The sequence below is a fragment of the Helianthus annuus genome, chromosome 14, assembly GCF_002127325.2.
Source record: "Helianthus annuus cultivar XRQ/B chromosome 14, HanXRQr2.0-SUNRISE, whole genome shotgun sequence".
Lineage (NCBI taxonomy): Eukaryota > Viridiplantae > Streptophyta > Magnoliopsida > Asterales > Asteraceae > Helianthus > Helianthus annuus.
In genome coordinates, this window is record NC_035446.2 from 120,112,322 (window position 1) to 120,256,500 (window position 144,179).

Consider the following 144,179-nt stretch of genomic DNA (forward strand, 5'->3'; position numbering starts at 1 on the left):
TTGTGCATTTTCGATTGCAGCCACCTCTTCTGTACCGATGGAGGGGGAAGTCAGAACTTCCACTTTGACTTCTCTTGCTAGGTGGTCAAATGCTACTGAGGCTAGTTTACTGAGAGCGTCGGATTTTCTGTTTCTCCCGCGGGGGATGTATTCTAACTTGAAAGTTTTGAACACTTCGGCCATTTCTTTTACTTTTGCCACGTATTGAGCCATAATGCTATCTTTTGCCTCGTATTCTCCTTGATATTGCTTGACCACCAGCTGTGAATCGGTGCTAGCCTCCACATGTCTGGCTTTCATTTTCTTTGCCAACCTCATCCCTGCTAAAAGGGCTTCATACTCTGCGGTATTGTTGGTGTTTTCGAAATCTAATCTTATGGCATAGGTCAACTCAACCCCCTCAGGACTTATCAAGGTAATGCCTGCTCCACTTCCTTCCTCACTAGAGGCTCCATCTGTGAATATCTTCCATACAGCCCTGTCTTCCTCCTCTTTCTCTTTTCTTTCCAAGGCTTCCCATTTTTGGAGTTCTTTCTCTTCGTCCTCCGGAACCTCTGCTAAGAAGTCGGCCAGTATTTGTCCTTTTATGGCTGTTCTCGGCTTGAATTCCAGGGAGTGTTCTCCCAGCTCTACGGCCCACATAGCCAGTCGTCCGGACAGCTCTGGCCTCTTGAGCACCTTCTGGAGGGGCTGATCCGTCATTAAAGTGATCTTGTGTCCCTGGAAGTACCTTCTGAGCCTTCGGGATGCGAAAACAAGGGCTAACGCCAACTTTTCCAGAGGCATGTTGCGCTCCTCAGGACCTTTAAGCGTTCTACTGATGAAGTATATTGGTATTTGCTTTCCCTCCCGTTCCACCATCATGACTGCGCTTATGGTTGTCTTTGAGGCTGATAAATACAGGAGCAGGTGTTCCCCAGGTACTGGGGTGGCTAGGGTTGGGAGTTGGCAGATATAGTCCATCATTTCTTGGAAAGCAGTTTCTGCTTCAGTGGTCCATTTGAATTTGTTTGTTTGAAGGCAATCCTTCAGCACCTTCATGAAGGGGAGGGTTCTGTCGGCTACCTTTGATAAAAAACGGTTTAGTGCAATTAACCTCCCGTTCAGTTGTTGGATGTCTTTCAGGGATCTGGGGGATCGCATTTCAGCCACAGTTTGAGTTTTCTCCGGGTTAGCTTTGATTCCGCCTTTAGTGACTACCACTCCCAAGAATCTCCCTTCTTCCACCCCAAAACAGCACTTTCCGGGGTTTAACTTCATATTCACATCTTGCATATTGCGGAGGGTCTCAGCTATGTCATCTATCATGGCCATCTCTGTAAGGCTTTTGATAACGATGTCATCAACGTATACTTCCAAGTTCTTCCCCGCTGTTCCCTGAAGAGGGTGTTCATGAATCTCTGATACGTGGCCCCAGCATTTTTAAGACCGAAGGGCATTTTGGTATAGCAAAATGTCCCTTCGTCTGTGATGAAGGCGGTTTTTTCTTCGTCTTCGATTGACATCTGGATATGATGGTATCCTTTGTAGGCATCCAAGAAGCATTTTAGGGGATACCGAGATAAAGAGTCTACCTGGACGTCTATTTCTGGGAGGGGGTAACAGTCCTTGGGGCATGCTTTGTTCAAATCTTGGAAGTCGATGCACATCCTCCATCCCCCGTCTTTCTTTTGAACCATGACTGGGTTGGCGACCCAGGATGGATACTTTACCTCCCTGACTATTCCTGCTCTGAGCAGTTTTCTGGTTTCCTCACAAGCAGCTCTTCTTTTGTTGGGCCCCATGCTTCGTTTTTTCTGTTTTACTGGCTTTGCCCAGGTGTATGTGTTGAGCCGGTGTTTAGTCAGGCTCCTTGGGATCCCTGTCATGTTCCCGTGCTGGAATGCGAATACGTCTATGTTGAGGAGGAGCAACTCTTTAAGGGCGCTTTTGCACTTGTCACTCAAGTGACTTCCTACTTTAATCGTCTGCTCTGGGAACTTGTCACAAAGGACCCATTCTTCGACCCCCTCCTTTCGGGGTTTCCCGGGTGCCTCCCCCTCAGACACGGAGGAGATTACTTCATATGAGGACTTTACCCAGGCTAAGCCTTTTGGTGTCTGGAATACTAAGGCTCCGTGTAGGGTGGATGCCTGTGCTTACAAATCCCCAATTCCAGGTCTTCCCAAGATTGCATTGTACTTTGAGGGTGCTCGGACCACTGTGAAGGTCAGGTTTATTGTCCGAACCCGATCCCCTACCCCAACTGTGAATGGGAGTCTGATCTTTCCCAAGGGGTGCGATACACTGCTGTTGAATCCTACTAGAGGGATGGAATCCTCTTCAAGCCTGTCTCTTACGTCCCTGTCGAACATGAGGAAACAGTGCTCGTATATAACTTCTACCCCGGATCCCCCATCCACGTGTATTCTGGCCACCTTGTGGCCAGCTATTATGGCTTAGATGTTCAACGGGAGCCGCTGTACTTCGTTTTCTTCTAAGTGTGGCATTAGGATGGGAGCCTTCATGTAGTCCGGGGAGCCCAGGATTCTGGCCTTTACGCTTCGAGTGGTATCGAACTCATTCCTCCTTCTAATCATATCCACATCTGCCCTCCCAGGCTCCCTTGCATCTCTTCCCTTGCGATCCCCTCCTCCCTCTTTGATTTCCTTAACCAAATGGGCCAGTCTTCCCGTTTTCACGGCGGCTTCTATTTCTCTCTTCAGATACATGCAGTCATCAGTTTTATGGCCAAACCCTTTGTAGAAGTCACAATACTCGTTCGGTTATGCTTTTGGTCCAGGTTTTATGGGTGGTGGCCTTGGGAAGGAGTTCTTTACCCTCTCAGTGGCCAGTATCTCGCTTGGGGTCTTGGTGAGAGGGGTGAAATTATCAGAGTAAGGAGGGGGGCCTCTCCCCCGAGGCCTATATGGGGAATATGAGGGCCTTGCTCTGTCGTGCAACATTCTATCAAAAGCAGGTTTTCTGGGATAAGGTGTACCTTTGTCAGAAGGTTTTGCAGCCGGGGTGACCCTTCGGGGTGTGACGCCCGTCTCCTTAGCTTTTCTGACTGTGTCCTTTCCCCTGACAAAGGCTCTGACCCTGTCCATGAGGTTGTCAAACGAATGGGGGAATTCCTCCCCCAGTTTCTCACATAGTTGTGCATGCTTTAGCCCGTTTATGAAACTGCTGATCTTCATGACCTCCGGGACATCCTTGATGTTCATGCTCTCCTTGACAAACCTCTCCATGTACTGGTCTATCCGCTCGTTGTCCCTCTGCCTTATGTGCAGAATCTCGTTTGGATTCTTGACCACTTTTCTCTGTTGACCAAAGTTCCTGAGGAACTTCTCGCTTAGCTCTTCGTAACTGTCGATTCCTCCTGGAGGGAGACTGTCAAACCAGAGCCGAGCTCCCTCCGTCAAAGTTTGTACAAACATGTGGCACCACACCGGCATGGGCCATCGCCCAAGTTGTCCCGCTCCCCTGAAGGCATGGAGGTGATCTTCAGGGTCTCTTGTCCCATCATAGCGGTCAAAGTTTGGAGGTAGCTTTGTTTTAGGGGGCATCGGTGCCTCTGCAATCCTTCGGGTGAACTTCGAGACTTCAGCCAGGTCCCGCGGGAGATAGGGCTGGTCTAGACCGTTACCACTTTGGCTCTATTTCTCTTTTCCCTTTTCTTTCGGCTTCTTTCCTGTGATGAGATCTTCCCTCTCTTCTGAAGACATTTGTCTAAGGGCAGTCATGAATGTTTCTAGTGAGTCGCTGCCACTGCTCTTATTTTTAGGGTTTACTTCGTCTTGGTTAGAAGGTGTGTCGAAGGATAGTCTAGCCTTGAGGCTGTTGAGCTTTTCTTGTCTTTCTAGATCCTCAAGACATCTCTTTAACTTGCCTTTGTGCATGGCGATGAAATCTGGAGTGATAGTCTCTTCTTCTTCTTCTAAGATTTCCACCTGATTTTCGTTCTCTTCCTCATGGGCGACGTCCTCCACTGTGACTTTCTCATGATCATGCTGCACCGTCTGGGTGACATGTGAACCAGGTGTAACGTTCTTGTTGCTGTTTCCAAAACGGGTTACCTTTAACGTCGGAGTTTAATGTGAAGACACCAGTCAGGCTGAGGTCCCACGGATGGCGCCAATGTCGAATACCCAAATCCCGGCTGACGTTCAATGGATCTTCGCTGACGTCAAGGCGTTCCGTTCCTTGTAGCTACAAAAGAATAAACCGTTAGCCTCGTCACGGAGGGCCCCGTGTGGGGGATCCGTGACCAAGCTCCGGCGTGAGAGTAAGTAAGCTTGCCGGAGGAAAAGAGGAGCCTATTCCGATGAATGTGATCACCGGAATGTTTCCTCAAAGGTGTGAATCCAATAGATGTGATATATGTGATTAATGCATGGGAATATTGGTCGGAAGTAAATGAGATAGTCTGAAGATGATACCTCTGATGCCCCTTATGGTTATCTTCTCTAACTTTTATATAATAATCAGCCCTTATTCCACACGCGAGATATTTCATTCAGGCCATCCAACGGATTCTGCGGGCTTTCGAGGGGTACAGACACGTGTCTGGCCCCTAACGGTAAGATGACAATCTTATTTAATGTTCTGCCGGAGAAGTACAGTTGCCAGCCAAGATCCTCTTCTTATCAAGCATTAAATGAGACCTGCTTCTTCTGCTCGTGGTTTTCCCGCTCATTACAAACGAAGGGAACCTTAATGGGCATGGTAGCTTGTTATGTGGGCCTGTTCGTAGTTGGGCCTGCATAAGGGTAGCCCAAAGCGGGTAAAATGGGATTTCCCATTGGCCCGTCGTCAACTTTTTTTTTATTTTACTTATTATTTAAACTAAAGACAACTAAACAATTTTTGAAATGGTTTCTTCCTTTTATTTTATAAAAAGTAATGAAACGAACACATTTTGAACATATTACGACTACATTTTTTTAGATTTTTTTATTTTGTTTGTCATAACGAGTGCTTCAAAACAAACAAGTTATACTTAAGCGGCCTATTTTTTCACTTATTCTTATTCTTATGTTTTCTACTATATATATACTGGGTTATAACCCCGTGTATTACACGGGTTGAGTAAATAAATTTATATACTAAATAATAAAATATTATATCTTTAAAAATTTCCTTTATTGCACGGGTTGAATAAATATAATTTTATATATTAAATAATAAAAAGTTATATATATAAGAACCATATTGTACGTGTTGAATTAATGTAATTTTATATACCAAATAAAAAAAATATATCTTTAAAACCACATGTATTACACGGGTTGAATAAATGTAACATTGTTTACCAAATAATAAAATAATACATCTTTAAAAAACCTCATTTATTACACGAGTTAAATAAATGTAATTTTATATACCAAATAATAAAAAAGTTAGTAAATGTAATTTTGTATAGTGAAAATAAAAATATTTAATATATTAATACAAAGATTGGTTTTCATGATAAATAATTTGTTTTATTTAAAATGTTTTAAATTAACAATTTACAATTTCGGATAATATTTTATTAGAAAAATAGAAGAATGGTATTTGAAATTTAAAGTAGGATAAATTTAATATTAGCTCATTATTCATTTATTTATTTAATTAATATAAGATAAGTTTGGAAGTTAGGCGAGAAAATCGTAAAATAAATACCTACAATGAACGACATGTGTCACACATTAATGTTTTATTATATAGTACTAGCGGTAAGACCCGTGTGCAAACACGGGTCGTTTCTTAGAAAACCATGCATAACATATATTGACAGAGAGTAAAAGAATAATTACTGCAGACTTACAAAATTGATATAAATTAATGATCAATAGCTTTATTCAACAACAATTCCATTATGTTGAGAGCAAACTACTTTACAAAATTACTTTAATGATAGGGTGACTTAGGATTTTGTAAAAATGTTTGTTTTTGTACTACTTTACAAAATTACATAGAATTCAAGAAAACGAAACAACAAATTGAACAGATGTTGAGTTATTCAAAGTTCTGTTGAATACTAAATGAGATGTTGACCAAAATTCAAACAGATGTTGACCAAAAGTCAATTAGATGTTGACCAATAGTCAAACAGATGTTGACCTTAAACAGATGTTTGGTTTAACGACACAGATCTGTTTATGGACAAACATCTGTTTAAGTCCAAATATCAGATATAGAAGGCCAAACATCTGTTTAAGGTGAAACATCTGTTTATGACCAAACATCTGTTTAAGCACAAACATCTGTTTCTTATAAAACCATGCATAGCCCATATTGACAGAGAGTAAAAAAATAATTAGTGCAGACTTATAAAATTGATATACACTAATGGTCAATAGGTTTATTCAACAGCAATTCCATTATGTTGATAGCAAACTACTGTTGTCTATTAACTGTTAAAAACCTCTGTTGCTTTTCAACAGACTTTAACAAAAATTTTTATCCATTATCTCCAACAGAGCTTGCCAGATGGATAGATAGTAAACAGATATGCATGTTAGTCAACCTATGTTAAAAAGGTCAGTCAACAGAAATTACAAAGGTTAGTAAACAGATGTTAAGAGAATTATGTTATTAACAAAGAATTTAGTACTCTCATTAAAAATGAGAGCTGCAAACACGAGTCATTTCTTAGACAAGCATGCATAACACATATTAATAGAACATATAGATACGTGCATAGATATTGTACCAAAACATGTTATCTATTATAGCTAAAAGACAACTATAAACATAGATTATCGGTTAATATATCAGTTACATACAATTTAACTGTTTACCCAAAAAGACAATATAAACTGTTTATAGACATACGTACTTCATAGAATTTGAATACAACTTAAAGTTCAACAAACGTTAACTACAAAAACACAATCACCTGCCTCAACAACTTTCAGCAAAACTAAATCAAGGAATCAGCAGATTTTAGAAATCAGCTTTTCTTTATTCTCTCATCAACATTTCCCGGATTTGCCCTTTGAATTGGAGCTCAAAATCCAAAGAATTAGTATCATCTTCATCCCTATCAAGCTGAAGGTTAAAAAGATCTTAGAGGTCAACTGGATTCAGACCAAGTGCATTCTCCCTTGATATCTTTTCAACACTACCATCAGACTTCATCAAAGTCAATTCATGGGTCTGTTTGTCAGACTTCCACTTTAGTATTTTTGAGTCTGATGGGTTTCTTGGGAGAAGTTTTATTTGAAAGGAGTTTAGCGATTGAGGCCTGCTTGCCAACTTCTGAAGTGTTTGAGCAACTTGAGCTTGTAATTTCAATGAAGCATCATCCAATCCATATCGTAACTGATTTCTGATAGACTCTTTTCTGTGCTCAGCATACCTATTTTCATCTTCCTCGTCCATCAGTTGTTGTCTTTTTCTTTGGTTCAAGGCAGCAATGGATACATCTGCTGATGAGAACAGCTTTTTAGATGTAACGGTCTGCCGATGTATAACAGTCGTTTCATCTTTGTATACTGGCTTTTTAGGAAGGGATGGATCTGTCTTTCTTCGCTCTTCTAACCTACTGTAAGCTAGATCAATAGACTGCTTAGTCCATTTTCCAATATGTCTAGCAGTCCCAACCTTAGCTGCTACAAGTTCTGCCTTCATTCTCTTATACTTCAACACTTCATCCACTTCAACCTTTTTGTATTGTTTCCAGTTGGGAGCAGATTTTGGCATTTGAGGATCTTTATTCATCTTTTCAATTTTATTAACTTCCTCATTAAGAGCCTTAAGGGGCCAATCTTTGAAATCAGATCTGTAGGCTTCGTAGGGCTTGGTTTCCATGATAGTGTTCAAGAAATCATTTCTTAATGTCTTTTCTAGCTCAGCATTTGGTGACAGATTTAACATATTCTTACTCAGGTCTCTAGCAAAATCTTCCAGCTTCTTGACTTCACCAAGCCAATGTTGCATGCGAGCTGATAAATTAATGTCTCCTAGCCCTTTACACTCTTCATTTGCCTTATCTTCTGCTTGCTTGCCCTTCAGCTTCAGATATTCATAAATATTCTTTGGAGTTTCAAATCCCTGAAGAGATGGGAAGGTTCTTTTCGATGGATCATCCTCTGTGTAAAATTGAGTCATTTCATCTTGAACTGCAAGCAATTCCAGAAGGAAAGTTACTGCCAATGGGTTGATCTTTGTTGATGAAGGTGGGACGAATGGTTTAGGTGAACTTTGAATGAACGGAGTAGTTGATAACGGAATTGGTGCGGGTATATCTTCCTTCTCTTCTTCATGCACCATGAATTTTCTCTTTCTTGTGTAAACAGATTTTGGAGAAGGAGGAGTTAGGGAAGAAAAAGGTGCCATGACTGTAAGGGTTGATTGTGATGGAAATTGAAATTGGGTAGAATCAGTGGATTGACTAACAACTGTTGAAACAACTGGTGTCTCAACCGCTGTTGTCTTAACATATGCTGAAACATTTGTTGCATCAGCAATTGTTTCAGTCGAGGTTGGCAGTGGTGATGAGGATTTGGTATTCTGCTTTTTGACAGGTGGTTTTTGTGGTGAGATTTTTGTTTTAGGTGTATCAGAATCTGACTTCTTAGGTTCAGCAGTGGTTTTGAGTTTCGCAGCAGTGGTTGTTTTAGGTGTAACCCCGACCCGCAGCGGAATAGGTGATCGGGGCATGATCGGGTTAACTCGAGAGCTTATGACCTGCTATTGCGTGTTTTAAATAATAATTTATTCATAACAAATGTTTCACAAAACAATTTATTCAAATAAACAATTACAAACGCGAGACATAAATAAACTACACTAATCCGTTTCTTGTTAACTAAGGCACATCCTATGTCCAATCTTCTCTTCGTACCTGTTCACCTGTATCATGTGTAAAAATGGTTTTGGGGTCAACAAAAGTTGGCGAGTAGATCTTTATTTGTTTTTATTTAACCTTAAAAGATTAGTTGACTTTATTTAATAAAAATTATGTAACATGCAATATTAAATGTAATAGTGACATCAACAAATAATTCATCAATCAATCCACATCAACAAGTAATGTAACAAGATATAATGAAACATAATCAGTGAAACAAATGATGCGATTCAAGCCCCGAGAGGCGAAAAGCGAAACCATGAAACAATGATGGTGATACCTAGTTCGCCCCATGGCCGTGGGGGAACCGGTCAACCGGTGGTGGATCCACGCGAAACAGAGAAACCGCGACACAAAGCAGTAAACACATAATACATGTATGTGAAACAGATAGCGAAACAATGCGATACCAATCATGAACACATATGACATTTAAGTTTGCATGTTGTGAAAATAATATGAAACACTTATGAACACGTGACGCATGATACACCCCAAAAAGTTAAAGTGACAAAAAGGGAAAGAAATAAGATCTACTCACAGTGGTTGCACATGGAGATTTTCTTGAATTAACGCACGAGTAGATATTGGAAAAAAATCAAAGAGAACGAACATAGTGGTTATCCTAGATATGAAATATCACACGAGATCATGCGATTACTATAAGTTTAAATAATATCCTAATAGTTATGATTTGCATAATAGTTATTTATATATATTTGATTAGATTAGTTGTGAACCAATGAACTAATCGAATTAACTATACATTATATGATACATTATATATATTGCCATATTAGTGTTTTTAATATATTTATTCAAAATCATTAAGTGCTCCATACTATATGTATGCATTATTATGGCATGGTGTCATGAAACTAATTTATAAAAAAATCATCATTCGTTTACTATAAAATCTACCCTAGTTCACTTTTAGAAATAGATAGCTTAAAAAGATTTAAAAGTATTTTAAGAAAAGTAATCTTCCTATATAATAAAGGAAAAGTTGAGTAGGCCACGTGTCCTCATATCCAGCCCCCTCCTTTCTTCTTCCCACGTGTCATCTTCTCCTGATTTCTTTAATTTTTTTTAAACCCTAAAGTCAAATATATGCACAGAGGGAGAAGAAGCTGGGCGACAAAATTAGCAGTCAATTGGCTTCCAAAAGATTCAAATTTTGAATCCCATCGATTTCAAATTCATATCCCATTATTTCCCCAGACCAAAGAAACTCCAAAACCCAGAGAAAGAGAGGGAGAAGAGACGAGACGACTATGAACCGAAACATCTTCCTTTCAAAACCCTAATTTGCTTCCCCTCTGTTATTCGTCGACCCAAATCTGGAACGAGATTCCGTCGTATGTTTCATGTGATGATAAAACAGTATTTAATGGCTTTCTAGATAGAACGAGATCGTTTTCTATAGCAATAAAACGAGATCATCATATGTTAAATTCGCATATACCGGTATTCTCTTTCGCCATTAATGCTATTTTATGCATTTAATTTGAGGTTAGGAAACACTGCGACTTCAATTTTGGTTTCTAGGGTTCGTGGTTGATTCTGTTTTGCAAATGGATCACGGTTATGAAAATCATCAATTCAGTGATATTTAATTGCATACACAGTACATCTTTCTGTATTCATATATGCATGTTGGTTGTTTTCTATGTAATTGATTAATTTCAAACTAATCATGATTTGTGGTGTGATCAAATGTTGAACAAAGGATGAGGGCGAGGAAGCCGAAGGCCCACGGAATGTAAGAATTTAATCATCAATAAAAAATATATGTTGATCGATTTAGGGATATGTCTTATAAATAAAGTCGTTGATGAGTTTAATTTGTTTTGTTTTTGCAGCAGGGAGATAACATGTTTCGCAAGATCCGTCTTACACCATTATATGATAATAAGCCGTTTATAGGTCTTTATCCATCGTGTGCTTTGGGAATATACCAAGATACTATGAATATGTAAAGTGTGTTTGATTAAATAAAACAAAGGTCCAATGATTTGAGTGATTTTTATAAATGCTTCTTGATGTTTCTACAAAATTGTAGGTAGAGGTTCAATTTGCCTGTTTTAGTTAGTTTGTGATGCTTCTTATAATGTTCTGTAGGTAACAAATCTCAACCAAAAGTTAAAGAGGATGGGTCTGAAGGTACGAAAAAGATTATGCACGTATGTTTTAATTATACTATCTATTAATTTGCAAAGGAAGTAAAACAATGCCATGTTGATATGATTGGCTAAAATGGATAGTTATTTGGATTTCGTGGATATGGCTGTTACAGAGAGTTTAGACTGGAAGTTTTCTCAGGTTTTCGGTGAATGTACTGTTGGTGAAGAGGTTCAGGAAGGTAAAAGAACGTTTGATCGATGAGTTTTTATTAATTTTTTCAAGTTTTTATTTATTATCGTTTGGTGCTGTTGTTTACATATTTGGTGTGATTTGTTTCTCATTCATGTTATGTGGCGTAATATTAGAATTGTGTTGTAGTCTGCATACATTAATTGGTGAATTTGACATTCTCTAGGTTTTAGAATAGTGATACAGTTTGATTTTACATTGTGAGATGAAATGTGAGTTTTGGTTATTTGATTTTGCATCTTCGAAGCTCAATTAACTGTTGCAGTTATGATATTCCCACATTATGAGTTGGTTTGTTATGATTTGATTGGACTTTGATGCTATATATGTGTATTTGATGCTCTAGATAGTGATTCCATGTTTGATTGTGGTAATTTGTTGGTCGATTATTTTGGATTTTACCTGATTGTTCAACATCTGAGGTTCTTGAATATTTATCCTTATCACAATTATTTAGAGCTATCTGATTGGTTATGCTATTTCAGCCTTTTTTTAGCTTGTGAATAGGGATGAGCATATGTGACTTGGTACCGGTACCCATATTTGGCAAATTTCGGTACCGGTATTTTCAGTACCGGTACCATTACTGAGCTCATCTCTACTTGTGAATCTGAAACATGGGCAATTATGTAAATACTAAAATAGGTGTACCAAACACAAGCTGAAACAAAAGATATATTAGCTCTTGAATTAATTCTACGCGAGTGCAAAACTACAGTTTTTACCTTGATTATATAGGGCCTGATGATAGTTTTGTTTGCGGTAATACAAGGAAGAGTGTATTGTATTGAAAGGGTAAAGGAGGCGGTGTTGGATGTTGTAACGGATGCGTCGAGAAGTAGTGAGTATTTTGGTTGGGTGCAGATGCTGGTGGGTAGTAGGAATAAGTCGGTTTACGTGTTGGCGGAGTGTTGGAGGACTTTAAGCCCGAATTCTTGTTGCGAGTGTTTGGATAATAAAAAGAACTCATGCTGATTTTGTTAAGTTGCCTAGGGTGTTATTGTTTCCAATTCAGTGGAAAACATGGCGGGAAGTTGTTTATGCTGGGTTTCACTTTCTTTTATAAATTTGTACTCGGGCTGATTTTGTTTTGTTATTGATCCTCAATGTTATATATTGATCATTTAACTTGTATAAATAACTTGTCATCAATCTTTTCACATATGTTTTTACGGTGACAGCTAGATAACAGAAAGCTTGGAGCTTTACGAAACAAGAAGGATGCAGCTCCTGTAATGCAGGTATAATAAACAGGAAATCTCAATTGCTATGATTGAATAATAGTTTCTTTGATGGCCGAGTATATACTTATAATTTGTGATAAGAAACTGATGCCACTTCTGTTCTCGATATGTTAATTCACATTTGACCTACATCTATAAATAAGTTAGTATTTTTTTAATACCAAATGCCTATCCTCATGTAAAAGAAGGATATCATAATCGTAGTAAAATGTTAAATATCAATAAACCGAAAGAACAAAAATAAAATTAGAAAAAAAAACAGATTCTCATAATTACCATTAAGTTCTTCATTTATCACAAAGAAGTACTCCACTTTCTGCACTTCAGACTTCAAAAACAGTGCAGAAGAACTTCCCACTGCTCGCTCGGAAAAAAAAGCTGAAATATATCAACACCTTAAAATAAATATTATCAACATAATCAACAGTTTAAAAGAATACACAAACCTAAAATAACCCGCAAAGCCAAGGTCAAAGGCGAGTGTGTGAAACAGAGCTACCATGAAACAACGATGTTGGAACAATGATACTGGAACAATGACACTGGAACAAAGAACTGTATCTGAAGATTAACCGGCTCAATCATGAGAACTATGCATTTGAGTAGAGAGATATGATCGCAAATATAAAGTAGAGAGATAAATTGAAAATTTGAATGTGGAGCCAAATTCATATGTAGATATGAGCGAGAGAGATTTGAATGTGGAGCCAGATAATTTTATCTTATTTATAGGATTAGAATTAGAATATATATGGTTTGAATTTTGAATGTGGAGACAGAATTTTGAATTTTGAACGTGAGAAGAGGTTTTTTGAATTTTCAATTAACATCAGTACTTTAATATAAACGATCAGGGCAGACCTTTGAGTATAAGGCAGACCTTTGAAAAGGTGGATGTGGGCCAACTTTGAATTTTAAAGTGATTTATATATTAGGCTTTATGATGTAACAATGAGATAAGAAAAGCCTTGTTGGACACCCTCTCCTGCTGACACATCAGCTTTTCTTATGTCACTTGGATTTCTCCTTTTATAGAAAGTATAGATAGTATAGATAAAAATTTAGATTGATATAAATAGATTATTTTTGTCACACCCCCAAAATCCACACGCGGAGTATCACCGCTTGGGAGCGTGACATGACCAGGATCAAGCCACCAATCATATAGAACATTGTATAAAGTAGAAGTGATTGCAATATAAACCAAACCAATTCCATATGAAAGGTGTTTCCAAAACATAAGTAAGATGTTTAGCGGAAGCGTATAATCAAACCCAACATAATTAAGTACGAAATGTCATAAGTGTTTAATAAAATAATCACGATCCAAGCCCACAACGACCCGCTCCTCCATGTGCAAGCTCCTAACGACCTGCAAGGCATGTAACAGAGGATCAACAACTAGTTGAGCGAGTTCACAGTTAACAGTTCAGTAATAGTATAGTGTGAGTAGTAGTATGTTCGTTCGTTATGTCACGTATCGTATTAGTTTCCATCGCGGCCTCCCAGGCAGGTATGCGAAGATATTAGGGGATGTTCATCCCAAGTATTCTAGACTAGGTTTACCTGTATCGCGGCCTACCAGGCAGGTGTGCGAAGATTAGTAAATTACAGTTCGCGGCCTTCCAAAGGCAGGTGTGCGAAGTCAGTCATAATATCGCGGCCAACCCTTGGCAGGTGTGCGAAGATCAGTTCAATAAGTGTTACTAGTCTAGTAGTAGTTCTAACAGTGGAGTTTGTACAATAGTTCATCAAATCACATCACTACGTTCCAGTATAGATAAGTACCAGTAAATAATCAAATCCCATTCCCACCCTGGGAACCCCATGCCTTGGCTGTGTGAACTCACCTTGGTTTGCTCGGTATGCTACGCTCTAGGGTTTATCAGATGTCTAAGTCCGTTACACACGACCTAGGATATGATGCACATGATACGATATAAGTGTTTGCATCCAATTAGGGTTTGCAAATCATTGACATTCAAACAGTTGTGTCTTGTGTGTTTGTTGTGTACATGATGATATCACATAGAATGTTCACGCATGCAGGATCATACAGTTGCATTCAATATCATATGATTATACGCATATAGAATCATACATCACGTAAACGGTTAATCGTATTCACATAATTCCTGCGTCGTGTCTTTGATTGCACGGTTTAATGTAACGTGGATGCTAACCTAGTTGCCACTGATAACACACTTAACATATTATCATCGTTAATAAGCTTGACAGGTTTAGTAGAGTTTGCGACTAGAACAAGTGACATACACATCTTATCAGATTCAATCATTATTTATTACACTTTCATGGCCTCATATTAAACATACATCAGCATCAGACAGGGCCTTGCCCTTCATAAGAACTCAGACAAGCGTGGGGGGGGGGGTTTCCCCTGTTTAAAACTCAGATAGCATAAGGGGGTTTCAAAACTTGTACAACATAACTTACACATAAGAATTTCGGACCACAAGGGTGCTTAAAACTCGGGTAGGGGTGTGGGGTGTTAAAACTCGGACAAGAGTTTCATTGGAGAAACTCGGACCACATTAATTTCATGAAACTCAGACATACATCCTCCCCCCTAAACTCGGACCAAGTATAACATATAAACTCGGACATATTTCCTCCCTCCTAAACTCGGACCAAGCCACCCTTAACAAACTCGGACAAGGTAAGCTCCATTAAACTCGGACTACATGTGTATGATAAGCTCGGGCCATTCATTAAAAGCAAACTCGGACTAGGCATGTGCTAAACTCGGACCCCTTACAACATTTAAGGTCGGACCATTTTAATAACCATCAAAGTCGGACAAGAGTATAACATGTACAAAAAGGTCGGACTTCACAATCTAATTACAAACCTCGGATCCTTTTATTTAAATATAAGAAACTCGGATCACTTTATACATAAACATCGGACCCTTTACTTCTTTTAAAACTCAGACATGTGATAACAAGCTCGGACTAACACATTCACAAAGCTCAGACTAACATAAACCACGATTGTATCAGTTACGTTTTCATACGACTCAAAACCCTAATTCATACATTTTCACAGCGAACTGTTCAATTATCAATCGACCATTCTACGTATCTTGCATCTAAATCATCAAACAATGATTCCACATCAACCACACCCATTTCACAATAATCAAACGTCAATCAATCACAGAACTATCATATGAAAACTAGGGTTTGCACATATTACAAGAATCAAGGATTTATGAAATCAAATAATCAATTAGGTTTACAAGCATTACAATAATCCATAAACAATTACCTTGAATGATTCTAGAGAAAGAGAGGAATCAAACTTGATGCAAAGAACTTGTGAATCCAAGAATGATGAGAAGGTGATTGTAGAGAGGATTAGGGAATGTGGGTGTACGTGCTTTGATTCTTGTGATGATTAGGGAATGATTAGTGAAAGAGTTTAGGGTTAAGTATTACTAGAATTTCACTAATTGTCCTCTACCTCCTCAAGTATTATATTTTACAATAGTACACCATCTCATAACAATTTCATAATTTCACCACCAAGTTCATATATTTATCAATTTCACAATTAACAAACAACCATGCACAATCAAACAATCAAAACATATATAATTCCATGGCAATTGTGCAAATAAACGAATGGTCAATACATGAGCGTGCAATAAATGCGAAATAGAATCTTGGAAATTCGAGTTGTCACATTATCCCCAACTTAAAAGAAATTTCGTCCCGAAATTTGGTACGCACTCACTGAGGAAGCTAGGTAAGTTATATCGTTCACTGGTTTTCCTGGGGTGTCACAATTTTGTTGTAGCAAAATTTGTTAATGAAATCTCAATAAGTTTAACCCATTATTTAAAACTCTGTAAATGTATAAATGATAAATAATATTAGTTAGAGTAAATTATGATTTTGGCCCCTATGGTTATATCACTTTTACCCTTTTAGCCCAAAAAAGAATTTTTTAACATCTGAACCCTCAACATATTTTTTTCTAACCCCATAACACTAACCTCATCCATTAAATGTTAGGGGCCAAAAGGGTTAAAAAAGACGTTATGGGCCAAAAAAATTAGAAAAAAAAGACGGTTGCTCAGATGTTAAAAATTCTTTTTGGCCTAAAAGAGTAAAAGTGATATAACCACAGGGGCCAAAACTTGTAGCATTCAGCAAGCAAAGGCAAAATAGCTGGATATAAATTTGAAGCACTTTGAAATAGTTCTTTGTTTACATAACATATATATATATATATAGATGTTTCTTTTGCAACTTTGTAGATATGTTTTGATTATAAGTTTATGTCTTTAATTGGAATTTAGATTGAAACTTATGTATGGATTTTGGATTATTATTGTTAATATGATTTGGTTAGATTTTCTCATGCTTACTGCAGTTTTTTGTTTTACAAAAAATGAATATAAAATTGGTAATTTTATGAAAATAGCCACATAGAACCACACTAAATATGTGTGACCAAATATTATAAATGGTCACACTTATGGTAAATGCATGTGACTATATAATAGAAACCGACACATTTACAGTAAATTCATGTAACTATATAATAGGAACGGCTACTATTTAGCCACACTTAATAGACCATTTGCTTGATTACAACAATCTTTTTGCCACAAGTTTTTTAAATTCATGCGGCTAAAATAAACTTTTTAGTGACTATATAATATAAATGGTCACACTTATAGTAAATTCATGTGACTATATAATAGAAACAACAACAGTTGTAATATATTCTTGTGCCATTGATACCATTAAGTCACACATAATTAACAATTTGCTTGATTACAACAACCTTTTGCTACATTTTTTTAAAATTGATGTGGCTAAAACAAATATTTTAGTGACTATATAATATAACGACCACACTTACAGTGAGTTCATGTGGCTATATAATACAAATGGCCACACTTATAGTGAGTTCATGTGGCTATATAATACAAATGGCCACACATACTATAAATTCATGTGACAATTGATACCATTTAGCCACATTTATGGAACATTTGCTTGATTACAACTACCTTTTTGCCACAATTTGTTATAATTATTGTGGCTAAAACAAACTAATTAGTGACAATAAAATAGAAATGGTCACACTCATAGTAAATTCATGTGGCCATGGCTACCACTTTAGCCACACTTATTGGACAAAATGATTGATTTCAACAAGACCTTTTAGCCATAGTTTAAGTTGCTACGGTCATACATAAGTGAGTGTGGCCATATAATACATACGATGACTCGACCTTTGGTCACACTTGAGCTGGAAAAAAAGTGTGGCGAAAGACAAATGGTCACACTTTTTTTTATGTGGCCGTAAGCCTTTTTTGACGTAGTGTCTTCATACCAGGGGTCGGACAGTGGTTCCAACAGGGGTTCTGAATTTTCTCCCAATAGTATTTCATTAGCAACATCAGTAACCACTGCTTCAGCAATTTCATCCACTGCTTCTGCACTGGATGTTCCTTCTTCAGTTTCCAGCCCTTCAGGAATTGACTCTAATGCTACAAAACATAAGTCATCACTAGAAACAACATCATTAGCATATAGAGCAAAATTTTCATCTCCTAGTTCATCAGGTAAGCTGCTCCAGTCAACAAAGCCTTGGATGAAAAAACTTTGCTGATCTAGTTGAACCACTGTTGGTGCAGCTTGTTGAGGTGCAACTAGTTGCACCTGAACCTAAGGGACAGGGGCTTGGACATACTGAATTTGAGGAACAGTGGCTTGGACATACTTCACAGGAATAGGGGTTGCAGGATTTGCATAATGAGCAGTGTTTACATGGGTAGCAGGGGCATATTGGGAATACTGCATAGTGTTTTGGTTATTTTGTGGTCTAGGACTAGGGTGTATGATAATTGGACCACTGTTTTGACTCCTACACTATCTAGCAAAGTGACCTAACCTGTTGCACTTGTAGCATTTGATTTTTGACTTATCCAACCCTACTTTTAGATTCCCATGCAACCCTTGAAATTTTCTCCCTGTCCTTTTGTAAAACTTGCTGGTTCTAACACTCAGCAATGCAAGTTGGTGTAATATGTCCATTTCCTCTAAATCAGTTGGATCAAAATGCTGGAGATCATTGAGTTCAAAGCACAGATTATCAGAATTCTGGTTTTCTCCATTAGCTGTAAAAGCATAATTGGATGAGAAAGAATCAGAGTTATTAAAAGCTCCACCAAGTGTTATGTCAATGTAATGATCATAACCCTGATCCTTACTACTACCAGATTCTTCTGTCACACCCTGGCTTTTGCGGAAGCGTGGGTTTATTTGGTGTGACTTCTTAATACCATAGCACAATCACAACAATGCTATATGAAAATAAAACACATGATAGTCATCCATTCATCAAGTTTTAAAAGTTACTACAACAACATTGTTTTAAAAAGTCGACACATAAAAAGAAATACAACCATGACATAATGAAAACATGTTCATACGACATAACAAAAGACTTGACTAAAAATACGGTTTAAGACTTGTAACCCATCCAGGAAAGGGTCACACCTCCTAAACCTGGATGACATCATTAATTCCTACGCAACTTGCCACTATTGCACACATCGTCAGATCCATTAATTTCCTGAAATACATGTAGTTTGAAAAATCAACAAAAAGTTGAGCGATTTCAAGTAAAAGTGAGTATGTATAAACCTTTCATGTATAAATAAAAGTCCCTGGTATGTAGCAATAAGGAACAAGAGATCACCAATGGGTTGCAAAGCCACTGGTATGTGTGAGAAAGTGCAGGGAAACTCAAACCTAGTAAATTTGTTACCGGGCTTTGGCTGGAAGACATAGTCACCTCTATGGGCCGCCCCAGCCTCACGGGTGTGGGCTCGCTACACCCAAATAGATCTATCACTCTTGTGTCCCTCGGTCCTAACAACGAAGATTAATGGCCTCAAGTGTTGTAACCACCCCTCACATGATCTAGTAGTATAAACCCTCCCTACGCTAATAATACCATGTAAATAAATGTTTGTAATAATTGTCGCATGTATTTCACCCCCGAAGTATAAAACTGAAAACAGTAAAGAGGAAAGGGGGACATGAACTCACAGAAGCGCGTCTCCTGAAATAGTCGTCAATCCCAACTCGGTCTGTTATGCGACGACCTACACGTACTAATGCCTATTAGACGGATGGGCCGTGCCTTGGCTTAAGGTTTAACGTTTTTGGAAAAATAGTTAGGCAACTATTTCGTATTCACACTTCTTAATTATTTTATAAGTGTATTTCCTTCCCAAGGATGGGGGTTTTTATACATGTACACTTTATAATTCCGAAAAATATATTTTAAGTCCCATTTAGAAAATATATTTAATTTACTTGTCTAAAGCATCTTAATTCCAAAATATACATATTTTTCCCAAAAATATTATATTTTACTTCATAGATTTTCCAAAGTAATACTTTATCAAAAATATACGTATGAGAGTATTTTTCCGCAACACTACATAAGTTACGTTTTAGCGTGTCGTAATGCAACAATACTTGTGTAACTTAGATATTTATTTTGTGAGAGCGTTGGTATTATTTTGGAGTCGTAATATCATGGCGTTATAAGTTATATTATTTTTACCCTAAAAAAATAATATATCTAGTGCACAGAATAACAAACAATCACACAAGCGTTTTGTATAAAATATATATTCTACATATATATTTATCGAATTTTATTTACGAAAATCAACCTCCGGTTCTTAGTAATTTTGTAATAAAAATCATGGCGAGTTTATTTTGAAAACCAAGTTAAAAATATATTTGTAAAAACTTGTTAGAAAAATATTTCTAAGTGTTGAAAATCTAGAAAACTTTCTCCAGAGTTTCCTTTGTAAATGGAGGCGTCCATGCTTACTAGCATATCATTTTCTTTTGTAAAATCATTCAAACTATTATCAATCATCAACATACAATCTCTAACTACCAAACTTGACAAAAACAAGTATAAACCATAAACTTATGAACTTGAAAAATTTGTAAAAACATGTAGTAACTTACTAACATACTTAGTAAGTCTTGTTACCTTTAAAAATGTGATTGGTTCCTTAAAAACTTTATTTTTAAAGAATTTGTATTTTCACAACTTATAGTCACATTTTCTGAAAATATTTCTTTGTGAAATTTTCTTTTTACACTTGTTTATCCACTAAAAATGTGTAAATTTTATGTAAGATCCAAGTGTTATCAAAACTAATATTTTTCACTTGGTTCTTTCGAAAAACCACTCATAGATCTTTAGATCTACAAGTTTACAACCCATTTTGATCTTTATTTTTCAAGAAAACATGTATGTAATCAAGTTCATAGCTTATGTGTGGATGATTTCATCATCCACAACATTTTTAACCTTCACATCTTGCTAGTTCATGTCTTTAAACATGATCTAGCAAGCCTATGTGATGAACCATAACATTTTTACGAACAAACAACATACAACAAGCATAACAACATAAGAACAACATGATTTTATCTTCATTTTATCACTACTTCATCTCATAGTTAGTTTTATGTCAGACTTGTTTATGTTCTTAGAGTTTCTTAATATTTCACCATTCTTCTTACTGTTAACCAACAAAAATGTGAAGAGTATGAAGATCTAAGGAACTTACTACTAGCACAAGGCTAGGGGAGTTCAAGAGCGTAAATGTGATGGATAAAAGAAAACGAGAGCGGTCCTTGAACTTCCGAGTACACCAAGCTTACTTGTAGGATCACTTACACCTTTGAGAGTGTGGAGATTGCTTGGAATGGACTTGAAGGTGGTGGTGGTGATGGTGCTTGTGTTCGGCAGATCCAAAGAGAAGGAAAGAGAGAGTGTTTTGTGTGTTTGATGGTGATAAGAATGAAAAGCTCAAGACCTCTAGGTTACTTATATAGACCATGTTCATGTTTAATCATTGAATATAATGTTTCATTACCTAACAACAAGATCAATAAAATAATAAAAAAAAATCATGGGGTGTCCCCACTCTCACACAACCGGTTCGAAACGGGGGGGGGGGGGGTATGGGGTTGGTTTCCGAAGATTTAGTCACAAGCTAGTTAGGATTTAAGAGTTAAGTAAGTGTTTTATAAGTGTTATATGATATTTAGTGTGTTAGGGTGTTCGGGGACCCTAACTAGCTCAGAAAAGTAAAAACAATGTGTTTGGCAATATTTTTGTGTTCCAGGTAAAGTCCGGTTGTTCGGTTGGGTGTTGTTCCGTTAAAGTGCTAAATTAATCTTTAAAGTGTCTTTTATAATACTTTTAGTGACACATTTAATTCCCAATATTTTGGAAAGTATCTAGGACTATTTTGCCAAGGTATTCTATTCCTGACTCATACTGGCCTCAAAAACATTGTCTGTCTAGGTGCTGGCATTGTCAGCATGTCTCTGGGTTATCCGCTCATTGTGCTAACTGTGCTTTGTGCATCAAGTTTGTCACTAATGTTTGTGTGTAATAAATAGAGTGACAGTATAAAATGTGATGCATGTGTATGTATTTAACAGAAAACAGGAAGCAATTTAATCACAGTGGTAATCAAGCACAGTCATTAAGCACAAATTAAATATTAATTAATTGTACGGATACCTGTAAATGTGAGGGTTGTCACATTCTCCCCCCGTTAAGAAAATTTCATCCCGAAATTTTAGGTTCTGCTTCTAGTTGCAGGGGTCTTGGGAAATAAATAGGGGTATTTCTCTTTCATACGATCCTCACGTTCCCACGTGAACTCTGGGCCATGTCTTGCATTCCATCGAACTTTGAAGAGTTTGACACTACTCCTGCGTGTTTTGTTTATCTTCCAATCAGTGACCTCAACGGGTTGTTCAACAAAGTGGAGCATGACGTCGATATGAACTTCGTCAGTAGGAATGACAACTGTCTCTTGTGTTGGACTCTTCTTCAGGTTTGATACATGGAATGTGTCATGAACACCATTAAGTTCAGCAGGTAGGTCCAACTTGTATGCCACTAAACCAACCCTCTTCAGAATCTTGAATGGACCAATGTAACATGGATTTAACTTCCCACGCTTTCTAAAGCATGCCACACCCTTCCAGGGTGAAACCTTCAATAAAACCATATCTCCCACCTCAAATTCCAGAGGTTTCCTTCTTCGGTCCGCATAACACTTTTGACGATCGCGAGCCGCCTTGATGCCCTCTTGGATCTGTGCAATCTTGTATGTCGTTTCCTGGACCAATTCCGGACCAACTAGTTGTCTATCACCTGCGTCAGCCCAGCAAATCGGTGATCGACATTTGCGTCCATAAAGAGCTTCGAACGATGCGGCTTGAATACTTGCGTGGTAACTGTTATTGTATGAAAATTCGACCAATGGTAGGTGAGTGTCCCAACTTCCACCTAAATCCATTACGCAAGCTTGCAGCATATCTTCTAGTGTCTGAATCGTTCGTTCACTCTGTCCGTCTGTTTGCGGGTGAAAAGCTGTACTTAAATTCAGCTGAGAACCAAATGCTTCTTGAAAGAACTTCCAAATCCTTGACACGAATCTTCCGTCTCTATCAGAGATGATTGAGAGAGGCACTCCATGTCATGCAACAATCTCTCTCATGTATATCTCAGCAAGTTTACTCGTGTTGTCTTTTTCCCTGATTGGCAAGAAGTGCGCAGATTTCGTTAAACGGTCTACTATTACCCAAGTAGTATCGTGGCCTTTGGGCGTTCTTGGCAATTTTGTTATGAAATCCATTGAAATTTGTTCCCATTTCCATTTAGGTATCTCAGGTTGCTGCAGAAGACCTGAAGGCTTTTGGTATTCGACTTTTACCTTGGCGCATGTTAAACACTTGCTAACATATACTACAACATCGCCTTTCTTCCTAGGCCACCAGTAGAAATCCTTAAGATCTTGGTACATCTTATCCGCTCCTGGATGAATTGAGTACCGTGACTTGTGAGCTTCATCGAAAATAACCTTTCTCAATCCACCAAACAGAGGAAACCAAATTCGTTTCATGAAGCATAAAGTTCCTTCCTCGTTTGGTACCAACTGCTTCTCCATCCCACGGAGATACTCATCCTCAATATTCCTTTCTTTCAGAGCTTCTCTCTGCGCAGCACGAATGCGCAATGAGAGGTCTGTCTGGACAATCATTTCCAAAGCCCTAACCCTTATGGGCTTGATCCTTTCTTTTCGACTTAGGGCATCGACGACCACATTCGCCTTCCCTGGATGATACTTGATCTCACAGTCATAGTCGTTCAACAGTTCTATCCAGCGTCTTTGTCTCATGTTAAGCTCTTTCTGATCGAATATGTGTTGCAGGCTCTTATGATCAGTGTAGATTGTACATCGCGTACCATACAAATAATGTCGCCAGATCTTCAATGCGAATACCACTGCACCTAATTCCAAGTCGTGCGTGGTATAATTTTTCTCATGGACCTTTAACTGGCGAGAAGCATATGCAATAACTTTCTGTCGCTGCATCAATACGCAACCCAAACCTTGACGCGAAGCATCGCAATATACCACAAAATCGTCCGTTCCTTCGGGTAGCGATAAGATCGGTGCATTACAGAGCTTGTTCTTCAACAATTGAAACGCTTCTTCTTGTTTACCTCCCCAATCAAACTTCTTATCCTTCTGCGTAAGGGAAGTCAAAGGTTGAGCGATTTTTGAGAAATCCTCGATGAACCTTCGATAATAACCAGCCAAACCTAAGAATTGTCAGATCTCGGTTGGCGTCTTTGGAGTTTCCCAGTTCATTATCGCTTCGATCTTTGTTGGATCCACATGGATTCCATCTCCATTAACCACATGTCCAAGAAATTGGACTTCGCGTAACCAGAACTCGCACTTCGAGAACTTGGCATACAACTTCTCCTTTTTCAGTAGCTCCAAGATAGCTCTTAAATGTTGTTCGTGTTCATCCTTCGTCTTCGAGTAGATCAAAATATCATCGATGAACACAATCACGAACTTGTCGAGGTACGGCTTACAAACTCTGTTCATCAAATCCATAAAAACGGCTGGCGCGTTTGTCAACCCAAACGGCATCACCAGAAACTCGTAATGTCCATATCGAGTTCTAAAAGCAGTCTTGGGAATACTTTCCTCTTGTATTCTCAACTGATGATAATCTGATCGCAAATCGACCTTTGAGTAGAAACTTGAACCTTGCAACTGATCGAACAGGTCATCAATTCGCGGCAGAGGATATCTATTCTTGATCGTTAACTTGTTCAATTCTCGGTAGTCGATACACATGCGGAAACTACCATCTTTCTTTTTAACAAACAAAACTGGAGCTCCCCAAGGCGAGAAGCTTGGTCTGATTAATCCCTTGTCTAACAACTCTTGAAGTTGCGTTGACAACTCCTGCATCTCCGAAGGCGCAAGTCGGTAGGGTGCCTTAGCCACAGGCGCGGCGCCTGGAACTAAGTCAATGTGGAACTCGACTTGTCTTTGCGGTGGTAACCCTGGCAAGTCTTCTGGAAAGACTTCAGGATATTCTTTTACGACTGGAATGTCTCCGATCTTTGGCTCAGAAGCTTCTTTATCCACGATGTGTGCCAAGAAGGCAACACATCCCTTCTGTAAACACTTTCTAGCTTTCAGACAGCTAATGATTCTCAGAGGCGTATCACGCTTTTCTCCATGGACTACGATCGTCTCTCCATCTTCTATCGGGATGCGAATGGTCTTTTCGTGACACACAATCTCAGCCTTGTTGCTTGACAACCAATCCATTCCTACCACCATGTCGAAGCTTCCCAACTCGACTGGTAGTAGATCCAAAGTGAACTCGTGTTCTCCTAGTTCAATTACGCATCCTCGGACAACTTCATTCGCTTCAACTAGCTTTCCATTAGCCAGTTTAATTGAGTACGGAATATCTAACTTACTAGCAGTTAACCCAAGCATATTCTTAAATTCTAACGATACAAAGCTATAATCGGCACCAGTATCAAACAGAACAGATGCAAAGCGTTGGTTTACAGGGAACGTACCAGTGACAATGTTTGGATCCTGGCGCGCTTCCCTTGCTCCTATGTTGAACACTCTTCCACGGGCTTGATTCGGCTTTGGGCATTCCCTCTTAAAGTGCCCAACATCTCCACAATTAAAACATCCCGGTCCACGACGATTTCCATTTCCATTTCCACCTTGAGTGTTGTTTTGGTTGCGATTTCCATTCCCAGCTTGATTCGCAACATTTCCACGGTTTCCATTTCCGCCATTTCCTCCTTGCTGCGGTTTCCATTACCATTCCCATAACCTCGATTACCATTACGCCCAGCACTAATTCCGGCCCAACACGTATCTTTCGTGTGGCCGTTCTTTCCACATGATTCACACTTCCTCAGTCTGCATTGGCCAGAATGATGGCGCTGGCACGTATCATACTTGGGCAGAGTATCCATGTAACCCTTTCCTTTGTTTTCAACACCGGTTGCAGCTCTTGCCGGTGTGCTCGACTCACCCTTCTTGTTCACATTGCTTGTACCTTGCTTGAAGTTTGAAAATTTCCTTTTATTTTCACCAGACGACTCCACATGAGTCTCTTTCTTCTTCGTTTCAGAAACTGAAAACTTGTTTAATCTGATAGCTTCCTCAGTAAGTGCCACACTGAGATCAATGGCTTCTGTGATCGTCGCAGGCTTGGACGTGGTAACCATGCTCATGATCTGAGGTGCCAATCCCCATATGAAGCGCTCAACTCGTTTAAACTCAGGTGTGACCATGTACGGCACTACATGGGACAAATCGTGAAACCTTTGAACATACTCTGCAATCTTAGGACCTTCTATTCTCAGGTGCCAGAACTCAGTCTCTAGCTTCTGAATTTCAGCACGCGAACAATACTTCCTTCTCATGATCTCCTTCAGCTCATTCCATGATAATGCATAAGCAGCAACTTCACCTAAAGTTTGCACTTGCAGATTCCACCACGATAGGGCTCCATCCAGAAACAGCCCTGAGATGTAGGTCACTTGTTGCTCAGGAGCACATTTGTTCATCCTTAGGACAAAGTCTGTCTTTTCAGCCCACCTAACAAACGCAACAGCACCTCCAGTGCCGTCGAAATTTACGGGCTTGCAGTCGAGGAATTGCTTGTAGGTGCACCCTGCACATACGTTAGAATTTACAAATGGTATTAGCGGTCGTGCTAAAAGTATCCAAATGTATCGTAGTATATCTCAAACGACTTAACATTACCATTGGGTGGATTGTTATTGTTGTTTGAGACATTTCCACTCGTTTCTGCATGAGAAGCTGCATACTGGGCTATAGCCGCGGCGATTATTCCTTGGAGTTCCGCCTCAGTGGTAGGTATACGCGGATCACGTCGTGGAGGCATCTTCTAAAAGGGTGATCATATTGGTCAGGTCATAGTAAGTAAATAGTATGCGTATGTAATAACATTCATCAAGCACATAACATCTCATGTTATAAAGTTAAAACAAATAATCCAACAATGCATATAATGAGAATACTGCGATTGAGCTATCATAAAATCAAGACTACAATACAATGTTTACAAGTTTTATATCTGTATCGTACATCAAAAGTGACTAGGGGCCACAGCCCTTGTCCGAACTATCTAGTCATCTACAACAACCAAAAACTAAATATCAAAAGTCATGACATCAAAATGTGGTCTTCAAGATGCCGTATAGTCGGCAGAATCATGGTCTTCTCACCAAAAGCCTACCTGCATCAAACCAAAATGCCTATGCTGATGGCGGAGGAGGAGGAGGAAAACGAGAGAAAAGCAGGCGGCGCATGTGTAACCAATCCTCCTCTAAGGCACGACAGACGCGCAGCAAATATGCAATCTGCTGCTCAGATGTCAAGAAACGAACGTCTGAATCAGGGGAAAGCGGACGTGGAGTGTGTGGTGCTGCAAAGGGTGTCTGACAGTGACAAGGCGGACGTGGAGCTCTCTCCAACTTCTGAATACGACGGCTCAGCGCGTCCTGCTGTAGCTACAGCGACGCAAGTATATCCTCCGTGGTGTACCCCACGTGAAATGGGTGGTACGGATCTGACAATGGCATAACAGGGGGCGTAGTCCATAAAAATGGCTCGCTCGATGGTATGAAAGATGGTGCAGTAGGTGGTGCAACATGAGGAAACTGGGGCATGAATGGAAAAGATGATGATAGTACGGGTGGAACAGAAACAGGCGGCGGCCTCGATGACCCCTCTCCAGGACGAGGTGGCGGTATGTCCTGGAGGAACGTAATGGGAAGATCAGTACGATGGGCGTCTGTGGTATGTGGGTGAAACAGTGGGATATCAGTGGGTGCAGAAACAGGTGCTACGGGAGGAGTGACAGGTAGCACAAACGGTGGGTAATCGTCATCATCATCGATCCACCCCTTGCGGGTGTCGGCATACGAGGATCTATGTGGGCGGCGAAAGGTGCACGGTTAACCAATGCCGGCACGGGATCAGGTAATGGTACATCAACAACAGGATCATCCACCAATGGTGGAGCAACAACGGGAAGGTCGGCAATGGGTATATCATCAACAAGAGGTGCAATGGTCGGTGCACCCATATCAGGTGGTGCAACGGCTGGGGCATCATCAAGAACAGGGCCATGGTCAACAACAGGCTCTAGGGCAATGATGGGCTCGGGGTCAACAAGATCCATATCAAAATCAACAGGGATGTCAAACAAATGATCAATAGGAGCTACGGGCGCCTCTAAGGGCTGGTCCATATGAATAAACTCGATGTCCTGTTCAGGATCGAAACCAGGGGGAAAACTGGATCAAAATCATCATCGATCTCATGGTCAAACTCGAACTCGTGTGACGGACCAGGTGCAGCAGACATCGCCATGTCGGGGTCAGCGTCAGAAGGGTGATGCTGCACTCCCTGGTCGTGCAAAGATGCAGATGCCACAGACTCCAATGAATCTGGGACAGGTGAACCAACAGGAAGCTCCTCTACAGGGGCCTTAGCAATAGGAAGGATAACGTCAGCATCAATCGGGGCCCCGCCCTCATAGTCGTCCTCAGGCGGACCCTCCTCGAACAGATCAATGTCGTCATCAGATACGACATCGAGTGGCACATCCACCACGGGGAAAGCAGCAAGCGGAATGGGAGCAGGGATCACCGCAAGAGGTAAATCCCCATCAGGAATGCCATCAGCAGGCTGTATCTGAACTCCGATGTCTGGCAGAGCGAACGGCTGGAAATCATCGTCGTCCGTGCTCGTGGTGTCTGATGTGTATACATCTCCCTCTGATGGTATCTCGTCGTCTGACACAACCGCCATGGGGTCTACTGTGTCTGATACTCCTGTGTCTGTGTCTGAAGAAGAAACCATGGTGTCTGTAACACAATCACAGATATGCACAAATATCAACATGAAATCAAATAAACATGTAAGTCACAATAAACAAGTAATCCTCCTAGTTTCTCTAGACCACTCTCCCAGTCTCTCAGACTGAACTCCCTAGCCTCTCAGACTAATTCCCTGGTCTCTAAGACCATCCTCCCAGTCTCTAAGACTAAACCTCCCAAATCTCTAAGATTGAACCCTTCATTCTCTAAGACCGAACCTCCCTCAGCCTCTAAGGCTGAACCTCCCCAGCCTCTAAGGCTGAACCTCCCCAGCCTCTAAGGCTGAACTCCCTCAGTCTCTAAGAACGAAATATAATTTTTGAAAAAGTGTATTTGTGCCTTTTTGTTTGTAAAAATGTTTTGTACTCTGGATCTGGACGTTTTAGTGTATGCAATGTAAAAATGTTTTCGTGAGAGCCCTAGTGATCATAGTCTAGACTCGAGAAAGAATCCTAGTTCGCTATGATCGATGCTCTGATACAAAGCTGTCACACCCTGGCTTTTGCGGAAGCGTGGGTTTATTTGGTGTGACTTCTTAATACCATAGCACAACCACAACAATGCTATATGAAAATAAAACACATGATAGTCATCCAATTCATCAAGTTTTAAAAGTTACTACAACAACATTGTTTTAAAAAGTCGACACATAAAAAGAAATACAACCATGACATAATGAAAACATGTTCATACGACATAACAAAAGACTTGACTAAAAATATGGTTTAAGACTTGTAACCGTTCCAGGCAAGGGTCACACCTCCTAAACCTGGATGACATCATTAATTCCTACGCAGCTTGCCACTATTGCACACATCGCCAGATCCATTAATTTCCTGAAATACATGTAGTTTGAAAAATCAACAAAAAGTTGAGCGAGTTCATGTAAAAGTGAGTATGCATAAACCTTTCATGTATAAATAAAAGTCCCTGGTATGTAGCAATAAGGAACAAGAGACCACCAATGGGTTGCAAAGCCACTGGTATGTGTGAGAAAGTGCAGGGAAACTCAAACCTAGCAAATTTGTTACCGGGCTTCGGCTGGAAGACACAGTCACCTCTATGGGCCGCCCCGGCCTCACGGGTGTGGGCTCGGTACACCCAAATAGATCTATCACTCTTGTGTCCCTCGGTCCTAACAACGAGGATTAATGGCCTCAAGTGTTGTACCCACCCCTCACATGATCTAGTAGTATAAACCCTCCCTACGCTAATAATACCATGTAAATAAATGTTTGTAATAATTGTCGCATGTATTTCACCCCCGAAGTATAAAACTGAAAACAGTAAAGAGGAAAGGGGGACATGAACTCACAGAAGCGCGTCTCCTGAAATAGTCGTCAATCCCAACTCGGTCTGCTATGCGACGACCTACACGTACTAATGCCTATTAGACGGATGGGTCGTGCCTTGGCTTAAGGTTTAACGTTTTTGGAAAAATAGTTAGGCAACTATTTCGTATTCACACTTCTTAATTATTTTATAAGTGTATTTCCTTCCCAAGGATGGGGTTTTTTATACATGTACACTTTATAATTCCGAAAAATATATTTTAAGTCCCACTTAGAAAATATATTTAATTTACTTGTCTAAAGCATCTTAATTCCAAAATATACATATTTTTCCCAAAAATATTATATTTTACTTCATAGATTTTCCAAAGTAATACTTTATCAAAAATATACGTATGAGAGTATTTTTCCGCAACACTACATAAGTTACGTTTTAGCGTGTCGTAATGCAACAATACTTGTGTAACTTAGATATTTATTTTGTGAGAGCGTTGGAATTATTTTGGAGTCGTAATATCATGGCGTTATAAGTTATATTATTTTTACCCTTAAAAATAATAATATATCTAGTGCACAGAATAACAAACAATCACACAATCGTTTTAGTATAAAATATATATTCTACATATATATGAAGATCTAAGGAACTTACTACTAGCACAAGGCTAGGGGAGTTCAAGAGCGTAAATGTGATGGATAAAAGAAAACGAGAGCGGTCCTTGAACTTCCGAGTACACCAAGCTTACTTGTAGGATCACTTACACCTTTGAGAGTGTGGAGATTGCTTGGAATGGACTTGAAGGTGGTGGTAGTGATGGTGCTTGTGTTCGGCCGATCCAAAGAGAAGGAAAGAGAGTGTTTTGTGTGTTTGATGGTGATAAGAATGAAAAGCTCAAGACCTCTAGGTTGTTCATGTTTAACCATTGAATATAATGTTTCATTACCCAACAACAAGATCAATAAAATAATAAAAAAATCATGGGGTGTCCCCACTCTCACACAACCGGTTCGAAGGGGGGGGGGTATGGGGTTGGTTTCCAAAGATTTAGTCACAAGCTAGTTAGGATTTAAGAGTTAAGTTAGTGTTTTATAAGTGTTATATAATATTTAGTGTGTTAGGGTGTTCGGGGACCCTAACTAGTTCAGAAAAGTATAAACAATGTGTTTGGCAATATTTTTGTGTTCCGGGTAAAGTCTGGTTGTTCGGTTGGGTGTTGTTCCGTTAAAGTGCTAAATTAATCTTTAAAGTGTCTTTTATAATAATTTTAGTGACACATTTAATTCCCAATATTTTGGAAAGTATCTAGGACTATTTTGCCAAGTTTTTGCACTTTATTAGTATTATTAAATGTTGAATTTTGGTTATTTTGTGCAGAATTCTGCATTTAAAGTGTGTTTTAGGCACTTCCGGGCACTATAACTATCACCTAGTGACGTAGTTTTATGGTCCTCACTTCCCTACACTCCCTACTAGTGTAGTATTCTATTCCTGACTCATACTGGCCTCAAAAACATTGTCTGTCTAGGTGCTGGCATTGTCAGCATGTCTCTGGGTTATCCGCTCATTGTGCTAACTGTGCTTTGTGCATCAAGTTTGTCACTAATGTTTGTGTGTAATAAATAGAGTGACAGTATAAAATGTGATGCATGTGTATGTATTTAATAGAAAACAGGAAACAGTTTAATCACAGTGGTAATCAAGCACAGTCATTAAGCACAAATTAAATATTAATTAATTGTACGGATACCTGTAAATGTGAGGGTTGTCACATCTTCCTGACCCAAAAGAGCTGTGCTGCCAAATGAATAGTCATCTGCAACTTTTCCAGACTCTTGTAACTTATTTTTCTGGTTCAACTCCCTTTCATAGGTCAGGAGTCTACCATGAAGCTGGGTTAGGGTCAGATCTTTGAACCCAACAGAATTCCTGGTTACAAAAGCAATTGTGTCCCATTTATCAGGAAGTGACCTAAGAAACCTACTATTTTGTGTTGCATTAGCAAATTTAACCTTAACAAGTTTTAGTTCACTTATGAGACAGCTAAATCGCTCAAACTATTGTGTTAATGATTCACCCTTAATGTGACAAAAGGTTTCATACTGTTACTGTTGATTCAGAATTTCCCTGTTATTTTCAATTACTTCTTCAGTCCCCCCAAACTGTTCCTTAAGTGCATCCCACAATTCCTTGGCACTGTTACAGTGTAACAGCCCAGCATAGATCTCATTTGGTAGTGCAGATGCAACGATGCTAAATGCCTTGGCATCCAGTTCAATTTTCTTAAAATCCTGTTCATTATAGTTCTCAATTTTCTTAGGAACCATGACCTTTAGATCCTCAGCACTCGGCACCATTGGAACATGTGGTCCAAAGATAACCGACTTCCAACATCTGGTATTCTGTTGAGCTAGGATGTGGCCCATCCTTCGCTCCAAGATGTTGTATTCAGATCTCTTCAACATAGGTGGTTTGAAGAGTGAACCAATGTTATTATTGACATCCTACGATTGTGATGTCATTCTGGTTGTTTTTCAGGTACTGAATAATCAACTTTGTACGCGATTATACCTTACTCTGTTTTACAACAAAACGAACAATTTAAAAGTATCAACGATTTTGAGCTGAACTTTTACGCCAAAATGATTGTTAGATCAAGTTTGACTGTCCAAGCTCTGATACCAATTGTTAGGATCTGAGTTTGATATGATTGTGTTTGTTTAACTAAAATGAAGATGAATCAGAAACAATTACAGCGGAAATAGATGAATAAACTTTCAACACAATCAAAGAGAGAACAATTTTAAGCAAACATGTTTAACATAGAGTCGAATGATTGTATTTGATTACAATACTCAAAACTAATGCATGCATGCACAAAGTCTCCCCCTCAGCCTGAGCTCACAGTGATTGTTTGTACAGAATGACTTGGTGATGAAGAGAGATAATAGAACAGTACAGGGTACTGTTCTATTTATAGTACAGAACAAACCACTATGGCATCTTTGCTGACGTCACCATGAAAGTGACATCTAACCTCCTAATAACCTCTAACAACTGTTCTTTACAAACACTGCTTTCTAACTACTGATTACAAATATAATACAATAAAAAAGGTAAACTATTGCTTCTTCATTCCACTGCTTTATCCTCAGCAGTGCTTTATGTCTTCAGTAGTACTTGAACCATAGCAGCAGATTGAGCAACAGTCCTTTGTCTTCATCAGTCTTTAGTGTTCATCAGTTGTTGTAGATCAGCAGTTGTTGTAGAAGGGCGGTACTTTAGAGGACATCAGATGTTAGGCCACATTCAAGGGGAAAGACTGATGCTAACAACTGTTTATTGAGAATCCACTAATCTGATCCAGTTTTGGCTTTAATCAACTGTTTCTTTGTAGGGTTCAATCCCAACAGAAATAGAGAGGTTACTAATCCTAAAGTTTAGCCCTTAAATTCAGCCCTAAATCTTTGCTCTTCATTGATTGGGTCAAGGTAATTGAACCGGGACCCGTTGGACCCAGATGGGTCAACCCGCTGACCAGGTAGAGTCCTATCAGATGCTAATAAAGGTGAAATTTCGCATATATCCAAAATGGTACTTTTATTAGTATGTCGTCTCCTTCACTTTAATCTGTTTATTTTCCAGGTACATTAACCCTAATCTATCTGGGCTTTGTTCAATTTTTTGTGGGTTGAACTTACAGTGTTGTTGTAATGATACTAATGATGATGGTACGAGTATGAATCTCTTTAATATCTGTTGCAGTTTCATAGTCCTCCATGTTCTCCTATTCTTATTTTTCGTTTTCTAGAAGTTTATTCCCTGCCCTATTTTTAAAGAAGTTTTGGTTTATTTTAGATATGCACAGCTGCAGCTTAATCTGCCATTGGAGGACACATTAATGGTTCTGATCAAAGATAGAAAAGGTAACATTTTAGTTCTGAAATGACTTTTAAGTTTTTGAGATTTGCTTGCTTGCTACAGACTATAGTAGATTTCATTGGTATAGTTGTTTCTTAACTTTGTATTATGTGTGAATTGTGATTGAGTTGTGTGTTCTTCAAGTTTTGAGTGTTCTGATGGAGAAATGTGAACAAATGGGTAAAGAACATGTCAATTTGGTTAGGAAATTCACAGCCTGTTGTTGGTCATGCCACCGCTGGAGATCAGTGACGTTCACGACACATCTAGAACTCCTGCCAGACGGTAATGCTAGCCTCATGTTAAACAATACTTGCAGTAACTCCTCTAACTGTGTGATCTGCTATGTCCATGGCTATAGATAGATAATACGATTTTGTACAAGTGGATGTCACTCGTGTTTGTTATTGAGCTTTCACCGTTCTGGAATTGAAATTGATAGGAGAATCGAAGATATTGCAGGATACTAATTTTAACAGGTCAATAATTTCTATTTTGTAGATTAAGAAAAGGTGAATTCGTTTGATTATATTTAAATACTGAAACACAATTTTTATAATGCGATTAACTTGACTGATGATATTGATTTTGACTTTTGTTTGATAGATTGAACCAGTTTTAGACAAATGGTGACGATCACGGGATCATCACATATGTACACTCCTTCGTGTGTCTTTCAAACTCTGCAAGTTTAATTATACCTCAACCTTCTTCAATGGTAGAGTATCAGACCAAAACAGCAAGCTGGCTCCAAATTAGCTCCAGGAGACACACGATTCACAGATTGGATAAAAAAGTGTGACAAGTGCATTGTAGGTAACAGAATATTCATTAACATGTTAACATCATAGGAATCTGATTTTTTATATGGTGATTGTTATTGGTAATGGAGTTTTTTGGCTGTAGAAATTAGAAATATGTGAAACACAACCGTACAATGGTGGTAATATTGAATCCGATTTTGTGTGTGCGAATATATGGTTTATGGTTCAAAATGTAATTCAGGTTTATGTTTAAAGCAAATAGATGGTGACATGGGATCTCAAAAATGTTGTTTCCCACCATTGATTTCTTGACCACCGGAAGAAGAAATTGGTAAAGCTTTTGTGATTCGTGTTTTGATCTTTGTAAGATTTCAAAATTCCAGTCCTTTTTTCATTGATTTGTCTTTAATCCCTTGCAGATCTTCTGTCATCTCAATTTGAGCAAACAAGTGGAGTCTTCTCAATTGAAGTCGTATGTATTTTTCCTTCACTGAATCTATCCCATTGTTAGATATATATAAAGGTTTTTGGTATTCTTATAGATTTTCTAGAGCTGTACTTTGATAATTAGTGTGTATCATTGTATAATCCGATCTCTCATCCTGTTTTGTTATGTGGTAATTCATCTGTGGCTATTCATCGTATAATCCGATCTACAATGCTCCTGACCAGAAACCTAGAACTCATCGGTATTTCTCTTTATTCGGGTTAGTTTTTTGGTGAAATTACATGCGTTTCTTTCCTATTGTGTTTTCGATCTACTTATTTGTTTTGTTTAGTATCTGAACTTTTTTGCTTTTGCCTCAGGTTTGTTTTGTTTAATATTTGTTCACGATGATGATTATTATTATTATTATATGTTTTATTAAGGTCTTCACTTGGTGTTCCTCCACTTCCCATGGTGTATAATAATGCAAGAGCTAACGCAAATGATGAGCATATTGTTTATCGAGATGCATTGCAGGTGAGTCTATTAATAAGGATTATAAGTTGCAAGTTTCATGTTAGATAGTTTTCTAACATGTTCAAGATTTAATGCTAGAATTTGCTCGAAAGAATGAGAAATTGTCGGTGGTGGTCTGTAAAGAGGCGTAAACAGTTGTTCGTTTGCGTTGTTTTAGATCGGTAATTTAAGTTTCCTAGGTGTTTTTGGTTGTTAATTAGAGGACTAGGAGTCGTTTTGTTTTTACAGGGATGAAGAGGTCTGGAGACGATCATGTTTCCGTGGGTGATTTTCATCTTACGCTGCCGATTGTCTCTGAATTGTAAGTCTCTAATTTGGATATACTTAACATAATTTGGCTTAGAAGAGTAAAATTGTGATTTATCGATTTGGTCGTATACTTAACTTTAATTTTGATGCACAAGTGAATTAATCACTTAGGACTAAAATAAAAGGGTAAGATCTGTTCATTGGGTTCGCCATTTGCTGTTTGATAATGTTCAGTCTGAATGCAATTGGCGAAATATGTCCAGAAAAAGGACAAAATAGGTTGACGGTGATGCATTTTTATCTTTACATCAATAAATCAATGTTAATGAAAGAAAATTGACTTCTTATATGAATCTTATTGGTTTAATCGACTAGAAAGGCTTTATAGGGTGTTTTGTATTTGTCAAATAAACAGGTTTGTGATTGGTTGAATTAGCTACCCATTAAAGATAATTGCTTTGTCTGGATGCAGAACAGAATTCCTGTTGGTGAAAATTTGATGGTCAGGAGTGTGGCGAACATCTCAGGTTGTTGCGCGGATTGTTTGGGGTTGAGTGAATCTGTGGTTCATACTTTTCTTGAAAGCCACTTAGCCAAGGCTGGTTAGTGTGCGAAAGGTTTTAATCGCAGTTTAAGTCATGAATGAAATCTTAATATCACAATGTTACTTTAGAGGATCCTTCTCGATTTTTTGAATGGTGAAAAAGTTTCGGGCACGACGAAGGTACCGGTAGTTTGACTATTAACTCATTTGGTGATCTTTATTTAATGCAAACTTATAATATTTTTTAATTGTAAATGTAGGGAGGGTCATCACTATTTTATGATCTATCTGCTTTGTACGATCAAGCTAGAAAGGTTGTGCGAGCTACCTAATCAATGGTTCTAGAAATTTTAGAATATTGTGACATATATTTATCTTTTATAGGCCACTATTCTTGAAAAATTGGTTCTTGGCTTAGAGGAATCACTTAAATGGAGAGGTCGATACCCTCGAAGGTACAACTAGATTCTAAACTTTGCTCATTGCATCCCATTTTTGTGGAAGCTTAATGTAATATATTATTATTTTAAATTAAATCTTATAGATATTTGGATGTCGTCCAATAAAAGATTAGATCCTAAAATTTATATCAGAGTTTTCTATATGGTTTCGGGTTTGAAAGTTAACTACAACAAAAGCCACGCCTTCGGGATAGATAAGGAGGGGAAATAGGAGGCACGTATGACATAAATTATGCATTGTAAAGCTGGCAATGGAAAAACGACCCGGATAACTCATTCTTGGTTAAAACAGTTGGAGTTGGGAGAAGATAGTCAGTGTGCCAGTAATACTTCTACGTATATAAAACAACAAATGTCGTGTATGAGGAAGTGTTTAACGAGTTGTGATTTTTGTCTTATTTATTTCTTTTAATTCGGTGTAACTTTATATTCACGTTAGTAGTTCAACGTTTATTCAATTAAAAGTTGTGATTTTTATGCTATTAGAAGAGCATTTTTGTTATAAAATAACGCTTATGCAAATCCTTTGCTTACGGTGTCACGGGTCAAGCTGGTAAACTAATAACTAATAACTACGTTCACCACGACCTAAGCTTCATGATTATAGAGGGTTGAATGTGACCCTATAAATATAGATGTGTACTTTACTTTCTTTAATTTTTTTCTATTATAGAGATTCCAATGTGATGGTATTTTTGTTGTTTCCTCTATTAATTTCTCTATATAATATACTATAGAGGCTCCAATGTAAATGCTCTAAATATAGATGCGTACTTTACATTCTTGCTTTTGTATGTTATTATGGCTCTTTACAACAAGAAAAAGTTTAAGAAATCGAATTAAAAATTTATGGTGGAGAAAAGGGAAAGAGGATACTTTAGAGGTTAAAAGTGTTATTTTTATACTTTAATTTGTTGTAAATTAAATTTTCCTACTCGGAAAATTTCCGGGTTATAACCTAGTTAGACCACAAAGATGATGAGAATATCTGATATTTTAGTGTCTAATTAGAAAGATATAAAATATCATTTTACATCTAAGGGACTACTTATGTAACTTACAAAGATAATTTAATAGTTGAGGGACTGCTTGTGTAATTTACTGCACATAATACAAAAAAAAAAAAAAAAAAAATTAATACAAATAATAAAAATAACAAACCAAACTATATTTGGAAGTACAGCTATAGCAGCATGGATGAAAATCATAACTACTCCAGATTCTATTAGTTATGATCTTCTCTGGTTTTCCAAGATAAATGCTTATAGCTGTACCATAAAATCTTGACTATGACACATAATAGCTGTACCATTAAATCTTACCTATGACACATAAAATGCATATCCTCCAAGTGAGTCAACATTATATATGATCTCTTTGTTTTTCCTTACTGGTTTACAACTCTCAAAGCTTTTGGGGACATTCACCGGTGATTTTCCTCATGTCTAAGACGGAGGAGACGAATGGAAACCTTTCGTCACCGCCTGCGGTGTTTACTAGCAAACTTGTTTCACCAATTGATACATTCTTTGCAATGATATTATGGCTTGGCTCTGTTCATCTTATAGTTCTTCTCATAGTGGTTTCCTTTTTATTGCTCCCTCTTCACAAATACTTACTGTAAGTAATTGTTTACTTACCTCTAATTTTGTTTTTGTTTTGTTTTTTTTTTTTTTTTTTTTTTTTGTTGTTTCACAGTAAGTGATATGCATTTAAATAGTTAAAGAATTATGATCATTAATTTGTGATTTGTTTTTTCAGGGTATTGGGGATGCTTGTGGTGCTAATGTTCATCCCCATTGATGAGAATAGTAAATGGGGCCTTGCATTAGCCAGGTTCATTCTAAAGAGATTTTTTTAAATGCAACGTAGAACCTTTTTAATTAAAACGAGTTCACGGTAACCCGCGCGTTGCGTCGGGATGTTGATTACGAATGTCTATAGTATCACTATATGAGATGCGGAAATTTTTAAGTTTATGCATTTTTTTCATTTTGCTTTATTTCCAGCCTACAATACCACACTAAAACATTTTTGGTTTAAAAATACATAAATGTTTTGAGGAATGACCCAACTTCGCTAGAAAAAAAATTTGAAGCGAACATCTTTTGGTCCGCACAAAAAATGTTACATTTTGTACGTAGGACTACAACACCACACTAAAACTTGTTACTTTAAGAAGACATAAATGTTTTGAGTAATGACTCAACTTTTCCGGCGAAAATTTGAACCAAACATGTTTTGACCAGTTTCAAAGTTTTAATATTTTGTAAGTAGAATAAAGAGTTAATTACACCGTTAGTCTTTGTGGTTTCTTAAAAGTAACAGGGTTAGGTATTTAGGTATTACTAGTTTCAATTTGTAAGTTTAAGTGCTAACCTTTAATTTTGTAACATGTTTAGGTATTAACTTTAACTTCTGTTAAATTTTCAACTAGTTTTCTATAAATTGACTAAATTGCCCTGTTTTTAACTAAAGGGACCATTTCTGTAATTATTAATTATTAAATATCATTAAAGTTGATTTAAATTCTATTTGATGTTAAAAACTACCTCCATCATTTCTGATTTTCTTCCTTTCTCCCTGTTAGTTGTTACCCCTCATCGATAACCAAAATCACTGTTTGGGTGTTCGTTTTAGATTTTTTATAACATCTTCTCTTATAAACCAAGACCATACGTTAATTGTTATATATAGAAATATTTACCGGATAAAGAAAAGATAGCAACACTTCTTTTTTCAAACCTTTTCAATATGTGAAACGAAAGCTCTGTGCATTTGACTTTCTTTTTCTTATCGAGATTAAAGCTTTTTAAATTACACCAGTGAGAGGGCACTGAGTCTAGGGATCGGCTCGGTACCGACCAGTACCGGTACCGGAACCGAAAGTACCGGTACCGAAAATCCACAAAAATGGGTACCGGTACCGAATATACCCGGTATGGTACGGTTCGGTACCGACGGTACCTGTACGGTACCGGTATTTGAGGATAAAATCCGGTAAATACCGGTACCGAAAATGTCAAAAGTCAGTACCGAATCGGTATCGAAAAGGTGCCCGGTTCGGTAAATTCGGTACTGGTACCGGTTCGGTACCGGTACCGTGTCCATTTTGCTCATCCCTAATTGGGTCTGGATGAAGAGATATTTTTTTTAACGACGAAACACTTTATATATAAATGTAAAGAGCCCAGCAAGAGGCTGGGGAACAAACAAAACAAAAAAGAACTAAGATTACAGCAGGGGGATGAAGAGATATTAAAGGGGGTCTATGTGTTAGTGGGTAGGAGTTGGTCTGGTAAATTGATGATGATTTTCAAAGAAGCTTGTTGCAGAGGTTTTTACATAGGCACCACTATTAAGGTTTTCAAAGAGTGTGTTAGGTTAAACAAACATAACCACCACTTTCCTTTCACACTCAAATAGCTTTTCGTTTTTTATTTTACTTTTTATCTTTCAACAAATTAATTATTTTGGTTCAACCGCCAAAGGAAACAAATGCATGAAAAACATTTGCATAGAAAATTAGGAGTTTTATCCCTTTGTGATGTAGGAAATTGTGATCAAATATATACTCTTTTTTTTTTTAAACAAAAAAGGCGATTTATATAAAAAAAGGACCCAAGCAAGGTGCTTAGGGAAGTACAGTACATCAAAAAGAAACAGAAAACATACACAGTGGAACCAAAATACAAACTTAAAGTAAACTCAAAATTGCAGAAAATTATTACCAAGCCACCTTAAATTCGCACCAGGTTTTCCAATCGATCATCAAGTTCTTTGACCTCGAGTTGATCCATAGGAAAGACAAAGCCTTTATCTCCCCGATTATCTTCTGCACTTGTTTATATTTGTTGTTGAAAATTAGATCGTTTCGTGTCCGCCATAATAGCCAGCACACACTCGCAATGATAGTGTAGATAACCTTCTTTTTATTATCCGCTAGCTGCTGTTGTTGTGCAAATTCAAGCAGTTCTACCACACTCAAAAGGTACCTGGGTAGGGGCATTTTGAACCATAGCGAGATTGCCACCCATACTTGTTGTGCGTATTGGCATGTCACTAGTAAATGGTCTGCGGATTCTTCTACCAAGTTGCAAAGAACACATGATGCGGATGGTAATGTGATGTTACGTCTAGCAAGCGCCTCCCTAGTTGGTATCCGATTTAGCACGACCCGCCACATAAAGCAATTGATTTTCCTTGGTAGCCAATATAACCATTTTAACATTTTCGTTTCCAGAATGACTTGCATTTTATCCAGCTCGTTCCTCAATTCACCCACTTGAAACGGTTCTGCTGAATCTTCCGATAGCCACCACCATTCATCTGATTTTGACCCCATATTTTGACTTTCAAGTAATCGCAAACAATCCTCCCATTCCTCAGTTACCCCAGTTTCTGTTAAGGCATTTATGCTACCCCACAACCATTCAGTTTTCTCATTTGTGATTGTATATCTTTGTTTTACGTTGCAATGTTTATGTGACTCCATCGCGAAGAGATTAGGATACCGGGCCCGTAACGTGAAGTCTCCGATCCACTTATCCAGCTAGAAATACGTGTTATCTCCACATCCTAGCTTGAGTTTTAGCCTGTTTTGAACGTCAATATACTGATTACTCGATTTCCTCCCCATGTTCACTATATTTTTCCATACTCCACCGATTGAGCTTCTAAGTGGTACTGAGGACACTCCCCTAATTCCTTCATGTATTGCCTTAATAACTTGGACCCAAAGTTGAGATGATTCATTTTTGAAACGTACGCACCATTTCACATAAGTGCCTTGTTTGTAGCCGCTAAACTACCGATTCCCAAGCCACCTTGTTTCACCGGAGCAATTACTTTGAACCACGGAACCCAACTTATTTTGTTGTTGTCAAGGCACCCACCCCTTAGGAATTTTCTCCAATCTTTTAAATAAGTTGGTAGGTTACCTAGCACCGCCTTTATTAAAGTCACTCTACCGCCAAAAGAGAGTGTCCTTGCTTTCCATATTGATAGTTGATTTTCGAATCTTTCAACTATAGGTTGCCAATTTCTTACAAGTCCCATATTTGCCCCTACCGGTAGACCGAGATAAGTAAACGGGAACGAACCCATCTTGCAATCGAGTACGGATGCCATATGTGCTATGTCAACATTATCCACACCCACTCCATAGAGTTGACTCTTTGCAAAGTTTACCTTCAGACCCGATGATAAGTGAAAACATCTCAGCATCCTCGCAAGATTATGAAAGTTTTTTTCGGTCCATTCACCTATAAAAAGAACATCATCCGCATAAAGAAGATGAGAGATTGTCGGACCCATGTTATCTATCTTCAAACCCTTGTAAATCCCCGATTCAATTGCACTACCCGTGGCCACATGAAGAGCTTCCATAGCTATTATGAAAAGTAACGGAGATAACGGATCACCTTGTCGCACCCCCCTTTGAATATCGAATTCCAAAGTAGGTGACCCATTGACTAATACGGATGTTCTCGCCGAGGATAAGATGCCCATTACCCATTTTCTCCATAGAGCCGGGAAGCCCATTTGGGAAAGTACTGACTCCAAAAACCTCCAATTTAAAGAATCAAAAGCCTTTTCAAAATCTACTTTAAATAGCATTGCCTGCCGTTTTGATTTTTTTGCCCACGAAACGATCCCATTCACAATCAATAGGCCCTCCAAAATACTTCGCCCTTCAATATATGCGGTTTGAACATCACTAACCACAGACCCAATATCCCCTTTTAGTCGATTGGCCAAAATTTTTGAGACAACTTTTGAAAGGAAACCGATTAGATTGATGGGACGAAATTTATTAGTGAATTGAGGTTCAGATATTTTCGGAATAAGGGTGATAAAACTGGAGTTGCAACCCCTATTGATTTTACCGTGCACATAAAGTAGTCGAGTATAGCATAGAAGTCGGCTTCCAACATACCCCAAAAGTGTTTTATAAATTTGAAACTAAAACCGTCAGGACCCGGTGCTTTTTCATTTCCACAATTCCAAACTGCCTCCTTTATTTCCTCCCTGGTGAATCTTTTAACAAGCGTAGCCGATTGTGATTGTGAAGGGGAGATAACCTTGAAACCATTGTTGATGAAGGGCGGCCTATCGTGAGACTTTTCCAAGAATATTGACTGGAAGTAATCTTTTATGTTCATTTTCAGTTCATCCGGTTGCGATATCCAAACATCGTTGAAGATCAACCCATTTATACGATTGTTTTTTTTTGATGTCCCTTGATTACGCCGTGAAAGAAGGAAGAGTTCTCGTCCCCGTCTACCACCCATTTTATTTTCTCCCTTTGTTTGAGATCCTCCAACCTGCTTTCATCGATTTCATTGATGGTTTTCAGCCAAACATCTCGCTCTTTAACCTCTACATCTGTTAGTGCCGTTGTTTCCGCCTTGATATCCAACTCTTCCACTTTCTTCATTAATTCTTTTAACATGCCGTTATTTTTCTTAGAAACCCCCACACACCATGGTTTGATAGCCATCTTAATTGCTTTAAGCCTAGCCGCTAACAATTTATCCGGTGGGTGAAAAGGAGGTACACTTACATAAGCTGAGTGAACAACTTTCTCAAGACCATCCTCCTTTAACCACGAATTAAAGAATCTAAAAGTTGGTTTGCCAAAAGATACGTCTGAGAAGATGAGCATCAGCGGTCTGTGATCCGATCGATATCTAGGCAGAGCAATGAGTTTAGCAGCAGGCCACCTGGAAAGGAACGAGTGACAGACAAGAACCCTGTCTATTTTACTGAATTTCTGCCCATCATCCTTCATATAAGTGAAACGACAACCTATCATAGCGTATTCTGATAAGGCAACATTGTTAATAAAGGAATTAAAATCACTGGCAGATTCAGCGCAGAATTTGGAGTTCCATCTTCCACATGCTTTACGAACACAGTTAAAATCTCCTAATAATATCCATGACCCCCTGCCCGACGCGGAGCTAATAAGAGCCAATAGATCATCCCACACTTGCTTTTTCGCTTTCTTATCTTGTGGCGCAAAACATTAACTATCGTAATATCTTCCCCACCATGTTTTAAGTCCCCAAAAGTTGCAAGGAAAAATCTGTTTGAAACTGATTGCTTTTTTATGAATAAACTCGGATCCCAAATATTCAACATTCCACCCGATCTACTACTAGCATCAACCGTGTCAAAATCAAATGGAGTATTATCCCAAAAAGCACTGACCTGAGCGTTTGAGGAAATTGCCATATGAGTTTCTTTGAATACATATGAATCCTAACCCGTTCTTTCATTTTAGCTCCCTAATGTACTCCGCTTTTTTGGAGTCACCCGCCCCCTGATGTTGGCTGACATGTAATTCACTGATTACCGTTTGACACCCTTTTTTCTTCAATATGGCTTCTCAGATCCTTTTATGACCCGTAACCCTGAAACCCAATTCTTTTCCCACAGCAGCTGTTAGCACCACTTCTTTATCAATTTCAACTGTATTCGTTTCTTTTGACATTCCCGAAGAATCAGCTGTTTGTTCGTCGCCAACGTGGTTACCGCAGCTACTCTATTTGTTTCTATGTTTCGAAACCCAAAATGAGTCTTTCATCTTCGTAGATAGAAATTTCCCTTTGTTCTTTCGACTCTTCGATCTGACAGATACAGTTGGAGAGGCAGGTATGGAGTTGTTCATCATAGGTGAGGGGGGAAGACTTAGATTAAGATTTAGGCCAGTTGGTTTTTTTGAGTTTGCCACCTGTTCAATTAGGTGTCGCAGATTAAATGGGCCAGGAGAGATGTTTGCTGCCTCATTTTCCATCGGATAAGGTTTAGGAGACATAGTGGGCTCAATCCCTGTAGATTCACATACCACCTCTTCCTCATTAAACAATCCAGTGAGGCCCATGTTTGACAAAAGACCCAAATCATTGCTGGGCTTAGATTTTGGAGGTGGAGGTGGGGTCGCATAAGGATCCCGATCCACGTTATGCACTTGATTTAATGTAGGCCCCCCATTCTTTGTCCCATATTGTGTAGAATCCCTAGGAGAAACATCATCATTGCTGCCACCACATTTACTTTTCTCAACATTTTCAAAAACAGATTGCACCTTTCCAACTTCTGTACTCCCATTTGTTGTCGATACATCTACATGAGCCACCTTTGAATTAGGTGTGGTGAATTCGTCTCCCACCCCTAGGTTACTACCACTTTTTTCAAGGTTCCCACTCTTCGAGGTAGTCCCTCCAACTTCCTGGGAACTGTTAGCCGATTCTGACTGAACAGATTCCACCGTATTTCCTAAATCTTTCCGTTCATCGGACATAACCGGAGAGAAGGGAAAACTTGCACTAATATCTTCCGAAATCAGAATTTCATGAGGTTGCCCATGCCATGCAATCGTTAGCTTGCTATTGACACGAGCAACATTGTTCGTGATGATCCCCACTGTGCTCACAGATAGGTCACTGTCGTCGTCGTTAGCCGTGGATGGCAATACCACCATGCCTATCAGCCCGCCTATCTGATAAAAAATTATAGGGCCCCAGAATTGTAATGGAACACCTCGAATGGATAATTTTGCCAGGCGTTAAAACGGTAGGTGCCATCCATCCCAGACATGAAGGTCAATGAACCATTTTTCCCAAGTTTCTTTTTTGTGTTCCAGGAAATCAATTGCCTCAGTTTGGTTACCAAATGTCAATAGTAGCCTTAACCCACCCATATACCGTATTGTGAAGCCTCTCAAACCATCTTCTACAAGTAACTGCAGATCGTAGGGGTTTTTAACTTCCGCAACCAGTGAATTGCTTCTCCATCTCTTTGACGATTCACTTTCTGCTACTGATATGTTTAATATTTTCTCCGGCACTGTCGCATGTTTGATACCAGTGATTACCTCTGCATACGTCCTACCGTCATTTGTATGGGTCCGTCCCAAGTTAATGTTGCATGTTTTTCCATCTTCAACTCCCTGTTTAGGCCTATTCACCTGCACCGGATTGGCCAGGTGGTGTTTGAACTTTTGTTTATCCGCTTCCTTGGCAAACTTAGCCGACCTTACAAAGATTTTTTTTGTGATCGATTCTTACCGTACATAGATTAGTAGCCATCTGAAGAACATCTCTTACATCTTCAAATCTTATGAATCCAAAAGTTTTACCTTTCTTGTCTCTTTTCCTTGGAACATAGGCGTCCGTCATCGACCCGAAGCCACTGAAAATTTTCCACAACAAATAACTAGAACAATCGTCCGGTAGATTACCAATGAAAAACACCGTTTCCTTCCTCATTGGTCTGTTGTGGTACATATGTTCATCGATGAGCCGTTTTCCTTTATATTTCGCCACCCGCCAACGTTCCTCTTGTCTTTCTTCAAATCTTGGTGCATTAATGTTTCGCCGCCCTTTATCCATACTGTATCTTCGAAAAGAAACAAAACCCAGAAGGCGAATGGAGTTGGGTCAGAACTGAATAGGGAGATAGGTAATCTACAAGGCAAATAACCGAGGAAACCCAGCCCACTATTCCAATATGATCCTCCTCGTCGATCACTTCCGGGAGTTTCCAGCCACACACAACCTTTCCGAACGGGCTCAAAAACTCTGCTAACAATCTCGTTATGATCGGCGGGAGGGAATCCGTTCGATCAATCACGGGCTGTTATACAGTGCCTGAGAAGTCACCGGAGAAGGTGATCTTACCTGAGCATTCGCTGGAGAATACGAAAGGGTGAAAATTTTGGGAGAGGGACGAGGACTTTAATTAGGAGAATATTTTTCTATTTTATTGATCAAAATATATACTCTATTCTTGAAAAGTCACCTTTGGAATCATATTGAAATGAATTGATGTGATGGTTCAGTGGTGACTACCAGTGGTGAAGTTTGAGATTTCCGACCGGGGGTCGAAAACGTATATACCTAAAAAAATTATAAAACCGGGGGTCGAAAACGTATATACCTAAAAAAATCTATACGAAAACTACATACCGGGCACTACTAAGCGAAAAGTTCGAGAGGTCGGGCGCCCCTCGACCCCCGCAAAGTTGCGCCCTTGGTGACTGCCCATGGACTAATTAACACAACCTTTCATAGAAGCGTTTGATCATTTTTTGAAAAGTCACGTTCGGAATCATATTGAAATGAACCGACATTATGGGTTCGGGGGTGACTCCTGTTAAAGCACCGGATCGATGACGAACATCAAACATTGCACTTGATTCAAGACATGAAGAACAATCATAAACATCAAAGATAGAAAGATGTAGAAGATGAATCTCTTTATTAACGAATCAGTCATCACAGATTACATACCAAAAGAGTATACATCATCTACAAGCTGGTTTAGATCACAAAGATCTAAACTGAGCTTTCTCTCACTAACACATAGTATCCCTCTCTCTCTGGAATGTGCACACTGATAGAGAATGGATGGGATCTTGTGAGAGGTGCACCAAGCTTTCTCAAGGGTTGCCCTAATCTACCCTATACAACACATATATATAGACTAGGGACTAGACCTAGACAAAACATATTGTTCGGGATACAAAACAAATAATTCAGACAACAATAATAAATAACATATTCCGAGTTTAACATCATAAACTCGGAACTGATAAAGCTTCCGAATTCTTGACTTGGCTTTGACTTTGTTGACCGTAGACCAAAACTGATAAAACACAGTTACCCGGCAGGAATTACACTTATAGATTCCCCCTTAACTGTTGCTATCAGTTCTGTCTGACACTGATATCTTCAGTCACCAGATACTGCACTTACAGACCCCCCCTTGAGTGATGATATCATGCATGCTTTCAACTTTAGCTGAGACTTGATCTTTCCGGCAGAGCATAGCGATCTTAAATCCTTCTAAAAAAGACTTGCAGACGATCACTTAAGGTCGCTTTAAGAAACCCGAAGAATCCAACATCAAACACCATATATCTTCCCCCTCAAACTACTCTCGAATCAAGTTAACGCGGACCGACCTACAATCACATGTAAGAATATCGCTCGATACATTAATCTTCAAACCTAACCGGCAGCAGAAAGAAACATTGGATTTCCAATGCCCAACCTTGAACACTTCAAATTCTGCAAAGACACGAGGCTCAGTTCGATAAGTTAATAACAAACTGAACTTATTAAAAGTACATCCACCGTCTTGATCAAAAGTCTTTAACCCTTCATGTATAATCTCATTTCATCACGAATCTTCATGAATCAATCTCCTATCTTCACGAATCCACTGAATCCCCGATGGCTTTCATCTCCAATCTTCCCCTTATCAAGAAGCACCACATTATTTCAAGAACCGACTAGCAACCAACTTGGAAGAGGGACCAACAAACTAATCTTCTCTACTGAAGAGCGACCAAGAAACTAATCTTCTCTACTCTAAACAGCAACTTAATAAGGCTCAATCTTTAACTAGTCGTCAACCGAGAAATCAACTTCATCACGTTAATACTTGATTAATAACATAAACACAAGTGACAAAACTCCATTACACACAAGCCTTTTACGCACAAGCTTTAGATTTAAGAAGAAAATATAATTTTTACTCCCCCTTTTTTCTTCGTAAACTGTCAAAGTCCAATTAACTCTTGTTTTATTCACCTCTAATGCTCGCTAATAGTCCCAACTTGTTAGACGAATCTCTAGTAAGAACCACATTCCAACACCGAGAATCTTGTAAATAACCACGGACCGCCATTACCGAACAAAAATTCACAGAAAGATTTTCATCACCAAAATTTTCAAACACTCTACTTATTAAACTTATCAAAATCCATCATTTAAGAAAAATGGAATTTTGACATTTTCATGCCTTTTTTTCATCGTCACTTAATCCGGAATAACACTATAACAAAATGAATGATTATCTTGGAAGCACGAAACCCCGGACAAACAATTTGATACTCATAAAAACCCGGACAACCTTGTTGTACATTTATAAAACACCAAAACATATTTGATTCAGTAAACTCGAAGAGGAGCAAGGGAATCAAACTCGGAGAGAAGCAACTTTAATAAATCCGGATGATTTATTGATTTGTTTTTAATTCAGACTTGAAATCCGAACAGAATTTTTGAAACGGCTGAAATCCAAACATAATTTACTCTGAAACCCAGACACATAATACTTTCAAAAACCCTGACCAAATTAACTTTCAAAACCTGGAAAGAGAATATCTTTCAAAAAACCCAGACCAGATAATCGCTAAAACCCGGAATACACTCTTGAATTCACGAAGCCCGGATAACAGATCCTCGTACAAGGTTCTAACGCGGAGAAAACAAACTCGGAGATTATACGAATGAATAAACCCGGACTTTATGCGAATGGACGACCTCAGATCTTTATAATAAACCTTTCAAATAATAAACTCTGATGGAAGACTAAACTCTGATGTCCTTTGAATTAATAAACTCTGATGGAATGATTTAAACTCTGAACAACAAACTCTGATATATAAATCAACAAACTCAACAAACTCTCATAATACCAAACTCTGAACAATGGTATATATAATATCAAACTCGGAACTCTAATTTACTTGTCAAAAGCTCAGAACAAGGAGTTGATTTAAGAACCCGGAAAACATTCGGAATTTAATTAAAAATTCGGATACCTGGATGTGAATCACTAAACTCGGATGGAATAATTGTTTGAAATTCAATAAACTCTGATGAATGTGAATCACTAAACCCGGATGGAATAATATACTCTGACTAGAACTCTCAAACTCTGAGTGGATTCTTAAAAAATCGGACCAATTAATGATTTATTCGGACTATGTGAGGATATAAGAGAAACTCGGACTCCTTTACCTATTAAAAATAAACTCTGAATGAAAATTGAAGTTAAAAACCCCGAATTTTAAACTCTGACCTCTTAAAGGAAAAACCCTCACCTCCAAATCCTAACCACAAAGTCCTGACCTCCCAAAGAAGTAAACCTGACTTCTTAGTCCGGACAAGAGGAAATTGCTTCAAGATATCTCACAAGTGTGACTTCACACTAGTTCATCAATAATCCTGAAGCACAAACACTGACGGAAAACACTAAAGGGAAACTCGGATTAGATGTTGATAGATTAACTCGGATAGGTATAACACTTACATAAATCCGAACATGGCCTTTTTCAGATTAAACCCTAGAACTACAACAAGAAAAACCATCACAGCCGATGAACAACTTCATTTTCTTCAAGTTATCTGCAGAATCTTCATGTCTTCAAGATGTTTGGCAGAAACAAACATCAAATCAAGAGCAATGGTGATTCAGAAGGCGGTTAGACCATTCCGAATCGGTAACCAAGCCCTGATACCACTGTTAAAGCACCGGATCGATGACGAACATCAAACATTGCACTTGATTCAAAACATGAAGAACAATCATAAACATCAAAGATAGAAAGATGTAGAAGATGAATCTCTTTATTAACGAATCAGTCATCACAGATTACATACCAAAAGAGTATACATCATCTACAAGCTAGTTTAGATCACAAAGATCTAAACCGAGCTTTCTCTCACTAACACATAGTATCCCCCTCTCTCTGGAATGTGCACACTGATGGAGAATGGATGGGATCTTGTGAGAGGTGCACCAAGCTTTCTCAAGGGTTGCCCTAATCTACCCTATACAACACATATATATAGACTAGGGACTAAACCTAGACAAAACATATTGTTCGGGATACAAAACAAATAATCCAGACAACAATAATAATCAACATATTCCGAGTTTAACATCATAAACTCAGAACTGATAAAGCTTCCGAATTCTTGACTTGGCTTTGACTTTGTTGACCATAGACCAGAACTGATAAAACACAGTTACCCGACAGGAACTGCACTTATAGACTCCCCTTTAACTGTTGCTATCAGTTATGTTTGACACTGATATCTTCAGTCACCGGATACTGCACTTACAACTCCTTATAGACCAACCAACACAACCTTTCATATAACCAAATCACCCTTTATCCAAACCGTTGTGTCCTTTCAATTTAAAGTAAATGGTATCCAAACCCTCTACCGATGCGATTTTTAAACGAATGGGTACAAGCCTCAAGTTGGTAATTGGGGGGGGGGGGGTGTATATATATAACTTAGTTAAAGTGCTTTTAGAAGTGAAAAAGCGGCTTCCCAAAGGCGAACAATATATCCCAAACACGAACAATATATATATAGAAAAAATGTATCATACAAAATGCCTTAACGTACGAAGCGTACGCTATGGCAAGTTCGCATGTTAAAACCCCATAAAGGAAATCTCGCATGTTGAAAAAAAACCAAAAATCGCATGTTCAATTTTTTTTCGTATGCTAAAAAAAATAATTTCGCATGTTAAAAAAAATTGCATGTTGCTGAAAAAACCAAAATCGCATGTTCAAAAAAAAATCACATGTTGATATTGCATCTCGTATATAGCGTACTTTAAGAAAATTTGTAAAATAACGGCCTTTCTCTCTCTCTCTCTCTATATATATATATATATATATATATATATATATATATATATATATATGAGGGTTATCTTGAGAACGTTAAATATTGTGACAACCATGAGAACGAATGAAAAAATCAATCAAAGCCGATTTTTTTAATACAAACCTCATTATAATTAAAATACAATATCAAAAAAGAATTTACAACATCATATAATTTATTTCTCCTCTCAAAATCACTCTTACTAGATTTTTTACGCACGTGTAAATATAACAAATTTAAATATGTGTAAATGACAAACTTACACATGTTTAAATTTTCTTTATTGTCGAATTCACGTAAATTTAAATGTGTAAATTTAATTTCTAACATTGTATTCAAATAATAATGATAAGCGTAAAAAGAAATTTTGAATTTAAAATGTTTTTGACTAAGTTCTCGTGGTTTTTTCATTCGTTCTCACGGTTCTCGCAATATTTAGCGTTCTCCTTTAAATCCTCCCCTATATATATAGGTGAATTAAAGAGAGAAACATTTGGTGAGTTAAGAAAACCAAGGAAACACAAATGGGTGGACACAAAACATGCCACGTGTTACATTTTTTGGCAGTCACCTTTTTCACTTTTTTTTTTCCATACATTCTTACATTTTTGTGTTAGAGGAGAAGGAGAGAGAATCTGTTACAATTTTTGGTGTTACATTTGAACTTCACCTGTTACATTTTTATAAGTTTTGATAGCAGTTTTTCAAATGTTTTTGAACTTCACCTGTTATAATTTTTAGTTTGCAGTGCACGTAGCAATATGTTACATTTTTTATAGGATGTTTTTTGTGTATCAACTACAAACATCTACACTTTTGTGTAAGGAGAGAGAATGTGTTGTACATTTTGTTTACAAGTTCTGAAAAACGTTTTTTTTTACCTGATTAATCTCCACTATAGATTAAATGGATGGACGGTGGAGATGATGTTTCATTGGTTTTCTTAACTTACCAAGGTTTTCTCTATATCCTTCCTATATATATATACACTAGATGTAAAACCCGTGTAAAAACACGGGTAGTTTTTAGAATTTTACATACCACATTTTATTAAAAAACGAATCACTATACATTTTATACAACAATAAAATATATCTTATGTCATCACAAAATATTATAAGCATTTAAAGATGCTTAGGGTCACTTTCAAGCCAATCAACCCTGCTTGAGATCAATAATAACCCAAAGCAACTCATTTCTATTTGTCCTTGTACTTAGTTAATTGTATTTGTTAATGCACAATGAAGTAGTTGATCCCAGCCATGTTTTGAATTTAATTTATAACAAACAAACCTTGCTATCAATCAGAAAACTTCCAACGTATACTTAAGCTCTGCCTATAGGAAAACAAACTAAAAACACCAATTATATGAATAAAAACGAAAAATTTGTGCCAAAAGAAACCGTATATATTTAGTATAGGTGGAGACCTTAGAAATGGAATAAGGTATAGACACAAATTAAACAAAATCACATAATTTTACTTAAAGAAAACAGAACTAAATACCAATCTACCCAAGGCATCTATGCAAGATAATCGCAAATGAAGTCATTTGATCTAAAACGATGAAACCCGCGCCACAAACACCTGATCATAAGATAGTAACATAGTAAGGTAACACCGCAAAAAGCGATAACTAAAAATGTAATTAATAAGAGAAAAGACCACACTACCATTAATTTTTTTTTTTTTTACCTAATTAGGCCTTGCATATGGCTGAGGGCCATGATACTTGAATACCCCTATCCTTGATGCAACAAAGAAGCTGCATATTAACTCAACCAGAACCCCCTACCACCCATAGTCGTTTGTACAAATTACTTAAAAACTAAAGTACTCTATATATCACAGCTTCATGTAATTGTATTAGTAGTACATAGATATAAAAAAAAAAAAAAAAAAAAAAACTAAGAAGCTAAAAAGTGAATAGTAAGGATATATACTTGATTTGGGGGAGTGACTGTTGAAGGTTGTTGTCCAAATTGTTGCAGTGATGAAACTGTCAGCAGCGGAGCTTGATTTGTAGAAGGCAACCAAGGTTGTCCTCCACCTGGGACAACAGGTGTATGCATCTGTGAGACACATGTACTGAGAGGTGACGTTTGTTGGCTGCTCGAATAACGGTGCAGTGAAGTGGGACATAAATACAAGGGAAAATCGCCAAAATTGCCACCTTTTGGTCGAAGTTTCCAAAGTAGCCCGGTCAAACGTCTCGTTGGAGACGTCTGAAAAGTGGTGAAACGTCTTGACGGCTGCCCAACCACAACGTGCCACGTGTCCGACAGATAACACAGGGTTCTTGACGTCTTGGCTGAGACGTTATCGACGGCTTGAGACGTTTCATTATGGCTAACCATTAATCCAGACGGCTTGAGACGTTTCCCCTCGGCTTGAGCCGTTTCTGGCCGGCTTGAGCCATTTTTCTCCCTTTAGCCGACTAAATCAAGCCTAGCCGCATTTCTTATTTGAAGACGTTTGTTGTACGATTTTAAGACGTTTTGTACGATTTCAAGACGTTTTTTTTGAATTCAAGACGTTTTATATGAATTTCAACACGTTTTTTATGAATTTATAGCGATCCCTTATTTATAAACACGAACCTTAAGGGAAATATTGTTTTTGGGTGATTATCTCACAACATGAGGGTCAAGTTTGTTGTTTATACTGGGGGGAAGTGGGATGTCATTAACGGAAACATTGAGTATGTTACTGGTGTCGATTCAAGGAGACGTGGTTTAGAAATTGAAACAGATCATTCATATAATAGTTTTTTAAACTATGTTTCTAAGATGTGTGATACTCCAAACATTACACGGTTGTCATACCGGATGTCTACGTTTACTGAACCGATCGATATAATTAATGATTGAGATGTTAGATTTTTTTTGATTTGGCGATGCAGAATCCTTTTGAATTATATAAATTATATGTTATTCAAGAGTCTGATGTTGGTTCCTCTGGTTTGTCTTGTTTAAACAACTTCAAAGCTCCAGATCTAAATATTCCAGTAAAAGAAAGTTTTGATGTTTTAAACGATGAGTGTCCTAATTTAGAAAAATATTTTGAAAAATCTTTAACGTCTCACAACGAATCAGGTTCTTCATCTATAGTGTTCGAGGCCGGTCATATATTCAATAACAAAGAAGAGATGAAGCTCGAGTTGGGAAAGAAGTGTTTGTTAGAGCATTTCGAGTTTAAAGTTGATAGATCATCTAAGACACGGTATGAAGTTTCATGCATGGGTGATGGTTGTGAATGGCGATTTAAGGCTTATGCTATTCCTTGTGGCAATTTATGGTTTGTTAAACATATGAACGATAAACACACCTGTTCGAAGACGCAAACACACCCACATTTCCGTCAGGCTAACCCAAAGGTTTTGGGTCACTTTTTGAAGGAACAACTAAAAGTCAGTGGTAGGATATATCGAGCAAAAGACATTGTCAAAGATTTTAGACAAAGGTTCGAGGTTGAGATAACAAACCTTCAAGCTTGGCGTGGTAAAAGCTATGCACTTGAACTTCTACAAGGAACAACACGAGACTCTTTTGCCGAACTACCAATATATTGTTACAATTTGAAACTTGCAAATCCTGGAAGCATTACTCACATCTTGGTTGATGAGCAGAGTCGTTTTGAAATGGTTTTTGTTGCTTTAGGGGCTGCGGTAAATTACACATTTTATTTTGTACTTGCTCTTATTTTTTTTAAAGTAACATGGGTTTTGCTCTTATTTCGTTTTCATTAATTTTCAGATTCGTAGCTTTATGTTTAATCTAAGACCTGTCGTTATCATTGACGCGGCACACCTAAAGGGTGAATTTAAAGGGACGTTGTTTTTAGCAGTGGGCATGGATGGAAATAATCAGATTTTACCACTTGCTTATGGCATTGGAAAATCAGAGGATGGTGAATCTTGGACATGGTTTCTCTCAAAGCGTAGATATTGTGTTGGTGAAATAGCAGATATGGCGATCATTTCGGATAGGGCGAATTCGATACATGTAGGTGTTAGAAACGTGTTTCCACGTGTGTACCACGGGTTGTGTTGTCGTCATTTAATGATGAATTTACGTTTGCCGTCGTCTAAAAAAAGGGAGTACGAGGCACTATGGTGGAAGACGTGTAAATCTTATCGGATGTCTGACTTTAACGAGTCGTTTAATGCTTTGTGTCTTGCTGTTCCTAGAATACGCCAGGTTTTAACAAATATTGGGTTTGGTAGATGGGCAAGAGCTCATTGTCCCAGCAATCGATACCACTATATGACATCTAATAGTGCGGAGTCTATTAACTCTTTGTCTAGATTCTCGCGTAAGATGCCGATAACGCAACTTATCGAATTTTTCCGCGAGTCTGTACAAAAATGGTTTTATGACCGTCGATTGCAGGGCATGCAGGAGAGCCATTCACTTACTCAGTGGGCACAGAAGAAAATTTTAAAGAAAATTGAAGGGTCTAGAACCTGGACTGTTGCAGGCATCCGGGTAAACAATTTTGTTGTTGAAGACGGTGGGAAAAGGGGTGTAGTTGATTTTTCGAATCGTTCGTGCTGCTGTCGTGTCTGGCAAGTTTCTGGTTTACCTTGTGGGCATGTGATTGCTGTTTCAAGATTTTTGGGTGAACCTGACTGTAGTCATTATGCTTTCTCGTGTTATTCAAACGAAGTATACAAAAAAACGTATGAAGAATCGATTAATCCTCTGCCTCATAGGTCTGAATGGGTAATACCAGAAGGCCTTGGCAGTGTATTACCCCCGAATATTACAAAACGTCAATCTGGTCGTCCAAAAGAAAACAACCGAATTTTGTCTCGTGGGGAAGAACCTGTTCCGGTATATTGTTCGCGTTGCCGAACATACGGACATGTTCGTGACGTTTGTTTAGATCCAATGAAATCACAGATTCGTTCACGTAAATCATCAGGCAAAGGAAAAGGAAAAGAGAAAGAGACAGAAACCCAGAGTTCAACGGATGACATTTTTCCATCTTATAATTTAGCGGAATTTTAATAATATATTAGTTTTTTATGTTTTATTTTATGAAAATCATGTAACAAATTCTGTAACCGCAATAGTAATTACTACTTTTAATTTATATAAGAATTAAATTTTACAATCCGTACGTCAAGCCATCAAAAATTACTTGGTGTGTAGCGCCCGGCGTAGAGTTCATCAGCCATGTAGCGTCTATATCTGACACAAGCATCCTGCATGTTTACTTCGTTCCATGTTAATGAACGGTTGTTAACTAGATTTTCCAATAGCATACATATGATAACCCCTGAGTTTCGACCAATATGAGCTTTGTGGTCAGGCCACACAACATCCCCGCAATACTCTAAGGCTTGTACACCATCTTTCCTTGATTGTTGCCAGTATGATATACGTCCCAGAAACCATACAAATGGAGATTCAAATTCTAAAAGAATTTGATGTATTTTCCTGTGTATGCAAAATCCTTCTCCACAATTACTTACGTTACAGTTAACGGGAAAATAAGCATATATTTTAAAAGAACTCATATTTATTTTTAGAAGTAACCAGTGGCTTTCGTTGTGCGCTACGGGCATGTAAATCTGCAAAATTTTGAAACGAAAAATAAGCCTAGGAAAAGGTATTATTTTCATGGAATATTTTTTTAAAAAAAGTGTACATTCCGAATAATCATATTTCACAATGTACCGTATCAACCTCCCAAAAGGGAGGAAAAAAATTCTTTTGTACCGTCTCCATATCCGTAGGCCTCTCTATTTTGTTCTACTATCATGTTAAAAAAAGTAGGCGGGAGAACTGTCCACCGATAATCATTTGACGACATCGCCCTTAACCGTTTGTGAAGGTCCCGTTGATACATAAGCTTGTTGCACCATGCATTGATATGCTAAGAAAAATATGGTAAATGTTTGACAAAAAAAATTAAATAAAACTATCATTAACATAATAGGTATTTCGAAGGTACCATTTCCTGAATAAATCCGTTTCCACAAAATCCAAGTAATCGGCCCCACCATTCTTTTCCGAGAGTTGTTTTACCCATGTAGGTTGAGTAGCAAGTTGGATTATCGCCGTCATAGTAAAACTCTAGAATATTTGGCGACCAATGTTCAAACCCATCATTTTGGTTTATCCAAATGGTGCGTTGCACGGAATGAGGAATGTTTGAGTAAGACATTCGGTGTGGCATTATTGAGATAGTGAGGGCACACATATATATACACACATGTTCACAAAAAAAATAAAAATAAATAATATAAATTAAAATATTCAAAACATATATACAAATAATTCTGTTTTATAAAATATAAATTAATATAAATCATTGAATAAATTCGAGATCGTCCTCTTCTAGCTCGTTGAGTAATTCTTTAGGAATAAGCGAGTTGTAGAAAAGTATCAACATATGGCGCCTCATCCTTGTAGCCGTTATGCTTGTTTTTTCACCATCATTTAGTGTTTTTTTGTTAATCAACCGGTCTAGAAATATACAAACCGAAACCCCACAGTCCCCTAATGGTCCTGACTGTTGTGACACATCATTTGCATATACTGTTTGAAACGGAAACTTAAACGATAAAGGTTTGTTGTCATAGTAACCATGCAAACGAAGCCAATGGTCAAAAACAAAATTTATGTGGCAAACCACTTCCGTTCTTCCTTTATCCAAATCTCGCATACCCATCAAGCTACAAAAAAAAAAAAAAAAAAAAACAAACAAACATTGCTTAAAAGTCATAACTTTTGAGATTAAAACTATTAAATAAAAACTGTTTAAAAATTTTTACCTGTCATAAATAGTGAGGGTCCCGTTAACGAGGTTGAAAACTCCTAAAAACCAGTGAATTGATGGTATAAATAACGGTACATACACCTCGTCAACGCTAGATATCCGAGGAAAAGGCTCTACATCCCCGTTGAAGTAACATCCGAATGTCTGATCCAAAGTTTGACAATGCATCTGAAAATATATGGGGGTAAAATGGACCAACGGGCGGATGGATCTCTTGAGTTATACATGTGTAGCATCCATCCAAAAATATACTGTCACGAGTTTGGACAATTTTAGCGAAAGTTTATACGAAACTATAGTATATTTAGTATTAACAAGTGTACCTCATCGCTTAACCAGCCATTCCCCTCAGTGCCTAGCAAGGCCCCCCAGAAATCAGGACCAACATAGCCGCCTGCTGTGAGTGTTAGTTGTCTAAGTCCGCTACTTGGTGCCCAATTTTTTATCTTTTCAATTAATTTATCTTCATCATTTGAAATATTTTTTGGCTTCCGCTTGAGGTTTCTGTAAACTACAAACGGTGAAAGCACAACATTGGCGGGCTTCACAAGCCTTTCGGACCGCCTCAGTTTAAGCATCTCCACATCCTCATCCTACAATTACATTATTTAAGAAGTAAATTAACAAAACATACATGGATTACCAAAATAAACATATACGCTTGCAAAACTTACGGCTTCTTCGGTAACATTTTCTGGAATTGCAGACACATGATACACTTCATTATCTTCATTATTGAAATTCAAAAAGGAATCAGCTGCCGCCTACAAATTATTAAAAAAAGTTAGAAACATTTTAAAATAAACTTAAAACATTTTAAATTAAATTTAATTTTTTAGACTTTTATAAGCAAATAAATAAATAAATGGGTTACATTATCATCTTCTTTTTGCGATTGGTCCATCGGTGTTCGTATGTGGCTTGGAGTTGATACCGGAGCCATACGAAAACTTTGCAACAACTCCGACTTCAACATGTCAGTTAAGGCCTGGTTATTTGAGTACATCTTCTGCAACCACTCCGAGTTGATCATGTCAGTCAACGCCCGGTTGTTTGATAACATCATTGACTGAAATTTAGAGACAAGCTGCTCTTTAGAATAAAATCCCGATGAAAACTGACCGGGACCAGCATCATGTTGAAAATCAGCCGTCTTTAACGGAATATCATTTGTATGAACCGGTATTTCCGGTGAAAATCCTTGCGTTAGAGGCACCTGAACTTCATCATCGCCGAACAAGCTGGCAATGTAGTCCTTCTGTGGCTGGCCGTAGTTTTGACTCAGGCCGATTGGATTATGAATTTGAGGGGGTAATTCAGTCGCCATAGCAGGATTAAAAACTTGACGTTCAAGGTCCAAATAATCCGAGCTTGAAATATACCACTCTGTCTCGGCCTCGAACATAGTTGGTAGTATCGCCATTAGCGGTTTATATTCATATATCTAACATGTTGAAAACGAAATATTTTACAAAAAATGTTAAAAAGTAACAAAGGTTCAAACTGTTAAATGTTGGAAATTTAATTTTTTAATTTTTTAAATTTATAATTTAAATAGTTTTTATTTTATAAGTTTTATTTTTTAACTTTTTAAATATATAATTTAAACAGTTTTTATTTTATAATTTTTAAATTTTAAAATTTATCGTTTTTCAAAATTTTTTATAATTTTGAATTTTTTTTTAAATTAATTAAGGTTGTAACTGTTAAAATGTTTACTTTATTTTTATATTTTTATAATTTTTTTAAAAATTATAATTTCAAACTGTTAACGGAATGAAATTTTTTATAATTTACTCTATTTTCGGTTTTTGAAAATATAGTTAATTTAAATTATAAAAATTTATAAAATAACAATTCACCTTTACTGCATTCGCTAAGACGCCATCAACATTAGGCTTCATCAGCTTATGTCCTTCTTTCCATCCTAAAAATCTCGGGATGGTCTCACCTTTGAAATACCCCCTCCTGTGTTTAAATTCCGGAAATACCTCTAGAATCCACATCTGTAAATGCATTAATATATTTATCAACTATTAGTATACAAATTAAGTTAAGACAAACATTACACTTAAAATATAAAATATAATATACGATTTGTCACGTACCTTAAAGGGCCAAACAAATCCATCTAACGAAAAACCCTTCGTGTCTTCCTTTTGACGAACGTGCATATCATACACGTTCGTATACGTGCTCTCCCAAAAATAATTACCCCATGGATATTGGTTAAACTCATTCAGATTATCCACCAGGTGTAACAGTTTAATATCGATGGCATTTGAATCCTGCAACCCAAAAAACCCTTGACCCAAAAGCATCAGTAGACATATTCTTGCGCAATCTTCGTCGCTATATTGCATGGGACTTTCAAACATATCTCTAATTCGTTTGAAACTAATACGTTCTCGGCCCGAGAAATGACAGTTTTTAAATGATTCAGGGTGGTCAATCGGGGTCCAATTAGTGGACCCAAACCTTAATCCCGTTATTAGACAAAATTGTTTCGGGCTAAACATTAGCGTTTGTTGGCCTAGGCGATATGTAATCCCCAATCTGGGTGTAGGTGTATGCACTTGTAATTGTGCAACACCGAGTAAGAGTAGACTGTCACACATGACACACCTAATATCCAAATAAGGACCAAAACATGTCTGCCTAATCTTGGATAGAATAGAATCCGTCATTCTTTTGTTTATATTCTTCACTATATTCCATGATTGACGAACTTTGATCTTTTGGACCTTGTAAAGTAACAAAAAAAAAAAAAAAACAGAAAAAAAAAACAATAGTAAATATACTAAATTACTAAAACACTAAGAATAAGGAAAAAAAAAAGACATAAGATATCACCGCTACAGATGGGAGAACGTTTTGTCCAACGTCTTGCATGACATGTTCAGGAGGTTGCTGTGCTCTTGATGTGGGAAACCGTAGTAATTTGGATCCATTTTCAGTCAACGGGAGACGTGGTACTTGGGAACGTGAATGTCGTCTGGTTTCAACGCGGGTCGGGTGTTTGCTCGTCGGGTTTTTCTTCGGATCTTCAATGGTCTTCGGATCCTCAATGGTCTTCGGATCTTTGTTCAAGATGGCCCCAAAGGAGAGAACGTGGTCCCGATGCCGTTTGCCCGTGGAAATGGAACACATGAACCCACACTCTCCAAGTCAAAACGTGTTCCCCGACACGTGTCACGCGATGGCTAAACGGGGAAACACGTGTCGTTCATCAAAGCTGCATAACGAAATGAAACGTCTGATGTGTGTACGGGAAACGTCTCAGGACAAGAGGAAACGTCTCAAAGGTCTTAAAATGGCAGTCAAACGTCTCAAAATGGCAGTCAAACGTCTTAAAGGGTCTGAAACGTCTTAAAAAGTGTGAAACGTCTCAAACAGCCACGTGTCAAACCCCCAGACGTCTTAATTATCGTGAAACGTCTTAAACATGCTGAAACGTCTTGCATGACTTCCACGTGTAAAAATTATTTTTTATCTAATTTTTGTTAATTTTTTTTAATAAATAGCAATGGGATCCCAATAACAATTCTTCCCTATTTGAGTATCTTTCTGTAGCACGCGAAAATGTCTGAAAACAATAAAAATGATGTATACTGCTCTCAACCAGCAAACAAATCATCATCTTGGATTCTCAAAAGATGGAGAACTAACAAGGGTGAAAGTTCTTCTGAAGTTCCACAACGAAATGATTCAAACCAAATGCACTTTGTACACAATCGACAAAGTTTTCACCTCCACAGGGCTGGTACATTGGCAATTCCAGACGACGAAAGTGAGAACTGGTCAAAAGACGTGGAAACATTCTACAGAAATGGGGATGCGCCGTTCTGTTATTCAGCAGTTTTCACAAGATCAATAGAGTGAGTTGGACAAAAAAATTTGGGGGACTCTATTAGGTTTTCGCTGTGGCGGCTACCTAACCTCAACAGCTAATTATTCTTCCTAATTTTTTGTTATTAAATCTACAATTTTTTTTGCGTTTTTAATTAATTTTAAATTACAACTTATACAACATATTGAAGGATGGGTGGGAAGGCTAATGGCTTGGAGGAATAGAAAGATTCAAAGGGATCCGTTGTTAAACTTGCGGTGGACAATTCTTCCACCACAATTTTATGAAATGTTGTTAGATTCTACTCCTAAAACCGTTGTTAAGTATGCCAATGGCAAATTACACCCATTTCCATCTTTCTTCGAGGTGGATTATGTCTTATTTCCGTTACCGTTAGAAAATAACGAATGGCTCCTAGCTAGACTAGAGTTATCGTCACAGGAGTTGGTGTATTACCCGTACGAAGATGTTTGTGTGGGCAATAAATACAGAAACATTATTCTACCCTGTTTGACGAAGGTTAAAGTTTACTTAGGAGCATTACTAGTGCATCTGCAATATTGGAAAAAAACGGGAAAACCAGAAAAATGTATCTGTGCCTAGCTCAATGACAACCACGTGTTATCTAACACAACAATCGCAGGGAATGAAGCAGTCTACCTGTGTATGCTTATGGAGCATCTGGTTACGGATAAACCAATAAATATAACTGGAGACATTTGTAAAAGTTTTTTGTCGTACAGACAATTCATTGCAGAAAAACTGTATTTTTGGCGGTGTTTACCCCGTCCAAATGTTGTCTAGTTTATGCAATAAAATACTTGTTTTTAATTTATTTTCTTAATTTTTACTTGTTGTCTAGTTTATGAACCCACTATAAAATGGCATAGACATTCTTGCCATTTAACCACATCATGGATTCTTCATGGACCGACGAAGAAGACATTGCTATTGCCGTCTCCTACACTGCCGCTCATGATGAAGGCACTTACTCAGTTTCCGATCCCGCGTTCTGGGTCAAGTTATGAACTTATTCTGCATTCACGTGCAACAAACGACCCGTAGCCCAAATGACCTCGACACTCGGTGTGCTTTCCTACGCTTCAAATGTAGCTGTTTCTTAGGAAGGTACAAGAACGTTAAAAAAAAGGATCGGAACAACAACATGGCCGAAAAGGAGGTGATTGAAGAAGCCCTGCTAGACTACGCAATAATTTATGACGAGGATTTTGAACACATTTCAGTGTTTGAAATCTTGAAAAATTATATTTAGCTAGCGTTTTAGGATTTTATTTTTTTTTATCTTGTATCGTTTTTTATGTTATATTAAAGTTATGTTTTATCGTTTTAAAAGAAGACCACCCTTTTTACAGAGTTTGGCCAATTTTGATTTACACAGTTAGTCAATTTTGGTTCAAACATTGGCATTTTTTATTCAATTGCAAATTCATTCAAAACAAGTGCCTACAAACGCTTACAAACACTAAATACGATAGCAATGCAATACATACTAATTCCACAAATACAACAATATTGCAATTGCAATTAACAAGCTTAGCACATATGGTTTCTTCGACTTCGTCTTTGTGTCAAATCTCATTGCTTTCAAGTTATTGTTCTCTTCTATTAATAACTGGTTTTGTAATTCTAGGTTCTTTATCTTCATGTCTTTAAACGTCATTGGAGTTGAGGTGCCGTATGAACTTTAAACGAACATATTATCAACATCTTGTTTCCACAAGAAGAATTTGCAATCACCTCTCTACAAAAACACAGCAACTATAAAGAAATTGCAATTGACTATCTACAAAACACCAACTCGAACTTACAGGCCAGTGAGAACACCCGTAAAATTCTTCACCATGTCTTTGACTTTTAAGTCCAGCAACCCGAAGAACAGCAAGAATGTCGTGATGACAGTACACATTTCCATCCAAATCAACCTTGAAGAGTCTTGGTCTTCGAATTAGAGCAGAGGTAGAAGACGAGGACATGTTGAATCAAATGTTCCAATTTGATATTTCTTTTCTTTTATAAGAGTTACATTAATGTTTTCAGCCCTGAGGTTTGTCAAAAATAACGATTTCAGCCCATTAGGTTCATTTCCGTAACCATTTCAGTCCACTAACTTAACTCCATCCATTTATTTTGTTAACTTTGAGTTAACTAACTAATTCAGGGACGGTTTGCGTCAGGTTTACAAACACAGGGACTTAAGTGTAACTCAAAAAAATTAAAACAAAAAAATAGCTGAAAACTGGTCACATGGGGGGGTTCGAACTCGGGACGTTTCATTCAACAAACGACGTGGTGACCGGTCGGGCTACGCCCTCATCCGTTAATATTCTAGACATATATTATATATATACAGACTTTAATATTAAATATTAATAACTCAAAAACATTAAAACAAAAAAATAACTAAAACCGCTCACATGGGGGGATCGAACTCAGGACGTTTCATTCAACAAACGACGTGGTGACCGGTCGGGCTACGCCCTCATCCGTTAATATTCTAGACATATATTATATATATACAGACTTTAATATTAAATATTAATAACTCAAAAACATTAAAACAAAAAAATAACTAAAACTGGTCACATGGGGGGATCGAACTCGGGACGTTTCATTCAACAAACGACGTAGTGACCAGTCAGGCTACGCCCTCATCCATTAATATTCCAGACATATATTATATATATACAGACTTTAATATTAAATATTAATAACTCAAAAACATTAAAACAAAAAAAAATAACTAAAAAGCAGTCACATGGGGGGATCGAACTCGGGACGTTTCATTCAACAAAAGACGTGGTGACCGGTCGGGCTACGACCTCATCCGATAACATCCAATGTGACCGGTTTTTTGCTATTTTTTTGTTTTAATGTTTTAGAGTTTACAATTAAGTCCTTGTTTTAGAGTTTTTTTGCTATTTTTTTTGTTTTAACATCCAATATATAACGTAATTTATTATTTTAGTGATTTTAAGGTTCAACTTTTAAAACATTATAGTAAAAAAGGGAAATACATACTAAACATTAAATTTAAAAAACAAATATTTACAAAAGAAAAAAAACATTGCATTCCAAAAAAAAAAAAAAAACAAACAAACATCTAAATCCAAACCCTAATCGTTTCCCACTGCGAGACATGTTCGAAATCATGTCCTTTATCGTGGCGGAAGTTGATAAGGGCAACCGCCTTGATGTCGTCCTCGCTAAGGCCCTCGGATGAATTTTCCACAGACTTGTAGTAATTCTCGAACTTCTTACATTCCAACCGTATAACCCGAAACCTTGAAGATAAGGCATCAACGGTACGGCCGTGGTTCGGACCACGGAGTTGTGCAAAATATTGTTGCACCCGGACCCATAGACCCCCTGCCCTCGACGAGGAGGATTGACATACACCTCCTCCCAAGCCTCCACCAAAGCTATGTCCTCAACATCCGTCCACCCGTGAGAAGCCATGTGTGGTTGTGTGTTTCTGTGTGTAGAAAGATGAACAAAGAAGTGGAAGAACAAGAACGGCGTGTGAATGTTTAGAATTAAGGGTATATATAGGTGGTGAAGTGGCTGTTGAAATACCTTAACACGTTGAAACGATATAGCTTGAAACGTCTTAACATGTTGAAACGTCTTAACATTTAGTAGGCTGTTATAAGATCTTTAAACACATTGAATTATACTGATTGAGCAAGAATTAAAATGTAAACTAGTAAAATTTATAACTTTATTATCATTGAATACAAAGTACATAATCCGAATAACATAACACTGCTACAAATATAATCATTTGAACTAGAATACACTAAACTGCTACTTCATTTGAATTAGAATACACTAAACCGCAACTTCCATAAATTTAAAATGGGGTTTCCCATCCGGAAGTTGATTCCGAAATTTGCATCAAAACACCTAGGAATAAATAATTATGGGTTGTGAAATGGTAAGTTCCATCAACCCACATTTATTTTGGCCTAGGTGATATGTAACGGGTTGTTCATTTGGTTCTGCGGTTTCCCGGCTGGGTGATGTTACAAGACCTGGCTAATACATTGGTGAGAGCCCACTGTGTTAGCCAATGACTCATCAACCACCCGAAACGGGTAGAATCGTCATTACCTGAACAACCCATTTAACCCTTCAGGTGTCCGTTGTAGATGAGTTCTTGAACCCTATCGACCCCGCAGAGCACGTAGAAGGGGATATCAGATCTGATCCCACCAAAACGGAGAAGATCTGTGTCCGTTGTAGATGACTTCTTAGACCATTTGTAGATAACTTCTTAGAACCATTTGTTGAATCCGGGGGTTTGCCCATTTTTTGAAGCTGTGAACACCAATGTTGTAGAAAATATGGTGAACAAGAAAACGTTGTGTATAACAGGGTGGAAAATTGTGAACGACTTAAAAACAGGTTTCAAACGTCTTGAAAATAACTTTGAAAATCGGGAAACGTCTGAAACGTCTCAAACGTTGGAAAACGTGAAACGTCTCAAACGTCTAACCTTTAATTGAAACGTCTTAAAACATTAAAAAAATAAAAAAATATATATTTATAATAACAAACAATCTAAATAAAAAAAATATCAAAGTGTGTATATATTTAATATATGTCTAAGATATCAACGGATGAGGGCTTAGCCCGACCGGTCACCACGTCGTTTGTTTGTTGAATGAAACGCCCCGAGTTCGACCCCCCCCATGTGACCGGTTTTTTGCTATTTTCATAATGTTTTAGAGTTTACACTTAACTCCCTATGTTTCTAAAACATTATATAAGGTAATTTATTATTTTATTAGTTAAGGTTCAACTTTTAAAACATTGTATTAAAAAAAGTAAATAGAAACTAATATTTAAAAAAGAAAAAAAAAACATTACATTCAAATATTAAAAAAAAAAATCAAATATAATGAAACGTCTCAAGCCGTGTTGAAACGTCTCAACGCCGGCTTCAAACGTCTCAAGCCATGCAAAAGTAGCAGCTTAATGGTTAGCCATAATGAAACGTCTTAAGCCGTCGATAACGTCTCAGCCAAGACGTCAAGAACCCTGTGTTATCTGTCGGACACGTGGCACGTTGTGGTTGGGCAACCGTCAAGACGTTTCACCACTTTTCAGACGTCTCCACGAGACGTTTGACCGGGCTACTTTGAAAACTTTGACCAAAACGTGGCCATTTTGGCGATTTTCCCTAAATACAATATATAGATTCAAAAGGGCAACCACTTCAACACATGAATTAATAATAAAAAAAAGCCTTATTGTATATATGAAGAAAGAGATACTCTAGAGTTCTAGTGATTATAAAAACCACCCATGTACATAAACCGATTAAAGATCACACAAACTGATTCGCAACATATATCCACAGACTAACCTTCAAAGCAGAGGCGTCTCTGAGAATTTATATACCCTGTTCAAGTTTGAAAAAATGTGCCATTCTGTTATGTTTTGTTATTATTTAAAAAAAATCAAATTAGTATTGGGTTCAATAAACCTAATTCCAAGTGAGATAAATTTTAAATCCATAAAAAATAATTTGTAAATGGGCCTTCATATTGGAAATGGTATGTGTTTACTATTTAAAAAAATAACATATAGCTATCAGATTTTTTTTTAAATCGCATGCCACTCAAAATCGTGAGCCTTGTGCGGAGGTCCTCCCCGCACACCATCAAAGCCTCCCATGCTTCAAAGTTAGATTTAACTGCCATACTCAAAGGGTCTTTCTCCGCTTATATCCAAAATCAGAACTATGTTTTTCACACTATGTCAACAAAAGATAAAACATGAATTGGATAAGTTTTTATTTGTCTTTCTTTGTAACACCTCCTTGACTACCGTTAAAATAAACTCCCTATTCATATCAATGATTGAAAATTACAACCACAATAATCACTATGCATCGCATCAATGGTATTAGAATAAAGCTAAATCATAGCAATTGATTTGTATCTTATTATTGTAAATAATTAACTAGAGCTTAATTAGAGAAAGACCATTAACTAGAAGAGACATTCTGGGAAGACCATTGACTAGAGAAGACATTCAAGGAAGACCATTGACTTGTAAATGATTATATATATCTTGTAAATGATTGAATGAATGAGACAAGAAATTACAAAGTCTAACATGGTATCAAGCCTCCTTTTCTAATTTCTTTCGATCCTCTCTCCTGTTCTTCATGGCTCTTGACCAAGCTTTCAATACCCTCACTCTAAACCCACCGGACCAGAATTGGTATATGGACACGGGCGCTACAGGTATAATGACTCACAACTTTTCTAATCTCACTTCTTGTTTAAATAATGTGTATGAACGAAACATTACAGTCGGTGATGGCAAAAATATACCGGTTCATGCGATTGGAAACCATACCTTACCACCACCTTTTCCAAACTTCAAACTAAATAACATTCTTTTTGCACCAAAACTCATTAAAAATCTTATTTCGGTACGCCGTTTCACCACCGACAACAACGTTTCAATCGAATTTGACCTGTTTGGTTTTGATGTGAAGGACCTCCACACCCGCAAGCACCTCCTTCGATGTGATAGCACCGATGATCTCTACCCGTTAACACTACCTTCAAGTTCCAAAGTTCAACCTTCTCATGCTTTCGTTTCCTCCTTTTTAGCCGTGACCCAAGACACTTGGCACCGTCGTCTTGGACATCCCGGAAATAATATCTTGCATTGTTTAAAACCTAGTTTGAATTTTTCTAATAATGTTCCACATTCTTCTATATGTGAACCATGTGTGTTTGGCAAACAAATTAAATTTCCTTTTCATGATTCTCATACTTCTACTAATTTACCATTTGATATTGTACATAGCGACCTATGGACCTCACCAATTCTTTCATCCACCGGATGTCGATATTATGTCCTATTCTTAGATGACAAAACAATTTTTTATGGACATATCCTCTCACCTCCAAATCCCAAGTCTATTCTAAATTTCTAGAATTTCACAAACTAATAAAAACTCAATTCGGAACCACTATAAAATGTTTTCAATGTGATAATGGTCGCGAATATAACAACTCATCTTTTCACCATTTTTGCACTTCGAATGGCATGCAATTTCGTTTTTCATGTCCATACACTTCTGCTCAAAATGGAAAATCGGAGCGTAAATAAGATCCATAAACAACATTATTCGTACCATCCTATCACAATCCTCCGTACCCCATTCGTTTTGGCCCCATGCCCTTGAACATGCAACATATCTCTTAAATATCTTACCCACCAAAGTCCTCAACAACTCCAACCCCACTTTGTGTCTATATAATCTTCACCCTTCTTACGAACACTTACGCATTTTCGGTTGTCTTTGTTACCCTCTTCTTCCATCAACCACCATCCATAAGCTCGCTGACCGCTCAACTCCGTGCGTATTTTTAGGCTACCCTTCACATCACCGGTGTTACAAATGTTACAACATCAAAACCAAACAAATTCATATCTCACGAGATGTCATTTTTGATGAATCTGTTTTCCCATTTGCAACTCAAAAACCAACCAACTTATCCTATGATTTCTTAACCTCTACACCCTATCCTTTCCAGTGGATATACCCTACAACTTCAACCAACAACCAAACCATCCCTTCATCCGATTCTGGCCCAACAACTTCTACCCCATCTTCTCCAACTACCTCCACAAGCCCATCTAGTCCTCACCATACAAACGACCCAAATGCAAAAACCCAAACCAGCCCTTCCACCACTCACCACATGCCAAGTCCACCAACCAACCCACACAACAGCCCACCTCATTCACCTACGTCCCACCACCAACACCCACCCCCACCTCTACCGACTCGTACCATGAATACTCGCTCCATGTCGGGAATTTTTAAACCCAAACAACAATTCAACCTACACACGTCTACCCATCCACTTATCTCTCCTCTACCAAAATCACCCACCGAAGCCCTTTCCAACGCAAACTGGAAAAATGCCATCACCGACGAGTTTCAAGCACTTATTGAAAACAAGACTTGGGAATTAGTACCCAAACAGCCCGGTATGAATATTGTTCGTAGCATGTGGATTTTCAAACATAAAAAGAAAGCGGATGGTACTCTTGAACGATATAAGGCCCGGTTAGTATGTGACGGTCGATCTCAACAAGTTGGTGTTGATTGTGGGGAAACCTTTAGTCCCGTAGTTAAACCGGCAACAATTAGAACCGTTTTATCTTTGGCTTTGTCTAAATCTTGGCCTATACATCAACTCGATGTCAAAAACGCATTTCTACATGGTCACTTAAATGAAACGGTTTTCATGCACCAACCAATGGGGTTTCAAGACCCGAATTATCCCAATCACGTGTGCCTACTCAAAAAGTCTCTTTATGGCCTCAAGCAAGCACCAAGAGCATGGTACCAACGGTTTGCGGATTTCGTCTCAAAAATGGGTTTATTCATAGCCAATGTGACCACTCCTTATTCATCTTTAACCAAGGCCCACAAATGGCATTCATATTATTATATGTCGATGATATATTGTTGATAACATCTACAGATGACTTACGGGCAAAATTCATGACTCGCCTTTCAAAAGAGTTCGCAATGAAGGATCTAGGGCCACTTAGCTACTTTCTTGGTATTTCGGTCACACGGGACTCAACTTCGAACTCTTTATTTCTCTCACAAGAAAAATATGCCCGCGAAATCCTTGAACGGGTTGGTCTCTCCAATTGCAACCCAGCGGCCACTCCGGTTGATACACAACACAAATTAAGCAGTTCTCATGGAACACCCATCGACAATATTACCAAATACCGAAGCTTCGCTGGTGCCTTACAATACCTCACCTTTACTCGACCGGATATTTCATATGCCGTCCAACAAGTGTGCCTCCATATGCATGACCCAAAGACCAGCCATTTCAATGCTCTTAAAAGAATCATGCGATATATTAAAGGCACCATCTCCTATGGTCTTCACATTCAACCTTCTTCGACCTCCTCCCTCACGGCTTACACAGATGCCGATTGGGGAGGGTGTCCCGACACAAGGAGGTCCACGTCCGGTTATTGTGTATATATGGGCGACAACCTCCTCTCATGGTCTTCTAAACGTCAAGCTACTTTATCACGCTCTAGTGCCGAGGCGGAGTACCGGGGCGTCGCTAATGTGGTGTCCGAAGTTTGTTGGCTACGCAACTTATTACTAGAACTTCATCATCCTCTTCAACGCGCAACCTTAGTTTATTGTGACAACGTCAGTGCCATTTACCTATCCGGTAATCCGGTTCAACATCAACGCACAAAACACGTTGAAATGGATATCCACTTTGTCCGAGAAAAGGTCGCCAAGGGTGAAGTCCGTGTTCTACATGTACCATCACGAAACCAAATAGCCGACATCTTTACAAAAGGATTGCCAAAGGTTCTATTCGATGATTTTCGCACTAGTCTCAACATCCGTGATCCTCCCGTTTCGACTGCGGGGGAATATTAGAATAAAGCTAAATCATAGCAATTGATTTGTATCTTATTATTGTAAATAATTAACTAGAGCTTAATTAGAGAAAGACCATTAACTAGAAGAGACATTCTAGGAAGACCATTGACTAGAGAAGACATTCAAGGAAGACCATTGACTTGTAAATGATTATATATATCTTGTAAATGATTGAATGAATGAGACAAGAAATTACAAAGTCTAACAAATGGGATCCGTCCCTAAAGAGGAAAAACAACAAACAAACTCGTGTTATTGACTATGCATCACATCATATTGATAGAGAAATCATTTACAAAATATTATATATACCAGATAAGAAGTGTTTGGGGTCAAAGTATTTAAAAGAGAAGTCAAGATAACTACTTCGCTAAAAAAGTCAAAATTTAAACTCAATTTTAGTCAAAGAAGAATACACCTTTTCCAAGGAATTCAAGTAACTGACAACTCTGTCTCTTGACCAAGAAAGTATGCTTTCCATTTTTGATATTCGGTGAACCCCTGCACCGATATGAATTTTGCTCAATTTGTCACTTGATGAGTTCATACTATACATGTATAAACCATAAATTTAGAACTTTAGTTAAACAACGCCTGAAGTTAAAAAATTATAAATCCATGGCACTGATAGCACCTTCATCGTATTTTCTCATAAACTAATGTATAAATAACATGAATCCTTTCTGGTGCCTCCTGTGATACGAAAGTATATTAAGTACGTAGTATATTAATATCAAAGCTTAGTGGGCCACGTTTAACATGCATGGCTAAAAGATAAAACAATACCCCTAATAAAAACAACTTGCCCGATTATCATTGTCCAACCTGGGAAAGAAAAATAGGTTGTTTGATTGTATTTCATGGTAAAAAACAACCTTATTAAAGGCCCAACAAAACAAAAATATAATGACATAAGTCACTCAGTTAAAAAATAGTCAATAGAAATTTTAGAAAAATTAATGCATTTTTTTTGGAAGGCAAATTTCATTCAAAACAAACACCCCAACAGTATATGCAGTGACGGATCCAGGATTTTATGTCAATGGGGTCCATTTTCGGGTCGGTCCTCGTTCGGATCGAGTTAAAGTGATTTGAACTAGATTTTTAAAAAAAATAAGAAAAAATGGGCTTATCAAAGATTGAACCCATGACCTCTTGGTAGAAAAGAGGAAGATTTACCACTACACCAGCTTTCTTTTTATTTCTTTGGCGTCCACCTAATTGTATTTATGGGGTCCATATACAATTTAATATACCAAATCTACTATTTTTTTAAAAAGATTGGGGTCCGGGGACCCCGGTGGCACCAATGTGGGTCCGCCCCTGAGTATATGTTCCAGCAGGCTACTGGCAACATACAAATATACATCACCAAAACTGTCAAGTCGTCTAGCTAATTATAAAAAAATTACATTTTAAAAATTAAAAGTGCACCATTGTTCCCATTCCACCTTCAAGTTCTTCGCTCGGTGTTTTATCCACAAATAAGCCGTGGATTTAATCTCTCCCAACAGCCGATCCGGTTCGACTCGTTTACCTGAGAAGACTATTGCATTCCGGCTTCTCCAAATCACCCAACATGTTATCAAAATTACTGCATAAATCGCCTTTTGTTTCGCCCTGCTCGTTCTCGAGTTTTTGTGAATGATTAAGAGATCTTTAAAAGGGAACGCGAAGATCGGTGGGATATTACACCACTCCCCTATTTTGCACCATATCAAGACAGCAATATAGCAGGAAGTGAAAAGGTGAGCTGTCGTTTCATCCATAGTCACATGGAACGCGGTACGCTCCGGTACGCGGTACGAAAACGGGTACGCAATTCGGGCCTTTCTAAAAATCGGTACGTTGGAGGGTAGGTTCATTTGGGAACGCTAATTCGGTACATGGTACGGTGTATCCTATAGTGTACCACCGTAGTTTGGTACACATATCATATATATAAAAAAGTATAAAATAGATCTTTCATTAAATTTTCAAGAACATAATCAAAAACTATTTTCTGTGTGCTAGATTGATTGTTACAACATGTATTTATAGTTAACATGGGAAAAAGTTATTGGAGGGAAAAAACTCTTCACTTACCTATAAAAAGCGGGAAAAAGTTAATGGAGGGAAAAACTATTCAGGACCTGGACCTGGCTGTGCCGGAATCTGACTTTTGGTACGCTGGAACGCCGGTACACCACAAACGGAAACGCGTTTCCTATTAATTAAAAACGTGTATTCACCATTTGGAACGCTATTATGGTACACAATCGGGAACGGTCCAAATTAGCGATCCGGTACGCGCACCAGAGGCGATTGGGACGACTCTGTACCTCGATTTGGTACAGCGAATCTGGTACGCGATACAAGGGTCTTTTAGCGTTTCCTGTGACTATGGTTTCATCGCACTCCCCACACAAACGACATGTTGTTGAGCCATGGAGAATCTTTCTTTTGTGTAAAGCCACGAAGGTTGGCAACCGCTCTTGTTCAGCTCGCCAACCAAACACATTTATTTTCTTTGGAACCCAATTGCACCAATTAAACGGGAAATACGGTACAGTGTAGGCGTTTAGTATTCTTTTGCACGACTGGACCGTGAATAAACCTGATGGATCAACCTCCCACACCCATTTATCTGGCCCTCCGTTTAGCGTCATGCCCATTAGCTCATCACTAAGAGCTAGTAACTCGCTGATTTCCGATCCAGTAGCCGGATTCCTTCTCCATTCACCTAACCAGCCTAAGGATGTGAATCTATTAGCCACAGTGACACCTTTTTCGGCTTCTAAAGCAAATAGAGTTGGGAAACGGTCCATTAGTGGCCCATCGGCTACCCAATTATCGACCCAAAAGCGATTCCCGTCTCCGATGATACCTTTAATATGCTTTTTGACCAGCATGTTTCTGTTGCTTAATTCATTCCCAATTTTGAAAATTGCATTCCAAGGACCTGAAAGTCCAGCCTTGACTGGAAGAAACGACCAAGTGCTAGATTGATAATGTATAGCCGAGATCACCCTTTTCCATAGACTTCCGTCTTTCGTTTTAAACCTCCACCACCACTTCACAAGGAGGCTTAGGTTCATGTCCCGAAGTGACCCGATACCAGTTCCACCCTTTTCACGTGGCCCGATCACACGCTCCCAACATACCCAATTGGTTTTATTAATGCATTTGAATACCAATTTGAGCAACTTTGGAACCGTTTTGAACAGTATGACCTATTTAACCCTCCTTGATAATCTAATCATTTGACCTGTTCGAGGCAATGTGTAGACAAAATCCCCCTATCAAAAAGCTCCAAGAGTACGACTCCAAATGCGTATGTCACTTTTATGAGTTAGTAGACCTGTAAAAGATTCATGGTCTTATTTTTATATAAACAATAAAAATTACTGAAAATTATTAGTGCTAAAATAAAGTATTGCATACCATCCAATTCCCGGAAAGCTGGAATATAAGCCCAATAACATTAGTCAAATTCCCGTATCCCCAATTTACTTTACACCATTTAATCAAAAACCAATAGTTTGACAAAAGTTGCAATACTCACAAGTGAAAACCATAAATTTGAATCTTTTACTTACATTTGGTGGTTTGTCTTTGGAATTGGATGTGAAAACCCTCCTTATTGCAGAAAAAACTCCATGTTCTCTTCCCCATGTGTTCCTCACATTATTGTTTTTTCTGTAAGGCATATGAACTCGTGAATAAATACACGAATAAAAATCAGACGAAATGTCGCTATCAGAATCTGTAATTAATGCAAAACAATTAAGAATTATAATGAAGCAGATAACATAAGCGCCTAAACTAAATAAGGAAATTCATAAAATTAATCTTATATTGATACCACTATAAGATGATCCAGATACACAGCTTGAGCCGCATAACTTATCTCCATGAGCAACCTGCACTTATACTTGTTTCTCCATCTGAATTGGAGAATTAGCCAAAGCGATTCTTTGATCTAAATACAGAGTATAGATCACCATAAGAGGACAATATTAAAGATCAAATTATGAATCTGTTTCATCATTGGTTTCAGATTCTTTAGGAGCATCAACCATGACCGGTGCTAGTTCTGAATGTGGACAAAAAAGAACACATAATTCTGTTGGAAATCCGGGTTTGTATCAGCGGAAGCATTATACCCGTTTGGATTCACAGACATACTTGGCATGATAACGTGCAGATGAATAACAGGAATAGAAACAAAGATTTGGTGGACAATTTCGGTTGTGATTGAAACTGTCTTGATACCGGACCATAATGCCGGATATTACATATATATATGAGCATTTTGGCGGTTGTTTATGGCGGGAATAACTGCCATAAACAGTTTAAACATATGAACCGCTTATCTCTCGGTTTATAAGTTACAATACATATCTAATTAATACGTTTCATAATAAACATAATCATAATTAAGTTTATACTTCTAACACGACCCCCTAAACTTGATTATATTTGGCTGCATGTGCTTGAACACTCCGATTCGCTTCGTCCACTGCTTTCTTTGCTTCATTAAAATCAAACCGGCGACGCTTCTTGTGCAGAATCCATGAACCTTCCCAGCTATTTCCGGCATATAGAGCATAGTGCTCCGAAGCAGCATCCTCCGGTGTTGGATCTGCACTCTTACTTCTTCCTTTATCCTTGCCTGCCGTTGAAGTTTCACCCTTTTCCATCACTTCTTTAATCTGCACCCTCTCTTCAGTAACTTTAAACTTATAATAGTAGATCAAGACATCCAAATACATGGCATATATGACTCTTATAAAGTCACCATCTTGATACTCAAAGCCTAAATCTTTCGCTATCGCCGGCCACAAATTATCAATGGTCACACTTCGGTAGCCTCCATCCCTCTCAACCATCACGTACAATCCGAGTAAATTTATCTTTCTCCCATCAGTTAACAGAGGAGGAATTGATCTTGATGTTATTCCCATCTTTTCCTTTAAGAACCATCCTACCATCTCTTCAAACTTTACTTCGAGATCATATTTGTATTTGAATATGAAATCCCGGTCATCAATCATGTCGAGCAGTGCTTTACAATCATTAAATTCATGAAATTCAAGTGCTCTAATGATCATACGGGTCCAGTCATTCTCGTATTCATTTGAAACATTTAGTGTTTCAAAATATGAATTCAAGTATTTTTCTTTGAATTCATCCCCCATCTTCGGAACACAGAGATTGCAATTTTCGTTTTTCATACAATCCTAATTCCTCTTCCTTTGACAACCCACTAACTTCATTTACAACATTTACAACCGGGGATGAAAACATGGGGTAAATCTTGCACGTGTCACCGGATTTCTTAACCGTAAACCCTTGAAGGGTTAATTGATCAAGACTTAGAACATTACGTTCTAGATCCGGTGAGTAGAACACACTATGTATTCTCATTGTTTCACTCCCAGTTTTGATTTCTACATTTCCCACCCCTCTAATGAACATGAAGTTATTCATTCCAGTTTTTGTTTCTACCCCCATCACATGTTTCACTCTCTTGAACAAATTCAGATTACCACTAAAATGATGATCAAACGTCGGATTTACATACCATATATCGGACCATAATCCGCCTTCAGTGCCAGTCACGATCATCTCATCCTTGCAGTGTACTTCTCCCTCTTGCCTTTTCGTTCCAGAATTTATTGCCTGCTTTAACAATTGTGTCACTTCGTCATTTTCTTTAACTTTGCAATTATAAATTTGATGGCCTGGAGAATGACAGTAGTAACAGAGTTTCATGCGAGGGATTCGTCGGATTCTTTCATTTTGTTCATCGGTGCAGTGTTGGCACGGTAACGTGGTTGAATTGGGTTTGATTTCTGCACATTTATCAGACGTGGCTCTGATACCACTTTGTTGGAAATCCGGGTTTGTATCAGCGGAAGCATTATACCCGTTTGGATTCACAGACATACTTGGCATGATAACGTGCAGATGAATAACAGGAATAGAAACAAAGATTTGGTGGACAATTTCGGTTGTGATTGAAACTGTCTTGATACCGGACCATAATGCCGGATATTACATATATATATGAGCATTTTGGCGGTTGTTTATGGCGGGAATAACTGCCATAAACAGTTTAAACATATGAACCGCTTATCTCTCGGTTTATAAGTTACAATACATATCTAATTAATACGTTTCATAATAAACATAATCATAATTAAGTTTATACTTCTAACAAATTCAACATATTTTGTTACCCAAGCGAAATTAAAGAATAGGGGTTAGATCCCCAATTTTGGTTTGCCTGTTCTTGCAGCCAACATCCTAGAAGTTGAAAGCCAGAGAGATAAAACCTGTAAAGCCTTAATTGAGCCTCCATTCCAACCCCCTTAATTATTTTGAAATTCAAATTAACATGATTCAAATAATTTATGTATTATAAATTCTTAACTTAAATAAATGAAGTGATATTATGATGTAAGAATGACATAAGAAATGCTGAGTTGGTGTGTCCGAAAGATCGACACATAAGCTTTTCTTAGGTCAGCATAAACTCTCCTTTAATAGAAAGGGGATATATATAGATATATATATTGAAAAACAATTATATTTTAGCGGCCTATTTTCTCAAGATGCCCTGGCCCTAGGATTTTCGAGGATGACCCTGTATATATTGGTGACAAAGATAACCCTAACCCATACAACATTTAAGATTTTGTAACCCGAACACGACTAGTGTACTCCGTATATCTAAACAAATCAAACGGGGCTGGCGATTGTTAATGTTTTGTAGCTAAGTTGAAAACATGCTAAACGTGTTGGTTTGGTTGTAATAAATGGGTTAGACCGAGTGTAAATGGGTTGAGCGGCATATACAACATATTTTTTTCTTTTCTTATTGCAATTTGAAACGGTTGAATGGGTCATCCTGCTTAATAAATCAGGTCAAAGCAAATATGATTTGTTTATCTAACGGTTTTGACATAACAACTAAAATCTGATTACTTCTGTGTCGTGTTCGATTGTGTCAAGATATTGGCACCTGTAGTTTGGAGAGCCCCCCTTCAAAAAAAAGGAAAAAAAAATACGTTTTTCTCCGGGTTCTTTTGCACTTATCATTTGTTAAAGAAACTTGCCCAATCCATTGAATGATTGTTACTTAATAGTTTTTTCTCTGCTTCACTATAAACGTGCTTATCTATTACATGTATTCATGTTCCCATATTAACCCAGCTTTTTTTGTGCATTCAATATGAGAATTCTTCTTATCTTGATAAGTTGAATTGAACTATAGTATTTGCTCATAACTTGATTCACTAGCCATGGAGTAAGTAGCATGTAACGAACGCGTTACGATGTTACATCAATTTCAGGTACATATATAAGCATGGTAACGGTTATTTTCCCGCTACTCTATATGTTGAGGATATTAAAGATTTCAATCCTGATCAGGCTTACGGTAATTGTGCATTTTTAATCTGGCACTACATAGAACTTAGAAGATACTAAATTCCCAGTCGACACAAATTAAAATTTATTTAGACAATATAAAGTTTCTTTTTACCAAGGTTAAAGTTAACATGAATTTAAATGATGATGGAGATTAATCAATACACTGTCATAAGCTTCATAAAGTTTAAATGATGACCTCCATATTCAAATTTTGATGATTTTACCACTAAAATCTTGTTAGTGCAGTTTTTGGATACGAGCCACATTCAGTTTGGCCAATTGGATCTGGAGTACTATCAAACCTTACCGGTTTTATGCCAACGAGAAAAATCAAAATCCTTGTTAGTACAGCTGTAAGACTTCTTTTAATGTTCTAAATGGTGTGATGCTACTTAGTAGAGGTGGCAATTTCTACTCATAAAGGCCTAATAAGTCGATTCAGATTATATTTTTCATCTAACAAGAGTAAAACATATATCTTAAAAGGAAACTGGTAAAAGTCTTGGACATAAAGTGTTTTAAGTCAACCCAACCTCGCCAGATATGTATTCTTTTTTTGGACGGCAAAATGACCAGACATGTATTGACTCGTGCAAAAAAACTCTTGTTTTGATCAGTTACAAACTGTCCAACCTGCCCATATGCGACGTCTATTTCTTTCTATGATGTACAATAGACGTTGAATATTATATTGACATAAATCAGGTGTTCTACACACCGTTCCTGAGGCATATATGCACATGGATGGGACTGTCAGCAGTAACAAGGGAAAATTTTTCATCTCTCTTAAAAGCTGGGTGTAGCTGCATAGTGATCCCAGGTGGAACACAGGAAGCGTTTTATATGGAGCATGATTCTGAGGTTTGTTTTTCAGATACAAATACTCAATCCTGTTATTAGTTTGCTCATATAAGGGATTTTATATGATCCAAAATTATATACACTGCAGGTTGCGTTTCTAAAGGCAAGGAAAGGATTCATACGACTTGCAATGGAGACCGATTCTCCTATAGTTCCTGTTTTTGCCTTTGGCCAGGTATAGATTCACCTTTCACGTTCTTTTTACTTGTACGTTCTATCGTTCTGATAATTATAGTAAACATTAAGAATATGTTATAATGTTGCAGTCCTATGTTTATAACTGGTGGAAACCACAGGGAAAGTTCTTCCTAAAACTCTCTCGAGCTATCAAGTTCATGCCTATTGCCTTTTGGGGTGCTTTATGGTATGTTTATTGTTCTATAAATTTAATTCTATATTTCACACAAATCTCATTTTCATCATTACACATTAGTGACTGTTTGTTTGGTTGTTAAACTTTTGCAGGTCTCCTATACCCTTACAGCGACCGATTCTTGTGGTGGTTGGTAAACCAATATATTTCAAGAAGAATTCTACACCCACCATGGAAGAGGTATTCAAGTTATAAATCTAACTTTAAAGGGTAGTTTTACAATTTGACACTTTCTGAATATGTGCATGTTATGCTGGTTGTGATCGTATTTTCAGCATATCTATGATCTAATGATTTGGTTTACCATCTTTTGTAGATTTCTGAAGTGCATGGTCAGTTTGTGGAGGCACTTCAAGGTCTGTTCGATAGGCATAAAGTGCGAGCAGGTTATCCTGATCTTGAATTACGAATAATGTGACAAGATTGTACGAAGATTTAAATTTATGTCCAGTTGTTGGTTTTGTGGTAACTTGGATATCTCTAAAGATCGTGTGAACACTCTCGGATTGATTTATTTCGCCAGCAGTCACGAATATTTAGTCGGATAATTCTCAGGAAGATATATCAATAACGAGTATGGAATCTGTTGTGAAAAACGTTTACTCTGAAAATGACTATAAGAATGTTCAAATTCAGGGTGAACTGCCATGACAATTGGAAGTTAATTGCCACTACTTTCGGTTTTATAATCGTTGCTCCATTTTAGTACTAAAGAACAAATTTGGTACTGCAGAGTATACTTACTACTAATAGACATGTTTGTTGGTTTTAGAAGCGTTATGAGCACTCTCACTTTTCACACTCACAAGTATAAAGTATCAAACACTGAGAAATTGGCAGAACTCTCATCATTCTCATTCATCACCAAAGACACTATTTAAAAGAGAAATACAAACACACGACTCAAACATGGGGAGAGAAACTGAAAACAACTGACCCGCTACTTTAAACATGCAAAGACCACTCCTACTTTACTGATCCATTACTAAAATAATAAAAGAGAACAGTAAACAAACAAGCATAAACCCATGCAAACAGCCCCATGCATACCGTATTTGAATTATCTCAACAATGTTTAGTACCGACAACATGTTCACTACTAAAGAACTTCGGTGCTAAAGAATGAATTTGCCAATGTAGCAAAATTTTGTTATTGAGAACTAGTCTTGTTATTGAATATCAAATTCACTACTGTAAGGGCGTCTACCTTCAACGAACACACCTCGAACACACAAAACCCGGATCGTTCGACACACACGCGATGTGCGGAAACCACCGCATGTCTCGTACCGCAACGTAGAGCTCGTACAGAAGGTGTAGAAGATGATAGAACACTGAATACACTGAGTATTCACAATCAACAATCACACACAGTGATGAACACCCAAAGTTAGGGTTTTGTTTCTCTCTCTAGAATGTATCTTGCGCACAAAGTTTTCCCAAAAACCAATGCTATAAATCATTCATTCACTAAGAATATCTTATACAGAGTCTAATACAGACACATAAGTCCTTACAAATGAAACCCTAGACTTAAATACGGACAAGCAGTGGCGGACCTAGAAATTTTTTCATGGGGGTGCGGAATATTTTTAAAAATTTTAGGCCCCTAGGTATATAAGTAAAAAAAACCGGTTCGTATCGGGTCAGGTCGGGTCATGTAAAACAAACGAACATCAAACTAAATTTATACAATCATCAAAAACATGTCAAACCTTGTTACAAACATAATTAAAACGTCGACGCCCTACGAGTTTTCATTTTTTGAAATCTATCCAAAACATCATCTAAAATTAAAATTCTTAAGCAATTCTTTCTCTATATAACATAAGTTTATCGCTCCATAACATAATGTTTCAAATTTAATTTTAATTTTCAACTATTCAAGCCCTAGAAATCATAACGTAAATTGTAATCACCCTAAAAATATATAAACAACATAATCTAAAAATATATAAACAACATAATCACCCTAAAAATCATCTAAACAACCATAAATAACGTCAAAACACACAAAATTTCAAACCTATTTAACAACTTTATTACCCTTTTTTTTTCTCCTATAATATCAACCAAAGTCATCAAAATAACAAAGAAACTTACCCGTGTTCGGATTCCGGTTAGATTTGGTGTCAAACTACGGTGGTATGGTGGCTGATTACGGTGGTCGCCGGCTGCTGGACTGTTGTCGTTGGGTGATGTTGTTCGTTGGCAGTGCAGGGACGCAAGAGAGAGAGAGCGGGAGATAATTTCTAAAGGTTTTGGGCTTTAATTATTTTATTATAGTTTGAAATATTGTTGGGTTTGGTTAATGGGCTAAAACTTAGTGGGCTAACTAGTTAGAAATTATAAGTGGGTAAAGGTATGGGTATTTGGGTTTAGTTAGTTAGGTATTAAAAGTTATATAATTTAGGTAGTATTTTTTTAAATAGAAGTTTACTAAAAAAATATAAAATATAAATTGATAACACTTTTTACCTAAGGAGTGCGGACGAAAAATTTCAAGGGTGCGGTCGAAAAATTCCAAGGGGTGCGGACGAAAAATTCCAAGGGGTGCGGACGGGATTTTCGACAAAAATTAGCACTAATTTTTTTTTCTCCAGGGGTGCGCCCGCCCACCTTGGGGTGGGCTTGGGTCCGCCCCTCGGACAAGAACAAAATGAGAACACTTGTTAGTACTTAACAAATAAGTACTAACAATCCTATTCTACAAATTCGGACAAACTAAAGAACTTATAAGTTCTTACAATACCAAAATAATAAATTCGGACATCCAGGCAAACCAGAATAACAAATTCGGACAAGCTTTCTTAAAAACATAAGTTCTGATGACTTTAAATAACAAATGCGGACCAAAGAGACTTATTCATTGTGTTAGATCTCTTATCAACATATTGCAAAACAAGTCCATGGAGATTTATTCTTTGGCAGCATCCATCATTTATCAAACTTAGGTGCATTTACAGATTCCCCCTTGATATATGCGGGATCTGCAAATCTTCAGCAAATCTTCGAGAAGCCACATCCGTGTCTATCATCCTGAGATGCATTTACACTTGATCAATTGTCCATATTACTTTCTACACCCTTTTTATTAAATTTATCATTTATATTTAGTTAATTCCTACCCCCACCCACCACAAATACATATTTGTGTGTATAAGGGAAAAAAATACGAAGACGTGAAAGGATTCACAATATGGTATTACGGCATGTGTACATAGTGTACGGAGTTTAAGAGGCGATTGTCATGGGCGAAGCTTAAGTAGGGCGGGAGGGGGCGGCTGATCCCCGAACTTTTCGCTCAGTAGTGGAAAATATGTAGAGTCCGTATAGAAATTTTTGGGTATATACGTTTTCGCCCCCCCCCCCCCCCTTGGTTTTATAGAAATTTTAGTTCCGGTGACTTCCGCCCCCTGGTCGGAGATCTCAAGCTTCGCCATTGGCGATGGTAGTTGCGTCTATAACACCCAGTATTATAATAGTTTAATGGTTCTAGTTTCTTTTTATTAATTATCATGCATGATTAGAATTCCATCATTCACCACACCCATTTCGTCGATTATAATAACTCAATAATAGCTATGTTTTATAAGATTAATACACATGTGATTTGTTACAAATATTAAAAGTCTGTTCACTATTTCAACGAAGCTTTAATATGTTGAACTTGCATAGAATTTTGGACTTAACTGATGTGGGTAGGTACCCCTAACTAAATGTTTAAAGTTTAGAACTACACAATTTTGCTTAGAAATTTATTATTCACGTTTCTCATTAGTTCTCTCTTATGTGTTGTGGAACGTGAAAAAGGGACATGAATGGTGTCCACTTGGGATTGTCAATTGTGGGACGTGAAACACCATTACACACCTTGGCCTGACTTCACATTGTAACAGGTTTACAACTCTCATAGCTTTTGTGGCTGTTCACCCGCCACTTTCCTCATGTCGAAGACAGAGGAGACGAGTGGAATCCTTCCATCACTGCAGGAACCAACACCGGCGGTGTCTACAAGTGAACATGTTTCACCAATTCATACATTCTTTGCAAAGATAATATGGCTGGGCTCTGTCCATCTTATAGTTCTCATTGTGGCTTTCTTCTTATTGCTCCCTCTTCACATATACTTTCTGTTAGTAATTTGAAGAAACACGTAACTAATACTATTGTTAATTAGTTTGGTTTATGTTTCAACCATAAGGGTTAATCTTCTTTGAGTTTCCTGAGCTCCTTAACGACTGGATAATCCTGCAAAACAGAAACACCGTTAGCTCGTTAAGAGGGGAATATGGGGGTTTCCCTCTTAACCAGACTCCGGCGTGAGAATAAGTATCTGCTTTGAGGAGATTAAAGTGAGTAAAGAGTGAGAGTAGAGGGAATGGAATCAACCTGTGAATGAAGGGTTCTATTTATAGCCGGAGAGGTGTAGAGGATGTGGGCTGATGGGCCTTTGGCCGGAAGACGACAACATAGCGGATATGCCCTTTGTCTCACTGGTGTCGACCGTTAGTGGCTTCTAGAAGTTTTCTGGTGCTAGCGGACCGTGATTGGAGCCACGTGTCTCTGTTGTCGGCCTCGTTGTCCCCCTGCCATCAGCAGGTAAGTGGAGATCGTGGGACATGTGTCTCTGTCCTGTGATTGGTGCCACGTAATCGTCCTTCAGTACTTTCTGTCTCCTGTACGTCAGACGATCGTGGAGCACGATTGAGCAGAGCCTGAAGGACGCGGATTGGCCCTTTCTTCTACCACTTGTACATTGTGTGTATTCTGAAGTGCCCTTTCGCCATATCCCTGCGCGACCCTGGTTGCACATGGAACTGGCCTACGCGTGGTATGGGCGGTTGGAGGCTCGTCTTCAGGATGTTAAGTGTTAAACTTAGTGTTTTCTCTTGTTTAGACCCTGCGCGAGGTCAATAAATGCTGAAGTAACCCACGCGAGGTTGGAATTGAACATGTTTCTGATTAAGGAGTATGGTCCTGCGCGCGACTTGGAGGAAGGTCTGCGCGGCTTTTTGGGACCATACCCATTCAAGTCCCCCCAGTCCAGTGCTGCACCATGCGCGTAGCAAGTGGTTGGAGCTCTGGAATTAGAAAAAAAGGAGTGTTAATGCTTGATAATGCTTGCCTCATCCTGGTTGACAGCGCGCGTGTAATTGCTTGTCAGTTACTACGGCGCGTCTACCGGGTTTGGTTCTTGATGATTCACTGTCTTTAGGTTGAAGCGCGCAGGGTTATTGATTTATTGTAAATGCTGCGCGGCCTTAGTAGCTTCTGCGTGAAGTTTGTAGTGGCTTTGGGCGGGAAAACCCTTGAAATTTGAATTCTGAACGGGTTGGAGCAAATGTCGTTGATGGCGACGTTTGAGTTGACTGCTGACACGGCTGTCATCAAGTTGTCCCTGACGGTTCAGCTTTCCGTCAGGTGAGTCAAGTCCACGCGCGCGTGGTAACCGTTACTCCAAGAATCCCGCCTTACGTGGGGTTTTCTGATTGGTCACGTGCGCGGTGATTTCGGTACGTTTACCCATCGCATTAAATGCGCTGGGTATATATATCCGATGAGATGAGGGAGGAGATCACTTCCTCTTCTATTGCCGCTATTTTCTCTCTTTACTTTCTGCAGATCTTCAAATCTTCAAGTGGTCTATAGCAGATTTTTGAAGATTCTTCATCACATCTTCAAGTTTAGAGCATTCCGTCGGTTATACTCAAAGATTATGGCTGCAGAACATCAGGAAGATAATCCCGGTGAGGAAGGTCCCGTCCATGTCCTTAAATGGGACTTAGGGCTATTCGAACAGATTGTACGGAGTTTCCGGTTTCCACCGGAATGGGATGCCAAGTACCCCGGTCAGAATCAGACGGTCGCTGATGTACCGCCGGGGTACATCACTTTGTTTGAAGATTTCTTTCATCAAGGCAACTTCTGGTTGCCGGCGACGAATTTCATGGCTCATATTCTTCAGTTTTATGGGTTTCATATATCACAGATGAGTCCTCCCGGGATGGTCAGGGTTCGACACTTCGAGTTCCTTTGCCGATCGCATGATATTGAGCCCACTGTGGAAAAATTCAGGGTCTTCTACCAACTGATCAGAAATATGGGCTTCTACTCGTTCGCTAGTCGAGGGGTTGCGAAGAAGATACTTCTGAATCCTCCTAAGAGCTTTCATGACTGGAAGCCAAAGTTCTTTTTTATTCGCGAGGAGGTGATACCGATCGCCATGACCTTTCGTGCCTGGTCTGAGCCGATTGTGAAAGAGGATCTGCCGATTCCTAAGCAGGAAAATTGGTATCTGAAGCTTACTGCCACCCCAAACCGAGTGTTTGGTGAGAACATCTTGGTATCGGCGGGGATGAGTGACCAATGGGCGGCGGATAGCAAGGACGTTCCAATTTTGAAGTTTGACGATAGAGGTTAGTTAATTTCTCAATTTCTTTGATTTCTTGTTTCGTAACTTGTGCTTATTTATGTAATTTGACGTGTAGAGGCGCATTTGTACCAAGCTGCCTTCCCCACTTTTGGTGGGTCTGTGGGTGTGCGCTCGCTTAGGGCTGGAGAAGAATACTGGTATGACCAGATTAAAGGTCATTTTATGTATCCAGTTGCTGATGCTTTCGCCGATCCACCTACTGCAACCGAAGGTGCGCATATACCTAACCCTCAACCTCTATGCGCTTTGACTTCTGCTGGGAAAGAGATTGTTTATCTTTCCAGCGAGGAGTCTGTCGGATCTTCCAATGGAGAGTTAAGTTCCTGGTCTACCATCTTTGCAGGTGTGCTTCGCGACTTGGGCATTGACCCTGAAGAGAAAAAGGAAAAACCCAAAAAGAAGAAGATTATCACCATCGATGCTGATGTGACTAGCAGGAAGGGTGGAAGTAGCCGCGCAACCGCTGGTGTTGCTGATAAAGGTACCCTCCGCCTTCGTCAAAGTAACTTAGAAGATTACGTTATTATCAGTGACTTATTTGAAGGTTTATCGCGCGTATACGAGAAGAAGGCGGGAGCTGCTGGTTCAAAGAGCTCAGGGAGCGCGGGTTCTCGCAACCCTGATGCTGGGGCCACTCCGTTTTCTTTCGCGCATGGAGAAGAAGAGGACGAAGAAGAAGCGGATGAGGAGGAAGAGCCTGCTGTGAATTTAATCAGGAAAAGGAGCAGGGAGGCTGCGGTTGGTGCTTCGGTATTGCCAAAGCCTGGTGGAGTTTGATGTGTGTAAAATGCAACATATAAATTACATCAAATAAAGCATAAAACTAACCCTTTTTAAGTACTAATGTTTGGAAAAGAGTGTTTTTGTCTTCCTTTTGTATTTTCAGGATGAAATGAGCTCAAATTCACAAAAGAAGCAAAAAGACAGCTAATTCTAACAAAAATACAAGAAAAGGAACAAAAGTAGATTGCCCGACCCCTCAACGGCATCCTCCCAAGCAAAGAAGAGAAAACAGAAGACTGAACACGCCCTGTGCTCAGCCAGCACGGTGCCGTGCCCAAGAAGCAACAGAAAAGACAAACCTTTAGAAGCTTCTATTGCCCACCACGGGGCCGTGTCCAGTGAGCACGGGCGCGTGGCGAAAGTATAGCAGGCGCATTAATTGTAATTGCGAATTACAATTAATGAAGAGAGAGAGAGTGTCAGACGGGCACGGGGGCGTGTCCAGCGGACACGGGGCCGTGCCCAGCCTTCTGTTCAGCCTATAAATAGGAGTGCTTGGTTTCATTTCAACTCATCCCTTGGCACACCACCTCTCTCACACTTCATCCACCACCCACCACCACCATAACACCATCATCCACCACCATCATCCATTGTCCATCGTAGAGTGTGTGAGTCGTCTCGGGATCCAAGATTGATCGTAAGAGTTCTTGACAATCAAGGCCATGTTTGCCTAAGTCTCTTACATCACTTGGTGAAGACAAGTGTTTAGTATAATACTTTTTATTTTTAATCTTTTGCACTTTTTATTTGGTTTTGTATTAATGACTTTAATAACTAGTTGCTTATGTTGAAGGTGATCTTTCCTTATCGTTTGTCCGTGGTGTCTTGGCATTATTTTACTGTCTATATAAAATAAAAGATTTTCACCATTCATATCTCCACGGTCTATATGGAGGTATGTTGGCTACCTGGTCGGGGGTTAAGGGAACGGTTTGGTAAGGGTCTTGCCCTTGTTCAGCGTTTAGAGGTCCTGCAAGGGACCTGGGTCAAATTTAGTAGGATCTCCTTCAATGACCATAGGTATTGGATGGCGGGGATCCAAACTCTTTGACCCCCTCATAAGTTAACTACTATTAATACTATAACCCGGCTATTTAGGACTGTATCCCTGCTGACTCAGACTATTTAGCCGAGGGTAACATCACCGCCAAAAGCGGGGCCTACCACAATTTGCATTAATAACTTAATTCATTATCTTCCAATAATCCAACCCTTTAGGATTGTATCCTTGCTGACTCAAACTACTGGGTTGAGGGTAACATCGCCTTCAAAAGAGGGGCCTACTACAATAACTAAGATAATCTCTTAAACAAGTGCAAAAGTGCGAAAATAATCGAAGGTTATACTAATACACGAGTCGGATCCAAGTGATTCATCTTGTCTATCTGTTTTTATTTTATTTTTATTTTTCAGCATTTAGTTAGTTTTTATTTTCTTAGTTTAAAAAACCTTTTCTAACTTTTTGTTTTGATTAGACGTTGAGGATAAACCGGTACTAAAAGCTCTTGTGTCCTTGGACGACCTCGGTATCTTACCAACACTATACTACGTCCACGATGGGTGCACTTGCCCATATGTGTGTTTAGTGTTAGTAAATATCGTGTTTTATAAATTTAAAACTTGGCTAAAAGTGTAAAAAGGGCTTAAAATATACATCAAAAATATATTACACTACACACGCATCAAGTTTTTTGGCGCCGTTGCCGGGGACACAAGGATTTTAAGAAAGTTAGGAATCAACGGCCTAATCATATTTTTATTTCTCTTTTTAATTTTTAGGATTTTTCGTAGTTTTTCAGCTTCTGCAGAGCTCAGCACGGGGCGTGCCCGCTGAACACGCCCCCGTGCTCAATCATTGGAACTGGCAATCCTGTTTTAAGTCAGACAGTAAGCTGAACACGGGGCCGTGCTCACCCAACACGCCCCCGTGCCCAAGATTCTCTTACTGAAAACAGAACCGTTAGATCCCGGCGGTTGGTAATTTCTGACATAAACATGAGCGATAGTAATTCTTTTTTACTTTCGGCACTCTTATGGTACGTGGTGTCAATTATGTGGAGGCGAACATGAAGAATTAAAATGTTACTTTCTAAATTATAGGCCCCACTATATAGACCCACCAATTCCTTATAACCTTAAGAGGGGCGAAAGTAAAAATAAGCACTATCTCTCACTCGAATGCGCCCAGCCAGATATTCTAGGGGAAATGCTCCTTGACGAGTTATTTCAACTAGAAGAGCTAATTCTAAATTGGTCAAAAGAACTTAGGAAGGATTTTATCGATCCTCCACAAGACGATGACCATGAAGAATTGTTGGAACCGCATTCCGACAACCTCGTTGCTTCCGAAAATACCTTCATACCTAGAGAAGACTTGGACGATAGTCGTCCCTATGCCGATTGTGCCGTGAAGGACTCTCCATCGACTTCGTTCGGTGCATACATAGACCTGAGCGATTCGGCATACACCTTCTTTAACGAGATCCCGGAAAAGGGTTGGACTTGTCCACCTAGAATGAAAATAGGAATTACCCTCACTGACAACCTCTTGCGTTCTCGCTTTAGTCTAGGACAATTAAGGTATCTTAGGCACTTTGGGGTTGTTCCATCCAGTAAGGAACCACCCGATATCAACGAGATCCTTAGGAACAACAAAACTCCATAAGACAGACTCCAGACACGGGGCCGTGTCCGGTCGACACGCCCCCGTGCTCACCTAAAAGATTCTCTGCAGATTTTGTCAGAATACGGACAAAATGTGTCAGGATTTTCTCTGCACACGGGGCCGTGTCCAGCGAACATGGGGCCGTGTCCAGTGCGGTGTCGTTTTCTTTAAATGCAGCCTGATTCCTACTCATTTTTGACCACTTCACTAGACAGAGATTCCTGGGATCTTCACTCATACCATCCTAGGTAAGTGCTAAAAGAAGGTTCCCAAGGACCATCTTGTCCCTTCCACTCTTGTTCATTTCCTCTTCTTTCAAAATTTTTCAACATTTCCTCCATGGAAGCTTGGAAACTCCATGATTCCAACCCTCTATGTGAAGTTTGTAAGATTATTTGCTACGGATTCTTGTTTAAAGTTAGTTGTATAACTTTATTTTAAATTATCTAAGCTTAAACCATAGTTAAAAATCATGAAAATAATTTAAAACTCCAAGGATCCTTAGCCTAAAATCCTGCAGAAAAATGGACACGGGGCCGTGTTCAGCGAACACGGGGCCGTGTCCGAAGTACTGTTTTGTAAAAATTTATTTCTCTTCGGTTTCTTTCTCAGAAAATGGCAAGCAGAGCAAGCGGGTCATCTTCAAGAAATAACCGACAGGGGAGGAGGTCGTGCACAGCAGAAGACTCCCTGGTAAACTATGTTTACGCCTTAAGGGAGGCCATTGATGAAATGACGGGAGTGGAGGAAGCGTTAGTGGACCGTATCAACCATCTGACGGTGGGATTGGAGGGTTGTCTTTGAGAAGTAAACCTCTTGCACCAGAGGTTAAACCTTCTTGCTTCCCCGCCTTTGGTTCCCATAATAACCCAAAGAGCGTGGAATGTAGTGCCCGAGGTCATCATTCCAGCCGAATGGTATGCCATGCACCAAGAGCCTCCGCAAAGGGTGGTGCAAGGAATCCCGGTAAATGTTCCCCCTCAAAACACTGAGGAAAATGAAGCCACCTTCTTCCTTCCAAGGGAGATAGAAGAATGGCTTTGAACGACATCTAAGGAACCATCGGCCGAAGGTCCTACTACATCGAGAAACTATTCTCGAAATTTTCTTAAGAAGTAGAACCCTTTATGATAACCTCGTGTATTTCCTGACCTATTTAGTTAAGTTTTTATTTTATTTTAATTAGAAACTATATGTAATGTCTCTCTATGGTTGCAATGAAATGATGGTTTTTAAAAGTTTGATGGTTTATAATAAATAAAACACACTCATGGTGGTAAAGGATGACAAAGGGAACGAGAAAAATGGCCCCATGCACAAGAACGAGGCAACCCGTCACAAATTTCTCCATTACAGAAGGCTCAACACGGGCCGTGCTCAACCAACACGGCCCCGTGCTGAACCCCCTGCAGAAAAATGCCCAGTTCAGGTAACTGGACAAGGGCCGTGTTCAACAGACACGCCCCCGTGTCCACCAGACACGCCCCCGTGTCCAGACTTCTGTCTCATTTCTTTAATTTCTGTTACTGGCACCTGAACGCGGGGCCGTGTCCGGTCCCCACGGGGCCGTGTCCAGACTGCCAGTAACACAAATCTTTGCTTTTTAACACCAAATTACACATCCAATCAATCTAAAAATTTATTTTTGGGACACATTGTGGACAATGTGTAATTTAAGTGTGGGGGGAAGCTAACACCTTGAAATTTTGCAAGTCCTAACAACAAGCCTTACACAAAACTCTATTGGAACCGCTAAACACCCCAAATGTTTTTCAAAAAATTTTCATTTTTTTTATTTTTTTTACTTGTCTAAAGTTTAAGTTAGGAATCCTAAGATTAATAAGGTTATATTTTTATAATTTTACAACCGAAAACGTCGTGATAACAAGAACCAACATAAGAAAATTATGAAACGACATGACAAGCTTAGTTAAAATTTGATTATATATGCTCGATCACATAAAAACCCATTCCCACAAAAGTGAGTTTTGAGCCTTTATTGAGCATACAAATTTACATCTTTAGACTAAATGCTCATTTTTCGTTTCTTGTGTGAATAGCCGCTTGGTTCTTACAACTCTAGAACTTGCCACGACGATTCATTCCCGGTCCTTACCAACTTAAACCCAAGTAAGTAAATGATGGAGGCATTAGGACTAACCATTTTTCTTTCTACACCATTATTTTTCAATTTTTTTTACCACCTACCCAAAATCCCCCTAGTTAACCCCTTTGAGCCTAAACCTTTCATTTCTTTACCCTAAAACCCTTTTTACCCACCAAAAACCCTTTTTATTAACAAGCTCGGTTTTTCGTAAGCTCAGTTTTTTTGTGTGATAAAAAAAAATAATAATAAAAAATAAAAAATAAAAAATGATGAAGTTAAAAACAAACAAAGCTATGAAAACAAAAGCTTGTTTGGAGAAATACTTCAAAATAAAAAAGTCACTAAAAACAAAGTGTTTTACGAAAACCGACGCTTTTTACGATTTTCGCCCTTTTACTAACCACTAACCCAACCACCCACCTTTAGCCCAAGCCTAACCCTTCACCCCCCCCCAAAAAAAAGTCCTCTTGATATTTACAAAGGTATATAGTTAAAAAGGAGGAGGATTGATTGCTTGGCAAGTTTATGGTAGGCATAAGTTCCATGCCGCTCTCGAGTGATTCACTAAAAAAATACACCGTCGGCCGAGTGTTGAGTGATTTCTCCCGTGAGGTATGTGAACTTGTATATAAATGAAATTTTAAAAAGGCATGCTATGCCCAAATAAGTAATTTCTCTTATGAAACGTTCTAAATAAATCATAACGAATAGGATTGAAAACAAACACAAAAAGATCTTGGATTCCCGACACTCTATGACAAGCCAAAAACCTTCTCTTTTACCCATTCCATTTGGGAGTGTAAGCCAAATATTTAAAGAGTTTTGCTTGAGGACAAGCAAAAGTTCAAGTGTGGGGGTATTTGATGTGTGTAAAATGCAACATATAAAGTACATCAAATAAAGCATAAAACTAACCCTTTTTAAGTACTAATGTTGGGAAAAGAGTGTTTTTGTCTTCCTTTTGTATTTTCAGGATGAAATGAGCTCAAATTCACAAAAGAAGCAAAAAGACAGCTAATTCTAACATAAATACAAGAAAAGGAACAAAAGTAGATTGCCCGACCCCTCAACGGCATCCTCCCAAGCAAAGAAGAGAAAACAGAAGACTGAACATGCCTCGTGCTCAGCCAGCACGGGGCCGTGCCCAAGAAGCAGCAGAAAAGACAAACATTTAGAAGCTTCTATTGCCCACCACGGGGCCGTGTCCAGTGAGCATGGGGGCGTGGCGAAAGTACAGCAGGCGCATTAATTGTAATTGCGAATTACAATTAATGAAGAGAGAGAGTGTCAGACGGGCACGGGGGCGTGTCCAGCGGACACGGGGCCGTGCCCAGCCTTCTGTTCAGCCTATAAATAGGAGTGCTTGGTTTCATTTCAACTCATCCCTTGGCACACCACCTCTCTCACACTTCATCCACCACCCACCACCACCATAACACCATCATCCACCACCATCATCCATTGTCCATCGTAGAGTGTGTGAGTCGTCTCGGGATCCAAGATTGATCGTAAGAGTTCTTGACAATCAAGGCCATGTTTGCCTAAGTCTCTTACATCACTTGGTGAAGACAAGTGTTTAGTATAATACTTTTTATTTTTAATCTTTTGCACTTTTTATTTGGTTTTGTATTAATGACTTTAATAACTAGTTGCTTATGTTGAAGGTGATCTTTCCTTATCGTTTGTCCGTGGTGTCTTGGCATTATTTTACTGTCTATATAAAATAAAAGATTTTCACCATTCATATCTCCACGGTCTATATGGAGGTATGTTGGCTACCTGGTCAGGGTTAAGGGAACAGTTTGGTAAGGGTCTTGCCCTTGTTCAGCGTTTAGAGGTCCTGCAAGGGACCTGGGTCAAATTTAGTAGGATCTCCTTCAATGCCCATAGGTATTGGATGGCGGGGATCCAAACTCTTTGACCCCCTCATAAGTTAACTACTATTAGTATTATAACCCGGCCATTTAGGACTGTATCCCTGCTGACTCAGACTACTTAGCCGAGGGTAACGTCACCGCCAAAAGCGGGGCCTACCACAATTTGCATTAATAACTTAATTCATTGTCTTCCAATAATCCAACCCTTTAGGATTGTATCCTTGCTGACTCAAACTACTGGGTTGAGGGTAACGTCGCCTGCAAAAGTGGGGCCTACTACAATAACTAAGATAATCTCTTAAACAAGTGCAAAAGTGCGAAAATAATCAAAGGTTATACTAATACACGAGTCGGATCCAAGTGATTCATCTTGTCTATCTGTTTTTATTTTATTTTTATTTTTCAGCATTTAGTTAGTTTTTATTTTCTTAGTTTAAAAAACCTTTTCTAACTTTTTGTTTTGATTAGACGTTGAGGATAAACCGGTACTAAAAGCTCTTGTGTCCTTGGACGACCTCGGTATCTTACCAACACTATACTACGTCCACGATGGGTGCACTTGCCCATATGTGTGTTTAGTGTTAGTAAATATCGTGTTTTATAAATTTAAAACTTGGCTAAAAGTGTAAAAAGGGCTTAAAATATACATCAAAAATATATTACACTACACACGCATCAAGTTCCTCTGATCGGAAAAAGGAGCAACTTGCGCTCCTTTTACATATTTTCTCCTGGTTAGTTTCTTGATCTTACTTTATGCTTCTTTGTCAACTTTCTTTAACACTCTATTTTTGCAGAGGCCAAAAAGAAAACTACAGAAAAGAAGGGTGTCGTCATCACCGAAGCCACAGAGCCAGCGCAGAAAACGCCCAAGGTCACCAAGGTTACCATCAAACCCTTCAAGGGTACTGAGTCTGAGAAGGAGAAGCCACAGGCTGGCGAGAAGCCTGTTGATAAGGAGAAGGAGATGGAGAAAAAGGGAACTGCTGACAAGCCTCTTACTGAACCCAAGGAGACCGAGGTTACTGCTGCAACTCTTCCTGAGAAGGCGCAGGGTCCGGAGGTCATTCACATCACAGGGCTTGACCAGCCCATTCATGAGAGAGGGAAATGTCCGTAGGTGAAGAAACCGATTAAACCTTTGTCAGCTGATGCCCCTGTTCAAACTACTCAAGTAACTTCTGCTGGGGGGTCTGGTTCGGCTGTTGATAAGGAGAAAACTACTGCTGCTGGTGGCGCGAGATCTGGTGGTCCTGGAAGTTTTATACCGCAATCTCCGATCGGTCTAAAAGATACTATTGGTGATCTGTATTACAAGACGTATACCGAGGAGTTGCGCGGCAACGCTCCACACCAAGCTCCCTGGGGTCTAAAGCAAAAAGACACGTTCAAGGAGTTTTCAGCCTGTCGAGAATGGCTCTTAAATTCCTTTACTCCTGGTGAAGTGAATCGCCAAAGGGCGCGAACCAATGATGGGTTGTACCAAGCCTACGTTGTTGGAGAGGCCAACACTCGCGCCGCCAATCAACAGATTGTGCGGGAATGGCGCACAATGGTCAAGGAACGGGCTAATTGGGAGAAGTATCGTGACCGCCTGGTGAAAGAAGTGAAGGATTATGAGAATGCTAAAGCTGCCTTTGTTGAGGAAAAAGCGAAATTTGAATCTGATAGGAAATCAGAAGAGTGGGGTCGTGAAGGCCGTCGCGGCAAACTTCGTGCAGCTGAGGAGCTATTGTCTAAGGAGCGTGCTGAGTTCAAGAAAATATGTGAAAAGGACAACCAGTGCGCGTATGCGGCTCGCAAAAAGATTACGGAGCTTGAGGGTAAGGTTGTGGAACTGAGTGGGAAGGTTGAAGATGCGCAGGTTGCGAAGGAGAATGCTGAGGTTTGGGAAACATTTGCTCTTTCTCCCTTTGTGCTTTGTTTGTATAATTGTCTAAGTCTTTTACCCTTTGTAGGTTGGGCCGGCTGAGGTGAAGGCGCAGCTGTCAGGAAAAGACAAGGATATGATCGCCAAGGACGTCGAGATCGCCGAGTTAAAACGTCGCCTACGAGAGAAGGTTGACAAAAGTAAGTCCTTGGAGATCGATCTTGAAGCTGAAAAATCGAAAGCTGCTTCTGCTGAGGAAGCCAGGCAAAAGGCCGAGGAGGCGCGTGCTATAAGTTCATCTGCCCTTAATGTGGCGTAGAATAACTATGCTGAGGTACAGGGCATCGTTGACACGCTGGCCTCGGAAGCTGAATGGATGCGTTGCAGGGGATTAGTGCTGGTATTGATCTCTTTTTAACTTGGGTTTTATTTATTAAAACCAGTTTCTCATCCGTTTCTTTTGCTGTAGATGGCGAACTCAATCTTGAATGCTGGGGAACTGGATGGAACTGTTGCTGCTCTCATAGATGCCTCGCGTGCAGTTGGTTATCGTGGAGGTTATCTAGAATGTGCACAGCATGTTAAGGAGGTATTTGGGCAGGAGTTTGACACAAGTCACTGTTCAGTGACTGATGAAGCTAATGCGGAGTTGACTCGCGCTGAAAATGCATAAAATCATCTAGCGCCGCCAGTGATGGACTTGGTCGCAAAGGCTCTAGAGCATGACGACTGGTGCCATCGTCTTAAGGCCATTCTGGTCCCACCAGAAATGGTTGAAGTGTCTGATGAGGAGGAACCGGCAGGCGATGATGGCGAAGGTGACGGCAACGGCGATGATGACAAACATGACGATGACGGTGACGGTCATGAATGAATAGATAGGCTTTTGTGCCTTGTAGTTTGTTTCTAGGTGTTAAACGTTGTAACCTATTGCGCAGTTGCGCTTATTTTGGATTGAATCAACGATAGTTTTCCTTCTATGTCATCGTTGCGCGTTTGCGCTTGTTAAATATAATGTTTTATGTTTGCTTTTCTTGTCCAGTTACAATTATTGCACTGTTGCTAGAAACTTTGGTTAAGTTAGCGCGAATAAATGTAAGTGTGGCTCTTGTGTGAGTGTAACTGCCCGGTCTCGCGCTATGCTCGCGGAGGACCTTGGAGGCGTAACTCAAGAGCTCGTAATTTACTGAAGTGTTTTCGTGCTAATCAAAAGTTTAACATGCATTTGTAACGTAGAAGTCATCATGATAAAAGAAAACATAAGGCATATGCTTTCATTGATTTGAGAAATAGGCGCTTAGGCCAACGTACATCGTAAACAAGTAGGGCGTTTAGCCAACATAGAAATCAGAAAGGCGCGTGGCCAACATAAGAAAGTAAAGGCGCAAGGCCAAAGGTAATTACATATAGCACTTGCGCAGTTGCTGCGCATTCCACATGCATGGGATGATGTATCCATCCAGAGTGCGCAATTTGTATGCCCCTTTCCCTAGCACTTCATGCACCAAGTATGGGCCCTCCCATTTGGGTGCTAGTTTTCTTGGGCGTTCAGCATTTGAAGCTTCGTTGTCTCTGAAGAGGTATTCTCCTGGAGTGAAGGTACAAATGCGGACTCTCGCATTATAGTACCTTTCCAGCTGTGTCTTGTACTTTGCTTCTTTAATACGCGCAATCTCGCGTCTTTCTTCCAGTAAATCCAAGTCGAGACGGCGCTCTGCTTCATTATCAACCGTGTTGACTGCTGTCAAGCGCGGTGAGGGGAGTCCAAATTTAGCTGGGATAACTGCCTCCGAGCCGTATACTAGGCTAAAAGGAGTTTCGCCAGTGCTTGTCTTCGGCATGGTTCGGTGAGCCCACAGGATGCTTGGGAGCTCATCTACCCAACCTCTTCTCTTTGTGCCCAGTCAGGCTTTTATCCCCTCGACGATACTTTTGTTGACACTTTCCACCTGACCATTGCCTTGAGGATGCGCAACGGAGGAGAAAGTATGCTCAATCCTCATTTCCTTCATCCAATTTTGAAGATCCTCGGAAGAAAAATTGGTACCGTTGTCTGTGACGATTTTGAGTGGGAGACCAAATCTACAAATGATGTGTTCCCAGATAAACTTGCGCACCATCATTGCAGTAGTTGAGGCGAGAGCTTTGGCCTCCACCCACTTAGTAAAATAATCAACGGCCACGATTATGAACTTCATGGCTCCTGGAGCGTCAGGGAAAGGTCCCACTATATCAATTCCCCACTGCTGGAAAGGCCAAGCAGTGGATACAAGGATGAGATCATTCTTCGGGCGCAAGGTTTTCGGGGAGTGTCTTTGACATGAGTCACATTTGCGCAACTCCCTTAGAGCATCGACATGCATCCCTGGCCACTAATAACCAGCATTCATAATCTTCGCGACAACCATGCGTGGGCCTGCATGGATGCCGCAGATCCCTTTGTGAATCTCTCTAATCAAGTAATTCGCGTCTTGGGGGTCCACACAGCGCAATAAGGGCCCCAAGAAGGACTTTCGGTATAAAATACCACCATTCATCTCATAATGCAGGGCCTTGTTTTGAATCTTCCTTGCCTCTGCTTTGCTCTCCGAGAGTATTCCTTCTTGCAGATATTGAATTATAGGGGTTATCCAAGATGGCTGCCCTACTTCGATCACATTTACCTGGCGCAGCAGGACTGATGGATTCTTGAGTACTTCAATCCTTACATCTTTGGCTAGATGTTGAAAGGAAGTTGAAGCGAGCTTGCTCAAGGCGTCTGCTGGTTTGTTTTCGGAGCGATTGATGTGAACTACCTTGTATGACTTGAATTGCTGAAGCAATTCTTTTGCCTGATCCAAATATAAGGCCATAACTTCGCCTTTTGCATGATAAATTCCGTTGAGTTGACTGGCGAACAAAAGCGAATTGACATGTGCTTGTAGATTTTGAGCTCCCATTTTTTATAGCGAGGCGCAAGCCTGCCAGGAATACCTCATATTCTGCCTCATTGTTGGTGTTCTTGAAATCCAACTTAATGGCGTATGTAAATTCATGCTTCTCGGGGCTCACTAGGCGCAACCCTGCTCCTGCGCCGTCCTCATTTGATGCCCCATCGATGTACAGTAACCACAGCTCATTAGATGTGTCTTTTGCGGGAGTCTCAACAATCTCACAATCTTTAATTTTTTCCACTGGGACTTCTGTGACAAAGTCTGCTAAGACTTGACCCTTGATGGCTGGGCGTGGCCTGTACAAGATGTTGTGGCCCCCCAGCTCGATCGCCCACTTTGCTAACCGCCCAGACGTCTCTGGTTTTTGCAATATTGTGCCGATGTGAAAGTTGGTAAGTACTGTGATTACGTGCCCTGTAAAGTATCTGCGCAACCTTCTAGAAGCATGAAGCAACGCCAGTACCAACTTTTCCATTGTTGAATATCTTGTTTCTGGATCAGTAAGCATCCTACTGACATAATAAATTGGAGTTTGTACTACGTTTCTTTCTACCATCAATACCGACCCTACTGCCTTATCCGAAGAAGATAAGTACAGTATGAGTGGTTCCTTCTCGTACGACGCCGTCAGAGTAGGGAGCTTTATCAAACATTCTTTCATTTGCTGGAATGCGGCTTCTGCCTCGGGAGTCCACTTGAATTCTTGCTTCTTCACGCAATTGCGCAAGGTGCTAATAAAAGGATATGACTTTGCAACGTGATTTGATAGGAAATAGTTGAGCGCGGCTAAACGGCCGGCCAATCGTTGCATTTCTTTGATTGTTTGAGGCGACGACATCCGCTTTAGGGCTTGAACTTTTTCTGGGTTAACCTTAAAGCCGCCATTTGTGACTATGAAGCCTAAGAATTTGCCTTCTTCCATACCAAAGGAACATCAGGCAGGATTCAATTTCATGTTCACACTTCTCAACGAGTTGAACGTTTTCTCAATATCTTTTAGCGTTTGGTCCTTTTCTGGGTTAACCTTAAAGCCTCCATCTTTTCCTATGATAGTCCTGATAAGGCTATCACAGCGAATGGCTTTCTTGAATAGAGCGCGCATGAGTTGCTCACTTACACCACCAATTTCCAAGCACTCTTTGTTAAAGCGAGTGATGAAATCTTCTAAACCTTCGTTCTCTCTGCGCCAAATGTCTGTTACCTCAGCTGTGTCACGCTGGCAACGTCTCTGCTGACTGAAGTGGTTCACAAACTGTGTTCTGAAATCAACCCATGACTTGATCTTTCCTGGTGGGAGGCTGTCGAACCAGGCGCGAGCAGCTCACGTGAAAGTTTGGATAAACAGATGGCACCACATGGGCATACTCCATCCTCCCATTCAACCAGCGGTTGTGAATAATCTGACGTGATCATCAGGATCAGTCAGCCCGTTAAACTTTCCAACTATTGGAGGCAATTTTTCCTTTGACAATGGCGCCAGAGCGATCTTTGTGATGAACTTTGAGTGTTCTGTAGCTTCAGCTGGTCGATAGGCGAGGCGAAAGTCTCACTCTGCCTCTTCGCTGTATCCGACGTGCTGCCTTGGCCTGTAGAATTCATGATTTCTTTGCAAGCGATTGAAAACTGAGGAACCCTCGTCATCTTGCCATGTTGGGTCATTTGGGTTTGTATCATCCCACTCGTTGTTCATGTTGCGCGGCATGAGCCGGCTATGAACTGGTCCTCTCTGGACATTAGACGGGTAGTCATAATAGCTTTTCGTTTCTCCCCGTGTATCGCACGTGTCATGCACGCTTGGTCTTCTCTGGGGGGAGGCCTGTTGATTCTTCCTTGGAGATTTTGCTGTGGGGGTATCTGGCACGCCCCCTAACTCTAGCCTTGAGGTGTAACCAAGGACGGTTCTGCCGTTAAAACTGCTTGTTGTGCGCTCAAAGATTGATACGCCGCATTGATGGTGGCAATTTGCTAGGCGTACCACGAGGCTGGAGTTTCACCTTCAGGTAGCCCTAGAAGCGTCGAAATATTCTGAGGTGGAGCTGGATTCGAGGGTCCAGCACCATTGTTTCCTGGGGTTACCGTCTGAGTGATACAAGTGACGCTCGCGCGGGGTCCCTCAGTGTTGACTACTTCGATTTCACCGATTTCTTCCACATGTTGGGCTTGGACGTTTTGATTGCCTTCCCCCAACACTGCATTAGAGTTTGCTCCAAAACCAAACTCATGAACGATTCCTTGACCAGCCATGATCGAAGGAAAAAACAACGAAAGCTCAGAAAAAAGAAGATGAAAGTGATTTTGTAGAAAACCGGTGGGCGCCAATGAAAAAACACGTAACTAATTCTATTGTTAATTAGTTTGGTTTATGTTTCAACCATAAGGGTTAATCTTCTTTGGGTTTCCTGAGCTCCTTAACGACTGGATAATCCTGCAAAACAGAAACACCGAAAACAGAAACACCGTTAGCTCGTTAAGAGGGGAATATGGGATTTTTCCTCTCCGGCGTGAGAATAAGTATCTGCTTTGAGGAGATTAAAGTGAGTAAAGAGTGAGAGTAGAGGGAATGGAATCAACCTGTGAATGAAGGATTCTATTTATAGCCGGAGAGGTGTAGAGGATGTGGGCTGATGGGCCTTGGGCCGGAAGACGACAACATAGCGGATATGCCCTTTGTTCCACTGGTGTCGACCGTTAGTGGCTTCTAGAAGTTTTCTGGTGCTGGCGCACCGTGATTGGAGCCACGTGTCTCTGTTGTCGGCTTCGTTGTCCCCCTGCCATCAGCAGGTAAGTGGAGATCGTGGGACAGGTGTCTCTGTCCTGTGATTGGTGCCACGTAATCGTCCTTCAGTACTTTCAGTCTCCTGTACGTCAAACGATCGTGGAGCACGATTGAGCAGAGCCTGAAGGACGCGGATTGGCCCTTTCTTCTGCCACTTGTACCTTGTGTGTATTCTGAAGTGCCCTTTCGCCATATCCCTGTCCGACCCTTGTTGCACATGGAACTGGCCTACGCGTGGTATGGGCGGTTGGAGGCTCGTCTTCAGGATGTTAAGTGTTGAACTTAGTGTTTTCTCTTGTTTAGACCCTGCGCGAGGTCAATAAATGCTGATGTAACCCGCGCGAGGTTGGAATTGATCATGTTTCTGATTAAGGAGTATGGTCCTGCGCGTGATCTCGAGGAAGGTCTGCGCGGCTTTTTGAGACCATACCCCTTCATAATTGTTTACTTACCTCTAATCTTCTTTTCTAGTTTTGATCATTATTTTGTAAAATGTAATTTCAGGGTATTGGGAGTGCTTGTGGTGCTTATGTTCATTCTCGTTGAGTTGATGAGAACTATAAATGGGGTCTCGCTTTAGCCAGGTTCACTCCCTTTGTCCTAACATTTTTTTTGTCAAATCTGAACTTTCTAAATCAAAACTTTACTTTGAGTGCTTTAAGATACGAAAAAGTGGTTGCGTTGGACTTGCTCGTCAGATTTACGAAAATTGAGGATCATCCGTAGAATAAAGATGGCCTGGAGAATATTATTTTCTTTTATTTTGAGTTTTAATATAAGTGTATTATTGCTGTAGTTTCCTAATAATGTTTATTTGTTAATTACTACATTATTGAGCATCCAAACATGTTACAACGATGTGGCTAATAATACTATGTGCGTCTAACTTCACTGTTGTAATGGGTCTCGAACACGCAAGTGATGTGTGTATTTGATTCTCTTGTAATTTGAACTTTAGCATATGTTTTAAATTGTTATTGCATTGCAAAACATACTACTTTGTCATGTTGACAATTGCTAGAATATACCATAAAAGAGACCATAATAACTAGTTTTTGTCATTTAATAATATATCATTTTATTTCTTGAGGAGTATTTATCTCTTGTTTTCTGTCTTGGCTTCCGTCGTGTTGATATGTGAAGGATTGGCCGAGTGGAATTCCATCCTGTGTCATCCCTTTTGTGAAGTATGATGGTATTATACAGTTGCGGTTCACAGAACCCAAGTTTATTGTGTTCGCTTGACACTTTGAGCTACTATATGTTGATAACATAATTTCTATTGTAGCGTTATCATATACATGGACTAAGTAGCTTAAAACAAAATACATTTCATCATTTTCAGGTACATATGTAAGCATGTGCCTGGTTATTTTCCTACTACTCTATATGTTGAGGACATTAAAGATTTCATTCATGATCAGGCTTACAGTAAATTTTGGCTTATGTTCTTGATCTTGGTACTATTCAGAAGAAATTAGATTACAATCTGAAATTTATTCAAACAACATATGTATTTTCTCTTTATGGTTGGGTAAACTTAACTTGAATTTAAATGATTATATAATAGAGATAAATTCATAACTATAGTTCATATGATCTAGCTAGTGACCTTCATTTCAATTTTTGAGGACTTTATTGAAGATCTTATAAATAAAAAATTGTGTCACTGGATAACCATCCTTGTTAATGCAGTTTTTGGATATGAGCCCCATTTTGTTTGGCCAGTTGGTGCTGGAACACTATCAGCTCTTACAGATTTTATGTCTAATGGCAAAGTTAAAGTCCTTGCAAGTACAGCTGTAATACTTGTTACCCTTTAATCTTTTAAACTTCAAAATGGTGTGATTTTTTTTGTAGAGGTGGCAATTTGGACTCATAATGGGTTGATGTGTGTTATGTTTTAAAATAGCTTAAAGGGAAACAAACAAAGTTGTCCAAATTTGTCTTTTAATCAAACAAATCCTGTTATATTGAGATAGTACATATAACTTTGTAAGCATATTTCATGTCCTAATTAATTGCTAAAAAATAATAAAAATATTGGACAGTGTTCCGGGTTAACTGAACCTGACGTAAATGTAATTTGGCGTTAATCAGGTGTTCTACATACTGTTCGTGAGGCATTTATGGACATGGATGGGACTGTCACCAGCAACAAGGGAAAATTTTTCATCTCTCTTAAAAGTCGGGTGTAGCTGCATAGTGATCCTAGGTGGAGTACAGGAAGTGTTTTATATGGAACATGATTCCGAGGTTTGTTTTTCATTTTTGCACATACACATACTTAATTCTGTTGTTTTATTACTTATTGGCAAATTGGAAAATAATAATCCCATCTTTCTGAAATTGGCTGATAATATTCCCAAGTCAGTTATTGGCCAATAATAATCCGACCTCGTCCAATTTTTTTTGTAAAATAGACCGCCGTTAAAATAAGTTTAACGGAGTTAAGTTTTTTTCCGAATTACAAACCGATGTTTTAGGGCTTTTGATCAGAACGAGGATAGGAGTCGAGTGATGTAAAAATTACCTCGAAATTGTGTTCGAAATGGCTTGAATTTTGTTAATTGGAAGTTAAACACCCGAATTGAAGCACCGTTTTCGTGGGTTGGGGGCAGTATGTATTTTGAGGTAAGTTTTACATCAATCGACTCGTATCCGCGTTCTGATCAAAAGCCCTAAAACATCGGTTTGTAATTTGGAAAAAAGCTTAATTCCGTTAAGCTATTTTAACGGCGGACTATTTTACAAAAAAATTGGACGAGGTCTGATTATTATTGGCTAATAACTGACTTGAAATTATTATCGGCCAATTTTAGAAGGATGGGATTATTATTTTCCAATTTGCCTTAGTTATTGCTGCAAACATAATGTATTTAACTGATTCAGTGTTATTTATTCTCTATAGGTTGCTTTTTTAAAGACACGGAAAGGATTCATAAGACTGGCAATGGAGACCAATTCTCCTTTAGTTCCCGTTTTCGCCTTTGGCCAGGTATAAATTCTCTTTTTACGTTCTCAATTTATAAATATATGTTCGGATAATTTTAGTGAAATGTTAAGAACATGTTTAAATGCTGCAGTCCTATGTTTATAACTGGTGGAAACCAAGAGGGAGATTCTTCCTAAAGCTCTCTCGAGCTATTAAGTTCATGCCTATTGTCTTTTGGGGTACTTTATGGTACGTTTCAATGTTAAATTCATATGATTCTGCATTCTTAAGTGACTGTTTAACTTTAATTTTGCAGGTCTCCTATACCCTTACGGCGACCAATTCTTGTGGTGGTTGGTAAACCAATACATTTCAAGAAGAATTCTGCACCCACCATGGAAGAGGTACTCAAGTTATTATTCTTGCTTCCCTAGGGTGGTTTGCACTTTTTGAATATGTCCACTTTAAGTTGGTCGTAATAGTATTTTTCATTAGATTGATGATATGATTATTTGGTTTTATATGTTTCATAGGTTTCAGAAGTGCATGGTCAGTTTGTGAAGGCACTTCGAAGTCTATTCAAAAGGCATAAAGCACGAGCAGGTTAGTTATCCTGATCTTAAATTACGAATTTTGTGACAAGATTGTGAAAATTTATAGATTGAAGTTCATGTCCAGAATAAACAATAGCAGAGCAGCAAGTGAAAGGAATAAGTTGTTAATTAGATGTCTATGAAGAACTAAATTTGTTGAAATGGTTTTGGAATCCCATAGTTTATATATTCTACATTTCTACATGTTGGATTTAAGTGTTGATGGTTAGCTTTTGGACCATCCGCTTCATCAAAAAGCTTTAGAGCAAACTTCTGTACCAAATGAAACAACAAGGTGGTGTTTCGAATGATATTTTGTCCAAAACTCATATGTAGAGTTTGGTCTTGATGCAATCTGGGAGATTTGCTACAGAGGCATTCTATGTTACCTTCAATTGCGACTCATGTTTGGTTTATATGTCTGAATCAACTACTCATTTGACTAGTAATAGGGCTTATTTTATGAACTATTGTCCTTCCGTAAACGTCTTGCACCTTTACATGGTGAAGGTAGTGGGCTCCTAGCCAGTGGCGGATCTTGCCCGTTGAACATGCCAGGGCCGAAAGACACGGGCACTAAAAAAAGCCCTGGCAAGCCCGGGCCAAAAAGCCGTGGCCCTGCCACAGCCCTTCTAAGAACCGCCCCCGCTCCTAGCATTAGAGAAATAGAACTTCACCACACCATAGTTTGAGGAGATGGTTTTATTTCCTAGCATGGGAGAAGTAGAACTTCTTTGTTTCACGTCTTGCACCTTTTAAGGGGCATTTTCCGCCGCATTAACATTATATTGCCCCTTAAAAATGTGTAATGGTTAACCCGGCCCCCTTATAAATGCCCCTATTCCATTATTACTTTCCAGTTTTGTTATTTTCATTGGGCATTATACTAGAAATACCCATTCCTTTCCATGCCCATATAAAGCCCACGGGGTGGTGTTGGGGGCATTATCAAGCCACTTCACGCCCCTATAATGTCCATTACTTATGGTCTTAGGAAGGTTGTATACTTGTGACATCTTAAACCTACTATATTGAAGGAATTTCAAGATCACAAGCCCAAACGTAAAAACAAATCTTGTGTTGTCGGGTTGGATTTTTTGCATGTTGGGTTAAGTAGTGTTTTATGCTTAGAAGGCCTCTTTCAAATATCCTAGAATAAAATGAAGATTTAAGCTATTCAAAAGAGACTTTAATATGATAATTATTAAAGCCTAATCCCATTAAGGACTTGAATAATTGAAACTCCTTAAAGTTTGAATTTACTATGATTCTAGATTTCTTGTATAAATAGGACCATATGTTATAAAACAAAGATAAATTCTTTATTTCATGGACAAATCCAAATATAATATTGTTTACAAAATAAATAACAAATTGATATACAATGTAACAATATATTTATACATAAAACAAACCACAGATAGTAGGATTCAAACAGATTGGGGGTTGCGAGAATAAACAAACAATAAATGTAAGTGACAGATTTGGACATGTTTCATATGTTATAAAACAAAGATAAATTCTTTTTTTCTTGTAAGTGACTACAAGAAAAAAAAACCTTGTACGACAACATTTTTTCAGCTTATAGAGAGGACATGTTATCTTTATAGGACTTTTTAACCTATAGAGACGACATATCGTCTCTATAAAATTTGTCTCTACAGCCTCGTCCCTATAGGTTACAAAAGTCGTCTCTATAGGTGTCCTTGCTATAGAGTAGTTTGTAGAGAGGACATGTCGTCTCTACAAGTTTGTGCAAAAAAAAAATCAAACTTAATATTTACTAAATAAAAGAAATGTTTCTAATATTTTTTTTAAACCCTACAGAGACGGTATGTCGTCTCTGTAGGTTCTCTTTAAAATATTAAAAAAAAAAACATTTAAGCCCCTTGTCGTCTCTATAGGTTTTTCTTTAAAAAAAAATAAAAAATATATTCGTCTCTATAGGTTATCTTTAAAAAATAAAAATACAATCATATAAGCCATATAGAGACTACTTATCCTTTTCTATAGGTTTTTCTTTATAAAATATAAAAAAACAGATTTTCATCTATAGAGACGACTTGTTGTCTCTATAGGATTTTAGTATAGATAAAATAATTTCACCTTTTTCACCAATAGAAACGACTTGTCATCTCTATAGTATTTCCTTTTAAATAAAACAATTTAATCATTTCATTTATAGAGACGACTTTTCGTTTCTATAGGATATTCTTTTAAATAAAATAATTTAAAATTTTCACTTATAGAGACAACATGTCGTCTCTGTAAGATTTTCTTTTCTTTGAAAAAATGTCAAATATTGTTTGTAGCTATAGAGACGACATGTCCTCTCTATAAGTCTTAAAAAATAAAAAAATAAAATATTAAAAATTTTGTTTTTCCAAGTTTTTAAACAAAAAAAATACCAATAATTAAACAAATTTAAACCTATTAACAAATGTTAAACACAATTGAGACAGAATCTATGTCAATGTTCAATTATACTAATTTCTTTTGTTTTTTAGTTTTATACTGTGAGTATTTCATGCCTAAACTAAACAAAACTATTAAGACCATTTTAGTCATTATTAATTAAACTTGGCCAAAATAGTGAAAACAGGAGGGTTAGATGTTGGCTGAAAGATGAAAGGTTGTTGGACTATTGGAGGTTTAAGCTGGGTCAAAACTGTTGCCCAGAATCTTGATAACGAACAATGAATATAACAATGGACGAATAAACACAAACTAACCTTGATTGAATAAATACAAATCTTGAATGTATATACAAGTGAATTGAATGTGAGAGTGTAAGTTACAAATGATTCAATCTATTCTATTTATAGTTTCCTACGGGTACGAGTGAATAGACGTGTCTCTTCGTGAAAAGTCATGTCTCTTGGATGTGTGGTTGAGATTGGAACTTGAAAAGGTGTGTTGATTCTCGTCCGCATGATCAACAGTTGCGTCCTTTCCTTGTTGCCTTGATACCGGTTCGAAAATGGTGTGTGTAGGAGACACACCCATTCGGTTATTGAGGGAAGTTTCAAACTTCCATCTTGTCAACTTTGGTCCTTCAACTTTGTAACCGCCACTTAATAATAAATCTAAACTATCTATCTACTAATTACATAATGAACCCTAATACTTATAGGATGTGAAGAGATTATGATTTCATTCACCCCCCTAATCTCGAACATCCTTAAGTTGCACCTTGATCTTTCTCCATGTCTTGCTTGCCATCCTGCACTTCTCCATTTTTATCATGAGCATGTTGTAGTAGATCGCTGCAGTCTTCTTTGATTGCCATTAGGAGAGTTGGTTCATCGTCTTCCTGCACCAGATTTGTTTCTTCTTCTCTTTGATTTGATTCAGGACAATCTGAGGCATAATGACCAAACTTTTGGCAATTGTAGCATTTTATCTTGCTTAAATCCTTCCCAAACTTCCTTTGGTTGCTTCTACTCTTGTAAGCATCATGTGATGAATCTTCATCATCATCTTCTTGTTTGAACTTTCCATCACGCCATTTGTCTTGCGATGAGTTGAACCTTCCTTGTCCATTCTTCCCAAAACGTCTTCCACGACCATAGTTCTTGTCGCGTCGCGTATACATAAGTCTCTCTTGATTATATACCGGGTTTTCATCCACCAAACCGGTCCTTTCTTCATAGGCTTTCAACCTTCCAATTGTCTCGTCTAGCGTCGTTGTTTCTAAATCAGCGAATTGTTCAATGGTTGCAACAATTTGAACGAACCTTTTCGGTACAGAACTCAGAAGTTTCCGTACTAATGTTGGTTGATCAAAAGTTGATCCAAGACCACTTGCCCTCGTGACAATGCTATTTAGTCTTGCAGTGAACGAATCGATAGTGTCTTCCTCCTTCATCTTTAACATCTCAAACTCTGTTTTGAGCGTTTGAAGACGTGCCTTTTGCACTCGATCTGCACCGACGTGTCTTGTCTTTAATGCATCCCAAATTTCTTTTGCACTCTTGCAACTTGCAACTTGTATTATCATATCTTCCGGTAGTGCTTGATATAAATAAGCGGTCGCCATCATATCCTTCTTTTCATCCGCTTGCGTATTTTCTTTTGGTTCTATCATTTCCCATAATCCGTTTGCCCTCAAAATGGTTTTTATACGGATTGCCCATACCGTATAATTTGTAGACTTTAAAATAGGACACTGAAACTGGGAGAACGAACTACCCTCTCTAATTACTACCGCGTTTGACGGAGAGGCTCCTCCCGAATCCGCCATAATTTCTTTTCCAACAATTTTCACTTTCTATACTTTGGTTTTTTCTTAAAACCGAAGTCTATGATTCCCAAAAAATTCACACTAACTTTCTAACGGAATCAAACCAATTTCTAAATCTTATATAAATTCCAGAAAAATAAAACGTAGAACCTGGAATTTGCAAACCGACCGACTTCTCTTATCGTGATTCTTCGCACGGTTTTCTGACTTTTCTTAACAACCCTCTTGGCTGCGTTTTTTTTCTTCCTTCTTGATTCGCGACTCTCTAAACACAAGCCAAAAAATCTGCCCCAAACCCGCTTGATTTGCGACTAACCTTCTCAACCGAACACCCTCTTGATACTTTGATATCACAAAACTTCTCAGATTTTGTGTCTTTTGCAAACTTCAAACAACCCAAACTTCTCAGATTTGCGATTGCTTCTTCAAACCGGAATACAAACTTCTCAGATTTGCTTCCGTCTTCTTAACCCGAACCGTAGCCTCTTGCCGTGATTTGAATTAACAAAAAAACTCAGAATCCAAACACCCTCAGTGATGATCGGATCAAAAATCGAACACCCTCCTGATGACCGATTAACAAACGAACAACAATCGTACCCGCTTGATGCGATTGGTGTTAAAACTTAACAAACAAAACCCAATCAACGCCTCCTGCGTGATCAGAATTGCTAGGGAATTCAACCACCCGCCTGATGATCGTCTTCCCGAAACGAATTTGAGCCCTAGGCTCTGATACCACTGTTGCCCAGAATCTTGATAACGAACAATGAATATAACAATGGACGAATAAACACAAACTAACCTTGATTGAATAAATACAAATCTTGAATGTATATACAAGTGAATTGAATGTGAGAGTGTAAGTTACAAATGATTCAATCTATTCTATTTATAGTTTCCTACGGGTACGAGTGAATAGACGTGTCTCTTCGTGAAAATTCATGTCTCTTGGATGTGTGGTTGAGATTGGAACTTGAAAAGGTGTGTTGATTCTCGTCCGCATGATCAACAGTTGCGTCCTTTCCTTGTTGCCTTGATACCGGTTCGAAAATGGTGTGTGTAGGAGACACACCCATTCGGTTATTGAGGGAAGTTTCAAACTTCCATCTTGTCAACTTTGGTCCTTCAACTTTGTAACCGCCACTTAATAATAAATCTAAACTATCTATCTACTAATTACATAATGAACCCTAATACTTATAGGATGTGAAGAGATTATGATTTCAAAAACTGGAAGTAGACTACTAAAATTGCATGCAGACTATTAGTTAGACTGTTTGGAAAGTACCAATTGACTTCTGCTAAAAGAAGTTTATGGTCATTTAGGTGGTGCTGGATGACTGGAGAGGGTTGGGTTTTTTGGCAGGAAAGTGCTATAATAAAAACTATGAAGTTGTGGAGGCATGGGTATTTTGGGAATATTAATAAAGAGATGATTAACAGGTATTGGTGCTTGAATACATGGTTTGATGCTACTATGAGGTAGTTTATGAATGCTCTTAACAGGTATATGGGAAGGGTATTATGGGAATATTGAAAAATCGGATAGTGATGGGTGGATGCAGAAGTTCAGCTGCAGATTGTCGGTTCGATGGATGCAGAGGGTTATTGATATGGGTATAAACTGGCCTAGTCAGTCTCAAGTGGGGGCTGCTAAACTCAAAAAGAAAGGAAGTCCGAGAGAAACTCTAGAGACATATGCAGAAACTCTCAGGTGGGCTTAACAGGTAACACAAGCTGTTCTAGAGGGGGAAATGTGTCATTTTTTTTATGGGTTGAAACGGGCCAGGTCAGGTGGAGTTGACCCGACACACTTTTTTATCCTGTTTTTTTTTTTTAATTCCATGCATATTTTTTTCTTAACTATGATTACAGAATATGTTCAAGAACCGACCCGACCCGAAACCCAAAAATTAATAAAAACAAGAACCGTATCAATACCTATATTTATAGTAAATGTTCGAACAATTAACTTACAAGACTTGCAACCCGTCCGGATCCGTTTTGAATTTCGATTAGAAGGTTCGTTCCCACCGTCCCCCCCCCCCCCCCCCGGTGTGATCGTGCAACATCGTCCATTCCTTAAAAAAACAAACAAGGTACAGTAGCTAAACAATAAACATAAATGATGAATTTTAACAGTTTTCACAAAAATAAACAATAAAGATACATTCAGATGGGTTTAAGAAACAATAAACATAAATCAAAAATTTTAACAATTTAACAAAAAATAAATAATAGACATACATTCAATAAGAATCATCACTATTATAAAGTGTGTTTAGACGATCATCGCCGTCGTCCTTATCGTCATTCAATTCTTCTTCCTCATCTTCGTCCTTATTCTCGTTCATTTCCTCATGCTTGTCTAAAGTGCACATGTTATCTTCTTCATCATCAACGGCCATTTCATCGTCCACAATCGAGACAATAGGACTTGGGCAACCACCTTTAACTAAAGGTGTCCTCATGGGCAAGCAGCCTAAGTCGACAACCAAGTTACATTGGATTGATTGAGTGTCTCGTAAGACATTTGTCTCATCGTTAACGAGTCGTGCACTTGGTTCACCAACTTCATAGCTCGAGTCGACAACCAAGTTAAAATCAGATGATTGAGTGTCGTGTAATATATCTATCTCATTAACAACACTCATACTTGGATGATCCCAAAGTTTTCGATGGTGAACGTCTTTTACAACCCTCCAATTGTTGGTGGTTCGAGAAGAAGGATCTTGGAGATAGAACACTTGTTTAGCTTGTGTGGCTAAACTATATTGTTGATCGTCATACCATGCATTACCAACAAGAATAAATTAATAAACTTAATTGGGTTTATAGGGACGACATGTCGTTTCTTTAAGTTAAACTTTATTTTTTAGTTTTATTTTAATTTTTATACATATTGATCATTAATAAAATTAAATTAAAATAAAAATATTTAAAGTTATAGAGACAACATGTCGTCTCTATAAGTTAAAACATTTTTTAAAGTTTCCAATTCAACAAACTAGAGAATAAAAAAAAGCAAAAAAAAAAAAAATTATTTTCCCTTTATAGAGAGGATATGTCGTCCCTATAAGGTAACCTATCTAAAAAGGCACGAAAACCCTATAGAAACGACATGTCGTCTCTATAGGGTGATCTATAGAAAGGACATGTGTTTTCCCTATAGGTGTCGTCCCTATAAGGGTTTTTTCTTGTAGTGTTGGGGATTCGTGTTCAACACGGGTATCTTAAAACAGTTTTCGCCTTTTGTTAAGTTGTTTCCCAAGGTACAACATCCAAATCGGTAGTACTAGCGGAGATGAACTTAGCGGCCGAGATGGTATTGGGTTTCAAGGTGTTTGTCGTTGGAATAAAACAAAGAAAAATAGTTTATGGATCGACTTAGGGAGTCCTACTCTCCAATCTTCTGAATTTATGAGTTGCTTGTAGTTCTCAGTTTTCATTTGTAAGATTTCGATGGATAATCATTTTTTTTTTTCAAATAAGTCTTCAAGTTCATTTTATACACAGAGAAAAAACAGAAACAAAATTCATATTAAATCTTGTAATAAACAAACTTAATTGCTATAGAATTAGGTGATCAACTGAACGGCTGAACCTATTATTTTTTTCATAGCCTCTCAGTAGCATTAATTGGACCAATTGTAGGAAAAAAAAAAGAGATTGAAATGGTAAAAGAGAGAGAGAGAAAATGGACTGAAATAACCAAAAAAAAAAATGAAATCACAATGCGTCGTGGGAATTCTTTTCCCATGTAAAACTACAAAGATGAATTCTCTGTAATTAAGTAAATATCAACCATTCGAAGTTAGAACCAAGTTTAATCCGAGATTTTTTTTTTTTAATTTCTTTTATGCATTTGTCACATAAATCATATTTTTTCAACGGCGTATCTAAATGTACCATATCCCCTTCTGAACATACTCCGATGTGACAGGGAAATATTTTTTTAACCGTGGGCCTCTCCCGTAAGTTTGTGAGGGAAAGGGATACGTTTGGCGACTTCCATTTTGAAAGCCTTGTACTTCTACCATCAAATATTGACTACTTATAACTCAATAAATGGGTTTCCTAAGTCAAAATACCTGCCAAAATCTTACTTTAACCTCTATGTTTATAACTCCCAAAGTTTTGGAGGCTGTTCACCCACCATGTCCAAGACCGAGGAGACGAATGGAGTCCTCCCACCACCTCCGGAACCAACGCCTGCGGTGTTTACAAGTAAACTTGTTTCACCAATTCATACGTTCTTTGTAATGATCATATGTCTGGGATCTGTTCATTTTTTATGTATTCTCATCATGGCTTCATTCTTATTGCTCCCTCGTCACCAATGCTTACTGTAAGTAATTGTTAACCTATTTATAATTTTGTTTTCTAACTTCCAAATAGTTTTGATCATAAATTTGTAATTTGGGTTTTCAGGGTATTGGGGATGCTTGTGGTGCTTATGTTCATCCCAATTAATGAAAACAGTAAATGGGGCCTAGCTTTAGCCAGGTTAAATAAAGTGATATTAGGACCCAACTTAAATTGCTTTAAGATATGTAGCTTGTTCAATAAAATATCTTTTTAGATTCCTTTACATGTAGGATAAAGACGTTGTTGGTATTTTAGTATGTTCACCATGACATATATGAATGAGAAAACCAAATCTATAAAAAGTATAAGTAGCAGTTTGGAGGATTAAATCAATTTAATGTTCAAATTTAACATGGTGGTAAAAAAGGATTTAATGCAATTGTTAATTTGTCATAGTTCATAATTTTAAACTTATACCATGAAAGCTGAGTTTTGCTAATTATATCAAAGATAATGTTCAATGCACAGTCAGAAGATGCTACTAATAGTGTGTCTAATTAATTTCACTGTTGTAGTGACGTTCGCTCCTCCCCCATTATAATTGTGCGTCAAAAGATTATAAAGGTGTGTCCGTCTTATGTAAATTGTAGCCAGACACTTGCTTATAGGTATCTTTTTGTTTAGCTGCTCATATTGCCGGAGATGCTCGTGTTCAAGCACATTAGTGGTTTCCAAATGATTCGCCCACTCTGCCCATTCACCTGTTATATTGCCCGATTTTTTTTTTTGCCCGCTTTGACTTGTACCCCCATTTATTTTGGCCCATTACAACTGTCTCTACTCTCTGGGTCAATATTTGCCCCTCTAGTTTATGGTACACTTGCATCTGAGTCGCTTCCAGATTTCAAGTGGACTCTTTTTGTAAGTCCCACATGGTTGAAGAGGAGAACAAAGTCTTCCTTATAAAGGGGTGGGAACCTTCTCTACCAGGACGCGTTTTGCCTGGGGAGCGATTCTTAGGGTGAAAACAAACAGTGAATTCCTAGATGGGCAACTCATCGGGGGCTAGGCGGACAATATCTTGACACTTTTCTATACATAATGGTATTATATACTTGCAGTTAACTGAATCTATGTTGATGGTGTTAGTTTGACAGTTTGAGCTAGGATTTGTCGATAACATAATCCAGTTATAGCAGTATACATGCACTAAGTAGCATGAAATGAAATGCATTCCATCAATTTCAGGTACATATATAAGCATGCGCCTGGTTACTTTCCTGCTACTCTATATGTTGAGGATATTAAAGATTTCAATCCTGATCAGGCTTACGGTAAATTTGATTATATTCTTCATCTAGTACTGTTCAGATGAAATTAAATTACACTTGGAAATTTATTCAGACAATGTGTTTTCTTTGTAGGGTCGGTTAAAGTTAAGTTGAATCTAAGTGATGAAAATATAGATAATCAATAACTATCATAAGCTTCGCTAGCTAACTGTCCTTGTTAATGCAGTTTTTGGATACGAGCCCCATTCAGTTTGGCCAATTGGAGCCGAAACACTATCAGCTCTTACAGGTTTTATGCCTACCGGCAAAGTCAAGGTCCTTGTAAGCACAGCTGTAAGATTTGTTACCCTTCTATCTTTTAGAGTTCTAAATCGTGTGATGTTCTTTTGTAGAGGTTGCAATTTAGGTCATCATGAGTCGATTCATGTTATGTTTAAGAATAGCTCAAAATGAAACAAGCGGAATGATAGAAACCCTTTGAGCGGGTTAGACTCCAAGATAGACCCTTAAGCGGGTTAGACTCCAAGAATTAGAGATAGAAACAAGACTTTGCTAATTTTCTTCTTACTTCATTAAACTCAAAATGAGTGTTAAATACAAGATGCAAATTGAAACATGTAAACATGGAGATATGCTAAACATGGAAACGTGGAGTGTGGTTTAACATGCAAACTAACTAATGTAAACGTGGGTAACAGGAAAGAGTAAACATATGCATGCTATATAACTAAATGAATATGCATCCTAATTAACTTAATGAACGTGGGTATGTGATGATGGGTCGGATTGCCCGGTCCCGAGATGGAGTTGGGGTCAACGGACCGTATCACGGAATTTGTCCAAAGTGGTCTTTTATTGCATAAAACTTTATTAAAAAAATTCACATTATATTCAGATAGTACATATGACTTCTATAAGTATATATGCATGCTAATTGTTTGTTATAATAAAAAAAAAAAATCTAGAACATCAAGTTTTACGGGTCAACTGAACCTGACCTGACAACTCGTGCAAAAAAGTACTTGTAAACTGACCATTCCACTCATTTGCATCCTCTATATTTTTCTAAAGCGTCCAATAAATGTTGGATTTTGAAATTAATTAGCTGCTGTACACACCGTTCTTGAGGCATTTGTGCACGTGGTTGGGAGCGTCGGCAGCAACAAGGGAAAATTTCTCATCTCTCTTAAAAGCTGGGTATAGCTGCGTAGTGATCCCAGGTGGAGTACAGGAGTCATTTTATATGGAGCATGATTCCGAGGTTTGTTTTTCATTACTTTCACATACAGATACTCACCTCTGTTACCATTTGGCCCATATAGACCTGGCAAAAACAAGCCCATCCATTCTATTTTGGGTTGATATGGATATTTTAAATTTTAAGATGGGTTAATCACTAGGTTAGGATGGGTTATGAAGTGGTAGATAAAAAAAAGGGTAGGTCAGGATGGGTACAAGACAAAATCACTAAACTAATTACTACTCGGAGATATCTCCCGTAGCACTCTCCCGTCGTTCTTCGTTAAAAAATAAAAAAATAATTAAAAATAATAAAAAAATTGAAAAAAAAAATCCAAAAAATAAAAAAAAATCTAAAAAATGATAAAAAATCCAAAAAAAAAAATATAAAAAATCACAAAAATTTCTAAAAATTTCAAAAAAAAATCTAAAAAATAAAAAAAAATCCAAAAAATCCTAAAAAATCTAAAAAAAAAAAATCTAAAAAACCATAAAAATTCTAAAAAATCCAAAAAATCCAAAAAAATCTAAAAAATAAAAAAAAATCTAAAAAATCAAAAACATTCTAAAAAATCAAAAATAAAAAAATTCTAAAATAAAAAAAATTCGAAAAAATCATAAAAGTTCTAAAAAATCATAAAAAAATCAAAAAAAATTCTAAAAATCCAAAAAATTCTAAAAAATAAAAAAAATTATAAAAAAACCAAAATATTCTAAAAAACCCAAAAATCATAAAAAATCAAAAAAATTCAAAAAAACATAAAAACTCTTAAAAATAAAAAAAATACTAAAAATCATAAAAATTCTAAAAAAATAAAATATCTCAAAAATTCGAAAAAAATCCAAAAAATTCTATGATTTTTTTTTGGATTTTTTAGATTTTTTATGATTTTATATGATTTTTTAGAATTTTTTTTATTTTTTAGAATTTTTTTGATTTTTTATAATTTTTTGATTTTTTAATTTTTTTTAATTTTTCTAATTTTTTTGATTTTTTAGAATTTTTCGGATTTTTTAGATTTTTTATGATTTTTTTGATTCTTTTTTTTTATTTTTTAGATCCCATGTTAACCAAAACCCATCTTGACCCATTACCCATCCAACCCTTTTTTTAAAATACCCATCATTATCCAAACTCATCTTGACCCATTACCCAAACCCATCCAACTTGCCCACTTTGCAACCACTATTCAAAACTACATATTTTGTACAGGTTGCGTTTTTAAAGGCAAGGAAAGGATTCATACGACTTGCAATGGAGACCAATTCTCCTTTAGTTCCTGTTTTCGCCTTTGGCCAGGTATAAATTCTCTTTTTACGATCTTTTCAGTTGTTTTAATAGTCATAGTTAAATGTCAAGAACATGTTTAAATACTGCAGTCCTACATTTATAACTGGTGGAAACCACGGGGGAAGTTGTTCCTAAAACTCTCTCGTGCTATTAAGTTCATGCCTGTTGTCTTTTGGGGTGCTTTATGGTATGTTTTAATGTTCAATTCATATTATATTACAATATGTCACACAAATCACATCAACATTGGTGCCTGTTTTGCGTGATAAATTTAATTATGCAGGTCTCCTGTACCCTTACGGCAACCAATCCTTGTGGTGGTTGGTAAACCAATACATTTCAAGAAGTATTCTACACCAACCATGGAAGAGGTATTCAAGTTATTAATGTTACTTTGAAGGGTGGTTTTGTGATTTCACACTCTTCTGAATATGTCCATGTTAAATTGGTTGTAATTGTACTTTTCATGATATCCATGATCTAATGATTTGGTGTTTACATCTTTTGTAGGTCTCAGAAGTGCATGGTCAGTTTGTAGAGGCACTTCAAAGTCTATTCGATAGGCATAAAGAACGAGCAGGCTATCCTGATCTTGCATTACGAATTATGTGACAAGATTGTGTGCACATTTAACTATTGGGTGAATCCATTTTGCATTACGAGCAGTTTATGTCCAGAATACTCGATTGCAACATGAGGAACAATAAAGTTAACTGTTTGGTGAATCCATTTTGGTCCGAATCTGTTTTGAGTTTCGACCCAAATCAAATTAATGCGTTTTTCAAATTACCCCTTCTGATCCGAACCCAGTTTGACCAGTTACCTGACTCCACCTGACCTTCCTGTTTTTGCCCAACTTATTAAAGCGCGATAATCATAATCAGATGTATACATTTCAAAGGCCAATCCTAAACACTCTCTTGGTCAAATGAAACAAAGTCAAGAAACAAGCCACATGAAGATGGTTGACCATAGGCTAAGCGATACCGATGCCAAACCATAAGTCCACAGCATAATCACGGAACATTCACTCTCACCGACACCAAATAACTGCATTATTGTACCTGCATATTAACATGTTTCACAAATCTTTTAGTGACTATATATATACTAATATTACTGTCGAAAGCTTATACCAGTGTTCATGGCTGGTGGAACCGCAAACTGTAGCAGAAGAATGAAAACATAGAGAGGATCTGCAATATCTACAAAGCCAAGATAAATCGCTCCTTTGACCATTAAAATGCCACAAACTGGCAAGAAAACATACTTAACTGATACGATCCCAAACACAATTGGTAATGAGATACCAGACCCTTTGAGACCTGCAAAACATATGATAACTAGTAACACCATGAAACTTAAAGTATGGATGTGAATTTGTGGTTAAGACTACCTCTTAATAGGTTTCCACCAACAATTAATGTCACAATCGGAATCGCTGCGTCCCTTTGACAAAACCGAGATCAGGGTTAGTTAGCTTCCTCTATTCCATGAACAGATATTGTAGGAAAATAAAAAAGATTATACCCTACTAAAGATGCGAATCTTGAATAACTCGAAGCGGAGCTGTGGTGCCGATTAGGAGCGTGCGCATTGGTGCGACTATCCCAATCACGAACCCGACAATCTTTAAAACAATTTTAACATATTATTGTGTGTAAATACTAAAACAAAACCAGTTTTAATAAACCGTATAAACACTTATATCTTTTGTTTCAACTATGATACATACTGTTATGTAATTGTATATGAGTTCTCTACTTGAACCTGGTTTTGTAACATAAGAGTAGGAAACTAGATGTATACCGCTGCGATAGTAGATGGTGCAAACACTGCCTTCAAGTTAATATGTCTTGAAAAGTTTCTCAGTTGTTGTTTCATCACATTTAGCATCACCTAATGCAACCCACATTTTGACTTTTAAGGTGAAACATACAAGTAAGACTTTAAGTTCCAAAAGTGAAAAGAACAACCTTTGATTTTCCATTGATGTTAGTGGAAGACAAAGATGAAGGAAGCAAAGTGCGGGTCAAATCCTCTTGCACGGTAACTGTTTCATCTGTAGATGCAACATCTTTGTTACCAGAATCTATGGGTGGACCCGCAAAAACCCGTACGAGGTTGTAAACATATAGCCATAAGTATACAGCTCCAATCTGATGAATATGTCATTAGGGTTCAATAGAAAGGGTCCTGTTATACAAACACCACCTTGCATGTCACATCACACAGGTCGTATGATGTCATACGGGCCGTATGAGGTCAAATCAAGTCAACAGGCCATATGATAGGGCGAAAAAGGTCATAAGGGTTGTATCACTTTGTCAATGGTCAAATTAGTCATTTCTTCCTCATTCAAAACCTCAAACGGATTTGGCACTCATACGACTCCTATGATCATTTTTTTGTCTTAGCATACTATACCCGTTTAACTACTTTTCACCCTTTCATATGGCCCGTATGACACGTCAGCAGTCAGGATAGTGTGTAAGTGGTGTTTGTATAGCTTAGCCCAAGACAAAAAACAATACTACAACATTACAAGTAAAATTACATACTGCCAAAGATAGTGAAGCATAAGCTATGCTATACTCATAGCAAACATCAGGATCTCCAAATGGGCTAGCTTTCTCTTTGCATACAGCTGGTAATATTATCAAAAGCATATTTCCCAAGTTTCCTGTCGGCCATAACTCATGATCAAAACCAAAAATTAATTAACCACCTATCAACACGGGTGTATGTTCTCTTATACTTGGGGTTTGTATGGTACGAGTTACCTGCTGCACAGGTGCCTATGATGAGGCCCTTTAAATGTTGAGGTGGTCTAGCGATGATCAAAAGCAGCCATCCAAGCATGGATCCGATTACGAACGTCAGAAGAATATTAACAGGCATAAACCACCTGCAGTTTTTATAATTACTCATGACGGTTAGATATGTTAACTAAGCAGACCGATCAGAGCTCGATCAGATAAGAATATTTACATTGAGATCATGCTTTTGTAAGTGATGGTACTAGCCAGATTGCTACCTACTAGTGCCGGATTTAGCACAAAGAACACAATCTGTTCACAATTCAAAGGATGGATCTTAATTTGTACAACGGGTAATGAAAAAAATCATATTTTTTATTTTAACAAACCTGTAGTTGAACTTACTTCATTGATATGCTTCCTTGAGCTTTGTCCTAAAATATTAATGGAGTCCAAGGCAAGAAATGAGCCAAGTGCAGTGACAATAAGCACTTTGAGAATGAAACCGGTTAATCTCTTAATCCATGGTTAGTTAGATAGTTAGTTTAGATTTATTATTAAGTGGCGGTTATGAAGTTGAAGGACCAAAGTTGACAAAGTGGAAGTTGGAAACTTCCATCAATAACCGAATAGGTGTGTCTCTACACACACACCCATTCCAATCGGTACAAGGCAACAAGGGAAAGGACGCGACTGTTGATCATGCGGACAAGAATCAACACACCTCTTCAAGATCCAAATCTCAACCACACATTCAAGAGACGTATCCTTTCACGAAGAGACGCGTCTATTCACTCGTACCCGTAGGAAACTATAAATAGGGATAGTTAGATTCATTTGTACTTGTTCATATTACATTCGAAATCAATTGTATATACTCTCAATTCGATATTGTATACATTCGGTTATTATCAAGTTATTCAAGTTATTGTTATTCAAGTTATTCACGCTCATTAGAGATCAAGATCCAAGTTCGGGCCAACAAATTGGTATCAGAGCATCAGGCTCTAGGCGTGGGAATCGCAAGGCATCGCAGGGAATTCGCGATCAGGTTTCAATTTCGTTTAAATTCGCAAAAGTTTCATTTCAGAATTTTTATTTTCGGTTCTAGGAAAGTCGGTCGAACCGAACGGTTAGGAATCTAGGGTTCGTTTGTTTTGATTCCGGGGTTATAGTGCGAATTAGATTGATTTGGTTGTTTTGGTTATTACACGATTCGGGTAATCGGGGTTGTTGAGATATATTGAAACCAAAAGAAAGTTTATTAGAAGTGAAGATTATTCGGCAGGAAGATATGGCAGGATCATCCGGGCAAAGTCCGATAAATGGAAATTCTCTTTCCCAGTTTCAGTGTCCGATTCTGAAACCAACAAACTATACGGTTTGGGCTATTCGTATCAAGACGATTCTTGAAGCGAATGGTTTGTGGGAAACGATTGAACCGGCAGAAAATGCAACGGTAGACACTAAGAAAGATAAGTCTACAATTGCATATCTGTTTCAAGCAATACCAGAGGACGTTGTATTGCAAGTCGCAAGTTGTAAAACTGCAAAGGAGATTTGGGAAAATCTAAAGATTAGACACGTTGGCGTAGATCGGGTACAAAAGGTGCGTATGCACACGCTAATGTCAGAATTTGAAATGTTGCAAATGAGGGATGACGACACTATTGATTCGTTTACCGCAAAGATTAATAGTATCGTTACCCGAGCAACAGAAGTAGGATCGACTATGAGTCAACTGACTCTAGTACGCAAACTCTTAAATGGCGTACCGGATAGGTTTACTCAAATCGTTGCCTCTATGGAACAATACTCTGATATAGAAACCATGACGCTACAAAAAGCAGTCGGAAGACTAAAGACGTATGAAGAACGTCTCAAGTTAAAGAAAGGAAATCAAGGAGAAAGCCAAGATAGGCTTATGTTCACACATCAGGATAACAATAGAGGAAGGCAATTTGGAAACCGCGGTCGTGGTAGGTTTAACCAGATGCATGGAAGTTGGCGAAACAACGGAAATAGGCAAAGTCCCAGAAACGAAGGATCTACATCAAGGCCCAGAAATGGAAATTCAAGAAATTGGAGGAAGTTTGCAAGAACCGACCTAAGTAAGATCCAATGCTTTAAGTGTCAAAAGTTTGGACACTACAAGAAGGACTGTTCTGAGAAAGACGAAGTTCAAGAACATTCAAACCTCGTCGAGGAAGACGAAGCACCCGTATTGCTGATGACAATACAAGAAGAAAATGTTCAAGAAAGGGCTCTGCTAAACGAGGAACATATAAAACCGACAAGTTATGCCTCAGAAAATGAAAATCTATGGTACTTAGACAACGGGGCCAGCAACCACATGACAGGAGTGCGAAGTCACTTCAAGGAGTTAGATGAAACTGTGACAGGGCAAGTACGTTTCGGTGATGGGTCACACGTAGAAATTAAAGGCAAAGGTTCAATACTACTGGAATGTCTGAACCAAGAACAGAAGATTGTTTCACAAGTATACTACATTCCAAGTCTGAAAACCAATATATTGAGCCTCGGACAACTTACAGAAATCGGTTGCAAAGTGGTTATGGACGGAGATTTACTTACTATCCGAGATCGAAATAGAAAGCTACTAATGCGGGTCAAGAGAATGAAGAACAGGCTGTACAAGGTCAAACTGAAAACGGGAAAACCAATCTGCTTACTATCAAAGACCGAAGACACAGCATGGTTATGGCACGCAAGGTTAGGCCATTTACACTTCGACGCTATTAAGGAAATGACTCGTAAGAACTTGGTACATGGAGTTCCCCAAATAAGTCATGCTAGTCAAGTCTGTGACGCATGCTTATTAGGAAGCATAGTAGGGCACCATTTCCAAATCAGGCAAAGTTCAGATCTCTAAAACCTCTGGACTTAGTCTATGGGGATTTGTGTGGTCCTATAACTCCACCAACTCATGCTGGGAAGAAGTATATATTCTTACTTGTAGACGACTGTACTCGCTACATGTGGGCGTATTTACTAACTTCCAAGGATCAAGCATTCGAAACATTTAAGGAATTCAAAGAAAAGGTGGAAAAGGAAGCGCAGACCAAGTTAAAAATGCTAAGGACGGATAGAGGAGGTGAATTCACATCGGCTGAATTCAATAAGTATTGCAAAACCAACGGCATAGCAAGACAGCTTACAGCACCATATTCCCCACAGCAAAATGGAGTAGTTGAAAGGCGAAACAGGACGATGTTATCCACTACTCGCAGTATGCTAAAGGCAATAAACATGCCACAGAACTTTTGGGGTGAAGCAATACGACACGCGATATACGTACTAAACAGGGTTCCGACAAAAGCCCTAGTGAACAAGACACCATATGAAGCACTAAAAGGAAGGAAGCCAAATTTGGAACACTTGAAAGTTTTTGGCTGCACTGCTTACGCTAAGGTACTACCACTTCAACAAAAGAAGTTAGATGATAGAAGTGCACCTATGGTTTACCTTGGAATAGAAGAAGGATCAAAAGCATACAGATTATATGATCCAGCAAAGAATAAGATATGTGTCAGTAGAGATGTAAAGTTCATGGAAGGTCAACCATGGAACTGGGATAGTTATATGGAGACGGTAGATTCAGGGAATCCCGAATGGACAAACTTTGTCATTCAAGAAGATGACATACCACCAGAATTAGAAGAAAATGAGCCAAGTAGTCCAGGGAGTAGCGGGCCACATCATGACGATTCAGGAGTAGATCAGACAGAAGAACCAGACTCCTATGTAACCCCGCCAGCATATTCATACAATCAGAACTCAGCAGGAAATTCAAGCAATTTATCAAGTGGAGGTCCACCCACTTCTGAAAGTACAACGGAGAGTATTAGTGACACTCCAGTAAGACTAAGAAGTCTCGAAGACCTGTATGAAGAAACAGAAGAAATTCAACTAGATCCACATGAATTATTACTCGCTGAAGAAGAACCAAGGAATTACAAGGAAGCATCTAGTGACAGAAAGTGGATTGAAGCAATGAAGGCTGAATTAGACTCAATAAACAAGAATAACACTTGGAATTTGACGGAGTTGCCAAGAGATCACAAAGCAATAGGTTTAAAGTGGGTATTCAAGACTAAGAAAGATGCAAACGGAAATATTGTCAGACACAAAGCAAGGCTAGTTGCGAAAGGATATGTTCAGCAACACGGAATAGACTTTGACGAAGTCTTTGCACCAGTAGCACGTATGGAAACAGTACGACTAATGTTGGCTTTAGCAGCATATCAAGGTTGGGAGGTACATCATCTAGATGTGAAATCTGCATTCTTACACGGAGACCTCAAGGAGGAAGTATATGTATCACAACCAGAAGGTTTTATAAAGCCAGGAAATGAAGGAAAGGTTTACAGACTATCAAAAGCACTGTATGGATTGAGACAAGCACCAAGAGCTTGGAATACGAAGTTAGATCAAACCCTAAAGTCACTTAACTTCAAGAAGTGTACTTTAGAAAGCGCAATCTATACAAGAATGAGTGAAGCCTCTACACTAATAGTTGGAGTCTACGTTGATGACTTGATAGTCACAGGAACATCAAAGAAGGAGATAGACATCTTCAAATCTCAGATGAAGAACAAATTCGATATGAGCGATCTAGGATTGCTAGCATACTATCTGGGAATAGAAGTAATTCAAGCAGGGGGTGAGATAGGCATCAAGCAGACAGGATATATAAACAAGATACTCAAAGACGCTGATATGTTATCCTGCAATGACACGAAGACACCCATGACTCCAGGAACTCAATTAACAAAGACTGAAGAAGGAGATCTAGTAGATGCAACACATTACAGAAGCCTGATAGGTTCACTCAGGTACTTATTGCATACAAGACCAGATCTATGTTATCCAGTCAGTCTACTTAGTAGATTCATGCAAGAACCAAAAGAACAACACCTGAAAGCAGTAAAGCAAATACTACGTTACATCAAAGGAACTAAAGAGCATGGAATCATCTACAAAAGACAAGGAGGATGTAAGATCACAGGTTATAGCGACAGTAGTTTTGGAGTTAATACAGACAAAGGAAAAGGAACAACTGGTCTGGTATTCTACTTTGGAGAATCACCTATAACCTGGTGTACACAGAAGCAACAAACAGTGGCACTATCTTCATGCGAATCAGAATTCATGGCAGCCACTGCAGCAGCATGTCAAGCACTATGGCTTAAAAGATTGTTAAGTGAAATCACAGGCTGGAAGGAAGAGAAGATAACACTCAGAGTAGATAACGTTTCAGCAATAGCACTCATGAGAAACCCAGTCTTTCATGGAAGAAGCAAGCACATTGACACACGCTATCACTTCATAAGAGAATGCGTGGAAAACGAAGATATCACTGTGGAGCACATAAGTGGAGAACTACAACGGGCAAATATACTAACAAAGGCACTAGCAAGGATCAAGTTTGCTACAATGAGGGAACTGCTCGGAATTCAAGATTTAAAGCAACACATGGATGTTCGAGATTAAGGGGGTGAATGAAACCGGTTAATCTCTTAATCCATGGTTAGTTAGATAGTTAGTTTAGATTTATTATTAAGTGGTGGTTATGAAGTTGAAGGACCAAAGTTGACAAAGTGGAAGTTGGAAACTTCCATCAATAACCGAATAGGTGTGTCTCTACACACACGCCCATTCCAATCGGTACAAGGCAACAAGGGAAAGGACGCGACTGTTGATCATGCGGACAAGAATCAACACACCTCTTCAAGATCCAAATCTCAACCACACATTCAAGAGACGTATCCTTTCACGAAGAGACGCGTCTATTCACTCGTACCCATAGGAAACTATAAATAGGGATAGTTAGATTCATTTGTACTTGTTCATTACATTCGAAATCAATTGTATATACTCTCAATTCGATATTGTATACATTCGGTTATTATCAAGTTATTCAAGTTATTGTTATTCAAGTTATTCACGCTCATTAGAGATCAAGATCCAAGTTCGGGCCAACAGAGAACAGGCATAGAAGCAGCAGAAAACAGATCAAGAACCCCCATCTCTAAATCAAATTGTTTTCAGAAAATTTGAAAAACAAATGAAGTCTTATATAAAGATGTCTAAAGCCAACCTAGTGGTACTTAAAAAATAGTTAACAATTCATCAACGAGATTAACGTTGTTATGTGAACTAACATTCTTGGAAGTATTGTTATATAAGTAATCTTACTAAAGCAACTACTTTAATTTTTTTTATTGTTAAAGATAACAAACAAACACATCAAAAGTTAAACTTTAAGAAAGTAACAGAGAGAAAAAGGTGGCCCTTTTCTATGTTTATTAGCTTCTAATATTAGATTTCAGGAATATGAATATATTATTTGGGTCAAGTTATTCTACAAATACTCCTAATTGTAAAAAGTGTAAGAAGGATTTATAGAGTGACAAATGTCCAATAACCTAAAATTAAACACACTACATCACCACCCAAAACCTAAACACCCACCCCCACCCCACCCCACCACCACCCAAAAACCTAAACCCTCACCCCCCAAAAACCTAAAAAAAACTAAACACCCACCCTCACCCAATAACCTAAACCCCCACCCCCCTCGGCAAAAAAAAGGGGGGGGTGGGGGTTTAGGATTTTGGGTGGTCGTGGATGTTTAAGGTTTTTTTTTTTTTTTTTTTTTTTTGTAGTGACTCTTTTTAGGAGACTTTGTAATTTCTTACAAATATGATCCTTTGTATTTGATCCTAATCCTATATTATCATTATATTTATAAAAGATGTGGGGCACATGTAACTAACAATGCGTCCCAGCCTATTATTTACACGGTGTGGATCTATGCAGGGGCGGATCTATGTGTTGGTGAGGTGTTGTCCGGGATAGCCCTCAACTTTCTTGGCGTAGTGCAATCTTTATTTTAGTCTCTGTTTTATTTGTCAGGGATACCCCAAGTAAATGTTACGATACCCCTGAATAAATGTGAGGATAATATGAAATGAGGTTTTATGGTCGGTGGAAATGAAAATTTACGATAACGGAAACTTGCTTGCAAAGTAGAATGAAGAAGATGAAGACTTATTAATATTTATTTAATATAATAAAAAGGTGTCCGGACTTGGAATTTATATATGATAAAAAGCAAACTGAATGAACAGTGATTTATTATTAAATTAAAATTAGAATTAGAATTAGAATTATTTAAAATTAGAATGGAATGAATAGTAACATCATTAAGAGATGATCAAATGGTATCGGATATAGGTACCGCTCTCAAATTTACCAAATTGATGTATTTTCGTTACCGGTTTTGCGCATATATTCACCGGTTTTTACCCTCAAATACCGGTGCCGTACCAGTACCGACCGGTACTGAACCGTACCATACTAGGTATATTCGGTACCGGTACCCACTTTTGGGGATTTCGGTAACGGTATTTTCGGTACCGGTTGGTACCGAGCTCATCAAATCCTGTAGCAACGTAACAATGCAAGTAATTGCACCGTTTAGATTACTTTTCATACACACAGTAAGTAAACTGTATTTCATTTGAATGAGGTTTTATATACACAACAACTTATTTTGCTTTCTTTTTTGTCTTTTTCTGTAATGAATGAATTGTAGCATGTAAAATTAACTTGGATATTTAGAATATTGATGAGCAAATCGTATCAAATCCTGTAAACGAATCGGTATCGTATCGGTACCAAATTTACTATACCAAATCATTTTCGGTACCAATTTGGTACCCACCTTTTGGCGTTTTCAGAATCGTTACTTTCGGTTCGACACCGGTGTAGCACCATACCTGTATTTATTGATTTTTACCTTCAAATACCATAACGTATTGTACCGAGCATTTTCGGTACCGGTACCTAATTTCGATGATTTTCCGGATCGGTACTTTCGCTGCCGTTACCGGTACCGAGCTCATCCATATTTTAACGTGCTAGCACCATAATAACTGAACTGAAAACAACCGAATTTCCAACGTGTAGGACGTGTGGGTCCTATTATTATATATTAGGTTATTTAAAATCGTTTTTTATGACGGAGTGACTATCCTTACCACGTCATTTTATTTATATTTTGATATTCGGTATCTGTTTGCCGTTGCTGACACGCCTTTTGTAGTCATTGGGTCTCGCCGCAACGTGCGGGCGGAAAATAACTAGTAATAATGAAAAAGCAGCTTGAAAAGTAAAAGGTCAAACTTAGTAAAAACTTGACTAAAGTTCAACTATTTAGTTTTTTTTTCACTGTCCGATAGTTCTTTTTTTAACTACAAAAAGATAAAAAATGAAAATAATATAGGAAAAATATTAAAAATGTTCCTCTGAAATATATGATTTAATAGATTTTTTTTGTTTAAATGTAAAAAATATTATATAACATGAAGAAAATATGAATATTTATCTAAACGTAAATAAGAAAGATTTTAAACTCCAATTTTATAAAATTAAAGATAAAGATCCTAGATATGATTCATTATAAAACTTAAAATTTTTAATATTGAAAAGTCATATAAATCATTCAAGCGGTATTGGACCTGTTTTATCGAACTCTACAATATGAAATTTTAAGTTTTCACTTTTAAATTTATAGCTTATAGATTTTAAAATTTATGTTTATGTTTATGTTTATGTTATTGTGTATTTTTATTCAGAATTGTGCATTTTCCATTATGTCTTTTTTGCGACTCATAGTGTTATATTTTACTCGACATTGTGTTATATTTTACGATTTATTGTGTCTTTATATGTTTCTTAGATTTAGAAGACTTTTTAGGATAACTTTACCCAGTAATTATATATATGTATATACCCAGTCGCAGTCACATAGGTAAAAGAAGAATTTAAGGGCCCATTTTTACTAGCTGCTAAGGGGCTCTTGAATTCTTAAAATGGGTCGGTAAAAGCTTTTTAAGATATCCCTGAATTTTTCTTATAGATTCGCCATTAAACGTGTCGAAGGATGTAAATGGTTTTGATTAAGCATTATATGGTGTGAATACCCTATTTTCATGTGCGTATATGTGTCCAGAAACCCGCAGTGAACGCAAATCCCGGAATGACAAACTTATGTATGTACACATGTTATCTTTTTATGCCTTCGTGCTCTTAAAAAAAAAGGCTTGTATAGAAACCACCAAGTGTGTTTGAATGAGGATCACTAAATATTTCACAACCATTTGACTCAATAGTGGTGAACATATGTATTACACTGCTGGGTGTGTGTTTGGGTTTGAGGCGTGGCAACTAAACCAACGCCGCTCTAGCCACACTGGGCCAGCCAAGGTAGCGGTGTTGCCTCTCTGACGTGGCTATGAAGCCTGGCGTGGGGTGGCTTAGCCAGATGATGTGAATGACTGGGATTGGATAGTAAAATATGACCGTTACCCATAGCCGTTAGCCATGGAGGTAACCGCTATGCAAATCAAATTTTTAAAAATTTTTACTAATTTTTACCTATAAATACTCACCCCAAACCCCCAAATTTTTTACACCAACTTTCTTCAAACACAAATCTTCATCCAAAACCCACCTAAAAACCGAAAATGGTTAACTGGACCGAGGAGGAGGAGCTAGCGCTAGTGACGTCAATCGTTGACGCACAATGAATGCTACGCCGTGGTGAAACCGCTTACTGGACACGAGCGTTCAAGGAATACCAACAACATATTGGAAACGCGCGTCATAACTTGAACGCGTGTCAACATAAGTGGCGGAAGCTAAAACCGCACCTGGATCGGTTTAAAGCATGCTTCGATCGTGTCCCTGCGGGCGACCTCAACTACGACGATCGAGTGGAGATCGCCAAAATCGAGTACAGGCATGATGAGAACCCGGAATTTGGTTTGGGTTCCCCATTTTAATATTTATTGTACTTTGTAATTTTTTTAGAATTTTTTATGAAGTTTTTTTTTTATTTTATTAGGATTTATTAAGTTGTTTTTTTTTAATTCTTTTAGGATCTATTAAGTTGTTTTTTTTGATTTATTAGGATTTTATGTAATTTTTTTTATTTAAATTAAATTAGTGATGTGTTTTATTTTATAAATGTCAAAAAATAAAAAATAAATCCACATGTCAACCCAGGCCCCCAACCCACGCCGCTACCGCACCCCACTTTTTTGGGGGTGGCCTGGTGGAGCCCATCTCCGCCACATGTAAACCCAACCCCCCAACCCAAACCCCACACCCAGCAGTCTTATGAATTATATATTATATAATACTCTAATTTACAACATATTGGTGTGTTTGTACATTTTGAATAAGTTGAGTTTTGTGCTAATGTATCTTGTTTGTTGTGTAATATTTTTTGTACAATACTTTTTAGAAGCCTCGTGTCCTTCCTTTTGCTACTTCTTCCTATCTAGTTTTCACACTCTCAGAGTTAGAGAGGGTTGATGAGAAGAGGTTTCTAGAGAAAAAGATTCGCGGGCCACCGGATACGCTACCCGGTGGCTATCTGGATGTATTGATGAAGTGGGTGTGAGTCCAAAGGATACCTACCATATTGATGAAAATCATCAGTAGGATCAAACCAGAGGCTATATATACTTCCATGGATATGAAGAGCTTTTAGGAGAAGAAACAAAGAACAACGCAACGATCCACTGATCTCCACTTCACTCAAACCCTAATTTCAACGAAGGTCCACCAGAGCAAGTCGTAGGTTCATAATCCTCCCTTACTAAAACCCTAATTTACAGATTTATATAGAAATTCATCATTATTACTGATATTATAGCTAATTATTCAGAGGTTTTGTCAATTGTTCATGCGTGTGAGGGAGATTTGGTTACGAAGATGACTAATGATGCTTTTATTTCCAACGCAACTTCTACTGTTACCCAAGTGATGAAGATGACCAACAGACTTTCGTAAGTTCTTTAATTTTGAAGCTTTGTTGATTTTACACTTCTTAATGAATTTTTTTAGCCCTATAGGATGTGCAAGTTAAGTCATACTTTTTGCTAAATTGCTTGCAGTGGTGTCTCAGACTCTCAGCTAAAGGAAGTGGTGTTACGATAAAGGGATCTGCTTATCTCCCAGAAGAGGCTAATACAGCTCCTTTTTGTTTCCAAACTAATGAATTTGACTTTTTATCATGTGAAATGAAATACCTTATAATGATAAATTTGACTTTTGTTTCAATGGATTGCTTATAAACATTACACTAGCATATGTTGTCACACCCCAACCGATGGCGGAATCATCGGGGCGCGGCACTGAGCGAAACAGATTGTCCAGAAGTTTCCATAACAACTATTCATACAATTCAGTTAAAGATACGTCCCATACCGTATCCCAAATAGACAAATATATTATTACAGAAAACAACCAAACAAGTAATCCTGTTCCGACAACTCAGATTCAAATATTATTACATACATTTGTTTATTGTTTCTAGACTCTCCCTAGCCTCGATTTCATCACCATGCACCTAAGCATCCTAGCAACTTAAGCACCTGTCACATACGTTAAAATAAAGTAAATATATAAAAGGTAAAGGTGAGCACACAAGTTTGATATAGCATATAGAGTTCGAATAGTTTACGCATAACCAGGCACGTACACAGAGGAAAACGATGCATGTTAATTATCGACATGGGACCATCGATACCAACGACTGCGGGTTGACCGTCCGAGACGGTTCGCAATACATGATTACCACCGTAATCCATGCAAGTAATTGTCCTTAACAACCCCCGTGTGAACGGGTGCTGAGTCCAAACTATAGTACTATGTTGCTAAGGCAGGTAGATAGCACTCTACGTGTAAACATAATAAACAGCATTCATTTAGTCAAATAGCACATGCAATTGGTTAGCGTTCAAATAGTTTGTGTTTGATTGTGATTTGATAGGTAACGTATGTAACACCCAAAAGTGCTAAAAGCAAAAAAAAGGGATCGAGTATACTCACAGTGATTGATTGTGGATTGAAGGGAGCACTGAGGGTACGATTAGCCTGAATAGTTCGATAGCATAATGATAAGTAACACGGAAAATGTAAACAAGTGAAAGTGGACCGAATGGGCTGGTCCGGTTCGATCGAACGGGCTGTTCGGTCGGCTGGACAGTCCTGTTCGATCGGCCGGTAGGCTCGGTCGGCTGGACCATTCGAGTGGATTATTTCTTCCTCTAGTGTGTTTGTGTTTGGGGATTTGAACTTTCGAAGTTTTTGTTGCAGTATTTGAGAACACTGAAGTGTTCCTACCTTTCAAGTCGTTCGATCGAACGGTTCGTTCGATCGGCTAGCTCACTCGATCGGTTGGGAGCTTCAGAATTTGTCTTCAACTGAATGTCACTCGATCGAACAGTCTGTTCGATCGGCTGGCATTCCCTACTACGAATGAGTTGGAAAACGATTAAGTGTTGAAGCATAGTATCTCATGATCCGAACAGTAATGTTCCCCAATCGAGTGACATATTCGATCGAACACTACTTCGTCAATACTATACTTCAGAAAGTTTTGAAAAATGAGACACCATGTGCTAGCCGATCGGCTGGCCCGGTCGATCGGCTGGTGTGTCCGATCGGCTGGGCTGTTCGAACAGCCTAGCCGTTCGGCCAGCAAGTCTGACCTGGTCGGCCTTTCGTCTAGTACTTGGCTGTTAGGTTACTTGTTATTATATCGAGGTAGTTTGATAACGAGTTGAACTATGATACCTTCGTTCTTACCCGTCTCTCCGGCTCGGACAGGAATCACCCAAGTCCGTCCGTTGAGCGGTTCGGAACGTCGACTTGGAGTTTAACCCATCGTCGGTGAACCTCATGGATAGAATCCGAATCTCGAACCTTTTAACCGTTTGAATGATTAGTTTGCCGGTTCAAGCTCCGTTTCTATTGTTTGAAGGCATTGAGTGTAAAAGAGTTGAAAGAAAGTTGAGATTCTTTCTTTCAATCCTTCACAACTTGTGGATGTGTAGATCCTTGATGGATCTTAACTTGTTTATGTGGAAATCAGTTAGATCCAAGCTATCCATAGTTGAATGAGGCCAAAACATGATGTTCTTCAAGAACACCATGATGACATCACCCAAGAATGCTTAGATCTTGGTGATTTCACGGTTAGAATCCAAGTTTTGAAAGATAGAAAGGTGTAGAATCATGTAATGATCAAGAACGTACAAGGATTTGAGTGAATACTTACCCGGATTGAGAGAAATCTGAGAAAAAGTGAAGAATAAGAGCTGGCCGGTCAGAACTTTCCAAAAGTGGAAATGAAGGCAAGGACAACCCTATTTATAGGCTTCCAAAAGAGGAAAGTAGCAGCCGATCGGACAGGAGTCCCGATCGGATGGGCCGCTCGATCGGCTGGCAAGATGCTAGTCGATCGGCTGGCTTGTTCGATCCGGATGCTTCTGTTCGATCCGCGACACACTTTGAGTATTTTGTGACGATTTTCGATGTTTCGATTTCGATGGACGATGATACGAATACGATAGAATTTCCTAGTCAAATTACTTTCAGTCCTAACCACTATATCTAACATACAATCTTGTATAAGTCATGTTTCGATGTCGGTTTCGATTGAGTTCGATTGCCTTTCGAGTTTCGATTCGATTTTCGATTAATTCGCTTGAATACCACACCAACATAAAGTAAACATGCACAGGTAACACATAAGGCACACACACACACACACGTATAACAATACCACAATTCGAGTCTCGAGTTCGATGATTGTTAGATTGGTTTGATTACTGGTCAGTTAACTTTATCGCATTGTTACTTCCTATCATTCACAGTCGTAGATCGGTTGCATTGATTAAACATTCGATTACTTCGATTCTTGCTGATTACAACACTTACTCCACAGAATACAACTAAAACATAAAATAGACTATCTACAGTCAAAGAAAGTCAAAGTTGACTTGGACTTTGACTTTGACTTTGACATTCAAAAACACGGGGTGTTACAGCCTCCCCTTGTTTAGGGAATTTCGTCCCGAAATTAGGTCGAAGGCTACACAGCGCCGTGATTTACCAATTTGATGCTTCAGATCTATTCATTTAAACAACTGCGGGTACTTGGCCTTCTTGTCGCTTTCGAGTTCCCAAGTGAACTCCGCGACTCGTTTGCCTTCCCATCGAACCTTCACGATCGGGATGCGAGAGCGCCTGAGCTGCTTGATTTGGCGATCCATGATTTCGACAGGCTTTTCCACGAAGTGTAACGTTTCGTTGACCTGAAGATCGTCGAGTGGTACGATTAGATCATGGTCAGCAAGGCATTTTCGGAGGTTAGAGACGTGGAAAGTCGGGTGGACGTTAGTGAGTTCCTCCGGTAGTTCGAGTCTGTAGGCGACTTTTCCGATTCTTTCCAGAATCCTAAAAGGTCCAACATATCGAGGCGCTAGTTTCCCTTTCTTGCCGAATCGAACTACACCCTTCCAAGGGGATACCTTTAGGAGTACGTAGTCACCAACGGCGAATTCCAGGGGCTTGCGTCTTTTATCGGCGTAACTTTTCTGTCTGTTCTGAGCTTTTACCAAGTTGTCTCTTATCTGGTGAATTTTGTCAGTCGTTTCTTGTAGAATCTCGGGACCGGTTAGTTGCGAGTGACCGATCTCGTGCCACACAATAGGCGAACGACATCTTCTACCATACAAAGCCTCGAAAGGTGCCATTTGGATGCTGGCATGATAGCTGTTATTGTACGAGAATTCCACCAATGGCAGGTGTTTGCTCCAACTACCACCAAAATCTATAACACACGCTCAGAGCATGTCTTCAAGAGTACGGATCGTTCTTTCAGTTTGTCCGTCGGTCTGAGGATGGAATGCAGTACTCAGATTAAGCGACATACCAAGGGCCGCTTGAAACGTTTCCCACAATCGCGAAGTGAACCGAGCGTCACGATCTGAAATGATATCACGAGGTGTACCATGATTACAAATGATCTCGTCGGTGTAGATTTGGGCTAGTCGTTCCACCTTGTAGTCTTCCCGTATCGGCAAAAAGTGGGCTGACTTCGTGAGACGATCGACTATGACCCAAATACTGTCGTGACCTGATGGCGTGGGCGGGAGTTTCGTTATGAAATCCATAGCTATACTCTCCCACTTCCATAAAGGTATCGGCGGTTGTTCAAGTAAGCCAGAAGGTCTTTGATGTTCAGCCTTGACTCTTGCGCAAGTTAAACAGCTTCTAACGTAAAGAGCGATATCCCTTTTCATACCCGGCCACCAGTACTTATAACGAAGATCCTGGTACATCTTGTCTGCTCCGGGATGAATAGAATACCGGGATTTGTGGGCTTCGTTCATGATAATCTTTCGCAATTCGGTCCGCTTAGGGATCCAAATTCGGTCCAGATAATAGAATATCCCATCGGGTTTGCTTACTAACTGAGCTCCATCATGATAGATCCTCTCTCTCTTCAATGTACGCTCGTTAAAGAAAGCATGTTGAGCTTCGCGGATAAGGGTTTCGAGATTATGCTGGGCTTGGATGTTTCGGGTACTGAGCACGTAACTCTTTCTGCTGAGAGCGTCAGCAACCACATTCGCCTTGCCTGGGTGATAACGAATCTCACAGTCGTAATCGTTGAGAAGTTCTAACCATCGGCGTTGACGCATATTAAGCTCTCTCTGATTAAAGATGTGTTGTAAACTCCTGTGATCAGTGTAGATTGTACACTTAGTGCCATACAGGTAGTGTCGCCAAACCTTCAATGCAAAGACAACCGCGCCTAGCTCGAGGTCATGGGTTGTATAGTTCTTCTCGTGTATCTTGAGCTGACGAGATGCGTAGGCTATAACCTTGTCTCGCTGCATAAGAACACAGCCGAGACCAAGGTTAGAAGCATCACAGTAGACAATGAAGTTGTCGCTTCCGTCGGGCAGCATAAGAATCGGTGCGTTGCACAGCATATGTTTGAGAGTTTGAAAGGCAGTCTCTTGTGCGTTTCCCCACACAAAAGGCTTGTCCTTATGCGTAAGAGCAGTAAGCGGCACATCGATCTTAGAGAATCCCTCAATAAACCGTCGATAATAGCCCGCTAGTCCGAGAAAAGAACGAACTTCTGACGGGTTCTTAGGCGTAATCCAGCTTTGGACAGCTTCAATCTTCGCAGGATCGACATGGATACCTCGACTATTCACTATGTGACCCAGAAATTGAACCTCCTCCAACCAGAATTCGCACTTGGAGAACTTGGCATAGAGTTGGTTTCCCTGAAGTAACTCGAGAACCAAACCTAGATGTTGCGCGTGTTCGGTTTTCGATTTGGAATAGATCAAGACATCGTCGATGAACACGATGACAAAACGGTCAAGATAAGGTTTACACATGCGATTCATGAGGTCCATAAAAACCGCGGGTGCGTTGGTTAGACCAAAGGGCATAACAACAAATTCGTAGTGGCCATAACGGGTTCGAAAAGCAGTTTTGGGAATGTCTTCCTCTTGAATCCGTAGTTGATGATATCCTGAACGTAGATCGATCTTAGAGAAGCATGCTGCACCTTGTAGCTGATCAAACAAATCGTCAATTCGAGGCAAGGGGTATCGGTTCTTAATGGTTAGCTTATTCAACTCCCGATAGTCGATGCACATCCGGAACGATCCATCCTTCTTTTTGACAAAAAGGACTGGCGCGCCCCAAGGAGAGGTGCTTGGGCGAATAAAGCCTTTTTCGAGTAATCCCTGGAGTTGGGTTGAGAGTTCCCGCATTTCAGATGGAGCGAGTCGATAAGGGGCTTTGGCAACGGGGTTAGCTCCAGGAATGAGGTCGATACGAAAGTCGATATCACGACTTGGTGGTAGGCCGGGAAGATCATCAGGGAACACCTAAGGAAATTCACGAACCACTGGAATGTCTTTGACTTCAACTTTCTTTTTCTTTCCCTTCTCCGCTACTACAACATTGGCCAAGAAGGCTCGGTATTCCTTGCGGAGATACTTGCTGGCTTGAATACACGACATAAGCTTGAGACCCTTTGACGTTGTTTCACCGTATACACATAGGAGATCACCATTTGCGAGTGAGAATTGAATCATCTTTTCAAAGCACACAACTTCAACATGGTTTTCACGAAGAAAGTCCATGCCTATTATGACGTCAAAGCTTCCGAGTTGCATCGGAATATGGTCAATTGGGAAGATGTGATTGTTGAGTTCGAGAGTACAATCACGGAGTACGGAATTAACGGCAATAGTTCTTCCTGTAGCGACTTCGACTTCGAATGACGAGGACAGATAAGAGCGCTTACGACTAAGGAGCTTCTCGAATTCAAATGACACAAAGCAGTTATCGGCTCCAGTATCAAACAAACATGATGCATAAATACCATTCACAAGGAACGTACCATTAACCACATTGTTATCCGCCTGGGCCTGACGGGCGTTGATGTTGAAAGTTCGGGCATGGGCTGCTTGCTGCTGTTGCTGAGGCTGCTGTTGTTGCTGCTGCTGCTGGGGCTCTTGCTTGACCACCCTGTTTGGGCACCTGTTTGCAAAGTGGTTAGGGTCACCACATGCAAAGCAGACTCGAGCATTGACTGCTGGTGCTGGAGCTGTTGGTTGGCCTTGAGGGGCAGGGAGTAGAGCTTGGTTGACAATAGCTTGAGCTGGGGCTTGTCGGGGACCATAGCGACAGTTCGCAGTGAAATGACCGTAAAGGTTGCAGTGAGCGCAAAAACGACAAGCTAGACCCACTGGATGGTGATACGAACATGTCGGGCAGAGTGGGTGAGGGCCTGTGTATGCATGCTTCGCTGGCGGTGCATTGATCACTGGAGCTGAGCGGTGGTGCTGTTGCTGCTGAGCTGGTACAGCTTGTAGGGGAGCAGCAGTGGTTGTCACAGCACAGTTCTTGTTGCTGGAGCTGTTGTTGTTGTGCTTCTTCTTCCTTCTTGATGACTTGGAGGGTTGAGCAGATGAGTCGGTGGGTGTTGCGGTGGCTTGGTGCAGAGACTTGGTTTGCTTATCCTAGAAACCAGACTTCACTCGCTTGTCGTTGATCTCAGCGGCGAGTAAATAAGTCTCCTCGATTGTTGCTGGTTTGGCGGCGTGAACAAAGTCGGCTACACAATCGGGCAGAGCTTGAATATACTTCTTGATGGCTTGATCGGAGGTCTTGACTTGATCAGTACAGATGATGCTAAGCTGCTTGAAGCGAGCAGTGAGAGCAGCGTTGTCTCCATCCTTCTGCTTGATTACCCAAAACTCGTCCTCCAGCTTTTGGCGTTCATGGGGAGGGTAGAATTCGTCGATCATGATTGCCTTTAGTTCCTCCCATGTCAGCTCATAAGCTGCATCGTTCCCACGCTTGTTTCGTTCAGCAGTCCACCAGTCCAGAGCACGGGACTGGAAGACGCCAGTAGCATTGAGAGTGCGGAGATGTTGAGGACATCCGCTCTGGCGCAGAGTGACTTCGACCGAGTCGAACCAGTGAAACATGGCTGTAGGACCATCTTCGCCAGTGAACTCTTTTGGTCCGCATGCTTTGAACTGCTTAAAGCTGAAAGCAGCCTTGCTGGAATCTTTAGGAGTATCAGCATGAGATCCTTCGGACGACTTGCTAGCGTTTTCATACACCTCACTCACGGCTTTCGCTACGGTTTTGGAGATGATAGCAGCGACACGCCTGTCTCTCTTTTCTTGGCGAGTCAAACGGTGTCGGGATCCAGACGACGACATGGTCTACATTAGACATCGTCACGAGACTCAACACAACAAAATCAAATCTCACCTCACACGTCTAGACTACTAAAGCTTAGAACCACGTCGAATCACACATGGCGTATATATATAGGCACAAAATCATAGAGCACAGAAGTACACAGAGCACAGAATCACAAAAGCACAGAAGCACATAAGCACGTAGAACACAGAAACACAGAGGCACATAAGCACCTAGGTATTTAATCACAGATGCAGTCAGAAAACAGAAACCGATCATTCAAAGCTCGCGTGTCGTTTGTTATGGCATAATCGTATAGCATATCGAGTACAGTATAGTCGTATATCACAGTATAACATCGTCTAGGCTCACAGCTTCGTCTAAGTTCGCAGTGATATGTCATAGAAGAGCAACGCGGTTCGTGTGTGTCAATCGAAGTGATAGCATAAAATCGAGTAAAATTCCGGAAACTTAAACACATAAACTGGCAAATACACATAAAATCAACAAACAGTCAGAGTAGGCAAAATCAAAACACATAAAATCGAGAGTTGGATTGTCTGCGGCTACTAGACATCGACTACCCAAAGCGATTCGACTATTCACAACGATCTTGCCGTCACTTTCAACGTTCGGGCTCGTGTCCTTGCCTCGATTCTTGGGCATCGAACACGTATTCCCTTGTAACACCTCGTAAAATCTTGTCCAATGATGTGATGACACGTGTAATGAACCCTAATAAAGTCAAACGTTGACTATGAGGGACTAATTTTGTCAAAAATCGAAAACCTTGATTATAGAAGGACTGAAAGTGTCAACATGCCTAAACTAGGCCTCTAAGTGACCTTATACGGTGTCCGTATTCTCAAATGAGCCACTTGTTGGACGAGAGGAGCCGTTTGCGAAATTATGTGAAAGTTTGCGCAATAAGGGTTAAAAGCGTCAATATGTTTAATTACACATCTGAATGACCTTTTAACAAACCGAGAGCTTCATTATGTTTCATCATATTCTCGGGAATGCCAAATATTGGCTATGCAAGGCTTTTATGCCTATAAGTGAAATTACGCGCAAGTTTGAAAGTTAGAGGGGTTAAAAGCGTCAATATGTTTAATTACACATCTGAATGACCTTTTAACGAACCCGAAGCATATTGATATGCCATCATACTTTTGAGAATGCTTAATATGGGCTACATAGGGCTTTGATGCCATTAAATGATGATACGCGCAAGTTTGCGCATTAGAGGGACCAAAAGCGTCAATAAGCGAAACTACGCTTTCGAGCGACCTTTAAGAGAACCAGAGACTCCGTAATGCTTGGTCACGTTCTCGGGAATCCCTATATGGGTTATACAAGACTTTGATGTCAATAAATGGCATTACGCACAACTTTATGCGTTCAAGGGACTAAAAGCGTCAAAACGCCGAAACTATGCATATTCGTGCATATTCTACATTCTGGCCATACCCGCACATCCATAAATGTTTGTAATCATTAAAATATTATATTTTAGTGATGGGAATGCAAAAATACCATACATCGCGAAATCTGGTTTGTTTTCGCGTCCGTTCGAACGTTCCGCGTAATTAAGCGGAAACCGCGACCGTACGACCGAACAAACTGACATCCATTATATTTTTGAGCATGGTTGAAGTTAAATATACCTTAACGTCCTTATAGAGCTTAGAAATGGGGTTAACGGGGGTTAGAAGTGCCAAAAACTCAAGTATGCAAGTGTAGGGGCTAAACATGTCAACTGTTGAAACTTTGCTTTGCTGACCAGGGTCCTTACGGACCGTATAACAAGGACCATACGGTCCGTATACATGTGCCAGATACGAATTTTTGATTGTTGCCCAAGGAAACTGCTATAACTCTCAATATCCGACTCTAGGGGCTTGTTGCTGGTTTGTATATAATACTAGGACACTTGTAATCATTTGAAGAAGCCCCTAACACCTGTTAATCATCCACAAATTCACCCAAAACCTATAAACAGTTGATGTATTCTTTCTTTTCACTTGCACCTCCTATCATTCTTCTCCTCTCTCAAGTTCTAGAGCTTCATGAACTGAATGGGACTTATTTTCTTGTAGAAAAGATAGCATGGACCCTTTGTAAGTGCCTAAACCCATTCTATAGTTCAGCTTCATAGTTTTACAAACCGAAAAGTCAAGTGTCGTAAATTAGCTTTGACTTTCGGTTTAGACTCTCATGGTCCAGCCACTGGTCGAATTGAAAGTGGGTATAAGACCATAGTTAGGTAGGTGATTAACCCCTGAAAGGGCACCTCCTAATTCCTTCGTTTGCTTAGTCAATTGTCGGGTCAAACTAGTTTGACAAAAAGTCAAACTTGGCAGAATTGCAAATATTGATTAAACCATAGATGCAGAGGTTATAAATGACATTTTAGCACTCTAATAGCTTTTTAATTACTGTTAGGACATGTCTAAGCTGGTCCAACTCGACAATTCTAAGATTAAGGTCGGTTCACAATCGAAAGTCGCAAAAGCTTGACTTTGCTTTGACTTTTCAGTTCTGACACGATTAAGCTTGATTTTTCCATGATTTAAGCTTCCATTAGGACCATATTATTCAGTAGTATAACCCTCTGGAGTTATATTGCATGGTTCCTTGTGGTTTGAATTATACGCTAGTTTCCGCTATTATGCTTATAAACGCCCATTTTGCCCTTTTGACATAAGAATGAGATTTTTAGAAATGTGAGAGGACAAAAACCTTTGTTACGGATATATAAGCTTTTCCCGAAAATTTGACAACAGTTCTTGGTCCCAAATAGGAGTTATGCTCGATATCGTAATTAGAAGCTTTTAACTAAGTAAATTGCGATATCTTGCATAAAGCATGTTTAAACTTGGTTTTTGACCCGAAACTCATTACCTACTGTTAAGATATTATTTTTAGGGATTGTTGGAGTTATTGATCAGATTATAAACTGATCATATCATAGAGTTCTCGTATTATTCGGTAAATGACGATAATACCCTTTTCATGCATAAAATGAGATTTACAAATGATTTGAATGCCAAACCTTTTTCTACTGATTTCATATATTAAATAAATTATTTTAGGCATTCAAAAGTGATCAAAATCTCAGATTTCCATAAAACCCCTTAATTATCGTCAATTAGCGATTTTTACGCTATTTAGGTGCATAGTATGGTTTTAAACCATAATTAACACCTAAGACTTGTTACCTACTGAATTGTTAAACAAATTTTAATATTATTATAGTAGGTATAAGTCGAGAACTCAGACTTCCAAAAATGCCCGTAAAAGCATATGTGAAATGACCAAAATGCCCTTTCGGGACATAGTTTGGCCATAAATGGTAAACCTCACATATGTATGATATCTTACTGATGTAATGAGATAAAATAAATATTTTTACTGATTTGAAAGGACCAGAACTTCAGTTTGTTATAAAATCTCTTTTATAAATATTAAAATGACCAAAATGCCCTTGCGGGACTTAAAATGGTTTTAAATACGTTTTGGGCGTATATGTTGACATCCTACTGATGTATTGACATATTCTAAGCATAATAACATATGGAACTTGTATATGATTCATTTGGTTACCCGTTACGCATTTTACGCGTTCGGATCGGTTTTTGTAACTAGTTTACGTATATTCGCCGAAACGGGTTTAACCTTATCGTTTTTGTCTCAAAATCCGGAATGTGTTTAGTTTACCCATATTATACAAGTATCCAAACTTGTTGGGTCTAAATAACGTTCTATTCCGGTCATCGCTTAATCTAGCGTGTCGTACCGCTTTAGATACTTCAAGCTAGCCGGTCTAAGTCTATGACTTAAACAAGACCATCAGCATTCTGAAATTGGTTATATATTACCATCACTCCAGACTAGAGCCACCCGGTAAAAGCTACCTGCATTTAGATAGATTGGATACGACTGAGTTATTATGTTGTGAATCAAGTATTAGCTCAGGTAAATACTTTTAACTTATTTTCCCCTTATACGGGCTTGGGATACGGTAAATTAATACCGCTTGGTCGGGTGTGGATCAATCAAATGCCGGATTGTGGCTAGTAAATCCACAAAACCTGTTTTGATACTGTTCTGTTGATGACTTAAACATTGGGGGTTAACGACCGTGTCCTGGATATATCCTTGGCTCATTCATTTGTAAATGGCCACAATAAATGCGCAGGGTGTAGGCATACACCGAAAAGATGCCAATAATAATTTATTACCCACAAGTTGGGGATAACTCCTTTATGGGTTTTAAGAGTGGTGTGTCGTTTAATCATGTCTCAGTCTCTGTACTGGGCCCCAGATGTACGGTAAGCATGTAATTCAGTATACAAGATTTTTTTATTAAGAATTGTCCCAAGTTATAAAAGGTTTTGTGCCTTGTGCACTCAAATCAATTTTCATAAACCCTTTTCAAATGAGTCGGTTAAATTGTATTTACTAGTGAAAACTGACGTATTTTCAAAAGGCTAAGTGGCAGGTACTACTCATAATAGGCCCTCGGTGTCGAAAAAGAGGATCTTGCAAATCCTTAAAGATGCCATAAAGTCTGTTAAGCTTCATTTTATACATTCTGTAATGATCCTCCTGTGGATTGATATTACAGACTCGTCTATAATAAATACTTTGATATTTTCAGACATTTGAGTTTGTAATAATATTTTATATTCCAAGACTTCCGCTGTGCTATTCTGTGTATGTTTGACCATGAAGATATCAACTACGTCACGATACTCCCCACCGGGCCCACCGGTGACATGTGGAAATATCGGGGTGTGACAGGTTGGTATCAGAGCCAACATTGAGTGAATTAAACACTAGTCTTTTGTGTTTAATCTCAATGACACAGTAGCATATTCCTTAGACCTTTTGAGTCTAGACTTAACATAGGAATGTTCTCATCCCAATTAAGTAAACATTGTTTTCGATTTTATGTATTTTGAATATGTCGCCAAGCAAGGAAGCCGTTGATAGAGATTTTCCCCGTCCGAAGCCAATGAATGCCAAGCTTCACCATACGGCTAGAATAAGCGTGCGACCGGTTTGGAGGAAGACCTTTATGGATTCACTCCCACAACCAAACCCATTTGATTTGGAATCAGACTTCAGAGTCCATACAGGAGGTCCCTGAGGCTCAAATTTTAAAGTCTGTA

At 38.7% G+C, this 144,179-nt stretch overlaps 3 protein-coding genes, 1 long non-coding RNA gene and 2 pseudogenes across 12 annotated transcripts in view; 4 read left to right on the plus strand and 2 right to left on the minus strand.

Moving 5' to 3' along the window:
* The window catches only part of LOC110907259, a 1,698-nt gene extending 384 nt beyond the window's left edge, over nt 1–1,314 (minus strand). The window contains exon 1 of the mRNA XM_022152266.1: nt 1–1,314. This exon is cut by the window's left edge and continues 384 nt beyond it. Coding sequence (XP_022007958.1) covers nt 1–1,314 — 1,314 coding nt within the window.
* Nucleotides 1,315–33,705: 32,391 nt separating this feature from the next.
* On the plus strand, nt 33,706–37,469 carry LOC110909197. Of its 7 annotated transcripts, none has more exons than XR_002575234.1 (14): nt 33,706–33,815; nt 33,943–34,010; nt 34,150–34,290; nt 34,367–34,484; nt 34,612–34,821; nt 35,011–35,100; nt 35,189–35,476; nt 35,640–35,733; nt 35,812–35,894; nt 35,962–36,034; nt 36,455–36,706; nt 36,787–36,840; nt 36,911–36,981; nt 37,071–37,469. It is a non-coding gene; the product is annotated as an uncharacterized LOC110909197 (long non-coding RNA). The 7 variants fall into 7 exon arrangements; XR_002575235.1 differs by having other exon boundaries at nt 35,189–35,241; nt 35,442–35,476; nt 35,812–36,034; XR_002575237.1 differs by having other exon boundaries at nt 35,189–35,241; nt 35,442–35,458; nt 35,812–36,034.
* A 798-nt stretch (nt 37,470–38,267) lies between these two features.
* On the plus strand, nt 38,268–80,919 carry LOC110909198 (diacylglycerol O-acyltransferase 2D). Of its 2 annotated transcripts, none has more exons than XM_035982814.1 (9): nt 38,268–38,607; nt 38,749–38,823; nt 78,941–79,026; nt 79,266–79,360; nt 79,725–79,880; nt 79,969–80,055; nt 80,147–80,244; nt 80,346–80,433; nt 80,570–80,919. In XM_035982814.1, the coding sequence occupies exons 1-9, from the start codon at nt 38,429–38,431 to the stop codon at nt 80,669–80,671; spliced, it is 966 nt and encodes a 321-aa protein (XP_035838707.1). In that variant the 5' UTR covers nt 38,268–38,428; the 3' UTR covers nt 80,672–80,919. The 2 variants fall into 2 exon arrangements, with proteins under 2 accessions (XP_035838707.1, XP_022009922.1); XM_022154230.2 differs by having other exon boundaries at nt 38,270–38,607; nt 79,266–79,372.
* A 3,281-nt stretch (nt 80,920–84,200) lies between these two features.
* LOC110909199 lies at nt 84,201–105,277 on the plus strand (annotated as a pseudogene).
* Nucleotides 105,278–113,609: 8,332 nt separating this feature from the next.
* On the plus strand, nt 113,610–118,380 carry LOC110909201 (diacylglycerol O-acyltransferase 2). 2 transcript variants are annotated; one of them, XM_022154231.2, is made up of 9 exons: nt 113,610–113,825; nt 113,909–113,983; nt 115,034–115,119; nt 115,304–115,410; nt 116,183–116,338; nt 117,530–117,616; nt 117,697–117,794; nt 117,891–117,978; nt 118,118–118,380. In XM_022154231.2, exons 1-9 carry the CDS (start codon nt 113,635–113,637, stop codon nt 118,217–118,219), a joined length of 990 nt encoding a protein of 329 aa, XP_022009923.1. In that variant the 5' UTR covers nt 113,610–113,634; the 3' UTR covers nt 118,220–118,380. The 2 variants fall into 2 exon arrangements, with proteins under 2 accessions (XP_022009923.1, XP_035838706.1); XM_035982813.1 differs by lacking the exon at nt 113,909–113,983.
* Nucleotides 118,381–118,453: 73 nt separating this feature from the next.
* LOC110909203 lies at nt 118,454–120,985 on the minus strand (annotated as a pseudogene).
* Nucleotides 120,986–144,179: the final 23,194 nt, after the last annotated feature.

What these genes read in the sequence shown, in the direction of transcription:
- LOC110909198 (XM_022154230.2), top strand. Translation starts at nt 38,429, where the DNA reads ATGTCTAAGACGGAGGAGACGAATGGAAACCTTTCGTCACCGCCTGCG. An exon ending in AAATCCTTGTTAGTACAGCT is followed by an intron (nt 79,373 to 79,724) that starts GTAAGACTTCTT and finishes GACATAAATCAG; the next exon opens with GTGTTCTACACACCGTTCCT. An exon ending in CTGTTTTTGCCTTTGGCCAG is followed by an intron (nt 80,056 to 80,146) that starts GTATAGATTCAC and finishes ATAATGTTGCAG; the next exon opens with TCCTATGTTTATAACTGGTG.
- LOC110909201 (XM_022154231.2), top strand. Translation starts at nt 113,635, where the DNA reads ATGTCCAAGACCGAGGAGACGAATGGAGTCCTCCCACCACCTCCGGAA. An exon ending in GTCTTTTGGGGTGCTTTATG is followed by an intron (nt 117,795 to 117,890) that starts GTATGTTTTAAT and finishes TTAATTATGCAG; the next exon opens with GTCTCCTGTACCCTTACGGC. An exon ending in CTACACCAACCATGGAAGAG is followed by an intron (nt 117,979 to 118,117) that starts GTATTCAAGTTA and finishes CATCTTTTGTAG; the next exon opens with GTCTCAGAAGTGCATGGTCA.